Below are 144179 nucleotides of genomic sequence, written 5' to 3' on the forward strand. Positions count from 1 at the left end.
ATACTTATTACGTTCTGAAAGTTTACATAAAAGAGTCTAGAAATAAATAAATGGTTCGTTAATAAACAATAGGTGTGAATTCATTGTATTATAAACATGTATACCTTAACTGATCATTATTCTTCGATGTTATAAACATATTTTGATATGTTATATATGTATTATGTACATTTCTTTTACTTAAACAAACAAAGTGCCAAAACCGTGTCATTAATAAAGACTATAAAGGCAAAAAAGGAATTAAAAAAAAGAATTCCAAACACACCAATACATTGAAAGCATGAAATAATGCTTTTAAAAAGTCTGTAAAAAAATATTGAAACAACACACGTTTAATAACTTACGTCCGAAGCGCTTTTCTGGATTAACCTTCATCAGGAACGCTCTTTAAAATGATTTTTTAATTTCAAATATTTTGATCTCATATATCACTGAATTGACCAAGGGTGTATTTGTTTGCTCTCTTCTGGCGACATCCAGAAGACCTCCAGGTTTGGGAAGCAAACAAATAGAAATGGAGTGCTTCTGTAGAATCACGTGTTACCTCCAGAAGTTTGAAGCAAACAAACACAAACAGATCGCTTCTGGACTATTGTGTATGCATTTGATAAACAAATAATTTTCGTATTAAAAAAATGGAAACAGTTTTTACAGAGTTTCTTTTATCAGACGATGATAGTGACAATGACTGTGACTCAGAAAGTACAGTTATATTTGGTGCAGTACTACAGACCTTTCTGTGAGTTTCTGTAAGTTTTCCAGCAAACACAAATGTATGATTGTTGTGACGTTGAAAAATTATTTAGTAGAGACATACGGTCCTTCGATACTTCCGACAAATGAACACATTTACTAACTATTGTTTATTATACAAGTAGTTTTAAAAAGGACTGACTTTTTATACGCCTGTTTACGGGACGTATTATGGTATACCGTTGTCCGTCCGTCGTCCACATGTCGGACAATAAGTCAAAATCGCTTTATCCAGTTTGTATGAAACTTTGGTGAATTGTTTATATCTATTGACTTAAGCTTCCTTTCGATTTTTATAAATTTCAGACTTTACGTTTCCGAGTTATAAGATTTTATTCATAAAAAGGGGGGGGACACTTCCTATTTTTCTTAAGTGCATGGATAAAGTACATTAAATGTTAAAAAATATATGAAATCAGATATCTTATGACATTATAAAAATGTTTATCATTCATTTATTTTGTAGCTAATTCTCTTCTTTTTTTTAGGCAAAGAGAAAGTCGTGTTCGAATAGACAATTATATATCTGATGTTGTTGCCCAATTTACATCTGTTGAATTCAGGAGAATATATAGAATATCAGTTGACTGTTTTCAGCACCTTTGCCAGTTATTGTCTACATGTCAAGAAATGTCAGTCAGGTCACCTCAGTTTGGCGGTAGGGAGAGAATTTCTTTGGAGAAAACCGTTCTAATAGCCTTGAGATATCTTGGACATCAGGAAAATGTGCGCATTATATCAAATATCTTTGATGTGGCCGACTCGTCTGTAATTGTTAGTAGAGATAGGTTTATTTCGGCTATTTTGAATAACCTTAAGGACAGATTTATACGATGGCCCTCGGGTGCTGCTGAACAAAATGATGTCGTAAGAAAATTTAGAGAAAAGAGGGGATTTCCTGGAATCGTCGGATGTATAGATGGAACACATATCCATATTAAACCCCCAACAGAACACCCACAGAGTTATGTCAATAGAAAAAGTTTCCACAGTGTTATTCTGCAAGCAGTTTGCCTTCAAGATATGAAGATTTCGAATTATTTTGCGGGTTTTCCTGGAAGTGTTCATGACTCCAGGGTGCTACGACAATCAGATTTATGGGACGAAGCAAACATGGCTTGTGGTCAAAATCACATTTTAGGAGACGGTGCCTACCCGATTAAGACCTGGCTCATGACGCCATACAGGAACACTGGTAATTTGACACAAATTCAAAAGAGATATAATGCAGCTCATTCTGCCACACGTAGTATCATAGAAAGAGTGTTTGCCATGTTGAAAGGACGATTCCGCAGACTACGGTACATCGAAGTCCAGCAGATTAAAACAGTGAACGAAATAATGATCACCTGTTGTGTTCTCCACAACATATCAATACTTGATTGGGACGCTGCTCTTGATATGATGGATGACGATGAAGAAGATAACATTCAACAAAACGTCAACAATCTTCAAGGACCAGACCAACAAGGAATTTTAAAACGCGATCAAATAGCTGCAAATTTGCAATAAAATAACTTACTATATTTTTTTTATTTTATTAATTGGTTTCCCTAATTTTTTCCAAACCGTATCCCTTTAACTTTAAAATTGGAACGTCATGACGAAAACCTTTTTATAGTGGTGGTCTTGTGGTGCCTAGCATGACTTGGGATGTCGGTAGTTTGTTAGTTAGATATCCAACTGGGTCAAACCAAAGACTTGAAAATTTGAATTTTTTTCTTCTCTGCCAAGCGCACGCATTTAGGAGTAAGCATGCCAAGAAATTGCTTCCAATGAAATTCTGCAAACACCCCACTGAGCCATACAATTATATGGATGAGTTTTAGTGCGATTTACTGCATGACCATGTGCTAAGTGACACATGTCATTAACTTCAATATTTGTTGAAATCACATATTTTTAATTCTATGGAAGTCCCTAGGACTAAGGTGGTATACAAGAATTTTAAGCTATGATTTCTTTCGGCATGAGCAAGTCTGGCATGATCAGAGTCAGAATAATGTGTCCCGAGTAAGGTTATTTGTGCCTTCCTTCGGACTTTTACCTTGTGAACTAGCACGTTAAAAATCCGGCTCGTCGGCGGTCTTGAAATTAACAGGATTCATACTTCTATCTCATTACCATGTTCTCGTCCCGATATGCATGTAATATTTCCCACTGGACGTTAAACACCAATCCGTCATCATCTTCTATTGAATGGAATTAAAATGAATAGTTGACCTAAAGCATTTTGCAACAATTTCTTATGTATTCATAAAATCAAAAAGTATTGGGTGTAATGCATTGCTGTTGAAGACAATTATGATTAAACAGGTCAAAACTTATATTTCTGTAAAATTTAGCCTGAAAGGACGGCATGTCCTTGATCAAAATAAAATATCTTCATTGTTAATTAATATATCTTAAAGATAATAATATTGTTTAAAAAGAACGACACTGATGAAGGAAATTTGTTGTGCCAAAAGATTTGTACGTCTTAATTGGTATACTTGTACATTAAGCTTAGCTCGCCCGGACCAAGGGGCCAGTGTGAGCTATTGCCATCACTTCTTGTTCTTCGTCGTAGTCGTCCGTAAAACGTCTTAGTCAGTTGGAACCAAAATTGGTCACACTCATCCTTGGTGTATCTAGTTTTAAAAAAAATATATTACTTCAATCTCTAAACGTAGAAAAAAGGTGTAAAATACAAGTATCGTCTATAAAGATAAGATAAGACACAATATATCTTTATTCCAATTAAAGGACCCATGATGAGCAAAGCAATTTATTACAATGATTTTTTATAATTGAGAGACACAAATAATTTTGACAATCTTATATAAATATGAATATAATCAACTTTATAAGTTTATGCCGTATCTTAAGCCACAGCCAGACCAGAGCCAAAGAATATGTGTAAAAAAGCAGTAATAAAACAGATTGTATAAAATATTAACAGGCAAATATTCTCAATGGGTTATATATAAACATATCTGTACTTTAATGATAGTTTTCTGTGTTCAAAACATTTATTAATATAAGTTCAAATTTTTTAAATACCTATAGGTTTTCTTGAATAAAAAGTCAATTGAACTTGGCACTTGTGTTTAACACTTCGAAATTTTGACAACTTATCAAAATTTTATCACAGAACTCTTTTCTCAAAAGATAAAGGGGACATTCACATATAAAATGTTCTTCATCTTCAACTTTATCCAGCATGCATTTTTTACATAACCTTTGTGTTTTATCTAGTATATAGTTGTTTTTTTTTAAACTTGAATACCGTTATAGACAGTGAAAATCTGATTGGGATAGAAATGTCAATATTTACTTACTGTCCATTTTAACCAAAGTTGTCAGACCAATTCTTATTTGAGTTATTGTCTGAAATGACGATTAGCATCATTTAAAAAAAAACACTGTAATAAATAGAGAGAAGCTGTATCTGAGGACAAAATCGTCAGTATACTTGTATACGAGTTATTGCCCTTGAATGACAATTTTTACCCGTTTTTGCGGATTTTTTTTTTTTTTCTGTACTAATGAAAACTATAATAGAAAAGAAAGAAAATGGGTCCAACAAGACAAGATTTGGGCCCACAAAAATTTCCATTCAAGACAACTATTCTTTTTGCATTGTATCAGTTTTATGCCAAACTGTCAGGTGAACACTACAGGCTCCTTGAAGGCTCTTTTTTGTTGGTGTAAATTTGAAAAGGGGGAATTAATATATAACTACCATATTTTATATGTAAATAGAGAAGTGTATATAGTTACTGCATTTTACCTTTTAAAGATTGACAATATTTTACCGTGTTCAGATATATTCTACTTGGATTTATCCTTGATGTTCCTTAAACTAACCTTATAAAGGAAACTTAAACAGAGAGGTGTAGCTACCTAGGTTGTCTCCTGGTAGTGTGGTTACTTGTTCCCTTAGGAGCTAGTATTAAAAAAAAACCATGTCTACTACAAAGAAGGGTATATTTATTTCCCCAAATTATCTTCCTGAATATGCATGTAAATTTTTTCCTGGATTTTTTTGGCAGCAATCACTGAATCTTGTGCAACATCCTAATTTCCTGCCAATTCGATACATGTGAGGCTTGCTGATTGGTTGTTTGCATATTTTATTTTTGACGTTAGGTTGCTGTCTCATTGATTTATACTTCATATTTCTTTTAACTTCTATTAAAAATCAATAAAATCCAGATTGACAGAAAAACAAGCAAAAACTGAAAAATATAAGTAACAGACTCACACAAAAATGTAAGGTGTTCTGGAGGAATAAGCATACTATAAGCATACCCACACCTACAGTATAAATTCTGATTTAATGTACATGGTGGCCTATAATTGCTTACTACCACTTCATTTTAACTCTTGTGGTTAGTTGTCTCATGGGCAATCATATCACATCTCATTTTTATATGGATCCATTTTAAGTGGCCTCTATCAGTACCCTACAAAAGGCATTTCAATTTGAAGAAAAAAAATCATACTAATACATCTGCCAATTTCATTCAGACTGCTGTGTGTTCTATATAAAGTAAGATAGTTTCCAAAACATATGTAGGAGTGCCACTTCTTTTGAATTTTACACTTCTCATATTTGATTATAAAGAAATAAAATGATATGGGGCAAGTTTTCAAGTGACAACTTTACTCATCATAAGAGAAATAAGTGCTTTTGTTATTGATATTCATCTTAACAAGTACTGTACTGGAAAACGTGAACAATGTACAAATACGTCATACCCTGCATCAAGGTCAGGCTGGAATTTAGATAAATATAAACAACTTTCTGGTATGCCTGATATTCATTAGTTTCCCAATAAATATATCTGGTGTGCAAATAAGATTGCACCAACTATGGTTTTAATGACAACTTGAGAAAAGTTATTGATTGCACAATCTAAATCTATCTTTTAATTAACATGAAGTTATTACCATTTTCTGAAATCTTCTTGAATGTTGCATTTTATGTAACATAAGGTTCATTGACCAATTTTACTTCAAAACACTGAAAAAGAGAGGGGGATACCTAAGGGACATTCAAAGTCGATGAAAAACTGACAAAGCCATGGCAAAATAAAATGAAAAATGACGAAAGACAAACAACAGTCCACAAAACACAACAAAGAAAGCTCAAGACTGTCAGAGCAACAAGACCTCCTTCAAAAACAGGACTTTTTCAGTAGTATCCTGCTCCACATGTGGCACCCATCATGTTGCTCATGTATAGCCTCAGGTACAAAATCAGTGATATGTCTCATTCGCAACAAGGCCTCATGTAGTATAACAAAAACAAGACTTTGATATATCAATCTTAAATCAATAACAAATTAAAAAGGTAACAATCGATAACAACTGACTGTTGTAAAAAAGTATCACAAATTTAAAACAAAAATACTGTAAACCAAGTACTCTAAACATGTTAAAATAAATACAAATACATTGCTGTCTTGCAAAATTAGAATATACACTTTTTTTTTAAATTGTCTTGTGCACAACATAAAACATCTAGTACAATTCCTTGTAAAGTATAATATTGTCTCTATTAGGTTAAAGTTCATACTCCGCTTTCAAACTTTAATAAACAAAAAGAACTAATCTTGTTATTACTATAACATTGATCTCTTAAATGAAACAGAGCACATTTAAAAGTCTTGTCTATATACTTTAAAAACAACTATAAACCAACACAAATCTAATCTCAGAAGATAGCTAATTTGACATCCTTGAAATTTTGTATCATGTAAATAAAAGATTTAGCATTTGACTCATCTTCTTTTGAAATAAAAGAAGTATGAATGTATTGCAATGTAGGGCATTTCACAAAACACTCGCAAAACTTCACAAAACTGAATTTCACTTGACAAGCATCCAATTTTTTTAAAGGCATATAACCCAACATGCTTACAATTGAGTTTACAGACAAAGCTGTAAATGATAATTAAAGTTCTGTCAAATTTGAGAGATTTTTTAAATATTTCAACTCATCATCAATAATTTGGGTGTTTGAAATATCCAAAGATGTCAAGGTTACCAAGTTTTGCAAAAATGAAAAATCGAACAATGGGCTTTCACATAAATTGAGCCTTTTCAAATGGTAACCTCCTGCAAGTCTTGATATGATTTGATTAAATTCTAGTTTTGTCATATCAAAAATTTGACTCCCTACTTCAAATGTATGTAGTTTTTCCACTGACATTGTTGATAATTTTAGAGTTTGCTTATCAATGACAAAACAATCTTTATTAAATGATACTTCAACTAACACTCCACAATTTCTCTCAATGATGTCATGCAATTTTTTATTGACTTTAGAAACAGTCATTAACAATTCAGTGACACTAATAAATTTTAAGACCCCTTTAATTAATTCTTCTGTTAAATCCATAAATCCTACAAAAGAGAATAAAAATCTCTGAACAGTTTGTAATTAAATACTACATGTATAAAAATGTATGGATACACAATGTATACACTTCACTCAAACATTATTTCTGTATTGTAAAAAAAACTAACTGTTAAGCATGATGTTGTTTTGTTGCTTTATCTTCTAAATGATGTCCATAAAAAAAAAACCAATGTTAACCCACTTATTTACACATGCAACAACCCTGATCACCTACATGTCGACTTATTTTTTAACAGCATTAATGAATTCTCTTAACAAATCCATTTTTTCATTATGCATTTCTTTTCTTTCTTTCATATTTGAAGCCCTCTCCTCTTTCTGATTTTCTGTGTAATCTTTGAGAAATTCAACAATCTCAGTAGCTGCAGATTTTTTTTTTGATTGACGTACATGTGCCAGCTTTTTCAGTACTCTTTTTATTCTTATCATCTTCATCATCTGATATACCGGTACTACTTTCCAAAGAATCATCACTGCATTGCTTTCTCTTGTTTGAAATAGATGTGCCCAAGGTTGATTTGGGTTTTATAACGGGATTTCCTTGAAACAATTCACTCATTTCTTCCATATATGGACATGTTTTTCTGTCATTACCTGATTTTGAATTGTGGTCATTGATTTTCTTCAGGTTGGTAGTAAGAGTCTTCATCCTCCCTTGCACCTTCTCCCATGTAAACCGGAAACCATTTCCAGCCAATACTTTTGAAATATCCTCCCACATTCTCTTTTTAGTTTGCTTCCCTTTGTTTGTAAGAACTTCTCTTTGTTTCACCTCATTGATAAGAATCTTCGTTGCTGAATCGCTCCAAAAAGACGGTGAGTTGGATGTTGAGCATGATGATGAGGCTGAATCATCACGGGAATCACCAGTCTCTGTACATGTAGACTGTTGGGAGTTTAGGCCTACAATTAAAAATTATTTAAACATGTAAATAAAGGTCACCATTGGAAAAATGGGATTAGATATTGCATGTACATGTAGCTTCTTTACTTTAAGCTAAAATGGCTGTTTACACCTCAAAATTTACTGTGAGCACAGACAAACCTGTGCAGCTGGAAAAGTTTTAAGGCATGGCATGACCTACATGTAGATATATAAAATTCAAATGTATTTAATGTTTCAGAAAATTAAAAAATTAACTGGATTTTGCTGTGCACTTTTTTTGGTCCCTGCAGATATGAAGTTTAGACATTTTAGCCTCAAGGTAAAGATGTTTATTTAAGAATTGAATGCTTCTTTTTTTAATTTTATTGGGAGTCAGTACAAGCGTTGACCGAAGCACATTTTGTATAAAGTGTGGAAGCGCTTCATATTAAAAATGTGCGTATGATCAACACTTTTACACCCTTATAAAATTATAAAAAGAAGCATTCAATTCTTATAATTACATTTTTATGCTACAACCATGAAATTAAGAGTTATATCAAGCTTTCTGTTTTTTTTTGTTTTTTTTTAATACATGTAAATGCATTGTTTTGACATTGTCAGGGATAGCACGTGCAGTCATAGCTGCTGTATTTTATATGGAAATAAAATGTGATATGGGAGTGCCTCACGATTGTTTTCAGCCAATCAAAAATTACGAAATATAATGAAACATACATGTAATGTCATTATGTATAAATATAATGTCTTTACTGTAGTAGTTGTTCAATTTATTTCCATTCATTTTGTTTAAGACATGGACCATACATCTTTTGGGTGGGGAGCATGGTTTTTTTCTCAGGATAAACAAATGTTTTTCGACATTCGTAAAAATACAAACTATATTTTTTAATAACATACAGGAACAATATTATTTTTTCCTAAGTTCAACGTTGTATTTTTACCCCTTTTTTAAAAAGAAAAAGAAACCACTTTTCCCACTTCCTTTCACCCTTTTGAAACAAACTATTTTCCAAGAAAATTTAGAATCAAATTTTTTTTTTTAAAGCCCATTGTTTTAATACCATTTGGTTCTTCTTAAAATTTTCTTACAACTCAGCACATATGAATTATTATATATTTTTTTAAACTTTATGATGACATTCCTATGAATTAATTATGATATTTATCATTTAGTGATTATTATAACCAAATTTAGTCATCTGTATATAATTATTTGTTTCCTTATGTTTTAAGGTGTACATAGTTGCTAAAACTATACCCTTTGGGTAGTGCTCCACAATTAATGGAGGAATATACAAGAAACTGAACTGAACTTCTTTACTTTTTGGGGGGAGGGTGGCATGCCAAGAGGTAAATTTGGCTTTTGAACCAATTATTAAACTTTGTTGGATATTGCATACATTTCTTTTGTTTAATAAGATAAAAAGAAACGATTGTGTACCATTAAATCAACCCGTCTACCATTTTTAATATGTTATATATATATACGTGCCATCAACGAGGTCAGCTGAAATTCATATAAGGGCCGAAACATATAAAGGGGACGATTGAAAGTCAATGCTTGAGTAAAATATACATTTAAAGAATATGGGAAAATTCTTGAATATGATGCATTACACATTTGTGCATATTGTTATCGAATCATTTACCTGCACTGATACAAGAATGGCGTAAAAATTCGTCCATATTGCTGTAAAGAGATTTGCAAGATTCACACTGCAAATGCACGTTTTCTGTTTCGGCCATGGTGAATGAAGTTGTCACGTGGTCTCTCCACTTTCTACCTGGGTCTCGAAATGGAGAAGCGGTAGCTCTCCAGTAGACCAGCTGTTCCCAAACGAACTATCGCGGAGCGATCCTGCAGACCAAACAAATACGCCAAAGGTTTAATTGAGAGCCCCAGCTCATGTTTATATCCATATGTTATTAACGTGGAGACTGTACATGAACCTAGAAGAAAAACCGTTAATAAAATACTTGGACAACCAATAGGACATGTGCCTAGACAAATCAAATCAAATATATGTTATTGCTAATCAAAGCGCCGACAAGGAGCAGAACAATCAACATTAATTACATACAAATGATTACAAGTGATTCAATATGATTAAGACACAATTTTATAAAAAAAACAAAACAAAAATTGGAAACTTTCCTATATGAGGATAAATTTTCCAGTAATTCTCAAGAGTTTCTGGAGTATGAAAATATCTTCAGAGGACATCAGCCAAATAAATTGTGATTTAATATCTAAACCACTAAATTTTTAAACCGTTGTTTTATTACATTTAAAAAGTTGAAACGAATCTTTTGAAAGTTTGTGGCACTGAAGAAGAAAATGAATTTCATCCTCAACCTCAGTACCACACAATTTACAGATACGTTCTGACTGTCAGATTTTTGTACCTTCCCCTCTCAATCTCTAAATCGTAAGCACTGATACGAAATTTCGTTAAGTAATGTCTATATCTAAAATTATCCCGCAATAGGTGATTTTCTAAGCATGTTACCATAGTTTATTGCCTCTGAAATCATAATTAAGCTCAGTTTGCCATATTAAATCATATTTTGATTGCATCTTTTTGCATAAATAGTTTTTTAACTTTTTTTTAAATTAAGTGAATACATTTCATTGATGCTAAAGTTTTAAAATATGTTCGAATACTGGTATACCAGCTCTCTTTCTGCTCATCGTGTAGAGATTTCTTTTAATAATAAATCATCAGATTTTTTTTAAACCTATATAGTATTTAAACATATTTAATAAAACCTCGAAACATAGAGGATATCTACCCAGTTCACCCATAACTGCAATATTTGTTGCTTTTTTACTTACTCCAAGTATAAATTTACAAAAGCTTAAATGAGCCTTCTCTACTGCCAGGTCTTCACATAGTTTTTTTTGAAATGATTATCCCCTTGAGTGTTTAGTTTGTGAAAGTTAATGTCACCCCATATTTCACTGCCATACATTAAGACGGATTTAACTGTATGGTCAAAAACATGAAGTAGAGTATTTATTTTTGGTTATGACCTGAGAAACATGTTTTTAGTTTAAATAAGGCCTTTAACCCTTCATTCTACATTTCATGTTGGGCATCTGTGAAGTTCGTTAGGGGGTATTACTTAAGTGAAATTGAGTAGAAAGATGTCTACCAGAATTACTAAAAATCATGAATTTGGATTTAGTAATATTAACTTCCAGTCCCCTATTATTGCAATAGATCTGTAGTTTAGAAAGACATTCTTGTAGAACCCTAGGAGTTTGCAAAAAGCAAAATTAAGATCAACTGCATACATCAGACAATTGAGTTTTGCATTATTTAGTTTAACTGGAAAGCAACCCTCATCAAATATATCTGGTATTTCATTAACAAAAATGTTGTACAAGATGGGACGTAAATGCCCTGTCTCACTCCTATAAAAGATGAAAAAGTGTCAGTTGCATGATTAGGGTCAATTTTCACTGACAATAAAGTTTTACTATATATATCTTTAACAACATTATAAAATAGATTACGGACACCAAATTTTCTTAATTTATAAAATAAGCCTTCGTGCCAAACTTTATCAAAGGCTTTTTCAAAATCAATAAAGCAGGTATACAAATGTTTTAAACCTGTTTGAGTATATTTATCAATAAGACATTTCATGACAAACATATCATCTGAAGTACGCTTGCCTTTGCAGAAACCAATTTGCTCAGGACAAATGATATATCTTTTTTAATACAAAATTTGTCTAATCTTTTGAGTAAGCATTTTTGTAAATACCTTACTAAGACAGCTAGTCACAGTTAGTCCACGATAATTTGATGGATCATCCTTTGAACCATTTTTAAATAAAGCAGTTATAAACCATTAGCCCATATCTGAGGACAGTTTCCAGTTGAAAGTATTTTATTAAAAACATGATTTAAACTTTTCATTAGAAAATGTTGACTGTTTTTTTATCATTTCATTTGAAATACTGTCAGGGCCACATGATTTTTATTCTTTAAAGTATGAATTGCATCAGAAATTTCTTTATCTGTGATAAGGATGTCTAACTCAGTAAAAACTAAAAGTAAAAAAGCATTTTCTAAATTACGTAAAAATTCTATTATATTAGGAGAAGGAGTTACTGGTTTTTTGTTAAGACCTTTAAAATATTCAGCACACTCCGTGCTTGTTAAATTTGATGACTTGTCTGTTTTTTTGTCTGAATTTTTAAGGGATTCTCATAAAGACCAATAACATTTTGGGTTTTCCTCACTCAAATTATCAAGTTGATCTATAAGATCAGCACGGAAATCTCTTTATTTAGTTTTTGTTGCTTTTCTGTATTTTTTCAGTAAAGCAAATAATGAGAATCTAATACCAGGATTTTTGTTATATTTTTTAAAAAGCTTTTCTTTATATCGCATAACTGTTTTTTCATACTTATAAGGAGTAGGTCAAACCATTTAGACTGTTGACTTTTCTTCACTTTAGCAGTACCATTTACCTTTTAAATAATCTTTTTCTTAATAGAAATATTAGCTGCCTCATAAAGGATATTATTCAGATCTTGTATCATAATATTTGAGTCACCAGTAGTTTGTGTTATTAAATGTTGAAGCTAGAGCATTTTGGAATTTCTCTGCTGGATTTTCTTCCCATATATATTGGTTTGGTATAGAGTGAACATCTTTTTTGCCCTGCATTAAATATACAGTCAACTTTTAACATTGTGGATACCTGGCAGTGATCAGAGAGGTCGGCTTTAAAATCATGAACCTTACAAAATAGTATATTACTTAAAAGACTTTCGGAAGATAAAAAATAGTCTACCACACTACTACCCATAGGGGTGTGGCAAGTAAACCGACCTATATAATCACCAGCGGTTCTACCATTTAAGATACGGATCCCTGTCTGCACACACAAGTCGTTAAGTGTCTTTTCCCTTGTGGATAAAATGCTATCTTGGCTATGACGGACTGGTATATCAAAATCTGGGTTATATTCTTCAAAAAAAAAAGAGATATGAGTATCTAAAATATCGTTTTGAGTATCTAAAATATCGTTTTGAATAAAGTCTAATCGTTTGGATAGTTATCAAAAGTACCAGGATTATAATTTCATACGCCAGACGCGCGTTTCGTCTACATAAGACTCATCAGTGACGCTCAGATCAAAAAAGTTAAAAAGCCAAACAAATACAAAGTTGAAGAGCATTTAGGACCCGAAATTCCAAAAAGTTGTGCCAAATACGGCTAAGGTAATCTACTCCTGGGGTAAGAAAATCCTTAGTTTTTCGAAAAATTCAAAGTTTTGTAAACAGAAAATTTATAAAAATGACCATATAATTGATATTCATGTCAACACCGAAGTGCTGACTACTGGGCTGGTGATACCCTCGGGGACGAAACGTCCACCAGCAGTGGCATCGACCCAGTGGTGTAAATAGTTATCAAAAGTACCAGGATTATAATTTCATACGCCAGACGCGCGTTTCGTCTACATAAGACTCATCAGTGACGCTCAGATCAAAAAAGTTAAAAAGCCAAACAAATACAAAGTTGAAGAGCATTTAGGACCCAAAATTCCAAAAAGTTGTGCCAAATACGGCTAAGGTAATCTACTCCTGGGGTAAGAAAATCCTTAGTTTGGACCCTGTTCTAGCATTTACATCACCAGCAATTAAAATTAAACATGTTTGTAATATAAATAGTCTAGGTATGTTGCATAAAGGCAACCTCCAGCATGCTGTTTGCCTTTTCACGTGAGAGATCATTCATGACAGACAAGGGCCAAAACTCAAATGTTTATTCAAAAGTAAAATCACAAAAATACTGAACTCAGAGGAAAATCAATTTGGAAAGTCCATAATCACATGGCAAAATCAAAAAAACAAAACGCATCAAAAACGAATGGACAAGAACTGTCATATTCCTGACTTGGTACAGGCATTTTCAAATGTAGAAAATGGTGGATTAAACCTGGTTCTATAGCGCTAACCCTCTCACTTTAATAACAGTCTTAGAATTTGATCATTTTACCAACTAGCAGGATGTTGGAGACTTTTTTAAACAACATGTTCCTGAGAGTGATCTATATATGTAGAGTAACCTAAAGTCAAATGAATAATACTTACGTCTATTAATACGTAAGGAAATGCGTGTGAAATTCTGAAAGCAACCCGTATATTAAAGAGGGATAAAATTGATGATGGTATTAACTTATAAAAAAAAGCCCCCAGATTGAGTAATGAAAAAAGTGAAGATACATCCGAAAACAATAGCTGAAGCTAAAGAGAATTCAAGTAATAGTTAGACAAATGTCAGAAACTTCAGATAGTTCAAATGAAAAATCGGTCGCCATTAGTCAAACGCAAGAAACTTCAGATAGTACAAAGTTAAATCAGCAGTTATTGACACTATCAATGCAATGGACAGAAAAAAGTCAGAAACTTCAGACATAACAAACGAAAAATCTGTCGCCATCGACTCTATCAGAAACTTCAGATAGTACGTTATTAACAAAAAATCCTGTACATATGAAAGCAACTATATAAATGAAATAGCCGATTAGTTATCTAAACTTTAGCATACACTCACAATTAAGGTAGAATTCAAACCAAGAACGTATCACAATATCGAACCCAAATTACAAAAGCAACTGTATAACTTTATACATGAATAATGGACGTATAAATAGTTATCAAAGGCACCAGGATTATAATTAAGTACGCCAGACGCGCGTTTCGTCTTCATATGACTCATCAGTACAATGTTGAAGAGCATTGAGGATCCAAAATTCCAAAAAGTTGTGCCCCGTCGTATAGGAATCCGAATTTGAAATCGGCAAACAGTCATATTTGACTCACGTTCAGTACTTAGCATACCAGACTACGTAGATGGTAAACCACAGACGTGGTAAAAATCCCGTTAATTAGTTGAGACAGACAAATCGTATTTTAATTCAAATTTATTTTCAAATTTAAACAAGCAAAAAAACAATTACTCACAAAGAACAAACGAAGAATTTAGTTAATAAACATTCAAACTCACAGTTAAAAAATTATACTTGTTATACAATTGTAACTATTTAATCGCACTATTGTGGCAACTTATCTCCAAAACACCCAGTTATTAATATTTATAATTATAAGAATTCCTTATGTCCCTTAGCCTTGTCCTTACATGAAATGATTAGAACAGAAAATGTACACTGCAACTGAAACAAGTTTTCGATTAAAACAAACCAAGAGTTCATTTGAGGTGTGCTCACCTCACATTATATTTAGTAAGTAAGGTAATTATAATCTCCTTTATCGTGATAAGTACTTGCCACTACTCAGACATAACCATGAAGAAAGAGATTATATATTTCTTAAATTAGGGATGTCAAAAGATCTGAAATTTAATACTCGGTCATGATACTCGAGTACTCGGATGAATCTTAAACGTCTATTGAAAAGTTTCGATTTTAGGTGGATTTTTGTTATCACCTTTCTTAAACATGTTTATGAAAGACAAACGAATTACAAACATAGCTCTGGTCTTTGTTGTGTCAACTAAACAATGAATTAAAGACCGGCGTTTTTACAATAACCTATCATAATAACAATTTGTGTTTGTGTACGTGTTCAAGAACAAAATTCCAATTAAATCAAGAATATTTGCATGAAAAGTCCAACAATTTAAAGTAGACAATATATGTATCATCTGTTCCTGCGGAGTGGGTAATTGTTATAATACGACTTGTCCATAAATTTTTAACAACAATATTGGACTTCAAATTACTTGAACCTGTACTTTTTATGTGGTTTTTTTTTGCACTATCGTTGTCCGATTTTCGTTTTTGTTAACCATGACGTTGTCAGTTATTTTCAACTTTTGGGTTTGAATGTCACTTTCGTATTTTCGACGATATTTAAATTGTAAATTAAACAATTATAGTTAAGTTTCAAATACAGAGTAATTAAATTCATTTAAATGTACATCTCGTACCAATTACGATTACATCAAAGTCTTGATTATCAAACAAAGGTAAGTTTTAACGGCTTGTGTCGGAAAGTGTTAATCCGTGTACAAACACCGTTAGAAATGTCTCTAACCAGTTGCGTAGGGTTTTCCGTAGGTCACTTTGTTCTTGTTTAGAAATATGATCTGGTCAACAATTTCAGACGAAAGACTGTTTGCCTTTTTATTTAGTGTTACAAGTTGAAATTGACAATGAGGGTCGGTTGAAAAAAAAAACTTTACGACAAAAGAGATGATTTCAGCTTTCCAATTGTGAACTTTCCATTTCTAAGTAGCAACATTCCAGCAGCACCTGCATACGGGGTATATATCTCCCAATTGATACGATATTCTCGTGCTTGCATTTCCATTTATGATTTTCTTGATAGAGGGTTGCTGCTCACAAGGAAGCTATTAAACCAAGAGTTCCAAATGGTGAAGTTGAAATCATCCCTTCGCAAATTTTACGGACGCCATCACGAGTTGGTTGACCGTTATGGAATAACCGTTTCACAAATGATATCGGATATGTTCCTTACGTCGTAACTACAATCCCCTTCCCTTTCATGAATGTGACCTACCCAATTAGACTATTTACCGGATTTGTAATTACATAAGCAACACGACGGGTGCCACATGTGGAGCAGGATCTGCTTACCCTTCCGGAGCACCTGAGATCACCCCTAGTTTTTGGTGGGGGTCGTGTTTATTCTTTAGTTTTCTATGTTGTGTCATGTGTACTATTGTTTTTCTGTTTTTCTGTTTGTCTTTTTCATTTTTAGCCATGGCGTTGTCAGTTTGTTTTAGATTTATGAGTTTGACTGTCCCTTTGGTATCTTTTGTCCCTCTTTTTGTGCACATGAAAACATTCCCTCGTGAGGAAAGGACGTTGCTGGTACTACTAGTCATCTCATGATAAAATTAAACACATGTTTGTTGTTAATAGATCTTTTTTTAGTATTACGAAGGGGATATTTCAACAGAACTTAAGTGAGTGGAAATTTGAAGAGAACTACATTTATCTGAAGATGTATAGACATTTTTTATTTTTTTTTGTATAACAAGAAAACGAGTATCCGAGTACTAAAACTGTACTCGCGTACTCGTTGCCATCCCTAATTTCTTTACATTTACCTAGAGCTCTACCCGAACACTTATTTTCAAAAATAAAAGAATATTCACTTCAAGTTACAATGATAATTTCAGTTATCTTATATGGCAACAGTAGTATATATGTACCGGTATTCAAAAGTCATTTATAAATTGAGAGAAACAAATACTAGTACAGGATACAAACTAAAGCCGAAGGGAACAAATCAACTGTACATGCAAGAGGAAAATAAAAGAATATAAACAGGAACTAACTAGTCGTATTTGGCACAACCTTTTTTCAATTTTTCATCCTCAGTGCTCAGTACCACTTTATACTTTTTTTGACTTTCGAACTTTTATATCTGGGCGTCACTGGTAAGTCTTGCGTGGACGAAGCGCGTTTTTGGCGTATGAAATTTTAAACCTGATGCCTTTTGTTATCTATTATTCATGTGTTTCTTTGTCTAATACGTTCCTCTAATTATTTGTATGGTAGTCCTGTAATATTATGTTGTCATTTTAATATTATATTTAACATTGCCAGTAAAGAGCGAGGTTTGGCATGCCACAATACCAGATTCAACCCACCATTTTTTTCTTTAAAAATGTCCTGAACCAAGTCAGGATAATCGCCATTGTAATTTTATAGTTCGTTTCTGTGTGTAACATTTTAACGTTGTGTTTCCGTTGTGTCGTTTGTTTTCTCTTGTATTTGAGTGTGAATTCACATTACTATAAGTAGCATATTAATCTATTGCAATAAAAAATCATAATATCTAATAAAATTTGTATAAACTAAGTCCTTATATTTGTATAAAGTAACATTCGTTTATAGTGGAAAATTATTTTAAGGTTGAATAAGCTACAATTAAAAATTGCTCGCCGGTCCCTTTCTGTGATTACCATTAGATAACGCTGGCTCATGTGCCAATCAATCTATCATCAAGAGAAGATACATTTGTAGTTTATTTAAATTTCGTTCATAGTCTGTTTCAAAAATGATGAACGGTTCTTTATATTGGTATGTAATCATTTTAAACGTTTCAAATTTATGAAATTGTATTCGTACATCACTGTTTTTGATACACCAATAACAAAAACTGAAATATATTGAATGTGTACATTTTGTAATTATTCAAAATTATATCAGAAACGTAAACTTAATTATAAAATAACAAGTGAAACTGTTAGCTACTGCTCACTGATGATACCCCCGCCGCAAATGGATAAAATTATTAATAGTGTAAAAATATGCAAGTGATCAATCTGAAAACGCATCACACGGTATAGCTGACTTAGATAAACCCTGAAACCAAATTTCAGAAATCCTTGTATTGTAGTTCCTGAGAAAAATGTGACGAAAATTTTCAACTTGGCTATCATGTGTAAAATCATACAAGTGTTCGGTAAACAGGAAGTCGATGAATGATGAATCTGAAAACGCATCACACGGTATGGCTGACATATATAAATGTTGATACCAAATTACAGAAAGGGGGGATGTGTAGTTCCTGAGAAAAATGTGACGAAAGTTTCATGGGACGGACTGACGGACAGACAGAGGTAAAACAGTATACCCCCCCTTTTTTAAAGCGTGGGTATAATGAACCTGTTAAGGGGAGAGAATACTCGCATAACTTTTTCGAATTAGCACACAATACAACGGAATGTCACTCTTGCATGCAAATGGCACATCAATAGAATTAATTAACTGCGCAATCGTGCTCCACCTTCAATGATGATTCCAAATTATAAATATAACCAAGTTGTTAATCTATAGATGGTGAAGACTAATAAAAGCTAACCCACTGTAAAAATATTTCTTTGCAATTTTTTAAAACTTCATCAGGAAAATGATCGAGTCACTTGACTTTTAAAGCTCAAAATTAATGTTTTTACACAATATTTGAATAAAGTAGTTACACGATTATTCGCTTCTCAAAGTGTTAGACGCAATAAAAATCGTATGCTTGCACCATCCTACCGAAATACGGATTTAATTAAGTCCTGAACATTTCGACATTTCTCCGTATATTTATAGCAAAACCGGTTTAAACCAAATCACAAGTACGTGTTAAGATCCGACTAAATACCTATTTCCCGATATGGTCAGGTAAAATTGCTACTATAAGACGTGTCACGGTACTTTTCTATCCCAAATTCATGTATTTGGTTTTGATCTTATATTTGTTATTCTCATCGGATTTGTCCAATGCTTAGTCCGTTTCTGTGTGTGTTACATTTTAATATTGTGTCGTTGTTCTCTTATATTTAATGCGTTTCCCTCAGTTTTAGTTTGTTACCACGATTTTGTGTTTTTGTTTATAGATTTACGAGTTTTGAACAGCGGTATACTACTGTTACCTTTTTAGTGCAACATCACACACATAGAAACGAACTATTTGATACATGTTACAACTGCCTTATAACTGACTTAATATAGGTAATTACAAAAAATATATGGTAGGTTTAACCTGGATTAATGAAATGCCAAACTTACTGCTTTCTAACAATGTTAAATAAATAACGCTAAGGGAGCTACATGTACCATTTTATTTTTCAGAGAGGGCATAGGATGAAATTTACAGACAAGAAATGTGTCTATAGTACACGGATACCTCATTCGCACTATCATTTTTTTATGTTCAGTGGACCGTAAAATTGGGATAAAACCTCTAAATTTGACATAAATTTATATAGATCATATCATAAGGTACATGTGTACCAAGTTTTAAGTTAATTAGACTTCAACTTCATCAAAAACAACCTTTACAAAAACCTTAACCTGAAGTGCGACAGTTGGACGGACGCAAACCAGAAAACATATTGTCCATTAATGAGTAGTAAAAAACAAGGACCGAAATTTTAAGTTAAAAAAAAGGCAGGATGACATTTTTAGGTAAACAAGTCAGGACCGAATAGAACGAAAAATTAAAAGGCATAAGTACAGATATTACAACTTTAAAAAAAAATTTGCAACTAAAAATGCTGGACAGTTTATCATCTAGTCCCCGAAAAAATTAAACGTTACCTCCCTTAAACGCTGCCTCCTAGAAATACAGCACAAACACGGACAAAAAACGTCCATCAAAAGTACATTAGCATTACCATTGATAACTGTGCTTTTTATGTTTTTCATATTTTATCATATTTGGTGTTTGCAAATTAAATTATTAAATTATTTACATAAAGAAACGCTCAATCAAATACTATAAACGTCGACACTTAACTGCAGTTAAACCACAGGGGCTTGTTTCAATTGCCGGGTTTACTATCCATACGAATCCCTTAAAAAACATTAGGGGTTCGTATGAATAGTAGACCCGGCAATTGTAACAAGCCCCTGTGGTTAAACATAAAACTTATCCCATCTACGACAATCAGCTGAGGTTATCAAAAACAGTGTCGCGCTTGCGTCACTAACATACAATCTCGAATTTCATACATATATTTTAACAAAGAATATGTTACCTTTTTTATATATAATATGTAGGACAAACAGGACGTGGGTTTTTTAAACGAACACAGGAACATCTATACCGCTTCCCAAAACCTAAGAAATTCAAAAGCATAATTTATCAACATTTAGGTAAACACAACTACAATATTGAATTTATTAGATTTCAACCGCTCGAAACGGTCCAGAAACAACAAGGGCAGTCACATAAACAATTTGAAGATTTCCGTAAAATTATCGAACTGTCTTAGATTCAACGACTTCAAACAGCTTATCCCCTGGGTCTAAATGACAATATACTTGGACAAGGGAACATATCTACTACTTCCTCTATTGATATCATGAATATTATTGATAAAAAAAACAACGAAATAATAGGTCTCGTGGGAAACGTAGCAATCGAAATCAACGAGTTAAACATCGTATAAATTATACACTTGATAATCTCCTTTCTATATTTAAAAATAATGGTAGGCATCAATTATTATGTAAACTGGGTCAAATAACCATTAGTAAACTACACGATATTTTAAAAGAGTGTGACACCATCTCATTCTTCAGCCCACTGTATGAATATTCTCGTATAATTACAGCTTTTTGCAACCATAGGCTGTTCCCACGTTTCGACAAACCTGAAGATCATAAACGTCATTTTTTGAAAATTAAATATATTAGCAGAGGTATTGATTTTATCAACTTATCTAGTATATTTAATGACTTTACCGTTCAAAACTTTATACCTCCCTATTTTATAATATAGAACCACCTATAATTTCATACACATACCAAAAACCCGGCAGAAGTTTAATTTTTAATTATACGTCGGTTACATCCGACGTGATTATAGATAGTAATACTCCCTTATTAAACTTGAAACTGTGAATCGTCGAAGTTTAGATATGTTCCCTATGGCCATGTTTTAACAGGGGACCTCAATATCGTCCAGGACAGAGAGGTTAAAAACTTTTAAAAAAAAAGGACCAAAATATCGTCCTCCATCTAAAATAGATTGGAAAGAGTGTCGTCAAGTCACCAAAGATGCTATTTCCTCATTTTGTAAAAAATGGTGAAAACGGGAAAAATCTGATAAAAATCTCTTGATTCTTATTTAAATAAATGTATGAATGTGGTAGATAATAGAATATCACATTTTGAAAATAATTTTTTAGAAGTAAATAATAGAGTACATAAAACACCTATTTCCAGAATAAGAAATAAATTTCAAATACTTTCAAAGCGGTTTGTGTTTGTACCGGCCGACAAAGCAGCCAACAATGTGGTTGTGGTATGACGTAAATACTACACGGACGTTCTTAGAATGAAATTGTAAATTCATCTACATTCAAGTCCACAAGCTTCACAGAGAGTCATATAGTAAACAAGCATATCACAACCACATCAAAGCTTAAGGCTTCTTCTGAACATTTGAAGGTCCCTTCTTTGTATTGGCTACCTAAACTACACAAAAAACCATTTAAATATCGTTTCATCTCGGCCTCTAGTAAGTGTTTTACAACTAATCTGGCAGTGCTCTTAACTAGTTCATTAACTTCTATTAAAGAGCTTATCATAAATTATTGTAATAAAATATATGAACAAAGTGGTATAAACCATTTTTGGAGTGTAAAAAAGTCTTAGGATGTTTTACATAAATTGCGGGCTTTCGATGGTCCTTTTGATTCTGTTAATAGTTTTGATTTTTCATCTCTCAACACTACACTTCCACACTATCTTATTAAACAAATGTTTTCCTATTTAATTAAATGGTCGTTTGGTAAAGCTGAATGTAGATTTATTTGCTGCAACTCATTTAAAGCCTTCTTCTTTAATGAGAAATGTAAATATGCTCGATATACTTACTGGAGTTGTGATGAGATGATTGAGGCTGTTAATTTTCTCCTTGATAATATTTACGTACGTTTCGGCAACAAAGATTATCGACAGGTTGTAGGTATCCCCATGGGCACTAATTGTGCCCCTTTAATAGCAGACTTGTTTTTATACTGTTACGAAGCACAGTTTATGACTAAACTCAGTTCAGAACCGTCGAAATTGGATTTAATTGATAAATTCAACAACACTTACCGTTATCTCGATGATGTTTTTTCCTATTACCTATTCAACACTGTAATAAGATCATTGAATATTGTTTTTATTGGTATAAATATTGATTTTGTTATCAGTAGATTAAAAGCTAACTAAATGTTACTAGTATGTTATATACATTTTCATGGATCTACAATCTGTCGATACCTGTAACTTGGCATGGCACAAGGTCATGTTTTTCTCTGGCTGTTTATGACGTCTTTACACTAAATCCATTGTATGTTGGATGTGTACGGATTGAGTGTTTAGTCTTAGAGGCATGATTTATTTATTAGTTGTTAGTAGCTTTGAACTAGCTGTCAGATAACTGCGAGTTCTCTCAGATCCGTTCATTGTGTCGGGATGTATAAGTACCCGGCCACGTCCACTTGTATTTTTTGTCTATCTGATGAGTTCAGGCCTTTTCAACTGATTTTTATAGTTCGTTCTTGTGTTGTACTGTTATACCACTGTCCCAGGTTAGGGGAGGTTTGGGATCCCGCTAACATGTTTAACCCCGCCACATTATTTATGTATGTGCCTGTCCCAAGTCAGGAGCCTGTAATTCAGTGGTTGTCGTTTGTTTATGTGTTACATATTTGTTTTTCGTTCATTTTTTTAGCTCACCTTTCCTAAAAGGAAATGTGAGCTTTTCTCATCACTTTGCGTCCGTCGTCGTCGTCGTTAACAATGTTTCCAACATCTTCTCTGTAACTACTGAATGAATTTGTATGAAACTTAGCATGATTGTTCCTTAGATTATCCTGCACAAAGTTTGTGCTTCGATTTTTGATCCGTCAAAAAACATGGCCGCAGTTACTTAAAATAGAACATAGTGGTCAAATGCAGTTTTTGGCTGATATCTCAAAAACGCTGATATGGCAGTAAAAATGTTCATTAGGTCAAAATCTATCAGCCCTGAAATTTTCAGATGAATCAAACAATCCATTGTTGGGATGCTGCCACTTAATTGGTAATTTGCAGTTTTTGGTCATTATCTTGAATATTATTATAGATAAAGATAAACTGTAAACAGCGAAAATGATCAGCAAAGTGGGATCTACAAATAAGTTTATATGACCAAAATTGTCGATTGACTCCTTAAGGGGTTATTGTACTTTAATGACAATTTTTCACAATTTGTTCATCATATTTGCTTACTTTAAAAAAATCTTCTCCTCTAAAACTATTCAACCAAACTTCAACTGAATGATCAGTAGGGTGTAAACAATAAAGTTTGTTTTATTTTCTATTTCGTCAAAAAACATGGCCGTCATGGCTAAAAATAGAACACAGGGTAAAATGCAGTTTTTCGCTTATATCTCAAAAACTCCAGCATTTAGAGCAAATAAGACTAGAAGTTAAAAGTATTTATTAGGTCCAGGTCTACCTGTCCTGAAATTTTCAGCCGAATTGGGTAACTGGTTTTTCAGGTATAATGCCCCTGAATTGATGATTTTAAAGAAATTTTGCAGTTTTGGGTTATTATCTTGAATATTGTTATAGATACAGATAAACTGTTAATAGCAAAAATGTTAAGCAAAGTAAGATCTACAAATAAGTCATTTTGACCAAAATTGTCAATTGACCACTTAAGGAGTTATTGCCCTTTAAAGACTTATCCACAATTTGTTCATTATGTTGACTTACTTTAAAAAAATCTTCTCCTTTGAAACTGCTGTTTCAATTTCAGCCAAACTTAGGCTAAATGAGTTTCAGAGTATCCAGTATAAAATTTATATTTTATTTCCTTGTATGTCAAGAAACAAAGCTCCTATGGCTACAATAGAACATAGAAGAAAATGATTAATTTTTTTTTGCTGTTGAAGAAAATATGACGATTCAAAGAACATTTAAATAAATTGAAAAGCCAAAATAATCATTGATGAAAGATTTAACCAAAAAAAATAAGGTGAGCGATTCAGGTTCTTGAGAGCCTCTTGTTTTTATTAATAAGGCCGCTAGTTTTCTCCTTTGAATTGTTTTATATTGTCTTATCGGGGCCTTTAATAGCTGACTATATGCGATATGGGCTTTGCTCAATGTTGAAGGCCGTACGGTGACCTATAATTTGTAATGTTTGTGTCATTTTAGTCTTTTGTGGATAGTTGTCTCATTGGCAATCATACCACATCTTTTTTGGTTTATACCTTAGCCGTATTTGGCACAATTGTTTGGTATTTATTGACATTCGTCAACAGTTAGATTGTGGTATAATATTTCTAAGATGATATATACAAGGAATCACAATGTAAATGTTGTGTATAGACATCTTACAGCAGTTAGATTGGAATTTATCAGAAGATGATATGTGCAGTTTAATGGTATAACTTAACTATTGAATTTTTCCTTACCTTGGACTGTGGAAAGAAAACGATCTCCCTCCTGTAAATTGCTGCACTGAAACCCAGCTTTTTCGTATCAGTGTTTCTTTTATTCTGTGCAGCTTGGTTATAGACGTGGTCATTTCCATTTTCCTAAAGGAATCTTTAAAGCTTAAAACATTTATTTTTCAAAAGACTGTTACTAAAATTATTGATATGTAATCATTACTGAATTTTTAAAAAAATATTACCTTTCCATTTTTATTTTGCCTATAATTTGGCCCTTGGTTACATTCCATCAAACGGCGACTAGCTATAAAAAATGGGGTGTCCTGGACAGGAATGTGGGAACCATGGTTGACAGCACCATCATCTTCCCAGCGAACAAAATGCTGGACTGAGCATGGTTCTAAAATCAAAAGCAAACCAAGCAATGGACATGATGAAAGTATTATTCTGATTCTAAAGAATTGTAAACATTAGGGAAAAAAATGTAAATTGACAAAAACCTCAATTAATATAAATTTCCATCAGTTTTGAGATGGGGTCCCTTTTTTGCATAAATATAGGTGATTGGATTTCTTTTTTCTCCAGTGTGATGTTCTCAAATTTGTTATTTCTTTTGACCTGAACCATCTTGATTGACCTTTCAATTTTCTCTTCCTTTCTTTTTAGTTACAAACTAAGGAACAGTACATGTAAACATCACAAAACTATCGTTAGCTATAGGAAGATGTGGTGTGAGTGCCAATGAGACAACTCTCCATCCAAATAACAAGTTAAAAAGTAAACCATTATAGGTTAAAGTACGGCCTTCAACACGGAGCCTTGGCTCACACCGAACAACAAGCTATAAAGGGCCCCAAAATTACTAGTGTAAAACCATTCAAACGGGAAAACCAACGGTCTAATCTAATCTAAACAAAACGAGAAACACGTATATATTACATAAACAAACGACAATTACTGTACATCAGATTCCTGACTTAGGACAGGTGCAAACATTTGCAGCGGGATTAAACGTTTTAATGGATCCAAACCTTCTACCTTTTTCTGAAACAATAGCATAACATCACAACATAGAAAAACATAGCTTACATAATAAATTACAGCTATGGATCGTGTGACCAATATTTATGGATAGAGGATGTCAAGTTGGTCAAGATATATCAGATAAAAAGAATGAGTGCTGATGGGCCTCTGTATACAAGAGACACATTCTTTTTATATGATATGTCTTGACCAGGTTGACATCCTCTATCCATAAGTTTTGGTCACACGATCTACTGCTGTAATTTATTATTTAAGCTAACGATAGTTTTGTGATGTTTACATGTATTGTAATATAATAAAAGGCATAAAACATAATGCCCATAAGTGGGGAATAATATAATAAAAGGATGTTTCTTTCTGAAAGTAGATAATGTATATGCCTAACCACTCAAAGAAAATTGTCCAAAATTTTTAGTACATCTTGGCACTGCGTATGTAGTAGATGTCGCCAGAGAAAATTCCTCCACTATAGAATCTGCTGTCTCAATGTCTTTCACCCATCACTAGTACGGGCTTTTATAATCCACGAAGAGGTCACACCATGGGATTTCCTCCTCATCAGTAGTAGATATACCTTTTAAAACAAATTGAGTACATTTTAAGATACATTGACTGAGTAGTTGGATACACTGACTGAGTAGTTGATTGACAACAGTACGGCTATATGTAAAAACTGACTACAGAAGTGAAACTCTAAAAAAAAAAAAGAGTTACACTAATTATCGAAATGCAAGACTGAATTGGAACCGTATTGGAGGCTTGTAAAGTTATAGCGATTCCCTATAGACTCTCCTGACCAGTGATCGATAATTTAACACAGTTTTTTTTACTGCTTACCGTCATGTTATTTCTTATTACAAAATATTCACCAAAAGATATTCATTTTAACTTGATTAACAGAGCAATCTTTTTAACTTCAATTCACCACTTTGGATTAATGGTCTGCAATTAATTTCATGTTGAGTAAAGAGCATGCGAAATTTACATTTCCTGTAAAAACCCTTTTAAGGAATAAATTCAACAAATATTTCAGTTCAAAATTGTTTCATTTTCACAAAAATAGCATTTCTCAATTTTCTGAGGCTAATTATCGAGCACTGGTAGGCATTCACAATTTTTCATAGGAAGTGTTATTTTAGTTATTGAGCACTGGTAAGGGGAGTCTAATATAAGCAATTTCTGGAACTCCATGGCGGATTGTGAGAAAGAAGGTAAACTGTGGTTATTTTGTATATAGATATACGTGTCAGTGGCGGATCCAGGGGGATGGTTCCGGGGATTAGAACACCCTTTTTCGCTCACCTGGCCCGAAGGGCCAAGTGAGCTTTTCTCATCACTTGGCGTCCGGCGGCCGTCGTCCGTCGTCGTCGTCGTTAACTTTTACAAAAATCTTCTCAAAAACTACTGGGCCAAATTAAATCAAACTTGGACACAATCATCATTGGGGTATCTAGTTTAAAAAATGTGTGGCGTGACCCGTCAAACCAACCAAGATGGCCGCTATGGCTAAAAATAGAACATAGGGGTAAAATGCAGTTTTTGGCTTTTAACTCAAAAACCAAAGCATTTAGAGCAAATCTGACGGGGTTAAATTGTTAATCAGGTCAAGATCTATCTGCCCTGAAATTTTCAAATGAATCGGACAACCTGTTGTTGGGTTGCTGCCCCTGAATTGGTAATTTAAGGGAAATTTTGTCCGTTTTCGCTTATTATCTTGAATACTATTGTAGATAGAGATAAACTGTAACAGCAATAATGTTCAGCAAAGAAAGATCTACAAATAAGTCAACATAAGCAAAATGGTCAGTTGACCTCGTTAGGAGTTAAAAATGTATTGCCCTTTATAGTCAATTTTTAACCATTTTTCGTTAATCTTAGTAATCTTTTACAAAAATCTTCTCTGAAACTGCCTGGCCATATTATACCAAACTTGGACACAATCATCATTGGGGTAACTAGTTTAAAAAATGTGTGGCGTGACCCGTCAAACAAACCAAGATGGCCGCTATGGCTAAAAATATAACATAGGGGTAAAATGCAGTTTTTGGCTTGCAACTCATAAACCAAAGCATTTACAGCAATCTGAAAAGGAATTAAATTGTTCATTAGGTCAAGATCTATTTGCCCTGAAATTTTCAGATGAATTGGACGACCCTGTTGTTGGGTTGCTGCCCCTGAATTAGTAATTTTAGGGAAATTTTGCTGTTTTTGGTTAATATCTTGAATATTATTATAGATAGAGATAAACTGTAAAAGGCAATAATGTTCAGTTAAGTAAGATCTACAAATAAGTCCACATGACCAAAATGGTCAGTTGACCCCTTTAGGAGTTATTGCCCTTTATAGTCAATTTTTAACAATTTTCCTGAAATTTGTAAATTTTAACTAACATTTTCCACTGAAACTACTGGGCCAAGTTCAATATAGATAGATGTAATTGTAAGCAGAAGGAATGTTCAGTAAAATAAGATGTACAAACACTTCACCATCACAAAAACACAATTTTGTCATGAATCCATCTGCGTCCTTTGTTTAATATTCACATAGACCAAGGTGAGCGACACAGGCTCTTTAGAGCCTCTAGTTTTTTTGACGATCAATGCATTTGAATGGGGACATATAGTTAGACCCCCCTTTTTAAAATGGCTGGATCCGCCCCTGCGTGTAACCACTCCAGTTAAGAGTTTAATGTAGGTGCCGTTTTAGACATATGGTATGGAAAGACCTGGATATTTTTGTTTTGTATTGACTACTGTCTGTGATTTTTGTCCAATGCATGTTTACTCCTCTATTATTCAGTATTGAACGTGAATATGTACTCATTCAGGTAAGATACAAATCTCTACTTTTTTTTCTTTTAACTTTCCCGTATCTTCTTCTGTAATAAAGTGAAAGTAGCTGATGAACATGCGCAATGATAATAGTAATTTTCACCATAAACTCGGTTCCGATTCCGTATCACAATCGACTCGTTGTGAAAAAGGCATTCCCTTAACTATGTTGGTCTGAACTGATACGTCTTATGTGGACGAAACGCGCGTCTCGTGTTTTAAACTAAATCCTGGTACCTATAATAACTATCACATCACAATAATGGTATGTAAAAGCATTTTTTTTATTATTTGGGCTAAAACCGATACGACAGGGCACATTTTTCAACCGAAACCATGACAAAAAACATTACAAATAAATGCATGAATAAACTCATCATAGATACCAGGACTAAATTTTGTATATACGATGCTGGATGTACTACATATTCTACCGTAGTCTAGAATCCGTCATACCAATGGCTTATTTTGGTTAAATTTACATATATACACAAAGTTAAAAGTTAAGCACCCCCTGATATAATGCATTATATTTTTTTTACCAAAATGTTAATTTGAATATAAATAAAGATTTAAACAAGATTAATGTTCCTTAAAAAAGATGTGACCATACATGCTTGACCGGTTATTAAGATATCGACGTATCATGGACGTGAACCATGCCTCCCATGCAAATGGCAAAATGCATTTTCACCGCGCCTCAAATTTTAGTACTATTATTTAAGTCCGACGATTTGTAATTTTTTTTTTCACACTCTGTAAACATGGTACGAAGACTAATATCAGAGGCTAAAAGATGACAGATTATCGTCATGCGGTCATCCGGTTCATCTTATAAAGCTATTGGGCGTCAGATGGGCTTCCATTATACTGTATTTAGCAGGCTTGTGCGGCAACACATCCAAACCATCTGGTATCCATGATGAGTTTATTTATTACCACTGGGTCGATGCCACTGCTGGTGGAGATTTATTTCCCCGAGGGTATCATCAGCCCAGTAGTCGGCACTTTTTGTGCTGACATGAATTATCATTGATATGGCTGTATTTTTGAATTAACTGTTTACAAAGAATTTTTGCAATACTAAGACTTTTCTACCTCAGGCATTGATTACCATAGCTTGATTTGGAAAAACTCGTAGGAATTTTGGTCCTCAATGCTCTTCAACTGCGTACTTCATTTGGCCATATTAACTTTTTTTGATTCGAACGTCACTGATGAGTATTTTGAAGATGAAATGCGCGTCTGGCGTATATAAAAAATTTAGTCCTGCTATCTATGATGAGTTCATTTATTTGTAAAGAAAGTGTTATCACCAATGTGTGTTAAACCCCGAGAAAAATGTTGTTCCTTCGTGTTTGGTTTAGGGTGTCCTTATACTTGAGATGAAATTTCTAATTCTGAATATCTTGCAGTTAGAGAGTCTAGCATTTAAACTTCTAAGAACAATTTTGACTAAATATGTCGGGTCACTTTTTAGTTTTGCCCGAAGGGCCAAGCGAGCTTTTCTCATCACTTGGCGTCCGTCGTTAACTTTTTACATTTTGAACTTCTTCTAGAGAACCACTGAATTGAATGAAAGCAGACATGACATAAATGTTCCTTATGAGGTGCTGAAACATTACTACAAGTCTCATAAAAAGTTGTGCTTTTTTTCAAATAATAATTAACTAATAATTAACAAAAACATTATAATGTATCCAATCTACTGGAGACCTTTTTAAAATGTTCATTTACTACCTTATCAATTGATGATGTATTCAATCTACTGGAGACATTTTTAAAATGTTCATTTACAACCTTATCAATTGATGATGTATTCAAGTCTGAGAAAAGAGCTGATATTTCTGTCAGTCTATAAAGAGTTCTTGAATCTGATCTGGTTCACAACGCTCAGTTATATCAGTATCTTTCGACAATAAACAATCTATTTCCTCAATTACCCCATCGCTTAAATCTGATAATTCGTCATCCAAATTTGAATTTTCTGTAGTGTCCATAGAAATACCTTCTGTACTATTGAATATAATTTTACAAGTGAGTTTTTCAGAGTTATCAAATTTATTATTGTTACTTGCATCATTAAACAGATACAAGCTTGCTTCCTGCTTAAGGACTGATGACATTTCTCCTGTGTAGCCTCCCTATCTATAGCAACCTCTAGCTATCAGGCGCAATAAGGTTTGACATCAGCCTCAACCCTTTGTAATTTTAAGCCCTGTGCTCTATGAGTAGTAATGATGTAAGCCAGAACTATAGGTATTTATTGTCTTGAAGCAATGACCCTATTTTCATTACAACTAAATACCAAATATTGTTTCAGCCTTAAAATTAGTTGTCAAGATTTCCCAATTCAGTCCTGTAAAATTAATTGTATCACACTAAAATGACAATGATGACACAATACCCCGTAAACGATTACCTATTTTTTTTTAAAGTATAACAGGTCATCCAATTTTTAAGTGCAGCTTATTATCGATTTAAATCCCCATGTTCAACAAAAATACAAATTGCATGATTCATTTTCAGTTGAAAATTTTCTTTCAGGTACTGCTCTATATGGTAAGTAGATAAGAGTGCTCTTAAAAAAAAGGCATAATTTATCTCATTAGTATCCGTTAATATTTTATCCGAATCATGTACATCGCACAACTCTATAGGACCTGTATCGGTTCGTTTATTTTTTTAAGAAAATTCCAAAACCCTTCAATTTTTTTTTTATTTTAGCTGAGCGTTCTTTTCGTTTGATGGCCTCTAATACTTGTGCCTTTCTTTCATTCTTTTGCCAATTTCGTCATCATGCGCATGACATTTACTATGCGTGCAGTTTAATCGTTTGGTGTTGCGGCGTTGTTTTTAATGGAATCAAGTTCTTTATCTCATATGTCTTTGTAATTTGATATTCCTGATATTATAATGAACTCCGTTTAACAAAAACCTGCGAAACTAGAAGTTATCAAAATAGACTATTAATGATTCATTGTTCGAGTTGTTAAGTTGTTAATTTGTATTTAATTAGATAGTCAATGAAAAGGTAAGTACTTTTAATGTCCTTTTCATAAAAGTACGGTTACTTAGAAAAAAAAACATGTATTAATGGATGTATGTGTGAAAGTTTTATTTATTTTATATTCTACACCAAACATACATTGTAAGTTCCATTTATTAATAAAAGAAATACATGTACACCTTTCAATAAACTAAGGACATATTTTCATGGTCATTAAACAATTGTCGAACTTTTAGAGTTTTAATTATTTTCTCAAACTTATATGAATATGATGGCTAATTCCCTACCTTTTTTAGCAAGCGTCACTGATAAAGTCTTTTGTTGACAAATCGCGCGTCTGGCGCAAATATAAAATTTCAATCCTGGTATCTATTAATTTATTTGTTATTCTTATCGAATTTTCTCTATTGCTCAGTTCGCTTCTATGTGTGTTACATTTTAATTGTCTTGTCAAATTCTCTTATATTTAATGCGTTTCCCCCGGTTTTGGTTTGAGACCCAGAATTTTTTTCTGTCGATTTACGAGTTTTGAACAGCGGTATTCTACTGCTGCCTTCATTTAGTTGGTAGTATTCCATGCATGTTGTGTTTGTGAACAGGCCACACATGCGCCACTTAAACAGTTTTAACATGGTTTCTTTATGTTGAAAGATAGTGACAATCGTTTCCCACGAGAAATGGGATATAACATCCCCATTCTGAGCGAACGTTGCTGTATACTTGTACATCTCGCAGTCAAACGAACATACCCCTTTTCCAAACGTTTTTCGGCGATCGGAATAAGATTTAAGAGTGGCCATGCTACAATTCTCCAATCAGCCTTTGGGGTAGAAATTAAAAATATATAAATTATAGTTTTCAAAATTAGTCCGACGTCAATAGCTTGTAAACTTTTATTGGGGACCATCTAAAATATCCGTTGAGGCAAGTCTGACTGTTGTCGATAATTTCGTCTTTACAGATCAAAAGTATATTGTTTTACCATCAGTCCGAGGTTTATGTATTTTGTCATTATCGGTTAACTAAAAATCCAGTCGTTTCAACCACACGGGGTTTAACCTCGTATCCTCATGAACTCCTTTACTTCTTATAATGAGGCCACTTAAATTCATCGCATTTGGACTTGAGTACAGACACTCGTTGTTTTTTGACATAACTATAAGTTTAATGTTTTGTAAATGGGGGATTTTTTTTATTACAAATAATCCATTTGGAAGATATGTCGAATAAATCGTTATTGAAACTTTATCGGCTGGATTCGTTCTTTAAAATCGAGAACTCGGAAATAGTCATAAGATTGGTAAAATCTTTCACTAAGCAACATAGACAAGCGCGCGTCTCAGTAAATCAAAAAGGTGAGAAAAACAACAACCAGAGTGGTGGACAGCTAATATCAACAGCACTCGATACCAAAGATTTTCATAGAATTGGAGATATATATTATAAAATTTGACGAAATAAGGTGACATTTTTAGCATGTTTAATAGAACGAGCGAAGAAAAGGTTCTTTCCAAAAATGCTATTTCAAATTGTAAAGATAATATAACTATTTTGTAGTATGACAGAAGTTTAAATCCCCCAAAAAATACATAATAATATCATGCCTTTAGATTTTGAAAATAGTGTTATTGACAAAGATACCAAATAGCAAATACATGTAATACACGTATGTGTACTCAAACAAATTTGTAGAATCTAAGTTTCAAAAGGGTAGTAAAAGATCATTATACCAGAATTGAATATTTTAGATGTAAAAGACTTTATAAGTCTAAAGCAACTGGTTAAGATGATGTTGGACGAAACATTTTAAGTATGTGCAGTGATTTCATTGCATCAGCTTTATCATATTTATTTAATTAACTTAAAGCATCAAATGTGGTTAATTTATAAACATTTTATAACTGCAAGAGTTTGCTAAATTTTTATAGGTGAAATCCTGAAAACTATAGACCCAAAAAAAAATTTAAGCAGTTTTGCCTTATCTATCCAAATTCATGGAACGAAATATTACTGATAGTTCGAAATATAACTGATAGTTTGGCTATACTTTTTGGACCTTTTGGATTATAGCTCTTCATCATTTATATAAGCTTTGGATTTCAAATATTTTGGCCACGAGCATCACTGAAGAGACATGAATTGTCGAAATGCGCATCTGGTGCAAGAAAATTGGTACCGTTGATTTTATTACTACCACTGGGTCGATGCCTCTGCTGGTGGACTATTAGTCCCCGAGGGTATCACCAGCCCAGTAGCCAGTACTTCGGTACTGGCATGAAAATACGGATTTGTTTGTGTTATTCAAATTTGCTGTTACGAAATATTAGAAATTATTATAAATTTATGAATGTATCTCCCTCATGCAAAGCTCTGATTCTTTTCACAGATTTGGCTATACTTTTTGGACCTTTTGGATTATAGCTCTTTATCATTTATATAAGCTTTGGATTTCAAATATTTTGGCCACGAGCATCACTGAAGAGACATGAATTGTCGAAATGCGCATCTGGTGCAAGAAAATTGGTACCGTTAATTTTATTGTATTAATATAATAATTCTTGAAAAACTGGTCACTATCGTGATATATGGACTGCCCACAGGACAGGACAGTGGTATTGACTAAGATGTTTAGTTTAAACATATTTAATTAGAGTGGATTTGGAAACAAGTTTTTTAACTTATATTAATCCCTTTTCACTTTGTGGGTGCGAGTGCTGCCTTGCAGCGGCATTAGCCTACTCTTTTTCACCAAAATAGTGATAATGACTGAGCCAAAGGCGAGGTCATGATCGCTGTCGCAGTCAATATTCTATGTATCACGATAATGACTAGTTTTTCAAGAACTAGTATGTTTATTTCATTGAGAAACCATGTTTTGGAAAATTGTCATAAATTCCAAATGCCTAAAGCGAACTCAGTAGTTGAAGATTTCTTTGACAAAGAGTGAAGACCAGTCGTAGTAATACTGCCATTCATTTAAGTGACAGTATATAAATACTTAATCAAGTTATCATTAATTTTATAATTACCGAAATCATACATATAATAAACAATTCAACAAATTAAATATAATATCAAAATCAGGAACCTGTTTTATAAAAGGTAGATCTCTCTAAACAGAGAAACCAAACCCCACAGGTAATTAACAGAGAATTCACTCCCCAACGGTCATTATCAGACAAAAACCACGACCACCGGTCATTATCATGTAAAACTTCGTTAACGACCGGTTTTCTGGTCCGTTTTACTAAAGAGTAATGAATGTCATGTGACCCCTTTTTATCCAATAAGAGAACCTTATTCTCAACCGATGTGAAATAAATATCTTTACATAGTAATGACCTTCTTAATTAATACAAAGCTTTAAGGCTTTAGATCTAATCATCCATGCACTACTGCTTTTTACTCAATTAGTAGGTGAATGGTTAACAAATATAGTTCATGCAGATAATGGGGAAATAAACTAAATTATATTTTTAGATTTAAAGAAAGCTTTCCATCTTGTAAATCATATATTTTATTGAAAAAAACTTCAATACTATAATGTTTCAAACTGCACACTAGACTGGTTTAAGTTTTACTTGTTTGAACGAAACCATCAAGCTAAGGTCAATAACATGTGTCCAATACAAAATACATAAATACTTGAGTACCACAAGGATCTATCATTGGCCCTCTGTTATTTATTTTATATATCAATGATTTAACACTGAACATATGAAATTCATTAATATTTCAAAGAAACTGGGATGTTCCAAATCCTATATCCCACGTATATCTTCAAAAAAAGATTTTATACGAGACCATTATCACTCAAGTAAAATTGACCCAGAAAGAAAACACCAGATGATTGGCAAATCTGCTGATGTTGAAGCAGCACTAAGAACTTGGTTAAATAACGCAAGGTCAAGAGATATCCCACTCAGTTGTTCAATATTTGAAGGATAAGCAATATACCATGCTGTTGGATTAGATAATGCCGACTTCAATCCAACATCAGCCTTGTTATCGCGTTTGAAGAACCGCAATGTGATGTCGTACATGTAGGTAACATGTCGAAAAATAATTAATATAAACCGGAGTCAAAAGTCATTAATATGAAAATAGTCTATTGCATAAATATGTCTGACAAATAGGCAATGCAAATAACTGGAATGCACTGTATTGAAAACTCCAGTTCGCAAAATTGTATTAACCTAAATGCAAAAAAAAATTATTCCATGGTTTTATGGTTCTTAAAGAGACTTTATTCAACTGGAAACAATTGATATATCAATATTTTAAATGAGAAAAAACAGAGAATGTAGGATAAACTTCTTTTATATATCGACAAAAAACTGAAATTGGAATAAGCAAATTAATAAAATATCATGTACAATATCAAATAGAATCAACTTATTACAGACGATATGAAAGCCATCGTTTGATTATTGTTGCAAAATATGGGGTACTTGTTATAAAAGTGGAAAACCTTTATAAGTTATTAAGGAAATCTGCTAGGGTTATAATAGAAGATGACATAATGACATCCTCCAGATTATTGTTTAATGTTTAAACTGGTAAGATGTGAAATAAAACTGCAATACTTCAGAGGCGGATCCAGCCATTTTAAAAGGGGGCAGGGGTTCCAACCATATGTCCCCATTCAAATGCATTGATCGGCAAAACAAAAGGGGGGTTACAATCCCCGGATCCGCCACTGTCCTTGTATTTAAATCATTAAATAATACGGCTCATAACTATGAACAAGAACAATTTCATTCCACTGTTATCAAAACGTTTATCAAGGTTAACTTTTATGGCAGGAAGAGAACTCAGTTTGAACTTGTCAGTTTTTGTTTTGTGTAAGTCAATTTCAGTTTACTGCAATGATTTCCAGTTATTTACCTAACACAGTCTAGAGAAAAATAATAATATTTTTGTTCTATTTTCAGATACATATAACCTTATCCAGAAGAAGGAGGAATGCGGAAATAGAAAAAATAGCAAAAGCAATGTCACCTGACATTGTAGACCGTAATAATTTGTATTAAATGTTAATGAATAGTTAATGTTTCTGTAAAGAAACTGATTCATATTGTTTATTTTAATTTCATGTTGTTGACAATTAAATTTCATTCTTTGGTTACCGTCAATGCTTCTCGTTCATAGTAACACTTAACACACAATTGAAATGAAATATTTTCAGACAGCTGTGATTCAGAGTATTACACAAGTCTAAGCTACCTAATATGCTGATAATGAAGATAGTGTCGAGGATTTTACAAGAATTTTGAAAGATGAAGACAGAAGCGCTTTTCTGGTTTTACCTTCATCAGGAACGTTCAAAGCCAAACATTTGAAATCCGAAGAGAGATCAGTACCAAAAATCGTTGAAGAGCTATCCAAACCATAAAAAATCAAAAATAAACAAAGTATAGGGCATAATAATATGTAGCTTCGATTCTTGTGTATTTTAGTCTACGCGATCTAATGGACTATCGAATAGGTTTAATAGGTTTATGAAGACCTCTTATGCCCATATACGCGATATAAACATGAATATATATATAAATAGAAAGTGAACTCGTGCAATTGATTTTTTTTAATATGTCTGTTAATGTTTGCAATAGCATGAATTGTTCTATATAATAAGAATGTTGTTATCCCGGGCATGAAAACAATGCCGTATTTGGCGAAACCTTTTCAACTTTTGATCTTCAGTGCTGTACAACTTTGTACTTTTTTCACTTTCGATCTTTTATATCTGGGCGTCACTGGTGAGTCTTGTGTGGACAAGGCGCGTTTTTGGCGTATTGAGTTTTAAACCTGATGCTTTTTGTTATATATTAATCATTTTTTTCTTTGTCTAATATGTTCTCCTATTTATTTGTATTGTAGTCCTGTAAGATAATGTTGTCATTTCAATGTTATATTTAATTTTGCCATTAAAGTGCGAGGTTTGATATGCCACAAACCCAGGTTCAACCCACAACTTTTATTCCCCTTTAAAAGTGTCCTGTACCAAGTCAGGTATATGGCCATTGTTATATTATTGTTCGTTTCTGTGTGTGTTGTATTTTAACGTTGAGTCGTTTGTGTTTTCTCTTGTTTTTGAGATAAGACGTGGCACGGTACTTGTCTATCCCAAACAAATTCATGTATTTGGTTTTGATGTTATATTTGTTATTCTCGTGGTGTTTTGTCTGATGCTTGGTCCGTTGCGTTTCGGTGTTGTGTCGTTGTTCTCTTATATTTAATGCGTTTCCCTCGGTTTTAGTTTGTTACCCCGATTTTGTTTATTGTCCATGGATTTATTAGTTTTGAACAGCGGTATACTACTGTTGCCTTTATCTGTTAAATTCTGAATAATGATATAAATTGAACATGTATCTTAATGGTAGTTTTACCTGTATACAAATGATCTACCTTTATTGCACTGTCAAGGTTGACATGTTTTCCTTAAAATAATAATTTTACAGTCATTCCTTAGGTAAATCAGAGTCTCCATAAAACAATTGAAGTACACCAGGGTCATAGAATATTATTGGTTTATCTAATGCTTATCATTCATAAAGGTAAAAAAATAATGTCAATGACGAGCTTTTGATTTACAGTTTTTACACTTTATAGCTTACATTCCCTGCGGATTAGAAGTTTTGTGTTCATAGAATTGATAAAAATAACTTCATTTAATCAGCTGTTACATTCTGACTGGAAAAGGATTCATGTTCATGTATAATAAATTTTAATTGCCATGCAAACATACATAGTTTAAGACATAATTCTATTTTTAAATCACCAAAAAAAATATTCTTCAGAAGTTGAGAAAATCTAGAGACAACAGCATGGCACAGACTCTATAATAGGAAGAATAGGTCCACATACGATATCGGACACATCAATTATTCAATTGAAGTCACTAGTGTCAGATGATGTAAGTTTTTCACTATACATATATTATATACAGATCTATCATTGTCATGATTGTTGGGCTTATGCTGAGATGAGTTGGATATTATGAATATGAGTATATTTATACATATAAAGTGCCTAAAAAATCAACTAACTATGTTAGAGTGGAACTGATTCGTAATTTTTCACTACACATAGGCATTCATAAACCGACGTGGAAAGGTAACACCCGGCCACCAATAGCTTCATTTCGATGAAGCCCAGGTGGTCGTATGGTCTAGCGGGACCGCTACAGTGCAGGGGATTTGGTGTCATGATATCTCAGTAGCATGATCAAAACCCAGCGACAGAAGGACAAAAAATTTGTGAAAGCAAATTTACAGATCTAACATTGTTGGGTTGATGTTTAGAGTTGTCTATATACATTTTTTTAATATACTTTTTCACTTTTTTGGTCTTTTGGAAAATGATGTTTGCGCTGTATTTACACCCAAAAGAAATTTGTTTTACATGCACACGTATAAAAATTGCAGTTTTTTTCCAACGCAAGCATAGGTTTGAACGAAGTTTTCAATTTAGACTCGTACATATATACATACAACTCGTCTAAACATCAACCCAACAATGTTAGATCTGTAAATTTGCTTTCGCAAATATATACAGTAATATCCCTCTCAGTTGTTCAATATTTGAAGGATAAGCAATATACCATGCTGTTGAATAAGTTAATGCTGACTTCAATCCAACTTCTGCCTTGTTATCACGTTTGAAGAACCGCAATGTGATGTCGTAGGTAACCTGTCGAAAAATAATTAATATTAACCGGAGTCAAAAGTCGGTAATATGAAAATAGTCTATTGCATAAATATGTCTGACGAATAGGCAATGCAAATAACTGGAATGCACTGTATTGAAAACTCCAGTTCGCAAAATTGTATGAACCTAAATGCAAAAAAATGTTATTCAATGGTTTTCTGGTTCTTAAAGAGACTTTATTCAACTGGAAACAATTGATATATCAATATTTTAAATAAAAAAAACAGAGAATGTAGGATAAACTTCTTTTATATATCGACAAAAAACAAAAACTGGAATAAGCAGTGTATATAAAGTGAGAATCCAGCTACTTAACTTTTACTGTCAAATGCGGGTATGTCAATTGTAGAATAAAGGATCATGGGAAAACTGTATTTGTTTACGTTTTGAAAATACCAAATTGATTGATCTGAAGAAAAGTTTTTACATATTTTCATTGTGAAATGTCTCTATTATGTACAAACATAGCATTAAAGTTCAAATAAGTGTTATAAAAGCAACATAATATAGCATATCGATTACTGAAAGCGATCCATTTTAACTATAGATGCGATGAATTATCACTGTTAGTACAGTCATTTCTAATGTGGAATTTTGAAAGATGCGAGGAATTCATATTGTAGAATTATGTGATAAATGCACTTGAAACAAATGAAAAAACTTAGTGGATGACTTTAGAATTTATGGTAAATGTATTTTCAAATGGAAATACAAACTCCTCATTCATTCTTTATCAAATATATAGCTTTTCAAACTTGTAACAAAAACGCTTCAAAAAAATGTCATATTGTATTCTTAAAATTACGTTTTCCTTGATTTAAAAAAACGATTAAAAGATATTTTTGTATTTTTTTAAAGTCAAAGATTGATATGGCGGAGTTTAAGTGCAGTCTGTGTAAAATAGAGACGAGTACATTTGAGGACGTTATCTTCCACGCAATAAATACACTTGCGAACAGAGAAATATGCATCTTGAAATGCAACGTCGTTGACAGAAAAGCTTATAAAAGATTAACCTTCCCAGTTGTACCCTCAACTGCTTCAATTTCCATATTCTGATGAAGACAGTTTTGGTAGAATAAATTTTCTTGACTCGATTGTTGCTGGCATGAAACGGTATGTGACATAAACTATCCACAGTCATTAAAACATGAAATGTAAGTTGTGTGGGCGAACTTTTTTGTTTGCATTGGTACGTGAAGTAGAGCACCCTTGATACAAAAAAAATTATCCGTAATGGACAGCTCGATACTAGAGGAGGATTTAGGGGACAGGGGATTGCCCCCTTTTTGGGAAAACATTTGGTTACTTTTATATGGAATCACTGGAGCGGGCCCCCTCCTAGACAGTCATTGGATCCCTACTTATAAAAAATTCTAGATCCGCAAGTGGATACTACCACAGAGGTCAAACAATGCACATTTGGGTAATTGTACACGACATGCATGCTACAATTCATGTTTGATGATCTTATACCCTTTGGACCTCTATGCGGGCTATTACGGTAACTTGGTAAAAAATCCCCAAACTGGATACAAGGTTTGATTCAGCATGTCAAAGAATCCCAAGTATCCATAAGGTCTTTTGTCTATACATTTGGAGACCACAAACTTGAAAAAGGGACCAAAAATATAAAAATGCATGCATGGGAAACATTTGTTATTTAAGGCATGACTGTAACAATAGGATGAAGATACAAAAATATCTTAGTGTGGGGTTTCATTTGGGGGGGGGGGGGGTGTCTAATCCCTGATCCCGCTTACTGCTTTGTCGGATTCCCGTATCCTGCTTATACTATGCAGTTCTCATTTTTTGAAATTTTCTGTGTCCCGCTATACTTTATTTCTCGTTTTCACGACACAATCATTTGACTTTCACGTGTCACGCTTACAAAAAAATCGGCTTACCCCAACGCGAACCACTGTTCTACTCTTTTCTGACTCATATTAAGCCCATTATAAATATATTTAAAAAGTTAGTTTTTTATCCCGTCTCGTTTCGGTTTGAGTCACAGAAAGATAAGATGTCATATGTGACAATGAGACAACTCTCCATCCGAGTCACAATTTATAAAAGTATACCTTTATACGTCAAAATACGGTCCTCAACATGGAGTCTTGGCCCACACCGAACAGCAAGTTATGAAGGGCCCCAGTGTAAAACCTTTTAAACGGGAAAACCAACAATTCCATCCATATCAAGATGTACGTAATTAGTGATGAAGTGTCGTGGAAATGGTTAAAAAATAAACAAGGATATGGAAATGGATTAAAAACAAGGATAAAGATCCATATACGATTTATGAGAAATTAAATGGAATACATTTGAAATAAATGGTATTTCTATTGAATTTATTTAGAGTATTTTAAAACCAAACTTTCCTCCGTAAGTTAAACTTTATCAAATCCGTTTCTTACTCTATGTATTGTTTGAGCAAGACGGCTAAATTAAGGCTTTACAGCTAATTTCCTAATGCATGTAAAGCAAAACTTTGGTTGACTTGCTTGCTTAGTTTGTATAATTGTTTATACAAACTTTGTAAATAAGGTTGACATCTTTAAACAATATGTATCGGCATAGTTTTACCTGTATTTATATAATTATTATATTTGAATTAAATTGGGTGATATCATAATGATTGTACAAAAAAAAGAAAAGCAAGCACGCTAACTAAGGTCTTTCTTTACATGCTTAAAAATATTCGCTGTTATAGATAAAAAAAAAATATAAATATATCATACAGTGAAAATGCGCCGCATATACAATAATAATGAATCGCTCTACAGTTAAAATGAAAGAATAGTATCATTATTCGACAGTAAACATGACTCGCATAAAGAAAGCATCATAGTGGAATTCTGTTCAATATGAAGAAACTGAATGACAAAACGTTATCCAACTTTAATAATTGTGTTGAAATGAATATTTTTTCTGCAACAACATCTTACCTGTTAGTTATAAAACACCTGCACGATCTGTTCGTGAAATGTCCTAAATATTCACCTATTTTGGTATATATTTTACAGCTATTTGGATTTAGGCGCGAAAAAAACACGTTCGCATCTCTTACTTTGTTTTATTAGTATTATGTGTTTCTTAACATATACTTTTTAACTAATTTTCTTCATTTTCCTTAAACATAAAAAAAAAAGTCGTCTGTTTATTTATCATTCTACATCAAAAACTTCTGGCATATACAGTAAAAATGATATTTTAGGATCCGCACTTTTACATACACTGATAAGCAAATTAATAAAATATCATGTACAATATCAAATAGAATCAACTTATTACAGACGATATGAAAGCCATCGTTTGATTATTGTTGCAAAATATGGGGTACTTGTTATAAAAGTGGAAGAAGTAAACCTTTATAAGTTATTAAAGAAATCTTCTAGGGTTATAATAGAAGCTGACATAATGACATCCTCCAGATTATTGTTAAATGATTAAACTGGTTAGGTGTGGAAATCAAACGGCAATACTTCAGAGGCGGATCCAGCCATTTTAAAAGGGGGCAGGGGTTCCAACCATATGTCCCCATTCAAATGCATTGATCGGCAAAACAAAAGGGGGGTTACAATCCCTGGATCCGCCACTGTCCTTGTATTTAAATCATGTAATGATATGGTTCATAACTATGAACAAGAACAATTTCATTCCACTGTTATCAACACGTTTATCAAGGTTAACTTTTATTGCTGTTTGAACTTGTCAGTTTTTGTTTCGTGTAAGTCAATTTCAGTTAACTGTAATGATTTCATTTATTTACCTAGCACAGTCTAGAGAAAAATAATAATATTTTTGTTCTATTTTCAGATATATATAACCTTATCCAGAAGAAGGAGGAATGCGGAAATAGAAAAAATAGCAAAAGCAATATGTCACCTGACATTGTAGACCGTAATAATTTGTATTAAATGTTAATGAATAGTAAAGGTTTCTGTAAAGAAACTGATTCATATTGTTTATTTTAATTGCATGTTGTTGACAATTAAATTTAATTCTTTGGTTACCGTCAATGCTTCTCGTGCATAGTTACACTTAACACACAATTGAAATGAAATATTTTCAGACTGCTGTGATTCAGAGTATGCCACAAGTCTAAGTAACCTGTTGTGCTGATAATGAAGATAGTGTCGAGGATTTTACAAGAATTTACAAGAGATGGAAATAATAGATGAAGACAGACGTGCTTTTCTGATTTTACCTTCATCAGGAACGTTCAAAGCCAAACATTTGAAATCCGAAGATAGATTAGTATCGAAAATCGTTGAAGAGCTACATGTCAAAAATACTTTAAATAAATAGCTAAATTCATATAAACTCAACTTTGCCTGAGGGAGTTGAAACCTTAGTTTTATAATAATTTCTAAATTTATAAACGGACAATTTAAGTAAAGTTTGTTAAATCATGTCGGTACTGAAGCACTGACTATTGAGCTGACAATACCCTCGGGGACTGATAGTCCACCAGCAGAGGTATCGACCCAGTGATGTAAAAAATGGAAAACAACACGTTTTATTATTTATTGCGTCCGAAGCGCTTTTCTGGATTTACCTTCATCAGGAACGCTCAAAGCCAAACATATGAAATCCGAAAATAGATAAGTACCGAAAATCGTTGAAGAGCTATATGTCATGAATACCTATAAAAAGTAGCCAAATTCATCTAAATTCAACTTTGACTGAAAGATACTTATTTTTACATCTGGGTGAGGTGAGGGGGGTACACTTTTTTATTATTCAAAATTGTAATCATTATTCACTTTTCGTGTGTTTTGTAGTTTTTAGTTTTTAAGTGCGGCGCCAACGTGACCCAGGATTTTTTTATTCGAATGTCATAAGCACTGTTTTTGCTGTCTAAATCGACGTAATTTTCTCTGGGTCGCGTAGGCGCACCCTCTTAAATTTTGAGAAACAATGATCAAGAATCGTAATTTTCCTTCTTTTGGTGTTTTTGATGCCGATTAACCCCCTATCTTAATCTATTTTCTGAAAATTTTAAAATGGTTTTGAAGTTCAGCCAAACAATCTTCAACTCTAAGGGAACATTAAAACGTGATAAGTCGCTTTCCAAAACAGAATTTGAAAAATGAGAAAATAGGGGGGGAGGGAGGAAACAGGCGTTATCGTACATTGTCCTTTGCAATTTAATGGTTAGACTGGGGGTTTATTTAAAGAAAACTTGGTGATTTTGTAATGATCCTGTATGGGGGTGCGAGAGGCAAAACATTAACAGCTAATAAAATTACGTCCTTTAATGGCACTTGCAAAATGAAAAAGAGACAGTACATGTGATTACGATTACATACATGTATATAACATTATCATATACGGACTGAACAGTATTTCCGGAAACGCGGATTCAACCCCCTATATATATTACTTCCCCCCGACAAAAGAAAAATGTAAATTTTGCTCAGGGTTGAATTCGCTTTACAATATATATGCACCAACTCATATACCATCTCAAAACACAGCATGAAAAATTACAATTATTTGACGTTGCGAAATCTCAACTTTTGAAAGTTAGTAGTTAAATATATTTTTATAGATCCGAAATTGTTTCGTGATACATGTTTCATTGAGTAATAAATTCAACAGAGCCCCTAACTCTTACAATATTGTGAAAATGTCCTATAATGATCCCATTTCATAAGTTGCAAGTTTCAAAAAAATATATCAACAATCTCTCACAGAATCATGGTGCACCAGACCCATTTACGCACACACACTCTCATAAAAAATATAAAATTGCTAACAGATAAAACATATCAGAAAGATACAATTCACGGGGTTTATTTATGAAATTATCTCGATATCACTAACATAGACCCTAGATAATATACTCCTTATAAAAGTTCCAAAACTGGACGTAAACTACAGATTTCCGTCTTTATACCATGCAACAACAAAAAAACACAACAAAAAAAACATTCTCTCTACATTTTCCTTAATGTGTTTGCTAATGAAACTGTATATCACTATCGTGTTTCCTGAAAAATCCACTAAATACAAAATGAACCATATTCATACGATCTCATCAACATATTTCAAAAATAGTAAAGATCGATGTTCAATATAAACATACAAAAATCGGCATTTCTCATAGAAAATAATTATTGAATTACAAATCTGAAAACGCAGTACCAACTTTCTGCTATTATTTTACAAAATGAAATAAATCAAATATTAATGACTAGATAATTCAAACTTGATACTCATGTGAATGAAATTGAAATAAAAATCTACATGGAGAAAAATGTGTTTAGCATAATGTCATGTATACGCAATATCAACAATCGTTCATTATATAATAATATAGAATAATAGAAAAAAATCAAGCAAATTAAACATACATAATACGAATTGTTTAAGTATTTCAAGAAGATAAGTAATATCAACATATGCAAAAAAAATCTTAAGCAGTTAATAATCAGTTTCCATGTACATGTATATTATATATGCAAACAAACTAATGTCCGTATATTTAAAAAGAAAATTCTTATTGAATAACATTGAAATAGGGCTCCGCTCTGTACTGAATTTCATCTGACATCATAGTAACGGATTGTCATGAGATAAATCCCACGGACAAAAACATGAAAAGTTCGCCAGAAAAAGTCGTTGTACCATCACCAAAGGGCATTGTCATGAGATAAATCTCACGGACAATAAGTTCAAGAAAAACATCGCTGTACACACACTGACTAAGTTTTGATTTTTCAGTATCGGACAAGTGACTAGGTATATCAAAGTAAGATAAAAATTTGCTATCATCACTTTCATTCTCCGTTTTATGACATAACTGTACATTTTGCACACTTTCTATTTTACCATTGTCCTTTTCTAATGACGTGATTGAATAATCAGTATCTAATACCTTAAAAATTGCTAAAATTTTCCCTCTTTGAATTGCGATAGGTTCATTAGTAACGTTCATTAGTTTTACCGGCACTGAGTTTTTCTGATCAACTGACACTACAGCCTTAGCTGTTAATAAACCTATTTTGTTCATATAGTCACTACTAGTACATATGCCCTGCGTACCGTATAATACATTCTTTCCAAGTTTACTCCAAATAAAAAATTCTGAATTTGCAGGGACAGAAATTCGTTTTTGACACTTAACCTTCACAGTCTTAGTATTTATATACAATTTACCAAAATCAAGCACTATCTTGTTGGTAAATAAATAATTGGTTCCTAATATCAACGGATTCGAGGTTTGAGATAGTATGTACACATGTAACCAATGTTTGCCAGTCGGAACTTTGATCTAATTCTTGGTTTTGAGAAGGCCTAGTCGGTGCCAATAAATATGAACTTAAAAGTGAATCGTCGGTAAATTCGTCGTCCGTTTCAACTAATGAGTGTAAACTTAAAGTAGACTCACCATCGCTCATATCATTTAAATTGCTATATTTCGGCGCCGACATCAACGAAGAAAAAAACCCAACACTGTAATGAGATAAATCTCACGTACAGATAAAAAAATTAAATGTGCATGTTAAATAATACGCCTGTAATGAGATGAATCTCACGTACAGAAAACTGGGATTCATAAGGCAACTTGGAAGAAAATCATAATTTGCATACTAAACACACAAAGTTTATTATTTAATCAATAGTAACATACCAGTTAATGAGATCAATCTCAGGTATCTGAATCACGAAAACTGGAAATGTAGAAACTTATTGACAGTCAGCAGGCAGACGCAAGGCGATTCTTATAACCCATAACCTAGCTAATTCTGGTATAGGATGAACTCCATCGATATAAAGTGCGTAATTTAAATTATATGATGCCTGGGAACGCTCTCTATGTTTTCTGTTCCGTTCTAAGTCAAGACCAAATAATGGAGAGTTTTTATGAAAAAGTGTATTTATCTGTGAAATATATTTATTCACTTCTGTAATTTGATGTTCAAGTTTTTTATCCTGTGTTCGAAATTTTTCTGGAGAAGCGTGGTCGTGACGCTCGTTCCACAAGTAGATGAAATAATATGGGATTTCGAGAAATACCAGTGAAATTGTAGGATAATCTTTCAAATAGTCATATATCTGTTTATATGTTTGACACACGTGTCGTACGGTCGTGAAATCCTCCGATCTTAAATCAATGAATTTTCCCTTTTTCTCTGTGAGATCACAGGTCCCGAGCCAAATGTAGAGTGTAATGTGGTTAGAGTCAAGTTCTTGAATTTTGGTTGCTAGATTGTTTTTAAGCCACCTGTATTGTTCTTCAACACCCACACCACGCCTACACCAAAAATAAAGTTTATTCTCGGGGTGTCTTTGTGAATCAACGACCTCCTGTAGATATATCCCCTTGCTGTCAGAGAGTATAACAGGAATTTTCCCTAAATTTCCTAAGGAATTCAACCTTGGTTCGAGGTTCCGAATTTGCTTATTCACCTTCGATAAACTCATAGGAAAATGTAAAGTAGACTGAATATATTGTCAATAAATGAAAATGTTATTTCTAATAATTAGGACACACATTCAAAAATTTGACCACCCACGTGGTTTTCCAACTTCAGTGAAAATTATGGGGAAAAAATTTCAGTTCATTTCAGTTCAGGTTTACACAAATAAAGTCCTTTGAATGAAGTTATATTTCGGGTCCTCCGCCATGTAATGATCCTGTATGGGGGTGCGAGAGGCAAAACATTAACAGCTAATAAATTACGTCCTGTAATGGCACTTGCAAAATGAAAAAGAGACAGTACATGTGATTACGATTACATACATGTATATAACAAAATCATATACGGACTGAACAGTATTTCCGGAAACGCGGATTCAACCCCCTATATATATTACAATTTATTCAAAATACTTAAACAAACTCATTTTTATTTTTAGAATAATTTTTTCAAATGAGCCATTGAAGGGGAGATAATTCTCCTCGTATACGTTATAGATAATGCATATTTTAAGGTTTTTCTTGTCGTAGAACACACCGAGGGGTGTCAGGATTGATCAAATGAAAGACCGACCGGAGGGAGGTCTTTCTTTGAACAATACTGACACCCCTCGGTGTGTTCTACGACAAGAAAAACCTTAAAATATGCATTATCTGGGGGTCGGTCTTTCATTTGATCAATCCTGACACCCCTCGGTGTGTTCTACGACAAGAAAAACCTTAAAATATGCATTATCTGACTTACATACCGTCAAAAAATATTAATTTTATAAAGATTTGTAAAATTTAGTATCCTTTTTTACCGACAACACTTAAGTGGGATATTCCTTTCTAATGCATTCAGGTTTAAATACGCCCTGCGGCTCATTTAAAATGTGAAATAAAACTCACTAAATAATTTAGATATAAACCTTTTAAAAATTATTATCCGTACACAATAAAAATATTACTGTTACTGAATGAAGTAAGACACAAATGTATTGTTGCCATCCGATAACGGTGTATGACAAATACAAGACACATTGTAAGTTATTTATTGTACCACTTAGCTTATGGTAAAGGGGGAGGGGGTATGTTTTTTTCTTTTTGTTATGTTACTTCTATCGCGGAAAAAGTTGTTTTTTATTTAAACATTTTACTCGAATCGAAAGAAAAATTCAGAAAGATTGTCTCTCGAATAGCAATACATTGTATTTAAAGATAATCAGGATAAAATTATATACCCTCCGCACCCGACCCTTTCGTGAGTTACGTTAATGTTATTCAATAGAATATAAGCTGATCATTTGATAGAGTAAAAGGTACACATAAATTTTAAAAAGTTAAGAACTGACACGAATACGAATATAAATACATGTAGATATATAGGTCACAGTATGATTTCCTATTCAGTGTGTATCGATCTGAACATGCCTGAAATATTTGCCACTGGACGTTAAGCAAGCAACCAAAAATCAATCAACCTATTCAGATTGACTCAATAAGATTTTCAATATCTTTCACACGAATGTGTTTAATCTGGATTTATTTTATGAAAGTCTACATTAAAATTCATCTGACCTATATGATAATGTTTCTTTATTATAGCGATAAATCAACTAAACTTCACGTTATTTTGTTTCTAAAATTAAATTGCGGGTTAACACATTGACGATTTCTTTTACATCTATCATCGGTTGAACTTTAGAAAACAAATTTCCAAATCGGCAACAAAAAACTATTAGACGAATAAAATTTTGAAGTAAATTATAGATTGCATGTTTATCAAGGAAAATAATGACCTTACACAGGTCATTATTTTATGCCTTGGAGCATATACCATTGATACATGGTATCGTCCGGGTTGATTCTGAAAAAGAATGACCTGACGTTCTGAAAGAAAATAACTCCATATAGGTATATATGAAATTATACTGGGCTAATATCTGAATGTGGTTTTATTAATGCCTGGAATAATTAATATAAAGATACAAATTAAATTGTCAGGTGTCTAAATATGTGAACAGTATTACCACAATTTGTTTGTAAATGAATGGAGGCTCAGATATTAAATACGTCAAAATGTTTAAATTATAGAATGTACAAGTCTGAGTTTGGTTTTGAAGATTATTTAACTACATTGCCTTTTGATTTAAGAATTATTTTGTGTAAATACAGGTGCAGTAGTCATAGGTTACCTAGTTAATGTGGTAGATTTTATAGCATTGATAGATCAGAAAGAATATGAGATTTATGTAACAGCAATGTGATAGGAGATGAATTTTATTATGTATGATTGTACTTTCTTTAATGCTGAAATTTTTGCCTGCAGATATTTGTAAAGTTAAAAAAAACTATGAGTTTCTCTAATTTAATGAACAGAAAAGATACATTTGTTCTGGTTGGCTTAGCCAAGTTCTGTAAAATTGTAATGTTAATTTACAAATGATATTTACCTTCCCATTTATTCATGCATTTGTAAATATGTTTGTTCATGCATTATTTCTTATTGTTATATTGTTGTACATTCTTGCCTCATGTGAGGCCTTTAGTGAAATAAAATGTTTCAATGTTTCAATAGATTTATTTTATTTTAACTTTTAGCAAGAAAACAAGTTCGGTGGCACAATATTTTTTTAAAATACAGATTCCTTAAAACATATAATAAAACCTGTCTCCTCACAATTGATTTCAAAATTCTCTCATAAAATCTTTATTAATTAACCACACAAATGTGTTTTTCATCAACAATCTAACCCAAATTATGCAATTTTCAACGACTCATAGGTTGAAAAATAGCACGGTGACCCATACGTTTAATCATATTTTTCATAAAAGCATAGTTAAATCTTCATTTTGGCCAATTATGAGTTGATTCTGTCTCAAAAAGTCTATACTTATGATCTTACTACCTTGATCGTGACGTCAATAGGCATAAATTTCAACTTGGTCTATATTAATGACAATAATATGCTTGTAGCAAAAACCTACTGACAGTATTTCTTTAAAATACCGGATTTTGAATAATGACAATGTTCACGTTTTTTACAACGCTTTAGCACTGTTATTATAAATTCTAAATATATATGTTTTGGTCTGTAATAGGGTTGCATAACCTTTCAACGGAAAAACAGGAAACAAAAATGTACGTTTTATAGGATAAAAATTCAAAATATATTTTGAGCTGTCAGGGTTGTATATAAGCTTCAAAGGAAAAACTATGTATATATACATAACTATGAGATAATGACGACATATCATTTGATAGTCAAACAACTTGTAAGAAAAGAACACAACGACAAGGCTCCAACGTGACATCTTCAAAAATATTTACAGTCGCTTCACTGAGGTCAGTGAAAGCATCAGATATTGATCAGCTGCACGTTCATCCCAACAGTAAAATCACAAAAATACTGAACTACGAAGAAAATTCTAAACGAAAAGTCCATAATCAAATGACAAAATAAAAAGCTCCAACACATCAAGCAAATTGAAAATAACGGTCATATTCCTGACTTCGTACAGGTATTTTCTTATGTAGAAAATGGTGAATTGAACATGCATCAAAGTCCATTATAATGTCAACGATGTATGAACAAAACAAACCGATATAATGGGTAAAATTGTCAAACATAGGGGAACAGCAGTCAACATGGTATGATAATCTTTATCACTATAAAACAGACAAATATGTAACAAATAGGCATTAAGAGTAATTCTCTGTAATCACCAAAATATTTCGGCACGCATTAAAAGATTATTGCTTTAAACAAGTTATTTCAATAGAGCCACATGAGCTTGAAAACAATTATTCTACACTTAACCCCATATGTTGCTGTTTCCTTGGTACAATGTAACAGAACTAAAAGTGGGAAAATGCTGTGTTTCCAAATTATATCTAATAAAAGAAAATAATATACAAATTCAGACATACAATGTATGGTTTTTTTTTTCAGTTGAAAAAAGCAAATAAAAATTGTGTTCAACAGTAAACTTTCTTAAAAAAAATATAGGGTAAAAAGTGCAATAAAAGGGGGGTTTTCGAGCCTATTTTCATCAGGTGTTGTAAAAAAAAATGCAGCCATATCTAATATTGTTGATTATATGAAAAGTGAGAATGGATTACAGTAATGCAAGAAAAGAAAAAAATCAGTGGGCAAATTGACTGTTGAAATCAATTGACCCTGAAAAGTTGGGTTGTCCTGTATTTGTCCTGTATTTACCTTATCAGATTACCTCCCTTTACGGTGTTCTCTTTAAGAGAAATAAATAAAAACAGGAGGGAAAATGGAAACATATGCAGACAACAATGTTATTTTGCAAATTTCAACATGTTTTATACTCTAGCATAATGGAAATTTTTTAAACAGTGATGTTGCGTTCTCTTTTATATATGGTTTATAATATGTTTTGTGGTGTGCTAATATTTTGATGATTTGTTTTGCTTACCTTTACTGAACTAACTTTTTTTTATTTATTAATATAATCTTCAAATAATTGTGATAAAATGTGAAGCATAAAAGATTTCTTAGACAATTCTGACACTTCAGTGATGACAGGTATTTTTTAAATGTGTTTCCGTTGGAAGAAGAGACTTGTATTTTGTCTGAAAATTCGTTACTTAAATCTGACATAACATCACAATTGATCATCTGTGGTACTCATAGAAATATAATTATCGAAAGAACGAACAAGAGATACAAAAGGAACAATAATGGTGTGCCGTCAGTGAATGATATTTAGAAATTATATCATAATACTGCAAAAGCTGGTGACCGACGTGTTACATCTGAGAAAGGCATAAACACAACAATGGCAGGCAAGAATACAAAAAAAATAATAGCACAATAACCGGATGTTTAAGTACAGAACCACTTCATTAATAATAATCTTTTTTAAAATGATTAAATAAATTATATATATTTATATGTTATTAGAATTTTGACGAAGCAAATTATAAAGCATAATTGCGATTTGGGTACTCCTCAGTACAAAATCATTGATGGTTTGGAGGTCAGTTCATACCAATTTATCTATTATTCGGTATGGATTCAAATTAAATTGGTGAAACCATAAAATGAATAATGACATATCTACCAAATAAACACACAATGGAAACTTTTGTCTTGAGCATAAAGAAACGTGTCAAAATAGATGCAATTTGGATACCATCTCGTTACATGTTTGTTATAATGCACATGTGTGCTTGGGTTTTTTTTCAAAAAAAAAGTGCCAATGTATCGAAGATAAAACTTGTATACCTCTTCTGTGAACATGTCTCATTGGCAATCATACCATATCTCTTTATTTTTATGTAATAGTGGTATGGGTTTTCTGGCAATAATTTGAGAACACTCCTATTATGATCGATGAGCTATATGAAAGATTGCATAACAATGTTAAAATTATCTGGGTGTGTGTTTTAAAAATGTTAGAGCATTTTCATGTTTAGTCTGAAAATGTACATACATCAACTTGATGTCATATATGTAATTAACTTGGAGATCAGAAATCGATGAATCAAAAGGCAATTTTTAACAAAACGGCACAAGAGAATTTTGGAAATTAGTCAGGGCAGAAGGGCGCGGATGAAGGCACCCAGAGCGCGTCTCAGGGCACCCAGGGCGCGGCGCCCTTTTATTTTGGGCTAGCGAGACCACTTTCAATCAGTAATTTTTCGCATGTTGTTTGTAAAACTACTCATTTATTATTCGTGCATGCACTCAACATGTTTAAAGAAATTCGATTGATTAGACCCTTTTCGAGTAAATTCATTCCGTATATTTTTTGGCACCAAGTTTGTATCTTAGTCATGTGACAGCGGGGCATGTGTACTTCAGGTTAAACGAAAATGTCCCAAAAATCTCAAAAAATAATTTTGTACGTAACTTGTTATTTTTAAAGAGACGATCTTCTTCAACGATACTCGTCATTGAAGGGAAGGAAGTCAAAGCTAGAGGTTTCTGCTATTCGGAAATTTTGTAGTGAAAGTCTCTTTTAATAGCTTAGTTTTTTTAAATCTATAGGACCGTTATTTGTCAAGTTCAATATTTCAAGAAATCATTTTGAGAAAATTTAAATTAAAATTAACCTTAATGAAGTGGCAATCGTAATCGTTAGTTTCTGTGACTGTAATGTACATGGTCGTTAAAAATGAAGGCAACAATATACCTGTAGCTTTGCAAAATGCGCGGTGAATTGTCATTTTTTTTTATATATATATTAATATATATATTCATTTTGGAACATATATCAATAAATACTACGTATTGGCAAAGTATGAACAAATTCTATCATTTTAATGTAGACTCACATACCACCTTAAAACACATGTACCCAATACAAAAGTATTCTTGTATTTTTCCATTGTTGTAGGAAGAAACTTATTTGATTATATACAAACATTCAATAGTCAGTAAAAGAATCACACCAAAAGTTTGATAGAGGGAAAAGTTTCGAATTGAGGGTAGAGTTAAAAAAGATCTTGGCGTAATTGCCAAGGCAGCGTTTGGAACTGGTATATTTAATGTGTCAGACAGTTTCATTGTAAGTATAGCATGACAACTTCGTGTAATGAGCTTTATACTTCTATTTTGTGTTTTTTTAATGACCATTTAGTCAGCGCCGGGGAAATAAGAAATATGCTACTATGACGACTCTGAATAAGCTGCCTTTAATAAAATAGAAAATAGCGTAAATATTTTTAATTCTTATAAACTATGCGTTTTGGAGTATATTTGGATTCTCATAAATTCTATGTATAACTTTTGGACTAGTTTGATTTCTGTAATTTATTCTTACATACTTTTGATTTTTAACCCTGTCTGCGCTCATTGCCTATGTAAAATTTAAAATTGTTTATAATCCAGGTACTTTGGATAACTATTGTATGCACATTGAACGACAAATTTATGTGACGTTTATAATTTTTCTGACGTCAGACACTCAAATCAATCCATGTGTTCGTAGATAGTAGATGTTGTTGTGTCCTGTTAAATTGTTATACGATGATGACTGATGTTCCCATATTTTGAATATTTTATTGATTGTGACTGTTTATTTAACGCATCATGTAAATGTAACGGAATTTGATGAGACTGTTATTAAAGTGAGAGGGTTAGCGCTATAGAACCAGGTTTAATCCACCATTTTCTACATTTGAAAATGCCTGTACCAAGTCAGGAATATGAGTTCTTGTCCATTCGTTTTTGATGCGTTTTGTTTTTTGATTTTGCCATGTGATTATGGACTTTCCAAATTGATTTTCCTCTGAGTTCAGTATTTTTGTGATTTTACGTTTTACAATCGTTATATTTGTCACAGATCATGTTTTAGATTTATATGGCAATAACATTATTTGATTTGATTTGATTTGATTTTTATATATTTCTCCTTTTTGGAGGAGTTTTAGGGTTAGTCCATATCGGTAAAAAAATAACTGTTTGAATAAAGAAAATTAATATATTTTTGACATACTGTGTCGTCTTGGACATTTTATCCATACTCAGTTGTATTTTTACAGGTAATCAATCTTATGCTTATCAGTATAAAAGATGCATGAAAAATAATGCATCTTTATCATGGTTTCAAGGAGGAAATCAAGCAGCTTAAACAACTAGAAATGAGCAGAACCCCTACAGCATTGGAAGTAAGACTGGCGAAACAGCATATCAGAAGAAAGTTAAGTATGGAATACAACCCTGCTATGTACAAAACTGTAAGATATATTTTGAATAAGGGCTGTCTTTATTCATGATATAAGATATCTCCTTACATCCTAAAATTTGTTTTTCGTTCTCTATTTTTACTCTAGTTTGTTCAAAAAGTTATGTTATATTCAAAATGCTTATAACCACATTTCGACAATAATTAACATCTCTCCAGTAAAAGTAGCGCGTCCCTACTTTGTGCTTATGGAATCATAAATTGTATTCATTAATTTTCAATATGATAAAAATACGTTATTTTCAATAATTTCGATTTGATAAATGCCATATCAGAAACAGAAAAGAGAATCAAGTATTTCAATAAATAATAAACAGCTGCGCCATGAGCGCATGATACGCCTGACGTCTTGTTTGGAAGTTGTATGCAATAATCATAAATAGTTTCTGAGAAAGTTTTAAGCAATAACCTTATATTGTTTTTGAGACACGGCGGGACATGTGAAACCCCCAAACCTGTTTTTTTTTTTACAAAAAACTAAATATCACTAAAATAAAATTTTGAATCAAAACCAAAAAGAATACAGATCTTTAGATTAGTATAACAAAGAAGTGTGTAAAGTTTTAAGCAATAATCATAAATTATTTTTGAGATACGGCGCGACATGTAAAATAAACCTACCCTGTTTAACAAAATACTCAATAACTCCAAAATAAAGTTTTTAATCATCACCAAAAAGTATACAGATCTTTAGATTAATATAACAAAGAAGTGTGTAAAGTTTTAAGCAAAAATCATAAATTGTTTTTGAGTTACGGCACAACATGTAAAAAAAACCCTCCCCCTTTTTTACAAAATACTCAATAACTCAAAAATAAAATTTTGAATCATCACCAAAAAGTATACAGATATTAAGATTAATATAACAAAGACATGTGTAAAGTTTTAAGCAATAATCATAAATCATTTTTGAGATATGGTGCGACATGTGAAAAAAACACACCCCTGTTTTAGTTACAAAGTGCCGTAACTCAAAAAGTTTTAATCTTATTTTCACCAAAAAGTATACAGATCATTTGACCATCATAAGAAACAACTATGTTAAGTTTCATGAAATTTGAATAAGTCGTTCTCAAGTTACGGTGCGACATGTTTACGCCGGACAGACATACGGACGGACAGACAGACGGACGGACGGACACCGGACATTTGTATATCATAATACGTCCCGTCAAAATTTTGACGGGCGTATAAAAATTAAAGCCAAAGGGACATACTAGTACATATGTAATTGTTTTGTACACACTGAAAATATCAGTACTGAAATGATACTGACCAAATCAGTAATGAATTGAAAGAAAGTATAACATTATAGGTTTTCAGTCTTTCCTAATAGCAATGATATGCACGAGGGAAGAAATCTACCAAAAAAGCGTGGGTAAATTTATGGTAGTGTAGTATACCGCTGTTCGAAATTCATAAATCGATAGAAAAATACGAGTTACAAAGTAAATAAAAATAAAAAAATAAAAAAAAAGTTACAAAGTAAATCTGAGGGAAACGCATCAAATATAACAGAACTACGACACAATAGAATCACAGCATTAAAATGTAAAACAACAGGAACGAACTATAACATAACAATGGCCATTTCCCTGACTTGGTTCAGGGCATTTTAAGATAAAAATGGTGTGTTGAACTGCTTTTGTGGCATGCCAAACCTCCCGATTTAATGACAATGTTAACATGTCATGACAGGACTACGACACAAAAAAATGGGCGCAAATATAAAATAGAGAATCAAACGATCAAAAACTAGTAACAGGTACCTGTTTAAAACGCCAGACGCGCGCCACGTCACACAAGACTAACCAGTGACTCCCAGATGAAAAAGTTTCAAATCAAAAACAAGTACAAAGCATTGAAGACAAAAGTTTCAAAACATTGTGACCAATACGGCCAGGGTTATCCACCAGGGCCCAGTTGTTCAAAAGTGTTGTTATGCTAATGATGTCGTTAAAGGATCGTTTTAATTCAACGATAATGTTAAGTGTTACATATATTATCGTTAACTTTTGTGTTAAAACCTCGCTAATTTTAATCACGTATTTACCTATGATTAAATGCGAACGACTTCGTAAAGCATGGCTGGCTTAGCATTGTATAATGTTCCTCAACAAAGAAGACCGCGACATTTCCGCAACCAGGACGGCTTTTCTTTGGATTTTAGTGACGAAGAGTTAAGGGCCCGATACAGATTCAGCAGACACAGTATTTTGGTGATCTCAGACCTTGTAAAAGATGATTTACAGAGAACGACACACAGAAACCATGCACTCACTGTGGAACAGCAAATCATGGTTATACTGAGATTTTTTGCCAGTAGAAGTTTTCTACAAGTTGTTGGGAGACACACTTGGTACGAATTTAATTGATTTTATTATTTTATTTGTATTCATTCATTTATTTGTTTTAGTGATGATAATGTATTTTCGAATTTACCGTCGACATCTATGTTGCCAATTTCTTCTTATGTCATCATGGTTTTAATCTGGTCCCTCAATTGAAGTTTCCTGACGACAGGGAACTCCACGGAAAGAGGCAGTGTTCTTCATGCAATTGATGATGTTTTCCTTTTCCTGGGAAGGCTGGGTAGGACGAGGACCACCACTAGTTTGGGATCTAACCCTCTGCACAGTAGTGAACTTCCGCTTAGCCCCACGGGTCGGGTTTCTCCACCGGTTTCTAAACTCTGTCCTGAGACACACTCGAAGGCATTTACTTTGCTCGTAATGTCTTGCCACGTTTCTTGCTTCTTAGCATTAATTACCTCTTGGGAATGCTTCACCTGCAATAGTTCCAGGTTGGTTGTAGCCAGCTCACTTACCAGATTACTCTCAATTGCAGTTAAATTGAGTTTTCTTTCCCTTGTTCTTTTTGCAGACATATTTTCAACCATGTTGAATAATACAGGAGGTGGTTTTTTTCAAAGAAATGAGGGAATTTTATAATCATTTTGTTAAATTTTAACACTGCGTTAAATAACATCGTCGTTAACACTTTTTGAACAAAGATATTTAACGCATTGATTAGTAAGTGACTGCGTTAAAATTTAACGACTGGTTAAATCGTTAAATTTAACGACACTTTTAAACAACTGGGCCCTGGTACACGAACATCCTTATTATTTTAAATAATACATTCATTTGCAAACAATAAATTTAATAAAATGACTATATAATAATTATACTTGATTAATCTGAATTGCTGACTAGCTACAGAACAAAAACGGATAAATTACAAAAAATCACAGCCTTGAGAGCCATAACCAGTGTTACGGTCAAAATGACGTCCCATTAAAATGACGTCACATCTGAATTTCCCAAAATTAAGAAAGAATTTAGATGAAAATCAAGTTTAGATATGTATGAATCATCTAACGTTAATTATTAACAGTGAAAATTACAATACTTATTCATATCAAATTGTAGTAGTAATAAGATAATTAGTTGTATTATTTAGCTATGTCTGTTTTCTTCTGAATCAAACTGTAAACCAAACATATAGTGTAAATTTCATTCATCCAAACTAAAATCTAATGATCAAATATTATTACCATAACACACGATAACAATAGAAAAAATAAGATGTATAACTACAAACGTTCAGACATTTCATATATGAAAATCTGATGACAATAACAAATTTAACTTCAAAACTAAATAAATGAATTTGGGATGGAAAAGTACCGTTTCACGTCTTATAGCAATTCGAATTCACACTCGACAAAACAGTTACAATCGGGAATAATTTACGATCGGTAATAAAAAGATCAGACGACGTAATAACAAACCACAATCTAACACATGGTTAAAATGTCCATAGTTTGGACAAAGATACATCGTATGGATCAATAAAGGCAACAGTAGTATACAGCTGTTCAAAACTCATAAATCCATGGACAAAAAACAAAATCGGGGTAACAAACCAAAACCGAGCGAAACGCATTAAATATAGTAGAACAACGACACAACACCGAAACGCAACACACACAGAAACGGACCAAGCATCAGACAAAACACCACGAGAATAACAAATATAACATGAAAACCAAATACATGAATTTGGGATAGACAAGTACCGTGCCACGTCTTATCTCAATATCTCAAAAATAAGAGAAAACACAAACGACTCAACGTTAAAATGCAACACACAGAGAAACGAACAATTATATAACAATGACCATCTTCCTGACTTGGTACAGGACACTTTTTAAAGGGGAATAAAAGTGGTGGGTTGAACCTGGTTTTATGGCATGCCAAACGTCGCACTTTAATGGCAAAGTTAAATATAACATTGAAATGACAACATAATATTACAGGACTATAATACAAATAAATAGGAGAACATATTAGACAAAGAAAAACATGATTAATAGATAACAAAAAGCATCAGGTTTAAAATTCAATACGCCAAAAACGCGCCTTGTCCACACAAGACTCACCAGTGACGCCCAGATATAAAAGATCGAAAGTGAAAAAAGTACAAAGTTGTACAGCACTGAAGATCAAAAATTGAAAAGGTTTCGCCAAATACGGCATTGTTTTTATGCCCGGGATAAGAACATTCTTATTATATAGAACAATTCATGCTATTGCAAACAGTAAATTTTATCAAATGAATATGAAAGAGATATACACAAAGAAACTGAAGTATTAACTAATTACAGAAAACTAAACCTGAATACATAACGCCTAGATATACAAGATCGAACGTGAAAAATGTACAAAGTTGTACAGCACTGAAGATCAAAAGTTGAAAAGGTTTTGACAAATACGGCATTGTTTTTATGTACGGGATAAGAACAACCAATTCGTAATGATGTCCGTAAAATTTACGGGGTGTCATTTTTAATGTGTCCTCCTATTTTTGTTGAGCAGTTTCTGCGTTAGGAGCACACTCCTGTGTATGAAATACGTATAGTGTGAACATGTACGATAATAAAGTATCTATTGAGATATGGAAACATTATACGAAGAGGCAAAGGGTATGTCACTGCTGCGTAATGGGAAATTGATAATTCGGAAGTTGAGATCGTCCCGTTTATCATAGATTTTCGTGTAAAGTCCTCCATATGTGTCAATATTGAGGAAAAAATCAAGGTATGAAGCAGTCATTCTAGTATCACTGTAGTATCTTTAATTTCAAGTTCACTGGGATACATGAGATTCAACTACAAAATGTATTGGCTGAAATAAGGGTAATTCAATGATAAGACATCATCAACATATCGGAGAGAACAAAATAGCTAGTCCTTTTTCTGTTTGTCTTCAAGAAGATTTTGAGTGAATTCGATTACAAAAACAAATTGACTAGTAGGGGTGCACAATTAGTACCAATTGGAATACCAACTGTCTATTGAAATATGAATCCTCCACTCAACAAATATATTGTCGATCAAAAAGTCCACAGAAATTTGATAATATCATCTTCAGTTTATTTTCTGGTAGATTAAATGTGGTTCTTCACAACATATGAATTATTGTAACCCAAAACAAGATACTTGTATCTTCGATTTTTATAGAAAAAGCTCTGTTTGCAGGGATGGTGAAGTATATCTTTCAACTGAGCATGGGAAATAGTAGTGTAAAGCGTAGAAATATCAAAAGTCTTTATGTTGCTACAAAATTACAGAGATTGTGATCGAAGATTAAGTAGTAGATCTTCCGATTTTTTTAGAATCTGGTTACAATTGGTTAACACCACTGGTAGAATATATCTCATCCCAATATTTTTGAAGCCCATCTTTAACTACGAAGAATAGTAGTCAGTACTTTAGAAAGATGTTTACTCGAACATTTTGATGATCCAGCTATTTATCGTTCTTTATATGGAGTGTTGCGTAGTTTGGGTATCCAGTATAATGATGGTAAATTTTCTTCGTTTTTTTTAATGTTCATACCAAAAGAAAGAAGGACAGCTTTGTGATTTGTGTCCTTGGTTAATGATGTTAAAGAATGTGTAGTGTTACTAGTTGTTCTATTTATTCCAAGGTCTGTTGTTAGGCATTGCAAATAATGGTTTTTACATGTGAAGACAAATAGCTTTGATTCATTCTGTGTCTAGTTCACGCTTTACCCATTTTCTTGCATAGCCATCAACTGCATTCATCAGTAACTTGAAGTTCTTTTTCCAGCTGAATGGGCTTGGGAATTCTATATTTTGGTCCCTTGGCTAACAATTATTTTGTCACCAGTAATAACATGAACAGCCGGACTATAATTGTATTGTGACGATGCACATGAGCAATCCGGAGGCTTGAATTTCACATCCTTAAGGTTAAGGGCCTTTTAAATCCTCATGTGGTTGAAAATCTTGGATGCGATAGACCTTGTGTAAGTATAAGAAATAACGGGTGTAGCTTTATTTTTGAAGTAATCAGGTATAGTTTTTTGTACAGATTTCTGATGGAAAATATTGCTAATATTTACAGCATCTAAACCTTTATTGATGAACTTTCCATTTCTAAGTAGCAACATTCCAGCAGCACCTGCATACGGGGTATATATCTCCCAATTGATAAGATATTCCCGTGCTTGCATTTCCTATCATGATTTTCTTGATAGAGGGTTACTGCTCACAAGGAAGCTATTAAACCAAGAGTTCCAAATGGTGAAGTTGAAATCATCCCTTCGTAAATTTTACGGACGCCATCACGAGTTGGTTGACCGTTATGGAATAACCGTTTCACAAATGATATCGGATATGTTCCTTACGTCGTAACTACAATCCCCTTCCCTTTCATGAATTTGACCTACCGAATTAGACTATTTACCGGATTTGTAATCACATAAGCAACACGACGGGTGCCGCATGTGGAGCAGGATCTGCTTACCCTTCCGGAGCACCTGAGATCACCCCTAGTTTTTGGTGGGGTTCGTGTTGTTTATTCTTTAGTTTTCTATGTTGTGTCATGTGTGCTATTGTTTTTCTGTTTGTCTTTTTCATTTTTAGCCATGGCGTTGTCAGTTTGTTTTAGATTTACGAGTTTGACTGTCCCTTTGGTGTCTTTCGTCCCTCTTTTATTGGCAAATTCTACCTTAAAAATACGTTTTTCCTCATTTTTGGATGTAGTCGATACTGGTTTAAATAGTCTGTGGTTAGCAATGGGCATGCTTAATGCAACTAATCTATACAAAACAGAACGAGAATCAGTAAAAGAAGTATTTTGGGCCTCTTGAAATAGTAAAAAAAAACTTTTTGACAATTGAATGAAGTATAATTTAGTTCTAATATGATGAATTCCTTAAGGTTTTTAAATATACGTTAACAGACTTTCAATTGTCACGTTGTGCATAGTAACTGGTACATATTTTCTGTGACCATGACTTCTATTCTGTCGAGCAGAAATATTAAATAATTGTACTGTATTGACAGAACTACACCTGGGACGAGACAAAATACCTAGACCATCAACTTTTGTCATTGCATCCATAGGAAATGGGTGTTCAAAGCTCTCTTATCCAAAAGTTTTCTCTTTCTTAACGATATGATGTTCTCATTATGGGGTCATTTGTTCAATGATATATTTTCTCTATAATCCGAACTTTCATGAAATAAAGGCAACAGTAGTACACCCATGTTCAAAACTCATAAATCCATGGACAAAAAACAAAATCGGGGCAACAAACAAAAACCGAGGGAAACGCATTAAATATAAGAGGAGAACAACGACACAACACTGAAATTTAACACACACAGAAACGGACCAAGCATCAGACAAAATCCCACGAGAATAACAAATATAACATCAAAACCAAATACATGAATTTGGGATAGACAAGTACCGTGCCACGTCTTATCTTAATATCTCAAAAATAAGAGAAAACAAACGACGTAACGTTAATATTTAACACACACAGACACGAACAATAATATAACAATGGCCATCTTCCTGACTTGGTACAGGACATTTTTAAAAGGGGGGGAATGGTGGGTTGAACCTGGTTTTGTGGCATGCCAAACCTCACACTTTAATGGCAATGTTAAATACAACGTCGAAACGACAACATAATATTACAGGACTACAATACAAATAAATAGAACATATTAAGAGATATACATAATGAAACTGAAGTATTAACTAATTACAGAAACCTAAACCCGAATACATAATGTAAGACCAACACAGAATAGACACACCCGATTCAGTCCAGGCCCTCAACGAAATAAATCATAAAAATTAGGTCACATACGATGGCGAAAAGGCACAAACATTACGCCACATTTGAATTTATGAAATTTAGAAACAGCATGACGTCACATATGAAAAACTATAATTCAAAAGTAAGATATGATTAGGATTGATTTAAGATTATATTAGAACTAAATACTGATATTACATTTAAACACAATGCAGATTGCAATACATTAATAGCAATTAACTATAATATTGACCATTGCAACTACACCCAAAGATGTTCATAATTCAGAATTCGAATTATCAACACCTTCCGGTGTAATTGCAATGGTCAAACACATATGGTGCCGCAGTTTTTTTGAAAGAAAAATGGCATTTTTTAAGGGTACTCAACGGTTCCGGAATTTTCGAAAAAGTATGAATGAAGAACACTCTTTGCTTAATTTGGCACAGAAAATGTTGCTTGTCTAAGAGATGTTGTTCTAAATTTCTCGCTATTTCTACACCAATGGCCAAGTCCCATTTCTCACTATTTCAATTTTAATTTCTAATTACCAAGGCAGCAGAAAATAAATTTACTTCTACCTATTATCTTGGATGTAAAATCTAGGTGGCGCCAGTCATCTGTATTTACTTCCTTTTAACCTATACTGACACATATTGAAATTAAATAAAATCGAACAACCATTACGTTAGTCGATTACTATATACCACTGCAGCTTAAGTTAACATTTTTGGATTAAAGATCCAATTGTTCAACATTTAAAATGACTTTCTTTACTGGTACCCCCCTTTACAGAAAACATTACTTTTTACAGACTTGGGGCCATTGATCTGCTTATTTTGACTGTTTGGTTATGTTTAAAACGCGTTTTTTTTTATTAATGACGTTCGATTAAGGTCTATTAAATACTTTAGTCTGATGATTTGATAACTGTGTCCAACTTATATATCTTTCTCTCGACTATATGGACACCGTTGCATAAGAGTCAAAATAGTTAATGAAATAGACTATAAAAATGCTGAAACTAAGAATTCATCATTGCTGTTATGTGTTTTTTATGAATTGTGTTCAGAATATTCAATTCGACGATAAAAAGGAGAAACATGTATAGCCTTTGATTTTTTACCCAATTTTTGATATATTAGGGTCATTTTGGCACATTTTAGCAATTAAAAATACAAAAATGCCGCTAAAATGAGCAAAAACATGCCCCCCCCCCCTTTTTTTTCAGATATGCATAAATACATTCAGTGTTATCGACGATGAGGAGAAATGATTAAAGACAGAGTACTTGGCAGAATTCTCGTTTTAACAGTAGATTAATGAACCCTACCCCTGAAGCAGAAGAACCAAAAAACAGTTAAAAATTGATATAGACTATAGTTTCACGGCGTTCAGCAATTTTCTTCTGATATAATTTATCATTTAGTACCTTATTAATTTACCAATCCAATATCTAAAATAACTCGAAAAATACAGTGATGCGCCAGAAATCGTCATTTCGCTTTAGGTTACAAGGAAGTAATTTTTTACATAGGCGACAATAGTAGCCTTATTTGGTCCTGCCTTTTCACTATCAAAGATCCATTGAAAAAAATTATAATTCTGAAATTCTGAATTATCAACAACTTTGGCTGTAATAGCAATGGTCAAACACATATGGTGCCGCAGCTTTTTTCATAGAAAAATGGCATTTTTAAAGGGTACTCAATGGTTCCGGAAATTTTAACATAGCATGAATGAAGAACACCCTTTGCTTAATTTGGCACAGAAAATGTTGCTTGTCTAAGAGATTTTTCTCTAAATTTCTCGCTATTTCTACACCAATGGCCAACACCCATTTCTTACTATTTCAATTTTAATTTCTAATTACCATGGCAGCAGAAAATAAATTTACTTCTACCTTGGATTATCTAGGTGGCGCCAGTCATCTGTATTCACTTCCTTTTAACCTATAACCACCGAGTACTATTAAACACCGTGGTATTGAAAAAATTTCAGGTACAGATTCCCTTGATTAGTCATCGACTGCATTATTTAGTTTTATGTGTTTATACATAGTAATTTTGATGTTATGATCTAATACTATCTAATATTTTATCTTTTACTAGCTTTTCTTAAAAGTCGTTTGATTTAAATTTCATTGTTTTAGTTATATTATGTGAGGAATATTTCTTTAAGGTTGCATTTCAGTAAATATTGTCAATGCAATTTCCCAAAGGAACTCCTGTTACGGCTCAAATTGTAAGTTTATTTGCACCCAAAAATTTTTTTAAGGTCAAAATATAGGGCCGTGCGGCATATTTTCAACGTTTATATGCTCTGAATTTCTCAGAGTATAAACTAACACTAATTTTCATAACTACCCCTACCTAGAATGAAAAGTTACCACAGATCTCAATGTAAACAATATGCACATGTAAATGTACTGGTAACATTCACAAGTTAAGTCTCTGTGAGATGGAACACAGAGAGCATAACTGGAACCAGTATGTAAAAATTAAAATTGATTTTCTATGAATATTCAAGATCTCCCCAAAAGAGGCGTGTTTTGAAAAAAAACAGTCTTATTTACAAAGTGCAACCTATTCAAACATTTATTCAAATAGAATACTCTAAAATCAGTTTTTCTCACATTAGTACTCATTTATCAGAAACATAGCCTGAAAGAAATCACTGTGTATACTCTTAACCTTTTCTTTACTGTACATTTTATACCCCTCCTCCGTTTCAATTTCTTACAGAATTTGAAAACAAGACTTTAATTATTGCCAGCTTACCCTATTAGTATATTTTCTGATGAAAAAATGCTTAGAACCTGTTTAAAAATGTTTTGATAACATATTGAAAGCATATTAGAATACTATAAATATAATGTGTAGCAGTCAATCATTACAAAAAAGTAAAATCACAAAAATACTGAACTCAGAGGAAAATCAATTTGGAAAGTCCATAATCACATGGCAAAATCAAAAAACAAAACGCATCAAAAACTAATGGACAAGAACTGTCATATTCCTGACTTGGTACAGGCAATTTCAAATGTAGAAAATGGTGGATTAAACCTGGTTCTATAGCAACATTCAAGATTATATAAAGTATCCAATCTAGCCTCTGTCTCCAGTCCACATCTTACTGTATGCCTATTTGTCAATCAAAGTACACATTTTCTACCTCAAGTTTTGTTGAGATATTTTTGTTTTTCTAGCTTGTATTTATTATGCCGTGGTGATAAAAAAAAATCAGATTTGGGTGTTGCAGCTTACTTTTTGGTTATCGAAAGGACACACACAACCCATAAATAATATTCAGGAAAGATCAATGAATTTCAATGACTGCGAACAGTAAATATAATCACTTTTTAACAATTTAACTTACAAATATGCAAATATTGTGAATTAGTTTTGTATCCAGCACTTTAAGTAAACTATGCATACTGTAAACTGTGAATTCATCAATGGGATCTGTTCAAAATTGAAGTTCGAGAACATACTGTTGCATACTATAAAAGAAATGCAAATAAAAATAAAAGTGAAATACACATATTGGAAAATAAGATAAAAAAATTAAATGAAAATATAAACAGAAACTGTAAAGATGATGTTATTAAACATTATCAAGAAAAATTAACTTATAATGAATGTAAACTAAGAAAATTTTATGAAATAAAAAGTAAAGGAGCTCAAATAAGGTCAAGGATTAAATGGGTAGAAGAAGGAGAGAAAAATACTAAAAAATTTTTGGGACTAGAAAAAGCTAGACAGACCAGAAAGACTATAACTGCTTTAAAAGATGAAAAAGGAGATATACATACAGAGTCTTCTAAAATTTTACAAATAGAAAAAGAATTCTATCAAAATATTTATAATAGCACATGTCCAAATGTAAAATCCATAGATAAATATATTAATGATATAAATATTGATCATAAATTAAATAAACAAGAGAGTGAGATAATGGAAGGTACTTTAACCATTGAAGAATGTACTAGTTCTTTATTCAAGATGAAACTTAATAAATCACCTGGAATTGATGGACTTAGTGTTGAGTTCTATAGGACTTTTTGGAATGATTTAAAAGAATTTGCTGTATCTACATTTAATTATTCATATAAAAAAGGGGAGTTAACAAGTTCTCAAAAACTAGGAGTTATTTCTCTAATACATAAAAAGAATGATCCACTTTGCTTAAATAATTATAGACCCATAACTTTATTAAATATTGATACAAAATTAATTGCATATTCATTGGCTCAACGCATTAAAAATATACTTCCAAATATAATACATAAGGATCAAAATGGTTATGTTAAAAATAGATATATAGGTTATAATATTAGACAAATTCAAGATATAATTGATTATGCAGAAAGATTTAACATAGAGGGGGCACTACTTTTTTTATATTTCTCAAAAGCATTCGACTCTTTAGAATGGGATTTTATGTTTTCAGCTTTAAAAAAATTTGGATTCCAAAACTCTATGCTTTATGGATTAAAACTTTATATACAGAAATAAAAAGCTCAGTAATAAATAATGGATGGATATCTGAACCCATAAACATTCAACGCGGTATACGACAAGGGTGTCCTTGCAGTGCATTAATTTTTGTTATGGCAGTAGAGATATTAGACTTTAACATAAGGCAAGACTATAACATTAAAGGCTTTGAAATTAAGATAGATGGGAAAACACATTCATTAAAAGTCAGCCAACTTGCAGACGATACAACACTTTTTCTAAAATCACAAAAAGACATTTCAAAAGTTTTAAATATGATCGAAATCTTTGGCACATTACCAGGACTTAAATTAAACAGATCAAAAACAGAAGGCATATGGTTAGGAAAACAAACATTGTAAACAAAAATATGAAAACATTAACTTTACAAACAAACCAGTAAAATGTTAAGTAGTTTTTTTTGGTTGTAATAAAAATGATTGGTCAAAAGCTCAATGCTGAAAAACAATTAGAAAAATCTGAGAAGATAATTAAAAACTGGGAGAAAAGAAATCTAACCTTATTGGGGAAAATAACAGTTATTAAATCACTGATTCTACCCAATATTACTTTTTTAGCATCTGTTTCTCACATAGAAAAAGAATATATTGATAAATTTAAAAAAAAATGTATTTCAATTCTTATGGAAAAGCAAAACAGAAAAAGTTAAACGTAATGTATTAAGCTATGATTTGCTAGATGGTGGTTTAAAAATGATTGACATAGATAAATACATAGAATCTTTAAAAATTTGGTGGATTAAAAGATTAATATATGGAGAATTTGCCAACTGGAAAGTAATACCATTATTTTATTTTAATAAATTTGGCAAGAATTTCCTTATCTTTCATATGAACATTGATGGTATTAACTCAATTCCTGGTTTAAATAAGCTGCCAGAATTTTATTTGAATATATTAAAAGCATGGGTAAAAAACAAAAAAAATAGAGCAACCAGAAAACTTAAGAACTATTCGACAACAAGTAATCTGGGGAAATTAATTTATCAAGATTAAAAAAAAAGCCTTATATTTCAAAACTGGATAAATAGCAAAATCATATATGTAAATGACATTATAGATGAAAATGGTAACATATCAGAGAAATATATTTTACAAAAACTCAATATTAAATGTCATTGGTTGTCAGAATTTTCTCAATTGAAGAAAGCTTTGCCAAAAGAATGGATAAACATTTTAAGACAAGAAAATTCAAAGAAAACTCAAGTAAAAACAGATTATGTTTTATTTATTAAGAGAAATTGTAATTATACAGAAACATTAGACAAGTTAGAAACAAAAATTTTTTATAACACATTCATTCAGTTCTTGTTGGTTTTAACCGATGGAAAACAGTGTTAAATATTGAGTATATTAAGAGTTCAGTCTGTAATATATTGAAATTTGTTCACCATTATTTGAAAGAAAATAAGTATAAAGTGTTTCGTTGGAAATTGTTACACTTTATTCTACCTTGTAAAACTTTATTAAAACAGTGGAATATCTGCAATACTTCAAATTGTAATTTTTGCAATACCACTGAAGATTATGATCACATGTTTCTGAAATGTCATTTTCTTGATGACTTCTTTAGTAAAATTAAAAATCGTTTTGAAAAACTGAATATTGATAATAATATTCTAACATTGAAAAATCTAGTATTTGGTTATAAAATTAATGATGAACAATATTATGAAATAAATTATTTGATTACATTAATAATGTTTTGTATATATAAAGCTTACTACATGTCTGAACAGAAAACAGAAGCTATAAATGTTTATGTTGTATTTAAAGCAGAATTTATGTATAGTTACAAATTACAGGCAAAATGTAAGACTACACATTGTAATTGTTTCCTAGAAAAAGCTTTCAAATTGTTGAAATAATTTTTTTTTTGTTTGAGAAATATATGATCTAGCAAAAATAAATGAAGGAACTTAATTAAAGATATAAATTTTTAAAATTACACATCAGGAACTGATGAAGTAATTTAAATTTTACTGTTCACCGCCACATGTTAAGATTAATATCGAGGCTATTTATATCAATTTACCGTTACAAAAAGAAGATTTGAAAAAGAAACCAGTCTTACTCTTGATCTTCTTTACACTCTTGATAAATTTTGATTTAGACATACCTGTTATAATGCTATATCACATCTGTTTGTTCTATTTTTAAAGTCACATAAACCGGTGTGACAATTTTGTTTCAAACCAGGAAGTTATTCGATAGAAAAACAATGCACACGTGCACGTTAACGGAGAAAATATGGAAAGTATCCGGAAACTATACTCAAAAATCATTTATATTGCTAGATGATATCCAAATAGTATTTTTTCCTATTTATATGTATAGGTAAACAAATAAGTCTCGCTGATATTTACTTGTTTATTATTTCATTGCTGATTATTTTATAACTTAGCTGTTAGATTATAATACTAATGTTGATTTAATATATTGATGCTTACCAGAAAACAACCCTGGATTTCTGGTATTAACAAACAGGGACTCTTCACTGGTATGCTGGACTGGTGAGGTATATTGTTAACAGCAGAAAGTGCAATTTGTTGAATAAAAAGAAAAAGAAAGAAAAAAAAAGTAAACTGTGAATTTATGCTGAGTCATCATATTTAAGGCCCATGATTCTCCAATTTCCAATAAAGCACATGTGGTTATATTCTAATTGTTCCCCTTTTCCACCCTATGTAGGTTGCATTTCTGTAAATATTGACAATGTGATTTCCCATAGGAACTCCTTTTACGGCTCAAACTGTACCACTTCTACTTTGAAATTATTAAAAAAATCTTATCATAGGATTGAAAGTTCAATTGCACCACTGTTTTTCAAAGGTCAAAATATATGGGCTGTGCGGCATATTTTCAACGTTTATATGCCCTGAACTTCTCAGAGTATACACTAACACTAATTTTCTGAGATGGAACACAGAGAGGATAACTGGAAACCAGTATGTAAACAAAATTAATTTTCTATGAATATTCAAGATCTCCTCAAAAGAGGCGTGTTTTGAGAAACAGCTGTATTTACAAAGTGCAACCTTAAACTGTCCTGATCCATCCCGGTTTTTTTTAAACACATTTTTACATCTGAGAAATAAGAGGATTAATGTCATCAGAAGATACTATAATACGATACATTATAGATTGAAATTTAATATTTAATTCCAGAAGTACATGTAGTCTGATGATGTTTTTCCAATACCCGTGTATATTTACAAAACTAGGTGTTACTTTTCAATAACGGTGTTTAATCAATGAAATAAAAGTGGTCCAATTGTTTGACAGATTTATTTGGTTTTTTTCTATGTAAATTTTTAATTGCTCTTTTTAATTTTTGTTTGTTTCTGTATATAGTTTTATGAGAAAAATTACTATTAAAAATCAACATTTCTAAAAATGTATTCTCTTTTTGTGTCTCGTATTGGAATATCTATGTAAATAAATACAAAACTCAATGACGTCATTACAAACAAAATCAAAAGGATCACGGCTAAATATTAACAAGCTACATGAGAATATTAAAGCGATTGGTATAATCTCCGAATTATAAAACTATCAATGATTGTAAAATTAAAGATTAGGAAAAAATCAATAGCGTATAATTAACATACTTAGTTTATAATGGTATGAAGAGTTAAATACGTGAAAACTTGATACGCCTCTCAAGTGCGTCTGGTGTACTAAATTTCAATCCTGTCAGACCATTTCGTGGATGCAACTGCTGTTTGTAAAAAACAATTATTCCATCTCACACTTACCGTGCTTCAAAAAACTAAACTAAAAAAAAACTAAAAACACATACTTATGTTACGAAGAATAGGAATAGTTTTATTTGTCAAACATGTATCCCATAAAGAGCAGCATAATTACTAATAATACAAAGTAAGATATATACACAGGATACATATGATTAACATTGATTTTGTTGATTACAGTGATAGAAAAAAAAAACACAAATGGGGCCGCAACGTTTCGATAGCTTAAGTATTGTATCATTATATGATACTTATATAAAAGTGGGACAGGTGCACCTAACTTTCTTAATTGGCTAGGATTGTCAGTTTTCTTTTTTCTTACCGAAGATCAGCGGGTTTCTCTGGGCACGAAATAGCACAAAAGTGTATATGACGAACAGCTAGTGATTGTATCTTAAAACACTTCTTGGTTAGAAAGTAATGAAATCATCCTTGGTACGTCCAACCTGTCAAAGATCGTCAAACGGTTACGTGTAAACAGTTGCAATCATCATTCACACCTTTGTATTATTGATGGACACGTGTCAGGAAACGTGGTGTATTTGAACTATATGGCAAGACCCTGAACAATAAGTTTATCTTTAAAATGAAATTCCAGTGAAATTACAAGTTAGAATTAGGTCAATTCAATTTTGTGACATTACACGTACGAATTAGGTCATCAACTTCGTGCTTTATTTGGCCTTTTTGACTTTTTTAAATTGATTTACAATGATGAGTTTTTTTGTAGATGAAACGTGGGTCTGATATACAAAATTATAATCATTGTACTTAAATTATTTTTTAATGAACAAACAAAACTCAGTTCAAAGGAATAAGGTTAAAAGCTGTTTCTATGAAATTTATTGATAACTATAAACAACCTTTCATCCACTGAGTAAAATAAATAATTCAGTTATATTTCCATATTTTCGCCTCTATAAATATGAAATGTATAGAATCTTCCAAAAATCATCATCGTTTTTCATTCTTCTTGTTACTCTTTTATCATGTAGGAAAACATATTTCAACGGCAATTCTTATTAAGATGTTTCTGGACATAATACAAATCTAAAAATAAGCTGTCAAAGTGGAGAAATCAGCCTTCTAAAATATTGGGATGATCGTAATTGCAGTTCACGTTGATACCAGTGAATCCTATAGGAGTATAATTGTGCATTATTTAGTTTAATTTGTGTAATTATAGTTCTTGCAATAAAGAGAATCTCTTGCGTCTCCTTTTCACTTTTACCTGTGTCGCTGATGCTATAATCGGGTCTGGTATTTTGAGTTTTGGCTAGATGCAAAGCCAGGTTCAGCTCACTATTTTTTCTTGGAACGTCCTGTGCTAAGTCGGGAAGATGGTAGTTGTTATCTTATAGTTCGTTTCTGTGTGTGTTGCATTTTAGTGTTTCTGTTGTGTCGTTGTTCTGTTATGTTTGGTGTGTTTCCCTCAGCTTTGGTTTGTAATCCGGATTTGTTGTTTCTCATTCGGTTTATGAACAGTGGTATGCAACTGTTGCTTTTATTTCTCAAATATAAAACTAGAGGCTAAGGTAAAATTGGGATAAGTATGGCAAGACAGGTTTATGTTTAGATTTAATGCATGTGCAAAAGCAAACTTTATAAATATTCACACTTTATAAATATTTCGAAATGAGCGTCACTGATGAGTCTTATGGAGACGATACGCTTGTCTGGCGTACTAAATTATAATCCTGATACCTTTGATTATTATTCATGCAAGATGCAGAAAGACGATTATTATTTATAGTGGTGCTCATTATAAAAAGGAGATGTGTTATGATAGCTAAAGAGACAACTAACCAACAAAGTCCGAAGAGGATGTGACCAATTACAGGCAACCATACAGCCGATTTAATACATATTCTCATATTAAACACTTGATTAGGTGAATGCAGCCAACAGCAACTCCCCTCCATTTCAAGCTTACAAATGTGCAAATGAAAGTTTCAAACGTTTTGGTACAAGTCATCAATGATGACATACAATAGACAAATTTGGCAAACGACACCAATATAAAGAAATTATGCCCCTTGGGAGTGTTGATTACAAAAAAGTTTATTGTGAACGCTCTCATCGTAGCTATGATATGTTTATTCTCATGTGTACAAGTCTTGTCAGAATGTTGATGAATTTTGTATTTTTGGTTTTTATCAACAATGCCTTAGACAATTTCCAAACATCATTAAGACCAGTTATCTTTTTAAAAGTTTTGCCATTGGTAACAATAATTATAAGGAAAATAACATCGATAGTGCTCACATATACAATTCTTGACTGATTTTAAATGAAACGTATATCAAAGGACTATATCAACAATAGCATTGAATAAGTCATATGTTGTGGGGGAAAACATAATTATATCGGAAATTGCATCAATTTGATTATTTTCAAGGCTTCCTTTCTGTGAGATATGAAAGCAAGTTTTAAACAAAGAATAATATTCTGTCTTAGTTATTGACCTCGGACCAAGGACGTGTGCCACGTGGGGATCATTGGTTCTATTTATAGACATAACACATACCTAGGGTTTTTTACCTGCAGTAATTAAGGTCGAAGATGCACGATAAGGAGAAAAACTGCCATTGTCTATGTAAATAGAAGAGATTCTTTTGAATAGAAATCATACATATTAGCGTGATCATAACACCTTTCACAGCCAATCATAATACTTCTTAGATATACGAATTTGATTTGGTTTTGTTGAATTACTCGCCTACATTGTCGATTACCATATATTATCACTTGACAGTGTATACTATATAAATCAGTTAACACAACATTGCTGTTTATTTTAACGAGCAAAACGACGTAATGTTTGTCCTTATCCTGATTATATCTAACATGCAAGTATTGATTTCAAAATAGGAAAAGTGTGGTTATAAAACAACCGACATTTTGAATATATATCGAATTTGGATAGCGCTATCGAATACCATAATTCCAGTGTTTTGATTAATTGTTTGTACATCAAAATCATATGATATGAATCGTTCACATTTAAAAACAGAATTTAACACATCTCAAGTCAACCATACATCTTCACTCACCGTAGAATTTCAATCAAGTGTTCTATTCGAGGGATGTCTTTCTCTGTTGATTGTGTTAGGTCACGTATGTGCCTTGCTTCTGATGAGGACTTGTCGAATGGTACAACTATCGATAAAGACGTTAGTGCAAAATTTGTGTATTGTGGATGGTATTACAGGAACGTGGGGTGCTCTTCGGTCATCTGTTCAGTACCTCTTCTTAAGCTACGGATCAGAGGCATTCTGCAATATTGAGATATTCATTCTTACAACCGTATTTAATGTATCAGCCGTCCTAGTTACTGCCATTGCCATCGATAGGTTCTGCAGCATTTTCTATCCCATGAGGTATATCATATATGTCACCGAGTTAGTAATTAAAGCCACCTGCTATTCAGCTTGGATATGCGGAATATTTCTTGCCACATTGGTATTGTTGACAGATTTGACTTTAGTAGAGGAAGGGCTTACTTGTGGCATTCAAATGGAATTTCAACTGTTAGTTCCATGGTTACTGATCAGTGTTCGTATAGTTAGTATTGTAACGATTTGTTTTACTTATTTTAAAATGTACATCAAAGCCAGGAAGATAAGTATATTGTACTTTGCAGGAAGTACAACGAAAGAACTGAAATCACTAGCAAAGGTACTGATTATTGTCCTACCGCATTTGTCTGTACATTTATTTTATGTAATTACATTTTTCCTTAGACCTTATGTATTGATAAAAAGACTGATTATTTTTCAATCTCATCTGATTGTTATTGCAATATTTATTGATATGTGGGTATATGTGTTACGATTTCAAGAATGCAGACTAAATCTCATGATCAACATGTGTTGCCTTTGTAAAAACAGGCGAGAAATGTATCGTAAAAGGAAACATGCATTGTATGCATCATACTTACCTCAGTAACAATGTAGATGTTTATGTTAAAATTTAATTTAGGAAGATGTGTATGTTTAAACCCGATACATTTGTTTGTACCTTTCCTAAGTCAGGAATCTAATATTCAGTAGTTGTCGTTTGTTGATGTGGTTCCTAATAATAAAAAATAAAAAATAAGTGTTTCTCGATTCATATATAGATTAGACCGTTGGTTTTCCCATTTGACTGGATTTACATTAGTCATTTTGGGGGCCCTTTATAGCTAGATGTTCAGTGTGAACCAAGGCTCCGAGTTGAAGACTGTACTTTTACCTATTATGGTTTACTTTTACAAATTGCGACTTGGATGGAGAGTTGTCTCATTGGCGCTCATATCACATATTCGTATATCTATGATATATATATGTTACAGTATTTGTATAATCAGTGATTATGTAGAACCACTGGTTAGTTTAGGGAATATATATAATCACTGAAAATTTCAGGGATTATGTATAATCACAAGAAAAACGTCAGGGATTATTCATAATAACTGAAATGAAAAATTAGCTTAAATTTCAAAGAAAATAAATAAAATTAAATAATTTATTCTATATAATCATATTAAAACATAAGTATTCACATACATTGTAAAATGTTTAACACAATATGTTAAAAATGATAAAAGAGGGACGAAAGATACCAAAGGGACAGTCAAACTCATAAATCTAAAACAAACTGACAACGCTATGGCTAAAAATGAAAAAGACAAACAGAAAAACAATAGTACACATGACACAACATAGAAAACCAAAGAATAAACAACACGAACCTCACCAAAAACTAGGGGTGATCTCAGGTGCTCCGGAAGGGTAAGCAGATCCTGCTCCAAATGTGGCACCTGTCGTGTTGCTTATGTGATTACAAATCCGGTAAATAGTCTAATTCGGTAGGTCACATTCATGAAAGGGAAGAGGATTGTAGTTCCGACGTAAGGAACATATCCGATATCATGTGAAACGGTTATTCCATAACGGTCAACCAACTCGTGATGGCGTCCGTAAAATTTACGAAGGGATGATTTCAACTTCACCATTCGGAACTCTTGGTTTAATAGCTTCCTTGTAACCCTCTATCAAGAAAATCATGATAAGAAATGCAAGCAAGGAAATATCGTATCAATTGGGAGATATATACCCCGTATACAGGTGCTGCTGGAATGTTGCTACTTAGAAATGAAAAGTTCACAATTGGAAAGCTGAAATCATCTCTTTTGTCGTAAAGTTTTGTCTTCAACCGACCCTCATTGTCAATTTCTAGATGTAAGTCAAGATACGAAGCCGACTCAACTGTATCTGTAGTATCCTTCATCTCCAATTCGATGGGATAGATGCGTTCCACATAGGCACCAAATTTTTAATTGTTTAGTGAAAGAACGTCATCTATATAGCGGTAAGTAGAGTTAAAGGATATTGCTAACGTCTTATCTTTCTTCCCAAGAAGTTCCTGCATAAAGTCAGCTTCATAAATAAAGAAATAAGTCGGCAAGGAGAGGGGCACAGTTTGTTCCCATTGGGATGCCAACTGTCTGTGTTAAAAAAACACGTCAACCGAACGTAACAAATATGTTGTCAATCAAGAATCAAGCATTTTGATAATATCGGTTTCAGAGAATTTTTTGTTTGAATCAGAATAATTCTTTACAAAGTAGGATTTATCCCTCCCTAAGACAAGATACTTTTATCTACGTTGGCCATTCTTTTTTATGAAGCAAAGTAATACCAACTCTTAATTTATCTTTTAGTTTGAAATGTGGAATACTTGTGTAAAGAGTAGAAAAGTCAAATGCTTTAATACTGTTACAAGATGAAAGAGAGTTAGATTGTATGTACTCTAAAAGATCTTTGGAATTTTTAAGTATCCACATCTGATTCACGCCAACTCTAGAATAGGCAGTTTCACAATAACTTTGAAGCCCGTCTTTGATTGCTGATAAAATAGATGTTAATAATTTAGAAAGAGGTTTCGTGGAGCACTTGGAAGACCCAGCAATATACCGTTCTTTGTAAGGACACTTATGTAGTTTAGGTATCCAATACAGTGATGGAAGATCCAGTTCTTCATCTTTGGTTGAAATACCAAAGGAGCATAGAACAGACCTATGATTATCCAGGATTTCCTCTTTGGTAAGTGTCGTGAGGGTATATGTTGAGTTTCCAGGTGAATTGTCTATACCTAATTCGATTATCAAGCAATTAATGTAATGACTTTTACAGACAAAAACGATGTTATTTGGGGCTTTGTCTGCGGGGACAACAACATATTTATCATGGAGGTCGGATAGGTGTTTAGCATCATCTGGGTCTTTAAAGATTGACGTAGCATGGGCATTGATGGACCCATTCAGTTTCTCAATTCTGATTTGTATTAACGACCTCACTGCCTTAATCCATTCAGATAAAGTGTCTACGTCTTCCTTCTCGCGCTTAGCCCATTGCCTGTCATAATCCTCGACTGAATCCATCAAAATTTTAAAGTTGTATTTCCAATTGATGGATTTAGGCTCACGATATTTCGGACCTTTCGATAACACATTTCGTAGAGAAGTGTTATTAACAGTGTTAAGGTCACCGGTAATAACGTGGCCAGCAGGATTATATGTGTATTGGGAACTAGCACAAGTGCAATCAGGAGGTTTAGACTTGAAGTCGTCAATATCGAGATCCTGCAAAACGCGTTTGTAACTGAAAATTTTAGTTGCAATAGGTTTGGCATAGGTATAAGAAATTATTGGTACAGACTGGTCTTTGAAATTAGGAGGTATTTTCGATTGAACTTTATGATGAATGATATTGCCTAGCTTGACGCCATCGAGACCTTTGTTGGCAAAGGAAAGATTTAGAAAAGATATTTTCTCTTTTTTCATCTTTTTCAATGCGAACTGGCTTGAAAAGTCTGTGGCTAGCAATATCCGAAATTATAGCTTGAAGTTTATATTGGTTTGAATGAGGGTTTGTTACAGTGGATTCCAAACATAAATTGAACAAGGAATGAAGTTCTAAAAGGGGTATTGAATAAAGTTTCGTGCGAATGTGATGAATACCTTACGGTTTTTATATGAATGGCAGCAAGTCATTAATAGAGACATCATGCAGAGAAGGTGATGTATAATGACGATCACCATGACTGCATCTACGTCGAGGAGTCGAGTTGAAAATATTCATCACATTCACCGAGTTACACGAAGGACTAGATAGAATACCTATACCATCATACGGTGTTGCAGTTCCCAATTGTCTAATCTAGTAGTCTTCTTTTTGACTACGGAGAACCGTTGAAAGATTAGGATTGTTAGAAATTATGGTATATCTTTTCGATAATGCGAACTGTCATAGAAACGATGGAATGATCGGGCTGATTGAAATGCTGTTATAGAATGTCGTTAGCATTGAGTTAAAATGTTAGGCACAATGTAATAAAATGATCAGCACAATATATTATTATATTAAAATGTTAGGCACTATAAACAATATTTTAAAATGTCAAGCACAATATTAAAAAACAATCATTTATTTTTACAAACTAAACTTGGATGACACCGACTATCACTGCACTCTTGCCCTGCTTTTCTACATGCACATCTGTTGGTTTCACATCTGTTTTTACCGCAACATCCACATTTTAAAAAACCCTGTCCTTCACATATTGAATCGGATTTTACAGCACGTCAAAAGTTTTCAGTACACACATCTGAAGGTACCAAAAAAAGGGAATCAGCAACCTCGAACTGGGTTATTGTATATGATCTGAGCAGGATACCATGTTTTATTGCCAAGCGATATCCTTTTTCAGTCTTTTGATGAACAATGACCTTAATGTTTTTTGTTTCTCCTTTTCCTCTGTCAACATGTGGGATTGGTATCAGAACATTACAACCAATGTCAGCCTCCTCTAAAATCTGTTGATCATTCGTTCTGCCTGTTTTTCTGTACACATAGTTGCATTAGTTCCTTCTGTTTGTATTTCTTGTTCATTTGAACACAAAAAGCACACAACAGATGTCTCATAACCTTCTTCACCTTTTGCTTTACCACAAATAACATGCACTGTTGATTTACAATTTGAACATGAGTGTGCATTTGACGCTGGCTTTTGACAAACAATACATGTGATGTCGTCGTTATCAATTGGAATATTTATATTATTGATTTCGATGCCTTCTTCGTTATCACAGAATCCTGTGTTGGTAATATCTTTCAGATCATCCTCTGTATTTAAGAGCGAAATTATTTCATCTGGCAAGAGGGAAATTGTTAAGCCAATCTTTGCCTCTACTCCAAACATTGCTTTATATGGTGTGCGTTTAATGCCAGAGTGGTAACTTTGATTTATTTTAAATTGGACAATTTAATCACAAGAGGCCAATCTTTAACACCATTATCCCGCATCCATGTAATGGTCATATCTTTGATATCAGCATTTGCACGCTCAACACTTCCTTGACTCTGAGGGTGTCTTGGCTTCCAATGAACGATTTTACACTCTGGCCATAAATCTTTTAATTGGGAAATAATACTCGCAGTAAATTTAGCCCCATTGTCACTTTGTAAAATGTTGGGGGCACCAAAGGAGGCCGGAGAACCACAATTTTTTTCATTTGATCTTGGTAAACTATTATATACTTAAAATCACAAAAACTTAATGATTGCATGTGAACTAAATCCATTTGTCCACGTGAATTGAATTCTTTGCTAACTATAGGTTTAACAACTAGTCCCTAACTTGCAATTTTACACTTTATTAATTGACATTCTTCACACAACTCATTAAAAAGTTCCACAGCCTCTGTTGAAACATTGGCATATTTTCTGTTTGCTTCCTTGATCACCTTATCACGCCCGCCATGCCCTGTTGCAATGTGGACTTTGTAAACAATGTTATACATATCCTCCAGACAAGCGTAGTATTTAATATCATCATCAGAGGAATTGCGTTTTCTGATAATTTTCTGTTTGTCTCCACATTGAAGGATTTCATACATAAAATAGTCGAAATATATTTTGAATCCTTTGGTATTATCAACAATTTAAATGTAAATAAAACGATTATAGATAGCTACAGGAGAACAAGCTTTACTGTACCTGTCATTTGAGCTATTTGTTTTTCAATCAAAACGACACCCACCCCCACCCCCAGCAACAACCCGACCCAACCACTCATTTTTTATACGCCCGTCTTTGAGACGGGACGTATTATGGTATACCGTTGTCCGTCCGTCCGTCGTCCACACTTCGGACAATAACTCAAAAACACTTTCAACAATTTCCATGAAACTTTAGTGAATGGTTTATATCTATTGACGTAAGCTCCCTTTCGTTTTTTTTTTAATTTCAGATATTAAGTTTTGGATTTATGGGGCTTTATTTCTTAAAAAAAAGTGGAATTTTTAACACTTCGGACAATAACTCAAAAAGGTTTTCACCAATGTGCATGAAACTTTGGTGAATTGTTTATATCTATTGATGTTAGCTCCCTTTCAATTTTTTCAGATTATACATTTCCGTGTTAAGAATTTGACAGGGCTAACACTATTTCTAGTTGATCATATAAATTCATTTAAAGTATAAAAGACAAGTTAAAAGAGCAACGGGCGTATCATGCGCTAAAGCGCAGCACTTTATTTAAGAGGGGATACATTTGAAGTGCACAAATTTGTTATTTGTAGAAATTTGAACCTGAGCGAAAGAACTACAGAAAGCTAAAAAAAAATCTTCACTACCCCCCGCCCCCCAAAAAAAAAACCCACACAGAAATAGTTTACCCAGGAGACGCAAATCATACAAATGGTACATGTACTTTGATTTTATGTAAATCTAGTTATATCAGTATTGCTATTCACAAAAAAATATCTTTGTTCAGATGTTTGTTATTACATGTATTTGTTTTTGGGATTATGTAAAGAGTGTGATCTGTATAAAAAAAATCAAGATGAAAGGACCCTTTTAACTATTTGAACAATAAAAACAAAACTTACTTTGTCAGCAGATAGTTTTAGCAGGAGTTTTGTCTTCTTTACTTGGTTCTTTAGTCATCAAATTAACAATATCATTGTATTTATTCCTTGTCCATATCTTGCATTTTGTTTTTTCCTCAGTAATTTGCAGTTACGTTTGAGCATACGTTTGCTCTAACCCAAGCAAGATCTGTGCCTGTGCCATACTTGATTGTTTGTGAAATCATGAGGTTCAACCATTGAATTAAAAATCACTTGAAAAACTGTTCACATAACATTAACTTAGTACATCTAGTAGAAGATCAGGAATAAAAACTGTTCACTAAAATCATTCAAGGAATAACAAATAAAATTGTGATAATTTGTCTATATTTATATTTATCAAACAAAGGATCTTTAGATTATTGATAATCCCTGAAATCATTTTAGGGAATTTGTAGAATAATTATCAAAATGTTCAGTGATAATGTAAAATCACTGGTCATTTTCAGGGAATCTATATAATCACTAATGAGTTACAATGTAAGTGATTCTACATAATCCCTGAAAAATCAGGGATTCTACATAATCACTGATTATACAAATTCACTGTAACATATACACATTGTGTCTGATGGGTTAAAATGTTCAGATTTACAATTTTGTATTAAAAATGTTTTAACAAGTTAATCTTAAACATGGGAAACAAATTAATGCCACCTGTGGCACAGGATCTGCTTACCCTTCCGGAGAGCCTGAGATCACCCCTAGTTTTTGGTGGGGTTCGTGTTGTTTATTCTTTAGTTTTCTATGTTGTGTCATGTGTACTATTGGTTTTTTTTCATTTTTGGCCATGGCGTTTTCAGTTTGACTGTCTCTTTGGTATCTTTCGTCCCTCTTTTAAAAGACATGTATAAAAGCCAACAAAACGACATATATTTCTAGGACATGTTAAAGTACTTGGTGGTAGAATTCTTACATTTGATATACTAACTGACATGCTTGAAATGTTAACGTACGTACATATCAACTAGGTGTTTTCCTAACATACACGCGACGTGTTTCAAAACACTGACTTCTTACTATGATATTGCAGATTTGAAATAAGAATTATAAAAAAAAACAACATCTAAACTACTTTCTACTAGGTAAAAAAATATGTGACATTTGTATTCTTTCAGTTTATATTTTAGTGGGGAAGAGGGTATAGACAGGTGAATATAGTTTACATCGCGACATGTATTTAAATGATAATAAAATTGAGAATGGAAATGTGGAATGTGTCAAAGAGACAACAACCCGACCAAAATAAAAAAACACAACAGCAGAAGGTCACCAACAGGTCTTCAATGTAGCGAGAAATTCCCGCACCCGGAGGCGTCCTTCAGCTGGCCCCTAAACAAATATATACTAGTTCAGTGATAATGAACGCCATACTAATTTCCAAATTGTACACAAAAACTAAAATTTAAATAATACAAGACTAACAAAGGCCAGAGGCTCCTCACTTGGGACAGGCGCAAAAATGCGGCGGGGTTAAACATGTTTGTGAGATCTCAACCCTCCCCCTATACCTCTAACCAGTGTAGAAAAGTAAAAGCATAACAATACGCACATTAAAATTCAGTTCAAGAGAAGTCCGAGTCTGATGTCAGAAGATGTAACCAAAGAAAATAAACAAAATGACAATAATACATAAATAACAACAGACTACTAGCAGTTAACTGACATGCCAGCTCCAGACTTCAATTAAACTGACTGAAAGATTATGATTTCATCATATGAACATCAGGCACAATCCTTCCCGTAAGGGGTTTAGTATCATACCATCATAACATATATGAGAAGAACATAACCCGTGTCATGCCAACAACTGTTTTTAGAATAAATGTGTTTAGTTCCGACGCAAAGACCTTATCAGTGACTCAATATTAACGCCAAAATATGCAATCTTTAATGACTTGACAACAGTATCGTAATTATATCCCTTCTTAATAAGTCTATTCAAAGGTTTTGTAAGTTTATGAGGTGAATACTGACACCTTTGTGCTTTATAAAGAATATTTCCATAAAAAATTGGATGTGAAATACCTGAACGTATAAAAAGTCTGCATGTTGAGCTATATTTACGAATGATGTCTTTATACCGATGATAAAATTTAGTAAATGTTTTGACTAGTTTGTGATATCGAAAACCCTGGTGTGATAATTTTTCAGTAATACATAAATTTCTCTCGTTAAAATCTAAGACATTGTTACATACACGAGCGAATCGTACAAGTTGAGATATATAAACACCGTAAGATGGTGACAAGGGAACGTCACCATCTAAAAACGGATAATTAACGATAGGAAATGAAAAATCATCCCTGTACATTTACGAAAATGTTTTATATTATCATAAACAATTTATATAGACAATATTAGTGCATTGACTTGAGGCTTAGAAACGGGGTAATGCGAGGCTGTGCCGAGCTATTTCCCCGTATCGGGCCAAATCCTTATATCGTTGATACGTCAAGTCAATGCACTATTATTGTCTTAATACTGCAATCTAAAACAACATTTTCAAAGGGGGGCTATGGATTTTTATGGAACAAAAAGTTTGTTTCCAGTTTTTTGAGAAAAAAATAATATGTCTTTGACCCTGAGAAAAAAAATTGTTTGTTTCACCCTCAGCTGCCACTATATGTAAGTTGAAATTGAAAGAAAAAAAATGGTTTCGACTTGTAGCCAAAAAATAGATTGGCTAAAAAATCCAAAGACCCCCCCCCCCCCTTCCCCCCCAGAAAATCAAATGGTTGCTGCCTTAGTTTGCGATTTAAGTATTAAGTGCAAATAGCTGCTTAGTTACTGCTTTTTATGTAAATGTGAGAAAATATCACCTCACAAATCTGGTTACTTATTTTCGTACGTCCGTTTGGTGTTTAAATATTCATAAAATGTAAAGTCATATTTATTGACTGGTACTTTGATGTCCAGTGTCAAATATTTTCAAGTTTAAACAAAAGTATATATATAAAATACGCAAAACGATTTTAAAAGGAATATTAAATGCAAATACAAAATATAAGATACGTTGATGATCGTTCAATAGGCATAACGTATCTTTATTATTCAAGAAACCATACTATTCAATATATACAAAACAATATCTTTACTATGACTATTTACCAGGTTTAGTATAACATAGTAACAAGAGCAACTCGACGGGTGTCACATGTAAAGCAGGTTGAGCTTACTTTATGGAGCACATTAGGACGTGTTCACACTGAACGCAATGTACAGTAAACATGTTTATAATTAGTTTAATTTAATGTACACTGGTTTACATTAAATTTGTTCACATCCATACACCTGAATATATTACCTGTACATTAGATTTGTTCACACTTGTAACCTATATATCATTTAAATATTCATTCCACAGAAACGATTTCAATTTTTTCGGACAATTTTTCTTGCAGTTAGGGAACGACGATTTGACTTCAAAAGAGGGACGGGGAAGAAAAAAAAACATTCTGATCCTCAATTTGACCAACAACAAAAAATATTCTTTAACCATATTTTTACCATAACTTCGAATCTTAGTCTTAAATATAGAGAAAAAATAATTGATTTATGGCGTATAAAAAATGAATGAAAACGTTCGCGCGAGAAAGAAAAAAATCTTATTCCAAAAACATAAATCCCCATAACACCCACCTATTCAAGTTAAATCGTTGCTCCTTTATGAAAGCAATTTTGATGATTTGCAGTACTTGGCAAAACCTTTAGGAATTTTGATTCTCAATGCTATTCAACTTCGTACTTTATTTGGTCTTTTTAACTTTTTTGAATTCGAGCGTCACTGGTGAGTCTTTTGTAGACGAAACGCGCGTCTGGCGTATATACTAAATTAAGTCCTGTTATCTTTGATGAGTTTATTTAAAGAAACCAAAGATGTCTCGTTCAGGCATTACCAAACATAGGCTGCAACAGTGTGCTTACAGACGACAAAAAAGGATTTAGTTGTTTAGGATTACTGCATTTCTATCTTTTGTTTGTTTCAAATGGAATTCCTCCTCCAAGCAGTTTTTTGCACAGACAAAGGAGTGACAACACATGTTTGCTATTAGGCAGTAGACGTATTACACAATATCAAAATGAAACAGGTAGAATTATAACGGATCATTAATGCCGGAGTTTATAAAGGTATTAATTCACATCAAAGACTTACTGAACATATAAGAGATTTATGACTAATCTACGTGTTTTTACAAGTAGGCCGGACAAATGACATGTATGAGCTTACCTCTGCACAGGCGCGATGATCAAAAAGATATAAAGTATAGCGAGTTGATAATTTGGTTGAAATCCTGATTTCTATGATGAGTTTATTTGCAACCACTGGGTCGTTGACACTGCTTGTAGAGATTTATTTCCCTGTGGGTATAACCAGCCCAGTAGTCAGCACTTCTGTGTTGACTTGAGTTAACATTGATATGTTCATAATTATAAATTAACTGTTAAAAAAGAATTTCTGAAAAACTAAGGCTGTTCTACCATTTTCTACATCTGAAAATGCCTGTACCAAGTCAGGAATATGACAGTTCTTGTCTATTCGTTTTTGATGCGTTTTGTTATTTGATTTTGCCATGTGATTATGGACTTTCCGTATTGATTTTCCTCTGAGTTCAGTATTTTTGTGATTTTACTTTCTACCTCAAGAATAGATTACCTTAGCTGTATTCGGCAAAACTTTTAGGAATTGTTGATCCTCAATGCTGTTCAACTTCGTACTCTATTTGGCCTTTTGAACATTTTTTGATTCGAGCGTCACTGATGAGTCTTTTGTAGACGAAACTCGCGTCTGACGTAAATATAAAATTTAGAACCTGGTTTCTATAAAGAGTTTATTATATCTACATGTAACTGTTATATGAATATAATATATAACAACAAACCAGTGTATACTTACTCGTATCTCTACAATATAATAGTTATTACGGTGAGGTTGACACTAAACAATTCAAAATTTGGTGACTATGTGGATCGCATCTATCCCATCGAATTGGAGATAAAGGATACTACAGATACAGTTAAGTCGGCTTCATATCTTGACTTACATCTAGAAATTGACAATGAGGGTCGGTTGAAGACAAAACTTTACGACAAAAGAGATGATTTCAGCTTTCCAATTGTGAACTTTCCATTTCTAAGTAGCAACATTCCAGCAGCACCTGCATACGGGGTATATATCTCCCAATTGATACGATATTCCCGTGCTTGCATTTCCTATCACGATTTTCTTGATAGAGGGTTACTGCTCACAAGGAAGCTATTAAACCAAGAGTTCAAAATGGTGAAGTTGAAATCATCTCTTCGTAAATTTTACGGACGCCATCACGAGTTGGTTGACCGTTATGGAATAACCGTTTCACAAATGATATCGGATATGTTCCTTACGTTGTAACTACAATCCCCTTCCCTTTCATGAATTTGACCTACCGAATTAGACTATTTACCGGATTTGTAATCACATGAGCAACACGACGGGTGCCGCATGTGGAGCAGGATCTGCTTACCCTTCCGGAGCACCTGAGATCACCCCTAGTTTTTGGTGGGGTTCGTGTTGTTTATTCTTTAGTTTTCTATGTTGTGTCATGTGTACTATTGTTTTTCTGTTTGTCCTTTTCATTTTTAGCCATGGCGTTGTCAGTTTGTTTTAGATTTACGAGTTTGACTGTCCCTTTGGTATCTTTCGTCCCTCTTTTGAATTTCCTATCATTTATTTATCCTCCAGGCACGAACTTGTCTCAGGCAAAAATATATATTTCTGTACATTAACCTCAGTTTCAGGTAAAGAGATGCGATTTTTTTTTTATCTGAGACCAAGTTCTTTTGACCATCCATAAAAACTTGCGGGGATCCAATGTGCAGTACTTCAAAGTTAATGTTACCGGATTTGAGATACTAGCCAAATAATACCTTTAATTACAACAAAAAGATATATTGACTTTAGACAAATAATTATGTAAAGAATATTTTTAATAATTGATAATTATAAATGTCAATTTAAAAAAAAAGTTTTAATCAACATGGTAAAATTCATGTTCTAAGTATCTAATTTTGTGTAAATAAACTCATTATTGATACCAGGACTAAATTATATATATATACACCAGACGCGCGTTTCGCCTACAAAAGACTTACCTGTGATGCTCGAATAAAAAAAAAAAGACTTAACCCATTCAAGGTCTACATTGACAATGCCCCTTCGAAATGTTAATATAAAGAAATTTGCAGTTACGCCCTTATGTGTACACTGATCTTCAGATTTAAATGAGACTTGAATCATATGTGTATATCAATAAACTCATCATAGATACCAGGATTTTGAATATAGTAGTTAGTTTAAACAATGCCTCCGACAAGTTCCAAAATCAGTGCTGAACAATTATTTAAAAAAAACATGCCCTTTGGAAACATTACATATATGGAAAATTACACCTCGAACGCTCATATGTACAATTCTTGCCAGGCTTTCATGAAATTTGTATAATAGGTTAATATCAACACTGTCTCTAACAAGTTCAAAAATAAGTTCCGAAATTTTATTTTTAAATGTGTTCTTTAGGAAAATTTAATGTACCATAATTGAATTGTGTCTTTTCTCAAGTTATATTTCTGTCAAGTTTGTGTAACGAAGAGAGACGAAAGATACCAAAGGGACAGTCAAACTCATAAATCTAAAACAAATTGACAACGCCATAGCTAAAAATTTAAAAGACAAACAGACAAACAATAGTACACATGACACAACATAGAAAACCAAAGAATAAACAACACGAACCCCACCAAAAACTAGGGGTGATCTCAGGTGCTCCAGAAGGGTACACAGATCCTGCTCCAAATGTGGCACCCGTCGTGTTGCTTATGTGATATCCGGTAAATAATCTAATTCGGTAGGTCACATTCATGAAAGGGAAGGGGATTCCAATTACGACGTGAGGAACATATCTGATATCATTTGTGAAACGGTTATTTCATAATGGTCAACCAACTCGTGATGGCGTCCGTAAAATTTACGATGGGATGATTTCAACTTCACCATTTGAAACTCTTGGTTTAAATAGCTTCCTTGTGAGCAGCAACCCTCTATCAAGAAAATCATGATAGGAAATGCAAGCACGGGAATTTCGTATCAATTGGGAGATATATACCCCCATATGGAGGTGCTGCTGGAATGTTGCTACTTAGAAATGGAAAGTTTACAATTGGAAAGCTGAAATCATCTCTTTTGTCGTAAAGTTTTGTTTTCAACCGGCCCTTATTGTCAATTTCTAGATATAAGTCAAGATATGAAGCCGACTTAACTGTATCTCCTTTATCTCTAGTTCAATGGGATAGATGCGTTCCACATAGTCACCAAATTTTGAATTATTTAGTGAAAGAACATCATCTTTATAGCGGAAAGTAGAGTTAAAGGATATTGCTAACTTCTTATCTTTCTTTCTAAGAAGTTCCTGCATGAAGTCAGCCTCATAATAATAAAGAAATAAGAACAGGGGCACTGTTTTTTCCCATTGAAAAACACGTCCTCCGAACTTAACAAATATGTTGTCAATCAAAAAATCAAGCATCTTGATAATATCAGTTTCAGAGATATTTCAGTTTTAAAGTAAGACAAAAATATGGTTAAGTTGTGGCCTTGAACCATATCTAAATAAAACATATGCCAGGCAGGGGACGTTTAAACTCTAATTTTATTTTATATTTTCGTAATTTTAACCTCACACGATGATTGTCAAAATGCACATCTGGTACAGAAAAAAATGTTCAGTTTGATGTGGGTTTTTTTTCATCAAAGTTTTACTTTAATTTAGTTTTCAACATCATGTTATCCCAATTATCAATGTTATTGCATTTTGTTTTTCTGGAGAAAACCTAATTGTCTCTTATCAAAAGAACATTATCTTCTGAAAAGTTATAATATATAATAATGCGACGATAATATTTTGCAGTAACACTTTTTACGTTTTTTTCCCACATAAATACACGATCGTTTTATCCAATCATTATACTTCTTAGATAGATTATCCGATGTTGTCTTGTTAAATGATTCGCCTACATCGTTGATTGTCATACAGTCTCACCTGTGTTCAATATAAATCAGGTAATACAACAACGCTAGTATATTTTCACAAAGAAAAAAGCAAAAACAAAGACTGCTTCTATCTAAAATGCAAGAATTGCGGTAAAAATCCGAAAAAATGTTCACGAAGTTTTTGCTTCAAATTTACCGTTATTTGGACATTTGAACGGGTTTGAATAGTACGCTCGCCTTCCGATTTCTTGAACAAAAGTCCAGTATTTATTTATGTGTTTGTATATGTGTCAAGATTTCAAGATTTATTTTTCGTACATCAGAATCAAATGATATGAATAGTACACATGTAATAACAGAATGTAATACATCTCAAGTCAACAATATATCTTCGCTATCCGTCGAATCGCGATTGAGTGTTCGATTCGAGGGATATATTTCTCTTTTTATTGTGTTAGGTCACATATGTGCTTTGCTTCTTATGAGGACTTGTCGAATGATACAACTATCGATAAAGACGTTAGTGCACAATTTGTGTATTGTGGACGTTATTATAGGAACATGGGGTTCTCTGCGTACATCTGTACAGTACCTCTTCATAAGCTACGGATCCGAGGCATTCTGTCATATTGAGATATTTATTCTTACAACTGTATTTAATGTATCAGCTGTACTAGTAACTGCAATTGCTGTCGATAGGTTCTGCAGCATTTTCTATCCGATGAGGTATATAATATATGTCACTGAGTCAGTAATTAAAGCCACCTGCTTCTTTGCTTGGATATGCGGAATATTTCTTGCCACATTGGTATTGTTAAGAGATTTGACTTTCAAAGAGGACATGCTTACATGTAGCACTCAAATGGAATTTCAACTGTTAGTACCATGGTTGCTGATAAGTGTTCGTATAATTAGTATCGTCACAATTTGTTTTACTTATTTTAAAATGTACATCAAAGCCAGGGAGATCAGTATATTGTATTTTGAGGGAAGTACAACGAAAGAACTTAAATCACTAGCAAAGGTACTTATTATTGTCTTACCGCATTTGGCTGTACATTTATTTTATGTAATAACATTTTTCCTTAGACCTTATGTATTGATAAAAAGACTGATAATTTTTCAATCTCATCTGATTGTTATTGCAATATTTATTGATATGTGGGTATATGTGTTAAGATTTCAAGAATGCAGGTTGAATTTCCTAATCAACATATGTTGCCTTTGTAAAAGCAGACAAGAGATGTATCGTAAAAGGAAACAAGCATTGTATGCATCTTATTTACCTAAGTAACAATTTAGATGTTTTATGTGATACTGTTTTTCTGCATGTCAGCGTCCATTTGTCCGTCAGTTAGCCTATCCCGTTTCAGGTTGTAGTTAATGATGTTGAATACTAACCAACTGGACAATTAGTTCACATGATATTATCTTTCTAATTGTAATGTCAAATTAAGAGTTTATATTCAAAACATTTCACCGAGAATAGAAAATGATAGTACAAGTGGGGCATGCGTGTAGTTAGGACAAATTTTTGTTTCGCAAATTGTAATTTTTAGAAAATATTGATGAATTGTACAATCAGCGATTTAAATGGGCCACCAATGATCAGATAGAGTTTTCAAATTCACATTTTTGTAAAACATTAAGTTTCTTAACAAATAAATCTTAAGGTGGTATGGGTGTCTTTCGCCATCTTGGATTGTAAAAAACAGAGAATCTAAGGTCTATATTTTCTATCAAGTTAGCAAAATTTGATGCAGGAATGCAAATATTTAATGTGAATTTTCATTTAAAAGAACGAATTTATAAGAATATAACTTAGAAATATTAATATTTTTACAAGTGTGGATTATTTTTGGTTGTTTTTCAATATTTTCAAATTGGCAATTTAAGGGGAGGTAACTCTAAAACAGTGCATTTTCTGAAGGACTCTACATGAAATTTTCCTATTTTGTCTTTTAGCCGGAAAAAACGTACGGTGACCCTATCTTTTCTTTTGATATTTTCAAAGCATTGTCTGAAAACAATCTTTTCCTAATTTATTTTACAATTCTATCATTTTGTTTAGTTTCTGTTCACAAAATGTTGTTTTTTCCTGTATAATCCATACAAAATTTGTCATTTTGTCACAACCTGTAGCTTGAGAAAATGCGCGGTGACGTATCATTTTTATAATATTTTTGAACATGTATCAATAGATACTACATTTTGACAAAGTATGAACAAATTCTATCATTTTTATTTTAGACTCCCATACCACCTTAAGGGGGCTCCTGGGTATAAATATATTTTTTTTTCTAATATAGGATTTCGCTATATTTTTTCGTAAATGAACTTTATCATATACTTAAAAGAAAAATGAAATAAAAAAATGGGGTCACCGTTCATTTAAGCTAAAATCTGCCTCTGGAAAAAGCATACATTTTTGTTAATGCCCTTTTTTTCTGTTGAATTAATAGGAGAAAAAGAGGAAATATCGAAATAAAAAAATAACCTAATATAAGAAATCGCTTAAATTTTACAATAATTTAGTTTATGTACAGCTTATTTGAAAACAATAAAAAAAAAAATATAGGTCACCGATGAGTTAAAAAAGATATTTCAAATTTAAGGCCAAACTAGAGGCTCTAAAGAGCCTGTGTCGCTCACCCTGGTCTATGTGCATATTAAACAAAGGACACAAATGGATTCATGACAAAATTGTATTTTGGTGATGGTGATGTGTTTGAAGTTTCTACTTTACTGAACGATTTTGCTTCTTACAATTATATCTATCATGAACTTTGCCCATTAGTAACAGAGAACTATATTTGGTAAAAATTTACATAAATTTACCAAATTAATGAAAATTGTTAAAAATTTACTATAAAGGGCAATAACTCCTTAAGGGGTCAATTGACCATTTAGGTCATTTGACTTATTTGTAGATCTTACTTTGCTGAACATTATTGCTGTTTACAGTTTATCGCTATCTATAATAGTATTCAAGATAACCAAAAATGGCAAAATTTCTTTAAAAATTACCAATTGGAGGGCAGCAACCCAACAACCAGTTGTCCAATTCATCTGAAAAATTCAGGGCAGATAGATATTGACTTGATTAACAATTTAACTTCTTGTCAGATTTGCTCTAGATGCTTTGGTTTCATAGTTATAAGCAAAAAACTGCATTTTACCCCTATGTTCTATTTTTAGCCGTGGCGGCCATCTTGGTTGAATGGCCAGGTCATCGGACACATTTTTCAAACTAGATACCCCAAAGATGATTGTGGCCTAGTAGTTTCATTGGAGATTTTGTAAAAGATTACTTAGATTTATGAAAAATGGTTAAAGATTGACTATAAAGGGCAATAACTCCTAAAGGGGTCAACTGACCATTTTGGTCATGTTGACTTATTTGTAGATCTTACTTTGCTGAACATTATTGCTGTTTACAATTTATCTCTATCTATAATAATATTCAAGATAATAACCAAAAACAGCAAAATTTCCTCAAAATTACCAATTCAGGGGCAGCAACCCAACAACCGATTGACCGATTCATCTGAAAATTTCAGGGCAGATAGTTCTTGACCTGATAAACATTTTTATCCCTTGTCAGATTTTCTCAAAATGCTTTGGTTTTTGAGTTATAAGCCAAAAACTGCATTTTACCCCTATGTTCTATTTTTAGCGGTGGCAGCCATCTTGGTTGGTTGACCAGGTCACGCCACACATTTTTTAAACTAGATACCCCAAAGATGATTGTGGCCAAGTTTGGATTAATTTGGCCCAGTAGTTTCAGAGGAGAAGATTTTTGTAAAAGATAACTTTAATTTACGAAAAATGGTTAAAAATTGACTATAAAGGGCAATAACTCCTAAACGGGTCAACTGACCATTTTGGTCATGTTGACTTATTTGTAGATCTTACTTTGCTGAACATTATTGCTGTTTACAGTTTATCTCTATCTATAATAATATTCAAGATAATAACCAAAAACAGCAAAATTTCCTCAAAATTACCAATTCAGGGGCAGCAACCCAACAACCGATTGACCGATTCATCTGAAAATTTCAGGGCAGATAGATCTTGACCTGATAAACATTTTTACACCATGTCAGATTTCCTCAAAATGCTTTGGTTTTTGAGTTATAAGCCAAAAACTGCATTTTACCCCTTTGTTCTATTTTTAGCCGTGGCAGCCATCTTGGTTGGTTGACCAGGTCACGCCACACATTTTTTAAACTAGATATCCCAAAGATGATTTTGGCCAAGTTTGGATTAATTTGGCCAAGTAGTTTCAGAGGAGAAGATTTTTGTAAAAGATAACTTTAATTAACGAAAAATGGTTAAAAATTGACTATAAAGGGCAATAACTCCTAAACGGGTCAACTGACCATTTTGGTCATGTTGACTTATTTGTAGATCTTACTTTGCTGAACATTATTGCTGTTTACAGTTTATCTCTAACTATAATAATATTCAAGATAATAACCAAAAACAGCAAAATTTCTTCAAAATTACCAATTCAGGGGCAGCAACCCAACAACCGATTGACCGATTCATTTGAAAATTTCAGGGCAGATAGATCTTGACCTGATAAACATTTTTACCCCATATCAGATTTCCTCAAAATGCTTTGGTTTTTGAGTTATAAGCCAAAAACTGCATTTTACCCCTATGTTCTATTTTTAGCCGTGGCGGCCATCTTGGTTGGTTGACCGGGTCACGTCACACATTTTTTAAACTAAATACCCCAATGATGATTGTGGCCAAGTTTGGTTTGATTTGGCCCAGTAGTTTCAGAGGAGAAGATTTTTGTAAAAGTTAACGACGACGGACGACGGACGCAAAGTGATGGGAAAAGCTCACTTGGCCCTTCGGGCCAGGTGAGCTAAAAATGGCATTTTCGCACCAAAGGGAGATAATTTGGAGCTTTTTCAAGTTTTAAAGTCATCTGGGGCCAAACTAAATCATTTTTGTGGGTTGTTTTTTCGTACCATATCATAAAGAAACAACTAATAGTGTAACAAATAAAATTTGTAATGAAAAAGTAAAGGTTTAATTTTTTGCTAAAATTTTGGTACCCAGGAGCCTCCTTAAGAATGAGAAAAAACTTACATTTTTGAAATATCCGATAAAACGGCGTATAATTCTAGGATATTTTGAAGTACCATGAGTACGTAGTAATAGAACTTTAACATCCCATATTCTAGCGGACATGTTCACAAAACAATAATAAGGTGTATTTAATCACTTGTATGTACGATATGTTTTCCAGTGTGTTTCAAAACACTGATTGACTTCTCCAAAAAGCATAAAGGTTAAGATTTTACTATTTGATCTAGATTAGGGCTATAGTAATATAACGATGGACAGAAGCACAAAGACAGAACTGCTATTTCTATGTTTCAAATTAATATAATCTTTTTATTTCTATGCCCCAACTACGATAGTAGAGGGACATTATGTTTTCTGGTCTGTGCCTCCGTTCGTTCGTCCGTCCGTCTGTGCGTCCGTCCGTCCCGCTTCAGGTTAAAGTTTTTGGTCAAGGTACTTTTTGATGAAGTTGAAGTCCAATCAACTTGAAACTTAGTATACATGTGCCCTATGATATGATCTTACTAATTTGAATGCCAAATTAGAGTTTTGACTCCAATTTTACGGTTCACTGAACATAGCAAATGAGAGTGCAAATTTCAGGTTAAAGTTTTTGGTCAAGGTAGTTTTTGATAAAGTAGAAGTCCAATCAACTTGCAACTAAGTGTACATGTTCCCTTTGATAACATCATTCTAATTTCAATGCCAAATTAGAGAATTTATTCCAATTTCACGGTCCACTAAACATAGAAAATTATAGTGCGAGTGGGTCATCCGTGTACTGTGGACACATTCTTGTTTAATTCATATTTAAGTGAGGAAGAGGGTATATCTGTAAATATAGTTGACACCACGACATGCATTTTAATGATAAACCTGTACATTTACGGACCTGTTGTAAATATTGTCAACGTAAATATTTTGTATTTGGATATTAAAATTATATTTTAGATATAATATAGGTTTGTTTTATTTATGTATGCCCTTCATGTGAAAAATCTTTGTCTCTCAATCTTCGCATACGCTGACTTCATCAAGTTCGAATATAAATAAAATAAAATTGTATTAATCAGATTTGCCTTTACACAAATGTAAAGATGTTTATGTGCAATCGTCAAAACACTATTGGATATAAATGGTTTAAAAAGTAGTGTTCAAAACTGCTTAGTTCGACTGTACGCCCAAAAACCCAACATTTTCGCTTAAATGAGAGAAAGATACTAGCTCACAAAAACTAGTTACTTATCCAATGTCCATCGTTATCGTTTATAAGTCCTTCGTGTGTCTAATATTCATAAAATGGAAAGTGATGACCAGTGTCATTTATTTTCGAGTTAGATAGAAATACAGATTAGACCTTCATAGAAATGGGATTTTTGCAATGCAACAGGCAGACACACGGATCCCTGCGATAACAGTTGCTGGCGATAGTTCACTACGCACAAGGAATCTTTGTGTTCATCGAGAAACAATATTATTTGATATGTTATATTCAATATGATAATAAATATATGTTGTTAATCGACCAAATTTCCGAAGTTTAAAATTTTGTAAAATATTTATCATAGACAAAAACAACATTTGAAAAGGAAACATACTACCATAAGATGATGCCGTCAATACCTGTTCTTTTTCAAAGTTGAATTTAGGTATTCTTAATAAAAAGTGATTACTCTTAATTCCCTGAATGCGGGCCTTGTCGAAAACAGCATACAAGAGTATAGTACATATATTGAAACAAAATAATTACTACGCATAGCTGTATCTTTGTCAAAAGGTGAAATATTTGGCTATTTTTGTATCAAATGAAAGCTTGAGGACTTGCGATCACTGTATACCCGTGTCGAAAGATTTTTATATCAAATTAAAAAAGAATAAATTATAGAAACTGTTGTTCATATCATAAGTACCTGTTTTGTAGTATTTAACTTCCGGTAACCAGGGTTGCGTTCAGTATCGTAGCAGCTACAGAATTTTTGACTATTGAACGTGTAGCTAGCCTAGCTGCTACATATATATTGATACGAGGGCCGCGTTCAATATCGTAGCTGCTTTGAGTGCTATGTGGATTTTGAGTATTGAACGTTTAGCTATAGACGACTAGCTGCCACATAGATATTTGCTCTTTGCCTTCTCTTTTACTTCGTACTGTTATTGTCCTTTTGAACTTTTTTAGATTCGAGCGTCACTGATTTGTCTTTTGTAGACAATCCTGGGCTGCGTTCAATATTGTAGCAGCTACGCAATGTTACGTACAGTTTGACTATTGAACGTGTAGCTATAGACTAGTTGTTTCATAGACATTGATAGCAGCTACGATATAGAACTCAACCCAGGTATCTATGATTAGTTTATTTGACATGAAATGTCTTCCACTTTTTAGCTCACCAGGCCCGAAGGGCCAAGTGAGCTTTGCTCATCACTTGGCGTCCGTCGTGGTCCATCGTCTGTCGTCCGGCGTTAACTTTTACAAAAATCTTCTCTGAAATCACTGGGCCAATTTAAACCAAACTTGGTCACAATCATCATTGATGTATCTAGTTTAAAGTTTGTGTTTTTTTACCCGGCCAACCATCCAAGACATGGGGTAAATTTGTTTATCAGGTCAACATCTATCTGCCCTGAAATTGTCAGATGAATCAGACAACCCATTGTTGGGTTGCTGCCCCTAAATTGGTAATTTTAAGGAAATTTTACTGTTTTTGGTTATTATCTTGAATATTATTATAGATGGAGATAAACTGTAAACAGCAATAATGTTCAGCAAAGTAAGATTTACAAATAAGTCAACAAGACCAAAATGGTCAGTTGACCGCTTTAGGAGTTATTGCTCTTTATAGTCAATTTTTAACCATTTTTCGTAAATATCCATGATCTTTTACAAAAATCTTCTCCTCTGAAACTACCGGGCCAAATTAATCCAAACTTGGCCACAATCATCATTGATGTATCTAGTTTAGAGTTTGTGTTTTTTTACCCGGCCAACCATCCAAGATGGCCGCCATGGCTAAAAATAGAACATAGGGGTAAAATGCAGTTTTTGGCTTATAACTCAAAAACCAAAGCATTTAGATCAAATCTGACATAGGGTTAAATTGTTTATCTGGTCAAGATCTATCTGCCCCGAAATTTTAAGATGAATAGGACAACTCGTTGTTAGAGTGCTGCCCCTAAATTGGTAATTTTAAGGGAATTTTACTGTTTTTGGGTTATTATCTTGAATATTATTATAGATGGAAATAAACTGTAAACAGCAATAATGTTCAGCAAAGTAAGATTTACAAATAAGTCAACATGACCAAAATGGTCAGTTGACCCCTTTAGGAGTTATTGCCCTTCATAGTAAATTTTTAACCATTTTTTCGTAAATATCCATGATCTTTTACAAAAATCTTCTTCTCTGAAACTACCAGGCCAAATTAATCCAAACATAGCCACAATCTTCATTGATGTATTTAGTTTGAAAATTGTGTTTTTTGACCCGGCCAACCAACCAAGATGGCCGCCACGGCTAAAAATAAAACATGGAGGTTAAATGCAGTTTTGGGTTATTACTCAAAAACCAAAGCATTTAGAGCAAATCCGACAAGGTGTAAAATTGTTTATCTGGTCAAGATCTATCTGCCCTGAAATTTTAAGATATATAGGACAACTCGTTGTTAGAGTGCTGCCCCTAAATTGGTAATTTTAAGGAAATTTTGCTGTTTTGGGTTATTATCTTGAATATTATTATAGATAGAGATAAACTGTAAACAGCAATAATATGTACAGCAATTTAAGACTCAAAAATAAGTCAAAATGACCAAAATGTTCAATTGACCCCCTAAGAAGTAATTGTCCTTTATAAATTAATTTTTAACAATTTTCATAAAATTTGTAAATTTTTACTAACATTTTCCACTGAAACTACAAGGACAAGTTCATTATAGATAGAGATAATTGTAAGCAGCAAGAATTTTCAGTAAAGTAAGATGTACAAACACATCACAAGCACCTAAACACAATTTTGTCATGAACTGTCTGCTTCCTTTGTTTAATTCACATATACCTAGGTTAGCGACACAGGCTCTTTAGAGCCTCTAGTTTTTTAACTTAAAACAAAGTAGCCATTAATGCTTGAAATTGCAAAATTTAATATAGAAGGAAATGGTACCATGAATTAGTGGTTTTATATCGTAAAGATCGTTTTTATATGCACCCTATAAAGATTCATTTCCATACATCTTCCCTAAGAATTTAAAACGATAATTTGGTTCCTGCAATTTTATCTTTAATCATCTTAAACAAACGAGTATTAATAATCATCACGAGAAAGGTTAACTTACCAATATTTTATCGTTAACAAAGCTGTTCACTGTCTGGTCATTATGAAACGCAACAAATTAAAAAGACTTCTAAAAGATGTTGTAAGATTACTCAATGTCCAGAAGGTGTTGCACTTTTACTAAACGAGGTATTTCGGCGGAATAAGGAGCATTAATTCTCGGACTTTTCAAATCTGTGTATCCTGTTTTCATTATTCTCGTCTACACTGTATATATTTAGTTTTTGTACTCTTACATATGCTATAGCAACTTCGTTTAAAAAAAAAATTAACGCATGTTGACCTCTGCATACTTAACATGTTTTGCCTGCTATCTGTTATTGGCTTATATACTACATGTTGTTGTATTAAAATCTATCATTAATTTTAACTAAGGTGAACAACTTAGAGGGTTGACAGGGGTATTAGTTATATAATATAAAGGTCATCACTAGCTGTGCAGCGTATATAATATTCCTGTTGAATGCGATCATTCGTTTAGAAAGAATACCACGTTTTGTTTTTGCATGTTAAGATCTATAGCAACAGATGATCATAAGGTGACGCAAGTCTTAATTTATGTTGTTTTTCAATATACTCTTTAAGTTACAAGTTGCATTCCAAATTTCCCATCAATTACACGGTGTTTATTATCTCAGTCTGATTTTTGTTATAATTGAAATATTATTAAATTATTAAAGAAATGTTTTGCATAAAGTGTTAAATTGCAATTTTTATACATATATTGAAATCAGTTTTAGTACCCGTATATGCTTTCTAATTTTTTCACTTGTGTACATCATTCATGCATGTTTAATACGCAACCTTATGAAGTTGGAGAGGTTTCCTAACAGAATGTGTTTTTGGAATACTTCTATATAACTCCAAAGATGATTTGCAGTATCTACAAAGATGATTTGTAGTATTTTAAAAGATGATATGCAGTATTTCCAAAGATGATTTGTAGTATTTCTAAAGAGGATTTGCAGTTTTTCTAAAGATGATTTGTAGTATCTCCAAAGATGATTTGCAGTATTTTCAATGCAGAATTGCAGTATTTCTAAAGATGATTTGCAGTATCTCCAAAGATGATTTGCAGTATTTCTAAGGATGATTTGCAGTATTTTTAAAGATGATTTGCAATATTTTTAAAGATGATTTGCAGTTTTTCCAAAGATGATTTGTAGTATTTCCAAAGATGATTTGCAGTATTTCTAAAGATGATTTGCAGTATTTCTAAAGATGATTTGCAGTATTTTCAATGCAGAATTGCAGGTTTTACAAAGATTATTTGCTGTATTTCCAATGATGATTTTTTAATGCTGACTTGAAGAATCTATAAACATGATTTGTTGTTATTGCGATGATGATTTGAAGTAAATGTGTATAGTATCATCAAACAATTAAACTCAATGACGCAAATAAGTTGCTAAAGTGTTACATGATATTGATGCCTTTAAAGAGGAAACAAATGATAAATACAAACAGGTGAAAAACATCAAAAATTACATACATTTGTACTCACAGTAGGATGATTGTGTTGAAAATGTGTAGGTAGATTATAATCATGTTGTACTAAAAATTATACATTTTTAATCTCATACATATTTTAAACAAATAGTGTCAATATATAAAGAGTAAAGATCTAGAACTTGGTCAATGACAAAGACACAATTAGTTTGATTAATTTATTTCTGTAAATATCGATATTTTTAGCCATATTGTTTATGCGAAATTCCTTTGTGAAAGCTCTAGAGCAATTCTTGGATATTTAAAAAAATTAAAAGAAAACAAAGTGTATTGTATGGTCATGTATTTACCTTGGATACTAGTAGATAAAATATGTTTAACACAGATGACTTTGAAACTCTATTCTAATATTGATCTGTGAAAAAACCGGCGTAAGAACTATTTTATCAGATTAATACAACTGTCAAGTTTAACAATAACAATAACATGTTACATATTAAGTTAATCCAAATTACACTTTTTTTAAATTTGAAAACAAGTTAGTATACACTAATATATTAAAGATAATTTTTTTTATTGTTTTGTTTCATACAAAAATCGATTTGAATAGTCATAATTTTAGTAATACAAAATTACTTCCTCGTTAAAAAAACTAGAAAGAAGCAGTTATTTACAGTACTCAGTGTTTGATTTTCGGAAATTGTCTTTGTAGATCGGCTCATTTTTTTGTTACTGGGATTTTGTTCATAAACATAACGAATGTCAAGGAGCATTCAAATCTTAATACCTTTGATAACTATCTAGAACTTTGAAATGAAGACGGATAATCCTGCTCTATTGCAGTTAAAATCAAGTTAATGCAAATGGTACGAAACTCGTTAGCACTTTGCGCACAACTCTAAATCAACTTGTTTTGTTATACAGCCATTCTTCTCCTCTGTTATAATTAGTTAACATAATAATACATGTAGTAAGATGAAGCCTTTGCAAAACAGTCGTCTCATATTGTTGTATACATATTTTTTACCACTAGAAAATATTGATTCCGACGAAAGAAAAGAGGTAACAAAGTCACAAATAACTAAAATTTACGAATCACCCTCCTTTTTGTTATATTTCCGCTATTTGAATTGAAAAAATTTTCTTATCACTTTTCATATATTCATTGACCTGACAATAAAGTTATATTTGAATATATGTGTGATGTCCTATGTGTCTTGAGCATCGTCTAAAAAGTTGGGTTTTTTTCGTTTTAAGCTTTATTACAAACATGTGCATGACTTATGTTTTTTTTTACAGTATAAACAGGGTCAGTAAACACTGATTAAACGTTGCATTTGTTTCTACTTTTCTAACGTACCAAGTCGAAGAAAAGTCTTTAGTATCAATATAAGTTAAATACTAGTTTTCTTGGGTACAAGAAAACCACGAATTCAAAGGTCCAACAAATTACAAATTTTCTAAAGGAATGTATGCAGACTATGCCAAAAACCACGAAATAAAATATCACCGAATATGCAAATGTTCCTCAAACCACGAAAATTGTTACCCACGAAAATTAATGTATCCAGAGTAATTCGTGTCTGTGTGTGTTGTATTGTTGCTAGGGTTTTTTGTTGCACTTGCGTTGGTTTTTTTATCGTTTCGTTGTTTTCCTCTGATATTTGATGCGTTTCTTCCAGTTTAAGTTTGAGACCCGGATTTGTTTTCTCTCAATCGAGTTATGAGTTTCGAACAGCGGTATATTATTTTTGCCTTTCTTTATATACAGGAATTATTTAAGAATTCAACCCGGGTCCTCCACCATGTAATATGACCGACTAAAGTTTTGGAAACTAAAGACATGTATAATATATAAATAAAACGAAGAGCTTTCAAATGTCACTCTTTTACTTTGAATTACACACAAAAACAGGCTGATATACGAGCAATAATCACAAGAATTATGAATAAGGTAACACAGCCTGGAAAATTCAGGTTTCAACATACAGATATCTAACAAGTATCTTCTTAATAATCGAATTCCACCATACTTTATATCGTGCAATTGATAGCATGTCATTCTTCTTATTGGAAATGAATGTAGTGTCCTCGCCGATATTCGGAGGAGGCATTTACATTTTAACGAGCGTACCGAAATGTCTGTTTAATTTTTAAACAAAACATGCACGATCTACCTCGTTAATTATTTTTCCTCATCCAGTATTATGCCAAACATTATAATGAACTAGTTCTTTTAAGATAACTTATTGATTTAAGAGCGTCTAATGGATATATTCCTCGTGTATTGATTGTACTAACAAACAGAAAAATCATATAAACCTGATAATTATACATTTGAAATAGACTAATAGTAGATTACTAACTAAGCAAATTGTAATCCGGTAACATTATGTTCCGTCGTTAAACAAATGATTGTAGTCATTTTCCTTTGACGGCAAATCGTTTATAATTACATAGACGAGCAACAGTATGTTCACGAGTTATGACGTCGCTAATTCCTCATTGATGTGATCGTTTTGAAAACTGTTTGCCAATAAACAAGTGAGTCTCCTGCTTATTGACGTGTTCCAGTCAATTTAAACACAAAAATAGTTAGTTTCATTTCCGAGGGACAATGTAAACAACAATAAAAACAATAGGCTCAGCTCACCTTGATTTTTTGGCAGTTATCTTTCGTTTAAGTGTCCAATTTCATCGTAGTTTGTGTTTTTTGGTTAAATGTATATTAATAAGTGTTTGAAATCTTTTGTCATACTTTCTTCAAAACCAAAAACTGCAAAATTTCCTTAAAATAACCAATTAAGTGGCAGCATCCCAACAAAGGGTTGTAAGATTCATCTAACAATTCAGGGCTGATACCATATGGATCATTCAGCTTAAGTTTGGTCGGAATTAGTTCACAAGTTTCAGAGGAGATGTTTGAAATAGTTTACACCAGACGGACGCCAAGTGATGGCAAAAGCTCACTGTTCCTTCGGAACGGTGAACTAAAAACGGGAGATTAACGGTTATTTTCTAATTTCCATTGGCAAATATTTCAAGCATGCTTTACAGGTTTAACCCCGCCACATTATTTATGTATGTGCCTGTCCCAATTCAGGAGCCTGTAAATTCAGTGGTTGTCGTTTGTTTACGTTTAGCATATTTGTTTTTCGTTCATTTTTTTTTTACATAAATAAGGCTGATAGTTTTCTCGTTTGAATTGTTTTACATTGTCTTATCGGGGCCTTTTATAGTTGACTATGCGGTATGGGCTTTGCTCATCGTTGAAGGCCGTACGCTGACCTATAGTTGTTAATGTCTGTGTCATTTTGGTCTTTTGTGGATATTTGTCTCATTGGCAATCATACAACATCTACTTTTTTATGTTTGGGTGCGTCTTGTAAAAAAAACTCATCATATATACAAGGATTGAAATTTATATTTACGCCTGACACGCGTTTCTTTTACCAAAGACTCATCAGTGACGGTCGAATTAAAAATATTAAAAACGCAAAACAAAGTACGAAGTATTTACATTCAAAGATGAAGTTATCTTGAGAGGGATAGACATTTAGCCTAACAACGCATCAAAGAATTGTAAAAAAAATAACAAAAAAATACAGAAAGTACAAAATTCAAAACGGAGTAAATAATCAAATGGCAAAATCGAACATTCAAACGGATAGATAACAACTGTCATATTCCCGACTTGGTAAAGTATAAAAAAAAAAAAAAGATGTGGTATGATTGCCAATGAGACAACAAAGGCATTTCTTTTGTAGAAAATTGTTGCAGGAAAATTGCATATAATTCCATAATATTGACAACAATGTATGAACAAAACAAACAGACATAATTAAAATATTGTGAACAAAATCGGGATACAGCAATCAACATTGTTTTATAATCATAACCACTGTCTCGACAAATAAATGTGTTTAAAAGAAACACAAAAATACATTGAGACCACGCATATTAGCAAAAACAAAAGACAAAAGTAGAAGAATTAACTATTGCACAAAAACACAATGAGGGGATTTATAAGTACAGAGCCATTGCAAATGAAAAGTACCTAAGTTAGACAAGTTAAAAAAAGTAATAATTTTAAGACTAATAAAAGATCTATATAACACGAAATGAGAATGATAAACACCATCAGTACATAGAATCTATACTTCAAGACCATCGTGTGTTATTCGTGAATATGCAAGTTATTTCAATGTTTATCAAGGATGTGTACTGATTAATAGTTTGGTCTCAGATACATATTTTTTCTAAATTGTTTTTGGTTTTAAATTAGCTGTCTGTTACTGTGAATACTCTCAGATATGTACATATCTGCCAATTGATATTCTATTGTATGTTTTTCTATGTTGTGATGTTATGCTATTGTTTCAGGAAAAGGGAGAAGGTTTGGATCCATTAAAACGTTTAATCCCGCTGCAAATGTTTGCACCTGTCCTAAGTCAGGAATCTGATGTACAGTAGTTGTCGTTTGTTTATGTAATATATACGTGTTTCTCGTCTTGTTTATATAGATTAGACCGTTGGGTTCCCGTTTGAATGGTTTTACACTTAGTAATTTTGGGGCCCTTTATAGCTTGTTGTTCGGTGTGAGCCAAGGCTCCATGTTGAAGGCCGTACTTTAACCTATAATGGTTTACTTTTTAAATTGTTATTTGGATGGAGAGTTGTCTCATTGGCGCTCACACCACATCTTCCTATATCTATATAATGTAATTTGGTTGGTGGGGTAAACAAGTATTAGGCATTTAAGAGTTGATTACTTGATAATTAGTCAATTTTATTAAAATATCAACATTAACACAATGAATGGATGTTAAAGTATCGAGCCACGTCAAATGGATAATACCAAAAAATAGACTTAACAGTAAACATAACGGACTTTTCGATTTTGTTTTCTTGGAGTTCTTTTATTTCTTTTTTTTCTGATATTTTACTATTGACCAGAATTTAATAAATCAATATATTTTCGACGCAAAATTAGTTTCAACAATTTTCCATTTGTTAGAACTAAAGTAAGACGTTAGGTCACGACGGGTGCCACATGTGGATCATGATCTCATTACCTTTCTGGAGCTCCTAGGATAACCCCCAGTTTCGGTGAGGTTTATGTTGCTTAGTCTTTAGTTTAAGCTTATGTTCTATTCTTTGTCTTTTGATTTTTTTAGCCATGGCTTTATCAGGTTAACTCCGATCTGAGAGTTTGAAAAGTAAAATCACAAAAATACTGAACTCAGAGGAAAATCAATTAGGAAAGTCCATAATACATGGCAAAATCAAATAACAAAACGCATCAAAAACGAATGGACAAGAACTGTCATATTCCTGACTGTCCCTCTGGTATCTTCCGCCTCTTTTACCAATTTTATTTATTTATTTGTGTTTTCTTGCTACAGTCAGTGACATTATACCACCTTTATAAATATTCCTGAATACCTGATTATTAAAGACGTCATATATTTAATTTAAACTGTCGTTAACCTGTACTTTCTATAGAAGATATAATTAATTCTTACATTTTGTTGTACTATTGGAATACCGTATGTATTAATACTACCATTTAAGCATTAAAGTAAAGCGATTATATATCCTTTTGATAATGCTGTTATCCCAAGAATTAGAATTTTCAGAGGACAATTAAGTTTCCTGCATTGACGTTGACAATAAGGACAATTATTGGTGGAAACAGTAAATGTTGATCAGTACTAGTTGGTGGACAGTTTCAGGGGCGTAGCTGAGTTAAAATAAAGTGCCAGCATATAAAAATTTTTGGACCATTTTATGATGAAAATGATAAAATACCCTATCTGTTTCTTACTATACCATATTTCAAGAAACGATAGTAACATCCTAGTGGGTTTCGTAATTTGGAAACCCGGGAACAGATAAGACACAAAATGACAAGCAAAAACTTTCAACATTGAAAACTAACTACAGATGAAAAACACGGACCCCGAAAAAATGTGTTCCGAAGGTAAACAAGTCCTACTTCTTGCAAGACACCCGTGGTGTTTCTCACGAGGGTCATTTTAAAATCAAATGAGAGGTTTCTACGGTTTTCTACAGAAAGCCAGGAAGGGATGGGTTATTTATATCATAACATATAAAAGTAATATTGTTTTTTTCATATTCTAATTACCTAGATGGGAAAGAGTAGTTTCCATACGAGTTTGGCTCCCATTCTTGCTGCAGTAGGTTGACTTTTGTTTCATGTTTTGACAACTCATCATGTGTTAGGTTAGACATATCAGGATAAGGGGGGTCAAACAATGTTATTTTCTTTGCAGTAACGTCTTGTGAAAACGATGTACATGGCTCATTAACATCTTTGCTGGGCGAGTTAGATTAAACGTTTTGGCTTTCGTTATCCGCTGCCTTCTTGCTAAAATAAAAATCTAGCTTCTTCATTTTTATTTTTATTTCTACCGGGGTTAAACTTTGTGTCGTGATTGTAGTTGCAAGTACAGACACCGTCAGACACGATAATCCGGAAATACTACAGACTATCCGAAATTCAATTTCAGGAATTTTTTTTTGTGAAAAACATGTGCAAGCAAATGATTTTTTGCGTAAAGGCAGCTACACGCGCCTGAGTTGTATTGGGTTAAACGTTCATGCTGACATGAATTGTCATTGATATGGTTATATCTATAATACTAAAATTACGAGGTCCAAAGGTGTAGATTAAGAAGTTCCGGGTCGAGTCCGATACCGATACCAATAGTATATTCACCTGTTTCCTATTACCTTATATGTACGTTCCGCATCTGACAGGAGCACCACCAAACGGTGTATTCAGTATTAATATGCTATATACACGGGTCATAATCACAGGGTTGACACTACTAAATTGTCAAATTGTTACCTTTTGTAGTATTTTAATCAGTAAGACTTTCTAAGATAACAAATCTGGACTAAAAATAAGGCGTATAGGTACGGTACAGTTTTCGATTTGTTAGTGGGCATGCATGACATAAAACAGCGAATCAAAGAATTCAACTTTATATATAACTAATATATGACAATTCTGTTGATTAAAAAATACTCCATTCCAGGACCTTTTGTTTTCCAAATAGTTAATATTACCAATAATTGATAATTTCCAGTTCGACGGGTTCAAACAGAAATATTTGAAAGCAGAGAAAACTGTGTATCTTATAATCGGCATGACTTTATCCGATGACAATACTTATACTAAAATAAAGCTTGCGCATAGTTATATACTTTAATTCATTCACGGACCCGCGATATCACGGGTGTGTTCTAGTATATATTTATAAAATTGCTGTGTACACAATTTTAGAATTATTTGAAATACTAAGGCTTTTCTACCTCAGGCATAGATTACCTTAGCTGTATTTGGCAAAACTTTTAGGAATTTTGATCCTCAATGCTTCGTACTTTATTTGACATTTAAACTTTTTTGGATTCTAGCGTCACTGAAGTCTATTGTAGAGTCTGGAGTATATACACAATCTAGTCCTGGTAACTATGAGTTTATAACGCTATCAGCATGTTTCAAGCTCATTAAAATTATTGTGTTGCATTTCCTCAGTCATGGTGAATTGACTCTGAAAGTTTTGAAATGTTATGCGTTCGAGTTTTCTGCATTATAACTTCGAATTTAAACAAATGGAATATATCAGTGCATGTTTAAACAAAAATATTATTAAATTTATTGTCTGAGTAATTCTGTGGATACAACATCATATGGTAAAGGAAACAAAAGAAGGGCGACTTACCGGAGGGACATTAAAAAAAAAGAGGTCAATCCAAAACTGAAATTCTCTAATATAATGGCAAATTCGAAAATTCAAACGAATATACCTAAATTTTTCTTGTGTAGAAAATGGTGAGTACAACCTGGTTTTAAAGCTAGCTCAATTTCTCACTTGTATGACAGTCGCGTAGAATTCCATTGAAATGTCAACAATAGAAGATCAAACAAACTAGGTAAAAAGTCACATTTATGTCGAGAAAGAAACAAAGACCAAACGAACTAGGTAAAAAGTCACATTTATGTCGACAAAAAAACGGAGGGAAACAGACAAAGCACATTAACAAAAACCAGACAAGAATAGAAAAACTACCATTGCATAATAACGGGATGTATAGTTAAAATAAAGACATGCACAAAAAGCACAATAGCAGGATGTAGAAGTACCGACCCAAGTCAAACGAATATTACCGAAAATAGACTAAACAGTGAATATTATAATTTCAAAGAAAAATTCAAAAACTCAACAACACGCAATTAAGATAATAGTCAACGTCACTACATAGTATCTATATTTTCAGACCATCGTGTAGTATTTGTTTATTTGATACGGAATATTTATCAACAAGTTCCTGGAAACATCCAATGATCTTTTTATTTTAGGGAAAGGCGTGAGTTTTACTAAGCTGTTAATAACTTGCGAGTTTTCCTGGTATTTTTTTTCTTTAGAGGAAAATAAAGAAAACTTAGATATCCTATTTTAAATAGTTATCAAAGGTACCAGGATTATAATTTATCTCAAATGATATCGGATATGTTCCTTCTGTCGTACCTACAATCCCATTCCCTTTCATAAATGTAACCTACCAAATTAGGTTATTAATTAATTTGTTATATCTCAGAGGCAACACGACGAGGATCTGCTTACCCTTCCGGAGCAGCCGAAATCACCCCTAGTTTTCGGTGAGGTTCGTGTTTATTTTATATTTGTTATTCTCATCGGATTTTGTCTACTGCTTAGTCCCTTTCTGTGTGTGTTACATTTTAATGTTGTTTCCTTGTTCCCCTCTTATATTTAATGCGTTTTTCCCACAGTTTTAGTTTGTTACCCCGATTTTGTTTTTTGTCCATCGATTTACGAGTTTTGAACAGCGGTCTACTACTGTTGCCTTTATTTATTCTTTAGTTTCTATGTTGTGTCATGTGTATTATTGTTTGTCTGTTTGTCCTTTTCATTTTTAGCCATGGCGTTGTCAGTTTATTTTGGATTTATGAATTTGACTGTCTCTCTGGTATCGTTCGTCCCTCTTTCAATACGCCAGACGCGTGTTCCGTCTACATAAGACTCATCAGTGACGCTCAGATAAAACAAAGTTATAAAGCTAAACATGTACAAAGTTGAAGAGTATTGAGGTCCAAAAATTCCAAAAAGTTGTGCCTAATACGGCTAAGGTAATCTATACCTGGGATCCGAAAACCCTTAGTAACTACCTAGTGTAGAAAATTAACTCCTCATAAGATAATAGAATAGGTTTCAATTAAAGTTCAGCTCCATTGCAGCAATTCCTTATTTTAAACGTATAATATATGTCTCTCGATTGTACCTGTATATCTGCACAGCCACAGGACAACATCCAAAATGTATAAAGATTGAGTGCACCAGCACTAAGTTGGTCAGCAAACAGGAGGATCGGTTACTAGTCAGGACGTCATAGTCTGTTCATTGGGAAGTTGCACACTGTAAGTTCATTTAACATTTACTTAGCATTTATATCTTTACCTATATTCTATTTATAATCCACAGGACACAATATTTTTTATAACACATACACATACTTAGTAGTAACATTGTTATATACTGTAAACCAACTTATTTTCGCGGATACTTTATTTCGCGTTTTACCCTTTCTTGACCACTTTGCGGCTATTTAATTTTGCGATTATCTGATATACCTGATGACGTTTATTAAGGAAAGATCAAAGATTGACATATTCGTGATGATTTATATTCGCGTTACTTTTTTACTCGCGAAAGTCGCGAAAATAAATCGCTCGCGAAAATAAGTTGGTTTACAGTACTTGAATCAAATACAATCTTCTTTTTACAACTTGCCATCTTTGACAAACTTGATGATGGATCATGTTTATAAAAAGACGGGCTATAGAACTATAAATAATCAAACCTGACATAATCCATGTGGCACTAGTATCGTGGTAGAAGCTGGTTTTTTTTAGGAAAACCTATCGATTTGCTATAGCAGATATATTGCTGACAGATGTCAAATATGTATCTGCAAAGTATGATGTCCTTACCGTTGGGAGGTAAACAATTTGATGAACAAAAAGATAAGTTGCTGCGAAAAGCATACAGTGACCGAGTGGCGTTGGACGGATACCCAAGTTGCACGGAAAGGCATATAGTGACATAGTGGCGCTGGTTGTAAAGACACCATCACGAGTTGGTTGACCGTTATAGAATAACCGTTTCATTAATGATATCGGATATGTCCCGTACGTCGTAACTACAATCCTCTTTCCTTTCATGAATGTGACCTACCGAATTAGACTATTACACGACGGGTGCAACATGTGGAGCAGGCTCTACTTACCCTTCCGGAGCACCTGAGATCACCCCTAGTTTTTGGTGGGGTTCGTGTTGTTTATTCTTTAGTTAATGTTGTGTCATGTGTAGTATTGTTTGTCTTTGTCATTTTTAGCCATGGCGTTGTCAGTTTGTTTTAGATTGATGAGTTTGACTGTCCCTTTGGTATCTTTCCTCCATCTTTTACAAGGACATCCTGAAAAAAATATATAACCAACATTTATCGTTTGGAGAGTGATATTAACACTGAGTCATCCACTCAACTGTTTGTTCCACCCACTAAAATGCAGTTACGCTTAATAAGAACAGCTGTTTGAAACCATCAACTATTTCGGCCAAGAAGTCGACACAAAAAAAATCATCTACAGTCAAAAAGAAACCAGAAAACCCGTCAATCAAGTCATCCTCTGCACCTGTAACAGTAGTACCATCAAGTCCTAAGACATCTTCATCTTAACCATCAACACCACCTACAACGCCAGTCGTTACCTCATGTGCATTAATACTCCAATATAAACAGGACCATTGTCACCAGCTTTGCCACCTGTACCTCCCCCAGCAAAGAAGCCAAGGATTTAGACAAAGACCACACCATACACACCTGAAAGCCCCACTGAATCCGAACCGACTTATATACCAACACCAAAACAGTTGCTGGCAACTATATATATAGAAGATATACCTAGGGAAGAGCTCCGGACGCTTGCTGAGCGGGCAACTTCTCTGTTACGTCTTAGTAGAATGCTTTTGTTCCCTCCAGCACGGCCGGACTGGACTGGGGAGGTTCAGGTGAAACCTTATGGAAAGGTTCTCACCAAAGACGTACGTCTTCAGGCCATGACCCCAGACACCAGGAAGTCAAACATGGAATGTATTGCTTTCCAATACGAGCAGATATCCAATTGTTTTAATTGGTATACATATTGATTTTGTTATCAGTAAATTAAACGCACACTAAATATTACTAGTATGTTATATACATTTACACATGCATGGATCTACAATATGTCGATACCTGTATCTTAGCTTTGAACAAGTTCTTGTTTTTTCTCTTGACTGTTTATAGCGTTTTTAAACTGAATCCATTGGATGTTGAATGTGTACGGATTGATGGTTAAGTCTTAGATGCAGGTTTTTTTTATTTGTTGTTAGTGGCTTTGAACTAGCATTCAGTTAACTCCGAGTACTCTCAGATATGTTAATAGTGTCTATTTGTTGTTGGGATGTACACCTGCCCGGCCACGTCCACTTGTATTTTTGTCCATCTGATGAGATGAGCCTTTTTCAACTGATTTTTATAGTTCTTATAATGTACTGTTATACTACTGTCCCAGGAAAGGGTAGGGTTGGAATCCCGCTAACATTTTAACCCCATTTCATTATGTATGTATATGCCTGTCCCAAGTCAGAAGCCTGTAATTCAGTAATTGTCGTTTGTTTATGTGTTACAAATTTGTTTTTCGTTCATCTATAATACTAAAATTACGAGGTCCAATTTGTCAGCCGTCATCACGTAAAAACGACGAATCAAAGAATTCAACTTTATAATAATAACTAATATAGTACAAAGGTGTAGATTAAAAATTTTTCCACGTAATTAATATTGCCAATAATTAAGTAGTTCCGGTTCGAGTCCGATACAGATACCAATAGTATATTCTTCTGTTACCTATAACCTTATCTGTACGTTCCGCATTTGACAAGCGCACCACCAAACGGTGTATTCAGGATATGCTATATACAAGGGTCATAATCACAGGGTTGACACTACTAAATTGTTAAATTGTTACCTATTGTAGTATTTTAATCAGTAAGACTTCATAGGATAACAATACGAATACTAAAAATAAGGCGTATAGGTACAGTTTTTAATTTGTTAGCGGGCATGACGTAAAAACAGCGAATCAAAGAATTCAACTTTATTTATAACTAATATAGAACAATGCTGTTGATTAAAAAATACTCCATCCCAGGACCTTTTGTTTTCCAAATAATTAATATTACCAATAATTGATAAGTTCCAGTTAGACGGGTTCAAACAGAAAGATTTGAAAGCAGAGAAAAGTGATAACTATCTTATAATCGGCATGACTTTATCAGATGACAATACTAATACAAAAATAAGTTTTATACTGCACTCGTTCTATTTGAGCAGTCAAAATGCGTTGACTGTATATTTCTATGTCATATACAGTCAATGACCCGATATCACTTTTCCTCATGAGTATATATATATATTTAAATAGAAATTGCCAAAATAATATTTAATTATTCATACGACCTCTTCAACCTGTTCTTGTTTCCAATGCATACAACGATGCGTGGGACGACTCAACCTTGATACTTATGCAATTATTGGGAAAAACATATTTAATTTGTTAATATTTTTTAGTTTACACCCTATAATCCATTATGTTTTATGCTCATGGTTAATATTTTACTCCATACTCAAACGATTTCGTTCACCATCGAGTGTGACTTTCAAAAGGTAAATGTAGATTTCATTGTGTTGTATATTTCTCCGTGAGCATGATGTGAGGCCTTTTAAAAGGGGATTTCCCCCAATATTTAAATCAAATAAATAACCTTAACGCATTAAACAACAATTGAAAAAAAATGTTTTTTAGATTGCAGTATAAAGACAATAATAGTGCATTGACTTTACATATCAACGATATAAGAATTCGGCACGAAACGGGGAAAATGCTCTACATAGCCTCGCTTTCCCCGTTTCTAAGCCTCATCCTTATATCGTTGATATGTCAAGTCAATGCACTATTATTGTCTATATATTTTTCCGAGTAATTGATATTGCCAATAATTAAGAAGTTCCGTGTCGAGTCCGATACCGATACCAATAGTATATTCACCTGTTACCTATTACCTTATCTGTACGATGCGCATCTGACAGGCGCACCACCAAACGGTGTATTTAGGACTATGCTATTTACACGGGTCATAATCACATGCAGGGTTGACACTACTAAATTCTACCAACCATTGTCAAATTGTTACCTATTTTAGTATTTTATAAATCAGGAAGACTTTCTTAGATAACAAAACGAATACTAATCACAGTTCCGGTTCGACGGGTTCAAACAGAAAGATTCAGTCACTGACCCGCGGTATCACAAAAATAAGTTATATACTTTAATTCAGTCACGGACCCGCGATATCGCGTGTGTTTTAGTTTTTATATATGAATATGGCCGTTTTATAGCTGACTATGCCGTAATGGGTTTGCTTATTGTTTAAGGCCATACGGTGACCTATAGATGTTAACTTCTGTGTCATGTTGGTCCCTTGCGGAGAGTTTCCTCATTGTTAATATTTTTTTATGTTTCATATGACTTTAAAATATAATGGAATTTGATGCGACTTTCATACAAGTCAGTGGTTAAGCTAGCTATAAAACAAGATTAAATCCACCATTTTCTACTTAAGAAAATATCTGTATCATGTAAAAGAGGGACCAAATATACCAAAGGGACAGTCAAACTCATAAATCTAAAATAAACTGACAACAACATGGCTAAAAATGAAACAGACAAACAGAAAAACAATAGTACACATGACACAACATAGAAAACCAAAGAATAAAAAATATGCATGACGGTTATTATCCATTAGAAACTTTCTGTTTTGAATTTCCGTCTGGGTTTAGTATTATTGTGACTTTACTTTTTTGTTTGGGTCTGTCATAATCCATGTTGTATTCAGCATTTGTTAATATTTTGGAAGCATGCCTCAAATTAGATTTACTTTTACCGATATTCTTTTACTTTTTGGACATTTAGCATGATAAAAAAACACCACGGAGAATACACATAGGTTTTGGGATCCTAAACTGTTTTATTTTGTGACAAAAGTCAATTTTGGTAAGCTTCCCAATCCCAACCTGTATGAAACAATCTGTATGGAATGTACACGGAATATAGTAGGAAAATTGCTTTGAATTCCTACCAGAAAAGAGTGATATTCTAGTCAGACAGTAGTAGGAATCCACAGGGAAAATAGCCGAAAAATTTAAATTAGCAGGAATTTCTTAGTAGGAATATTGTATATTCCTACCAGGAATATGCAAATTAGCAGGAATAATTTGGTAGGAAAATAAAATTCCTACTAGAAAACCTGGTAGGAATTTTTCAAAATTCCACCCAGAAAAAAATATTTTCTGGTAGGAATCTAAATATATACTAAACTAGAACACACCCGTGATATCGTGGGTCCGTGACGGAATTAAAGTATATAACTATGCGCAAGCCTTATTTTAGTATTTAGTATTGTCGTCTGATAAAGTCATGCCGATTATAAGATACATAGTTTTCTCTGCTTTCAAATTTTTCTGTTTGAACCCGTCGAACTGGAACTTATCAATTATTGGTAATATTAATTATTTGGAAAACAAAAGGTCCTGGAATGGAGTATTTTTTTTTAATCAACAGCATTGTCCTATATTAGTTATAAATAAAGTTGAATTCTTTGATTCGCTGTTTTACGTCATGCCCCGCTAACAAATTGAAAACTGTACCTATACGCCTTATTTTTAGTCCAGATTTACAATAGGTAACAATTTGACAATTAAGGAGTGTCAACCCTGTGATTATGACCCGTGTATATAGCATATTTATCCTGAATACACCGTTTGTTGGTGCGCCTGTCAGATGCGGAACGTACAGATAAGGTAATAGGTAACAGGTGAATATACTATTGGTATCGGTATCGGACTCGACCCGGAACTTCTTAATTATTGGCAATATTAATTACGTGGAAAACAAAAGGGCCTGGAGTGGTTTAATTTTTAATCTACACCTTTGTACTATATTAGTTATATATAAAGTTGAATTCTTTGATTCGTCGTTTTTACGTGATGACGGCTGACAAATTGGACCTCGTTATTTTAGTATTATAGATGTAAGTGTATATTCAAAAATACACAACTGGGTCAATGATGAGTTTGAATCTCAACAACAAAGAACAAAGAAAATTCATGGAATCAATTCCTTTTAAAAAAAAATAGACTTTTGAAATTTTAAGGAAACTGCATGCAATATATGCAAGCTATAGAAAGTGTTAAACATAAAGTACATGTAGATCTGAATTAGTTTAAAGAACAAATACTGAGTAAGATTATGCACTATTAATAAATTATTGATTGATTACTAAATATTCTTGGCAGGCAGATAAAAAAAATCATCTTAAATGTATAAGAATTACCTTTAGCTTGATTAGCCATATTTTCTTACATTTCAATATTGTTACGTTGTGTGACCCTAGCTTGCAGCATTGTATCCCAACACAACTTGTCAATCTTTCCCCTCCAACTTTTGAATTTGTGAACTGGAACTTGCTTGCATTTAATATTGCAAAATGTGTGTCATTAGCAAACAGGAATCCAGTTCAAGATAACTTTCCAGGTAGAAAGATTTCTGGTAGGAATTTATAAATTATTTCTGGTAGGAATCTTAAACATGTAGTAGGAAAATAAATAATCAAATCAGATTTTCAAAATAGAAAAAATCTAAACAGACTTTAACAATTCCACCTAGGTAGTAGGATTTTTCAAGTAGGAATATTAAAAAATCCAGTCAGACTTTTGTTCATTTTCCATGTCCGTCTACTTTCTATGTGGAATCTCTGAATCTAGGTTGATTCCTACTTCATTCCTACTAGTGTCTAGGTGGAATCCTACTACTTATTTCGTACGGGAAGTGTTATTATAATAAAGTCAACAGTAGTATCCCGCTTTTCAAAACTCTCAAATCTATGGACAAAAAATTAAATCGGGGCAACAAACTAAACCTGTGGGAAACACATTAAATATAAGAGGAGAACAACGACACACCATTAAAATGTGACTCACACAGAAACGGACTAAGCATAAGACAAAATTCGATGAGAATAACAAATACATGAATTTTGGATAGAAAAGTACCGTGATAAGTCTTATAGTAATGTAAATTCATACTCAAGTATAAGAGAAAATAAACGACACAACGTTAAAATGTGACGCACTCAGGAACGAATTATAATATAACAATGACCTTAATCCTGCGCAACTTGGTACAGGACATTTTTAAAGAAAGAAATGGTGGGTTGAACCTGGTTTTGTGGCATGCCAAACCTCGCACTTTAATGGCAATGTTGAATATAACATTAAACAACATAATATTACGGGACTACAATACAAATAAATAGGAGAACATGTTAGACAAAGAAACACATGAATAATAGCTAATAAAATGCATCAGGTTTAAAATTCAATACGCCAGAAACGCGGCTCGTCCGATCAAGACTCACCAGTGACGCCCAGATATAAAAGTTTGAAAGTATAAAAAGGACAAAGTTATACAGCACTGAGGAACAAAAGTTCAAAAAGGTTGTGCCAAATACGGCTAGGGTTTTCTGCTTGGGATAAGCTTCCCAAGTGTTAAACTGTGTACATGGTCATTTGGGATATATATTGAGGTAGTCCCGAGGTACTTGGTCGGGTGAAAAACGTAGTTGTCAAGGAATTATTTCGTTGTTGATTTGCTGACATAGGAAAACATACTTCTCTGATATAAAATGTAATGTGGATTGTCTCATAGTACAAAATAAACATGAGAAATTCTTCGGCATGCTTTCTGTTTGAACTAAATTAATCAACATAACATATTTTTATTATGTTGGTTTGTGTTTTATTTCTGTAATAATTAGGAAATAACTTTTGTTTTGTTCAGATTTTTCTATCTTAATTAGTGATTCTTCTGTCATGTACTGATTGTTTGCTACCCGTAGATGCATAGAAAGGTCATTTTCAACAATCTAATAATCTATTGATATTATATATCATTAAGAATTAATTATAATACTGGCATCTTACGGCGTCCTTGATTGACAATAAAAAATATTGTATTGATATATCAACAGTTCTTCAAAAACAAATTATAAAGTCAATCTTTATTTTGATAAAATAAACAAATTATATTTTATTTTGAATCAGAGAGAGAAAGAGGCGTTAGATAAAAGACAGATATGTCACTAGTTAATCACAAACAAACTGACAAAGGATGGTAACAAACGATCAAAACACAAACAGTATACAAAACACCACACACAAAACTGAAAAATAGAAGACAACGCATCACGAACCCCATCGGATTGATCTTACGTGCTCCAAATAAAGGCAACAGTAGTTTACCGCTGTTCAAAACTCATAAATCCATGGACAAAAACAAAATCGGGGTAACAAACTTAAACCGAGGGAAACGCATTAAATTAAGAGGAGAACAACGTCACAACACATAAATGTAACGTACACAGAAACAGACCAAGCATCAGAAAAAATCCCACGAGAATAACAAATATAACATCAAAACCAAATTCATGAAATTTTGATAGACTGTCAACGTATATTTGTTCCACCTAACAGAAGTTCAAGTGGAAACTTTATTATAAACAATGTCATAATACCTGTACCTGTTGGAACAAATATTCTATACTATTTATTCCGTTAGGAACATCTACTGTAATATTTATTCCTGTGGAAATAATATTCCAGAATAGTTTTTCCATTTGGAACTTATATTATGAAGGAACTTCTATTCCGTGACAAGTAGCAATATCCAAACTTCTCCTGCATGTGGGTGCCCATTTCTTAAACCCATTCCGTGTTAAAGAGCTTGCAGCTGCTACTGAGAATTTATAAAGCGTTACTAGTGTCTAGTCAGAAAATTGATGAAACAGGTTTATGGCAACGAACGTTTCATCCTTATTTAATTAGTTATCAAAGGTACCAGGATTATAATTTAAAACGCCAGACGCGCGTTTCGCCTATTTAAGACTCATCAGTGACGCTCAGATCAAATAGTTCTAAGAGTTCATCGGAAGAACCCCAGATCTAGTTAATAAATTTTACGTATCTTCAAAAATGTTACATGATGGTCTTAATGTGTAGATTCTAGGTTCATGTACATGTGGACTGACGTTGTTTATAATCTTAATATCCTGTTATAGTGTTGAGGGTGATAGGAACTTTATCGAGACTCCGGGATTTGGGAATTGACCCTTTCGGTATCCGGGATTTCCTATTTTTAAGATCGGGATTTCAGACCCCTCCTAAACACTTCGAATCTGATCTTTGAGCCTTATTTTTGATAGAAATTTATTTATAATGAATGGCAATCATTTATTTTGAACTTATTGACCCATAAAATTATTTTTGGACTTCACATTTTACATAATCCGCTTTGCGGATTATTCAATGTGAAGAGTCAAAATTTTATTTTATGGTTCAATAAATTCCAAATAAATAATAGCCACTCATTTAGTAACATGTTGATACCACGTAAATTCATATACAAAGATAGGGTAAGAGTGCCATTTAAACCATTCTCTCATCCATATCACAATATGTTACAGTAAACCTTTATAGGTCAAAGTCTGGTTTTTAACCCGACGCCATGGCTTCTCTATGTTTCAATGTTAAACGTAGTTTTTGTATTAAAGATATTACTGTACAGTAATGATTTTTGGCTGTATATGAAGAAATTAATTTACAAAAACGTGGTCGTGTTGCATCAACAATTGAATTACTTCTACTGGTTAAAAATGTTTATTTATTGGTTTTATTTCCCACTTTCATTTCAGGTTAACAGATTCTGAATTTGATAATTATATTAAAAAGTTGAAATCAGTATCAAATAATCTGAAAAAGATGAAAACCACTACAGGTTTCAACAAAGCCGACTTCCATTTTTTTATCCGAAAATGAGGTAAGAATTAATAGATTGAAATGGTACTAATACTTATTTGACCTTTTATCTGTAATTATAATGACTGGTTTTTGGTTATATGATATCGGGAGTTACTGAAGTTAATTAAATTAAAACTCATAAGCGGTAAAGCAATTGACAATAACAACAAAAAACAGAGATAACATAACATATCAAAGCAAAATAATTTCGGAGCAATGCGCAACGTATCAAAACAGCTCAAAATATAAACAAAACATTATAAATTCTGATAACATTACACTAATTTATTGTTTATAGCAGTACACTATGTATATTCCTAAAGATTTACTATATGTATGTTCATAAATCATCACATAATGACTTATAAAAAAGAAGATGTGGTATGATTGCCAATGAGACAATCATCAATCACAAAAGACCAAAATAACACAAACATTAACAGTTATAGGTCACCGTACGGCCTTCAACAATGATCAAAGCCCATACCGCATATAGTCAGCTATAAAAGACCCCAAAAAGACAATGTAAAACAATTCAAGCGAGAAAACTAACGGCCTTATTTATGTAAAAAAATGAACGAAAAACAAATATGTAACACATAAACAAACAACAACCACTGAATTACAGGCTCCTGACTTGGGACAGGCACATACATAAATAATGTGGCGGGGTTAAACATGTTAGCGGGATCACAACCCCCCCCCCCCTAAACCTGGGACAGTGGTATAACAGTACAACATAAAAACGAACTATAAAAATCAGTTGAAAAAGGCTTAACTCATCAGATAGACAAAAAATGATAGTGGAAGTGGTATCTTATATTGAAGCAATTGCAAGAAATTATATATGTATAAGAAAAAGTTATACGTTACGTTATTATGATAAAATTTGATAAACAGTAAAAAAAAAATGATATTGAAGCACTTGCAAGAAATTATATATGTATAAGAATAAAGTTAAACGTTACGTAAGTATGATAAAATTTAATAAACAGTATTTTTTTTTTGTAACCAATCATTGCAAATTTTCAGGTATCAAAAGTTGTAATAAGAAAGATTCATTCGAAAAACATTAAAAAGAATGTTAAAATGTACACAATTCTATCAACATCAGAACTAAAAGAACAGGCAGAAAAAGAATTTGCATATGGCAAAATAGCCTACACTTTACCCTCATCAGGTATATTTTTATTATTGATCATTTGGGTCTAAACGTACAAAAAGACGAAATGGAATCTGCAATGAATCAAACATTTTCCAATTTTTTTTTCCAAATATATAACAAAACAAAGTGTAAATAAAAAAAATAAATAAAACACTTGAGAACGGTTTACATGAACATAACATTTAACCTTGAGCGCATTTTTCTTGTTGAGGCTAAAGAACATACTATAAAAAAAACATCTTAGTATCTCTATACAGATGCCAACTGACGAGTAACAAAAACATATTAGCAAATTTAATTGATATAAGTATAGATAACATTTATTTGTTTCTATATTCTTACAATCAGTTGAAACTTCATTAGGATACCAGTTCATATTACGAACAAGTTTTGAAAGAAAAAGTTTAAAAAAAAATGTCAATATCATTTAAGGATTTCCGAGGCGATGTACACAAGAACATTTATGGTCCGAGTAACCAGTTATCGTTCTTTGATTGCGAATTTAGTCCGTTATGTGGACAGTGTGTTGCTTGCCAATTGTTAAATGTTTTTCTTCGTGTTTTATGTCTGAAATTACAAAAAATTGTGATAAATTACACTTATTAAAAAAATGGGTCATGAATTTTAAAGAAGGGTAGTAATTTTGTCCTGCTGCAAAAAGGTTAAGAAATTGAACTTCGGAAGCTTTCCCCCTTATATAATGGTTTTCGATTATTTTCAGTTAGAGCCAATAAAGTTGTCTATAATTTTAATATAATTTGTCCCAAAAAGAGTAAACACAAAGTCAATGTAAAAGCCGAGTTAAGTCATAATTAAAGCAGTATATAATATATTTTTTTTTACATTCTCTTTTCAGATCAGGAGCTTAGAGATGTTCATATAATGTATGTAGCCCAATTTGGTACCAAGAAAGGTCGAGTAACGGCTGGAAAAAGCCGTCTGAATTGTTTGAGTTGAAGGATTGTTCCTCAATGGACTCTCTTTTTAGAATGTGTATTAGTGATGGAGGAGTCATTATTGTGATCTCTTTAGAAAAAAAGAACCTGTTATCTAACTTTAGTTTAATGAATACTCCATGTTTTGTGTATGTCAAATCTGAATCAGAAAAAAAATCACTAAAAAGAAAATTTCATTTTATAGAAGAATAAGTTATTTATAAGTATATGTTCAGATTAGTACGTATACTTTGTATATAAAAGGGTTTTAACACTTGATATTACAGGTTTAGTTAAATGAATTAGCAAAAGGCTGACAGATGTGATATTTATAATTAACATTCAAACTTTACTAAAAGTAATGTCAAGATTCAGATTGACCACATCAAAAGAAATCCACAGACATATATTTAAAGCATTAAAACATTTGCATTGCATGACACAATCTTAAAAAGATTTATGATATACAAATAAGATTTATTGTTTAATGAATGGCTATTATCTATTTTGAATTTATTGAACCATAAAACTAATTTTTGACTCTTCACATTGAATAATCCGCGAAGCGGATTATGTAAAATGTGAAGAGTCAAAAATTCGTTTTATGGTTCAATAAAATCAAAATATATTATTGCCATTCATTATGAATAAATTTCTATCAAAAATAAGGCTCAAAGAACTTTTCTATATTGGTAATATTTACAATAACAACGTACACACATGTTGGCGTATGAATACACAATGTCAGAGTGGGCGTGTCGCCATCGAAATTGACAACATTGAAAATAAAACTAATAATTTTAACCAATCAGAAGACAGTAAAAACACCAAATTTATTTATATACATATAAACATATTTTACACATTTATATTTAAAATTCACAATATACATTTATACTAAGTGAGAGTAAAACATTTGTTTCTTGAACAAGTGAAATAAAATACTATTTCTTAATAAAATATTGTTGCAGGTTTTGGTTTTGGGAACTATAGCAGCAACATTTGTCATTACTAAACAAAAAAATATTTTTTTCTTTATCTGATAATAGTTTTAAATATTCATGAAAATGTAAAGTTTCATGTATCTTGATTAGTCTTAGATCTACATACAATGTATCTGTGATTGAAATTTTTCCACTGTGATAAACAATTTATTTTTTTATTAAATATACGGGGCATATGAATTTTACAGGATGGCTGATTTTGAACTACATACATGTGATGTTTATTTTCCCAATTATGAACAATTTCAGTGCAATGAGTTATAATTTTCTGAATGCAAGTACTGAATCCTAAATATACATTTAACTACAATTGAGATACGTCATAAAGAGAAGTCCATGTGCAAAATCTAGAGTTTAATGTTGTCGTATTTCAGGTATATGTAATTCATGCAAAACCTGCATCTTGATCCTGGTTTTAATTCAAAGTATTAAAACTATAAAAAAAAAAAAAAAGGAAAATGATAAAAGATATAAATACATGCCATAATAATATTGTGTTCACTAAATCACTAAATAACTAAATAACTTATTTTGGTGTTATTACAATAGACATAAGAAACCATACAGTCATTTTTTATAATTTATATCTAAGTTCAGTAATCGTGGAGGAATTCATTAAAAAAAGGAAATGCTGCCACGGTCAGATGACAAAATGATGTCTATAAGGTGATATAATATCAAATTTCACGCAATCATATAACACGTGTTGCATTCAATTTCAAACAATTATGATTAATTTAATTTAATTCAACCAAGATTGGCATGGCAAAACATGACAATAACTTTTATATCGAGTCAGTTTAACTTACATAAAGGTTATAAGAACCACGTGATAAGCACACACGCATCACAAGCATACTTACTGTGAGAAAATGTGTACGTATGCATCAGTCTGATATACAGACTAGAGATGGGCAAACTGTTATCGTATATAACACTATGGAAGTTGGTCTCAAACAAAGTCGTTGTGTCGAAGAGTGCTGCAATAAAAAGAAACAGCATACAACAGGTTGGTATGTTATCATATATACCTGAACAAATGTGAGGTTCAGCATACACCAGGTTGGTATCCAAGCGTAGAGACCTGAAAAATAAATGTACTAAAAATAATGGAGGTTCAGCATACACCTGGTTGGTATGCTAGCATATAGACCTGGAATTGTTTTTTATAATAAAAAAATGATGTTCAGCATACATCAGGTTGGTATGCTAGCATACAGACCTGGAACAAAAATAATCAAAAAGAATTGGAGGGTTTGCATACACAAGGTTGGTATGCTAGCATACTGACCTGAGATATATCATAACATAGATTGAGTGACATTTCAGCAAACACCAGAAGAATGTAGACCTGACATATGGAAATTATTCGATAAAATGACAATTCAAAATACTGTATGTCGGTATGCAGAAAAAGAGACCTGACAAATAGAATGAGAAAAAAGACTGATGTTTGCATACTATTCATTGACGCATTTCAAATACAGATTGGTAAATGCTATGTGATATATATGTTAGGGAAATGGCATAAAAGTAGAACAAAAATGCAGTTTGAGTAATTTATGAAGGTTTAATCGCCTCAACTATTTCCCGAGTTTAAAATAGATCATTCTAGCATCCTATAAAAACAGGCAATGCTAAAATAATGCAGTTTGCATTTACACAAAAAGTACAACAATCTGGCAAAAAAATAACAGACACATATAAATAATGCTATACAGTGACTTTTTAACGCAAAATATATCAGTCATGTCAAACGATGTAGCTTTTACACTGAAATATAAGTTAAGTGGCATATGAGAATTTCAAATTTTAGATGAGAAGTTCAACGTGTTCTTAGTAGTACATATGTTATGTCCAATATGTGACCATTGACAAAACTCCACCTAGTCATCATTTAAGTATTGAATGCTTCTTTGTGCAACTTCATTGGGGTGTAAAAGCGTTTACCGAAGTACATTTTGTATGAAGCGCCGAGCGCTTCCTTCTAAAAATGTACGCACGGTCAACGCTTTTACAACCATATGAAGTTACAAAAAGAAGCATTCAATACTTATAATTATATTTCTTGGCTTGGATCATGAAAACACGAATTTTAATAACGTTTTTATTTGAATCACCTGTGCACTTTCTTGTTGGACCTCGTGTTATCATCAAATAAGTTGTATTGTGTAATGCAATTACTTGATGAATAATACGTGTCGTGCAGTTAGTCAATCAGAATAACGTATTATAATGATTGATTGATTGATTGTTGGTTGCTTTACGCCGCATTAGCACAAAAAGGCTATATCGCGGCGAGAGCTAATTCGAATATTTTTACAATTTAAAGCATATTTTTAAAATAAGACAAACAGTCTTTCAATATACTAAAATTCTTGACTAAAGCAAATTGAGTATATACAAATAAAAATCAACAGTAAAATAACGTGATAAAAATTAAAATCGATTTAAATATAATAACATTTTTATATTCTATAATAAATTCCAATTTCTTTTAAAAAAAGCAACAATATTTGTAAATGGAACACTATTAAATAAATCATACATATTATTGACATTGAAATGCTTCTTACGAATATCAGCAAAGTCAATACAATTAATTAAAACATGTTTAATAGTATACTTGCATTTGCAAGGAACACATTGTGGTTCATCTTCATTTTTTAAAAGATACTCGTGCGTTACTCTAGTATGACCAATACGACATCTAGTAATAACACACTGATCTTTTCTGCACATAATATTATTAAAAGGTTTGCCTAAATTAGGTTTAATTTCATGCAATTCATTATCATCCTTTTTACTCCATTTAATTTTCAATATATTAAAAACATATTCTCTAATATTAGATTTAAAATCAGTATATGGTATATCACAGTTAGACAGAGGGTCACCCAGGGCATTCTTTGCCTCAAGGTCTACAGCTGTGTTTCCAAGGATTCCAACATGACTCGGAACCCATAGAAATATTATTTCTTTCAGAAGAATATTTAAATTCCACATTACATATAAAATTTTCAGGATTGTTGGGTTTTTAATTTTAGTATTTCGTATAGCTTGTAAGCATGAAAGTGATTCCGAACATATACTAAATTTGGATTTATCTGAAGAAGCAATAAATTTCAAAGCCAAAATTATTGCTTCTGCTTCAGCAGTAAAGATGGATGCATCAGATGGCAAACGGAGGGTTGCAGCTCTGTCCCTGAAGACAGCAGCAGAAGCAACTATGTCACCATCTTTTGATCCATCAGTATAGACAGTTGAAACATCTAGATAATCGGTTTTAATTTCAGCATAGTGTTGCTGAATTAAAAGAGGATTTGTTTTAATTTTTATTGTGTTCACGGAGATCAAATATCATTTTTGGTTTGGGAAGTTCCCATGGAGGACATTTGCAAGTTTTAACTTGAGCAACAGATTTTAAATCAAAAGAAGCTAAATGTGGTTTTAAACGTATACCTAACGGAGGAATTTTATTTTCATGTTTTGCAAAAATATCTTCATAAATCGGATTAAAAACACAGCTGTAGGCAGGATTATCTGAATGGGCTTTTAGTTTGACAGCATATTGAAGTCCAAGCTTCAAACGTCTGTCAGAGAGTGAGTGCTCATCAGCCTCTACATACTGACTCTCAAATGGTGAGGTTTTAAATGCGCCAAGACAAAGACGCACACTTTGGTGATGTACAGCATCGAGAATCTGTATGTAGGACTTCCTTGCAGAGCCATACACTATAGAGCCATAATATAGTTTAGATCTAACTAGAGATCTATATAAATTGAGTAAAAAGTTGCAATCAGCACCCCAGTCAGTGCTGCCGACAACTTTTAAAATATCTAAAGCTTTTAAACATCTCGCTATTTTGATATTGGGTAGAAAGGTTAACTTTTTATCGAAAATTAAACCAAGAAATTTGGTTTCATCAACCATTTTAATTGGGTTGCCGTACAAATTTAGTTCTGGATCAAGATGCAATTTTCTTTTATTACTAAAATGCATCCCGACCGTTTTTGACGTGGAAATTTAAAACCATTTTCCGAGGCCCATTTTTCAATTCTTCCAAGACATAATTGTAATTGTCTTTCAATGATATTTATATGTTTGCCTCTGTATATTAAAAAATCATCAACGTACAATGAACCTTCAATATTATTTTTTAAAACTTCAACAAGGCTGTTGATTTTAAGACTAAATAATGTAAGATAAAATACTGCCCTGAGGGACACCCTTCTCTTGATCATACAGATCAGACATGGTCGAATTAACTATAACATTAAACTGTCTGTTAGAGAGAAAATTAGAAATAAAATTAGGCATATTGACTTTCAACCCCATATCAAATAGATCTTTTAAAATACCATATTTCCATGCAGTATCATAGGCCTTCTCAAGGTCAAAAAAGACCGACACCACATGTTCATTTTTCGCAAAACCATTACGGACAAATGATTCGAATCGAACAAGATGATCAAGAGTACTGCGGCCCTGTCGGAATCCACACTGGATATTGGCTAATAGCCCATTGGATTTCAGGAACCAAACAAGGCGATCATTGACCATCCGTTCGTGTGTTTTACAGACACAACTGGTAAGAGCAATTGGTCGATAATTAATAGGATCCGTATGATTTTTAATTGGTTTTGGAATAGGCACGACGGTTGCAAGCTTCCAGATTGATGGTAAATCACCAGATTCCCAGATGTTATTCATGAGCTGCAAGAGAGCTTCTAGTGAGGAATCTGGCAAGTGTTTTAAGAGTTGGTAGTGAATATTATAAGACCCACAAGCTGCGTATTATAATGAAACACACATCTAATGTACCTATTTACTCAAAACACAAGTAATATAAAATGCTCTGTATATATGTAGGACTCTAAAGTGCGATGGTACGATACGCTTGAGTACGACGGTAAGTCCTATGTAGAAGGACACGCTAAAGTCTGATGCCCTAATACGCTTAAGTACGTATGTTCGCAAAAGTATTTACGTTCGCAACGTTAACTAACATTGTGACGTTATAACCAGAATATGTGTCCAGATGAAGGGTTTATACTTGACAAAAAAAAAAGAAACACATGATCCGAATCCGGAACATTTTTGATCGGTATTGGAAGAGTTAAGTTTAATTTGTATAAAGAAATTTGATGAAAACAACTTACAAATTTACAATTGAGTGAGACAAGTGTAAGGAAATATTTGGCCAATTTTCTTTGTGATGATGATACCTGTGCATTGTACCACAGAAGTACAAAGATTAGAGACAATTAGAGAACAGTTTTATCCAAAGAATAAATAATAGAGGAAATTAACGCTAATCATAAAATTGATCACCGTAAAAGTGACGCTGTGTATGAAATACTTAGGAAGAATTATTTACCCGTAGTAAATCTTTTCAATGCCTGGCAGCGGTTGATCATCCAAAGACACAAATAACTAGGAGAACTATACCAGCTACCGATTCTAATAGTAGGTGGCAAATGGATTTAAAGAAAATGCCCCCTGCAAAGGTAATAATGTTTATGGATTCAGTCGAGGATTGTTCCAGGCAATGGGCTAGCGCGAGGAGGAAGACGTATAACACTCTTTCCGAATAGATTAAGGCAGTGAGGTCGGATACAAATCAGAATTAAGAAACTGAATGGTTCTATCAATGCCTATGCCACGTCAAGACCCAAATATTGCAAAACACCTACCCTACCTCCATGACAAATATGTTGTTGTCCCTGCAGATAAAGCTCCAAACAACATCGTGTTTGTGTGTAAAACTCATTACATTAACTGCTTCATAAACGAATTAGGTATTGGCAATTCACTTGGAAACTCAACATATACCCTCAAGATACTTACCAAAGAGGAAATCCTGGAAAATCATAGGTGTGTTCTATGTTCCTTTGGAATTTCAACCAAAGATGAAGAACTGGATCTTCCATCACTGTATTGGATACCTTAACTACATAAGTGTCCTTACAAACAACGGTATATAGCTAGGTTGTCCAAGTGCTCCACGAAACCTCTTTCTAAATTATTAACATCTATTTTATCAGCAATCAAAGACGGGCTTCAAAGTTCTTGTGAAACTGCATATTCTAGAGGTGAAGATCATTTAGAGTAAACACAATCTAACTCTCTTTCATCTTGTAACAGTATTAACACATTGGACTTTTCTACTCTTTACACAAGTATTCCACATTCCAAACTAAAAGACAAGTTGAAAGAGTTGGTATTGCTTTGCTTCATAAAAAAAGAATGGCCAACGCAGATACAAGTATCTTTTTTTTAGGGGGATACATCCTACTTTGTACAGGATCACTATGATTCAAACAAAATATTCTCTGAAACGGATAGTATCAAGATGCTTGATTTCTTTATTGACAACATATTTGTTACGTTCGGAGGACGTGTTTTTCAACAGACTGTCGGCATTCCAATTGGGAACAAACTGTAGTTATCAAAAGTACCAGGATTATAATTTTATACGCCAGACGCGCGTTTCGTCTACATAAGACTCATCAGTGACGCTCAGATCAAAATAGTTAAAAAGCCAACGAAACGTCCACCAGCAGCGGCATCGACCCAGTGGTGTAAATAGTTATCAAAAGTACCAGGATTATAATTTTATACGCCAGACGCGCGTTTCGTCTACATAAGACTCATCAGTGACGCTCAGATCAAAATAGTTAAAAAGCCAAACAAATACAAAGTTGAAGAGCATTGAGGACCCAAAATTCCAAAAAGTTGTGCCAAATACGGCTAAGGTAATCTACTCCTGGGAACAGGGTTGTGTTTTTTTTCAGATGTCGCACTGTATCTCATAAATGGTTCTTGATTATGACTTTAAACTTTAAACACTTCTTAGTTATATTAATCTCAATATCTGTATTCTTTTTTAGTGATGATTCAAAATTTCGTTTTTGAGTTATTGAGTATTTTATAAAAAAGGGGGAGTTTTTTTTTACATGGTGCACCATATCTCAAAAACTATTTATGATTATTGCTTTAAACTTTACACATGTCTTTGGTATATTAATCTAAAGATCTGTATACTTTTTGGTGATGATTCAAAATTTCATTTTTGTAAAAAAAAAAAAAACTAGAGGCTCTAAAGAGCCTGTGTCGCTCACCTTTGTATATGTGAATATTAAACAAAGGAAGCAGATGAATTCATGACAAAATTGTGTTTTGTTGATGGTGATGTGTTTTTAAATCTTACTTAACTAAACAGTCTTGCTGCTTACAATTATCTCTATCTATAATGAACTTGGCCCAGAAGTATCAGTGGAAATGTTAATTAAAAATTGACTATAAAGGACAATTACTCCTTAGCGGGTCAATCGACCATTTCGGTCATGTTGACTTATTTATAGATCCTACTTTGCTGAACATTATTGCTGTTTACAGTTTATCTTTATCTATAATAATATTCAAGATAATAACCAAAAACAGCAAAATTTCCTTAAAATTTCCGATTCACGGGCAGCAACCCAACAACAGGTTGTCAGATTCATCTGACAATTACAGGGCAGATAGATATTGATCTGATAAGCAATTTCACTCCAAGTCAGATTGCTCTAAATGCTTTGGTTTTTGAGTTATAAGCCAAAAACTGCATTTTACCCCTATGTTCTATTTTTAGCCTTTGTGGCCATCTTGGTTGGTTGACCTGGTCACGCCACACATTTTTTAAACTAGATACCCCAAAGATGATTGTTGCCAAGTTTGGATTAATTTGGCCCAGTAGTTTCAGAGGAGAAGATTTTTGTAAAGATAACTAAGATTTACGAAAAAATGGTTAAAAATTGACTATAAAGGGCAATAACTCCTAAACGGGTCAACTGACCATTTCGGTCATGTTGACTTATTTGTAGATCTTACTTTGTTGAACATTATTGCTGTTTACAGTTTATCTCTATCTATAATAATATTCAAGATAAAAACCAAAAACAGCAAAATTTCCTTAAAATTACCAATTCAGGAGCAGCAACCCAACAACCGATTGACCGATTCATCTGAAAATTTTAGGGCAGATAGATCCTGACCTGATAAACATTTTTATCCCTTGTCAGATTTCCTCAAAATGTTTTGGTTTTTGAGTTATAAGGCAAAAACTGCATTTTACCCCTATGTTCTATTTTTAGCCGTGGCGGCCATCTTGGTTGGTTGACCAGGTCACGCCACACATTTTTTAAACTAGATACCCCAAAGATGATTGTGGCCAAGTTTGGATTAATTTGGCTCAGTAGTTTCAGAGGAGAAGATTTTTGTAAAAGATTACTTTAATTTACGAAAAATGGTTAAAAATTTACTATAAAGGGCAATAACTCATAAACGGGTCAACTGACCATTTTGGTCATGTTGACTTATTTGTAGATCTTACTTTGCTGAACATTATTGCTGTTTACAGTTTATCTCTTTCTATAATACTATTCAAGATAATAACCAAAAACAGCAAAATTTCATCAAAATTACCAATTCAGGGGCAGCAACCCAACAACCGATTGACTGATTCATCTGAAAATTTCTGGGCAGATAGATCTTGACCTGATAAACATATTTACCCCTGTCAGATTTGCTCTCAATGCTATGGTTTTTGAGTTATAAGCCAAAAACTGCATTTTACCCCTATGTTCTATTTTTAGCTGTGGCGGCCATCTTGGTTGGTTGACCGGGTCATGCCACACATTTTTTAAACTAGATACCCCAATGATGACTGTGGCCAAGTTTGGTTTGATTTGGCCCAGTAGTTTCAGAGGAGAAGATTTTTGTAAAAGTTAACAACGACGACGGACGACGACGGACGCCGGACGCAAAGTGATGGGAAAAGCTCACTTGGCCCTTCGGGCCAGGTGAGCTAAAAAAGGGGGAGGATTTTTTACATGTGCCGTATCTCAAAAAATATTTATGATTATTGCTTCAACTTTACACACTTCTATTTTATATTAATCTAAAGATCTGTATACTTTTTGGTGATGATTCAAAATTTTATTTTTTGAGTTATTGAGTATTTTGTAAAACAGGAGCGTTTTTTTTTACATTTCACGCCATATCTCAAAAACAATTTATGATAATTGCTTAAAAACTTTACACACTTCTTTGATCTATATACTTTTGGGTTTTGATTCAAAATTTTATTTAAGTAATATTTAGTTTTTTGTAAAAAAAAAAACAGGGTTTGCTCAAATCATTTTAAGGTAAATTTAGGACACACTGTAAATACAACTGTAAGACCATCTAGAAAGATAATTCTTAAAAATCAATTTCAAAAGAAAAGCAAGTCTGTGTCTGAAAATACTAGTACAATGGAGTCATTTGCATTTGCATTGTAAGACATTTAAGACACAAAACCAGTAGAAGACATTCAAATACATGCAGCTACACCGTATATTGACTTTGTTAAAAAAAAATCTGCCACGTATCCAAAGGTATTGTTGCAGCACTGGTACTGTCTACCGTTTAAAAGTATCAATAAAGGGGTCATTTTCAGACATCTCGATAGAATCTAACTTAATCTTCTCAAAATGAAACCGTCGAAACGTTTTGTTTATATCTCATCCAATCCCACAATGCAAAGCGGCAAATCCATAAGTATTCGAAACTCCGAAATGGCTTATTCTTATGATTTTGAGACATTCAGCATGATACAAAAACAAGAATGTGTCCATTGATACAAAAACAAGAATGTGTCCATTGATACAAAAACAAGAATGTGTCCAATGATACAAAACAAGAATGTGTCCAACGATACAAAAATAAGAATGTGTCCAATGATACAAAACAAGAATGTGTCCATTGATACAAAAACAAGAATGTGTCCAATGATACAAAAACAAGAATGTGTCCAAAGGACAAGGATGCCCCACACAATCATTTTCCATGTTCCATTGACGGTGGAATAGGGTAAAAATCTAATTTGGCATTAAAATTAGAAAGATTTTACTATAGGGAACATGTGTACTAAGTTTCAAGTTGATTTGACTTCAGTTTCATCAAAAACTACCTTGACCAAAAACTTTAACCTGAAACTCACTTTCATTTTCTATGTTCAATGGACCGTGAAATTGGGGTCAAAAGTCTAATTTGGCTTTAAAATTAGTAAGATCATATCATAAACAACAAGTGTACTAAGTTTCAAAAAGTAAACTATGTTCTGATGTATGGTTGCGGTGTTCTCTTCATGCTACAATTCTGTCTTAATTGAAGGGGATACCTGGGTATAAATCATTATTTTTTTCTAATATAGGATTTCGCTATATTTTTTTATAAATGAACTTTATCATATACTTGAAAGAAAAATGAAATAAAAAAAAATGAGGTCACCGTTAAAGCTCACAATCTGCCTCCGGAAGAATCATACATTTTTATTAATGTCCTTTTTTTCTGTTGAACTAATAGGAGAAATAGAGGTAATATTATAAAAAATAAAAAAATAACTAATTACAGAAATCGCTTCAATTTTACAAAATTATTTAGTTAATGAACAGCTTATTTGAAAACAATAATAAAAAATATAGGTCACCGATGAGTTAAAAAATATATTTCAAATTTAATGCCAAAAATGGCATTTTTGCTCCAAAGGGAGATAGGAGCTTTTTCAATGATATAAACATTTTCTAAGTCAACTGGGGCCAAACCGAAACGATGTTTTTTTTAAGTAATAAATAACAGCGTAATAAATAAAATTTGTAATAAAAAAAATATAGGTTTAGTTTTTTACTGAAATGTTTGTACCCACGAGATACCTTAATTGCAGATTTTCTTCCTGGTTGGCAAGACAAGCAGTTCTGACATTGCCAAAAAAATTGAGAGCTTTTGAATACTGTACTACTCCAAATCCAGTGTCTGTTCAAACATCAAAAGTGTGGGATATAGCTGGCTGGATAACTCAGTATCTAAGTTTCATGTTGATTGGACTTCAGCTTCATAAACAAGTACCTTGACCAAAAACTTAAACCTGAAGCGGGACGACCGAATGGACGGAGCCACAGACTAGAAAACGTAATGCCCCTCTACCATCGCATAAGTGGGGCATAAAAAGAACATGAGGAAGAATAGTTCTTGGGATCCTTATCCTTTTATGCAACAGGCCACAATTCATTTATTAGAGTGTGTCTCCCTCACCGTTTTCAGCACGGCAATAAAGAAAATAACTGTTTTATTGTATGACAAAAGTCAATTTGGGTAAGCTTCCCAAGTGTTATACTGTGTACATGGCCATTCGGGCAATATATTGAGGTTGGCCTGGTACTGGATTGGGTGAAAAACGTAGTTGTCAAGAGAATTCTTTCGTTGTTGATTTGCTGAAATATGAAATCAAACTTCTCTAATATAAAAATGCAATATGGAATGTCTCATAGTAGAAAATAAACATAAGAAATACTCCAGCACACGAATGCTTTCTATTTGAAAAAAATTAATCAACATAAAATATTTTTAATGTGTTTGTTTGTGTTTTAATTCTGAAATAATTGGGAAATAACTTTTTTTTTGTAAAGAATTTCCTACCTTAATTAGTGATTATTCTGTCGAGTATTGAATTTTAGCTACCTGTAGAGGCATAGGAGGGTCATTTTCAACAATCTAGTCATCTTTTAAAACTATGTATCATTAAGAATTATTTATAATAATTGTTATAACAAAAATATAATAACCCTGGCCTCTCACGGCGTCCTTGATTGACAATAAAAATATGTATTGATATTTCAACAGTTCTTCAAAAATAAACAAGTCTATCCTAATTTTGATACAATAAATAATATTCTATTTTAAATCAGAGATAGCGGCGAAAGATAATAGACAGAAACGCGAGTCTGGCCTACTAAATTATAATCCTGATACCTTTGATAACTATGCCACTCAAAACCAAACTGACAAAGGATGGCAAAAACGAAAAAATGAACAAAAACAGAATACTAAACACCACATAGAAAACTGAAGACTACGCATCACGAACACCATCGGGGTGATCTCACGTGCTCTAAGACGTATACAAGTAACTCGAATTTGACATATCAGTACAACAATCTATGACACATGAGAGGATTTTTATTTGAAATTACCTTAGTCATGTTAATAGCAATATCAAAACTTCTTCTGCATGTGGGGTACTCATTTCCCCAACCCATTCCGTATTTAAGAGCTTGCAGCTGCTACTGAAACTATATAAAGCATTACTGGTGTCTAGTCAGAAAGTGGATGAACCAGGGTTATGGCAACCTTTTCTAAAAGGGTTCAGACACAATCAAGTTAATAAATATTACGTATCATCTATACATGAAGGTCTTGAAGTGTAGATGCTAGGTATTGACGTTGTTTTTCATCTTAATATCGTGTTATAGTGTTCTTTAATTGTCTCTGTTTATTGATGTCATTTCTGGTAATTTCATTTGGGCGTGGCTCGGTACTTATGCACCCAGTGTGTTGTGCTGTGATCATTTTGGGTATGGTTGTATTTCATGTTTGCTTTTTATAATAAGTGATACTTCAATATTTCTTTGTTGATATATTTGTTTGTTGTATGGGGATTAAGGTTATAACACAATGTTGACTGCTGTTAACTTATATTTTAAACATGTTTACCTATTATTTCTGTTCGATAAGCATTGTTGTCAATACAAGAAATTTTATGCGACGACTGCCGTACAAGTCGGGGATTCTTTACTGTACAACCAGGTTTAATCCACCATTATAAGCAAATGCCTGTTCCATTTCAGGTATATAACATCTGTAACAATTTGTTAGTGGGGAAATTTCCGATTGGAAAATAAAGGCAACCGTAGTATACCGCTGTTCAAAACTCAATCGGGGTAACAAACTAAAACCGAGGGAAACGCACTAAATATAAGAGGAGAACACCGAAACGGACCAAGCAACAGACAAAACACCACGAGAATAACAAATATAACATCAAAACCGAATACATGAATTTGGGATAGACAAGTACCGTGCCACGTCTTATCTCAATATCTCAAAAATAAGAGAAAACACAAACGACTCGGCGTTAAAATGTAACACACACAGAAACGAACAATATTATAACAATGGCCATCTTCCTGACTTGGTACAGGACACTTTTAAAGGGGAATAAAAGTGGTGGGTTGAACCTGGTTTTAAGGCATGCCAAACCTCGCACTTTAATGGCAAAGTTAAATATAACATTGAAATGACAACATAATATTAAAGGACTACAATACAAATAAATAGGAGAACATGTTAGACAAAGAAAATCATGATTAATAGATAACAAAACGTTACGTTATTATGATAAAATTCAATACGCCAAAAACGCGTCTTGTCCACACAAGACTCACCAATGACGCCCAGATATAAAAGATCGAAAGTGAAAAAAAGTGAAAATAGTACAAAGTTGTACAGCACTGAAGATCAAAAGTTGAAAAGGTTTTGCCAAATACGGCATTGTTTGTATGCCCGGGATAAGAACATTATTTTCATATAGAACAATTCATGCTATTGCAAACAGTAAATTTTATCAAATGAATATGAAAGAGATATACATAATGAAACTGAAGTATTAAGGGGACGACCATTTGATATTCTGGGGGGGGGGGGGGGAGGGGTCAGGAGGATTTGTTTTTGATTTTTCATTTTCGTTAAAGCAAGGGACTGATTATTCATTTTCACAACTATATTTATGATATTTGAAAACATATTTTTTTTTTTAAATTTGTTAATTATGAATAATACATATATAGTAGAGTCATTATGTTCCATTTAATCAGAGAAGATCAAAATTCCCTGCAGAAATTTTAAGATTCAAGATTTCATTCATAACATCAGATACATACTTGTGTACATGAGAACAATATAATATACAACATTTTAAGATAATACATAGCGATACAGAACAAACGAAACACAAATACATAGTAATAAGTATAATATAAAAGACAATTGGTATACTTAGATTAAGTATTTTATAATTTTCTTCACGAAATGAATCATTTATATATATCCCCAAGCAATAAACATGTATTGCATACATATATAGTATAAAAATGAATTTATTTTACCAAGCTCCTTTGAAAAGAAGTGTCAAACATATTTTGCGGAGCGGAGCGATGCAAAAAAAATTTTGAAGGGTTTTGGAACCGCTGAAGGCCCAAGAAGCTATAGACCTGCTAAGTTATTTATTTTCAATACATTGCAAGTCAGGTTATTTATTTTCAAACTACCACAGAACAAACCATTTATTTTTGTGATTATCAAGGCTGAGTTATTTATTTTCAAAATCCTCCTACAGATACCACGTAAATTCATATACAAAGATGGGATATGAGTGCCATTAAAACCATTCTCTCATCCAAATCACAATATGTAACAGTAAACCTTTATAGGTCAAAGTCTGGTTTTTAACCCGGAGCCATGGCTTCTCTATGTTCCAATGTTAAACGTAGTTTGTGTATTAAAGATACTACTGTACAGTAATTTTTTTGGCTGTATATGAAGAAATTAATTTACAAAAACGTGGTTGTGTTGCATCAACAATTGAATTACTTCTACTGGTTAGAAATATGTATTTATTGGTTTTATTCCCCACCTTCATTTAAGGTTTTTTTTAGTTGAAATCAGTATCAAATAATCTGAAGAAGGTGAAAACCACTACAGGTTTCAACAAAGCCGACTTGATTATTTTACCCGAAAATGAGGTAAGAATTAATAGATTGAAATGGTACTAATACTTATTTGACCTTTTATCTGTAATGATAATGACTGGTTTTTGGTCATATGATATCGGCAGTTACCGAAGTTAATTAAATTAAAACTCGTCGGGAGTTAATGAAGTTAATTAAATTAAAACTCGTCGGGAGTTACTGAAGTTAATTAAATTAAAACTAATAAGTGGTAAAGCAATTGACAATAACATGGAAAAAAACCCAGAGATAACATAACATATCAAAGAAAAATAATTTCGGAGCAATGCGTACCGTATCAAAACCAGCTCAAAATATAAACAAAACATTACTAGTTACAAATTCTGAAAACATTACACTAATTTATTGTTTATAGCAGTACACTATGTATATTCCTAAAGATTTACTATATGTATGCTTATAAATCATCACATAATGACTTATCTTATATTGAAGCAATTGCAAGAAATTATATATGTATAAGAAAAAGTTATACGTTACGTTATTATGATAAAATTTAATAAACAGTATTTTTTTTTGTAACCAATCATTGCAAATGTTTAGGTATCAGAAGATGTAATAAGAAAGATTCATTCGAAAAACATTGAAAAGAATGTTAAATTGTACACAATTCTCTCAACATCAGAACTAAAAGAACAGGCAGAAAAAAGAATTTGCATATGGCAAAATAGCCTACACTTTACCCTCATCAGGTATATTTTTATTATTGATCATTTGGGTCTAAACGTACAAAAAGACGAAATGGAATCTGCAATGAATCAAACATTTTCCAATTTTTTTTTCAAATATATAACAAAACAAAGTGTAAATAAAAAAAAAAATAAAACACTTGAGAACGGTTTACATGAACATAACATTTAACCTTGAGCGCATTTTTCTTGTTGAGGCTAAAGAACATACTATAAAAAAAAAACATCTAAGTATCTCTATACAGATGCCAACTGACGAGTAACAAAAACATACTAGCAAATTTAATTGATATAAGTATAGATAACATTTATTTGTTTCTATATTCTTACAATCAGTTGAAACTTCATTAGGATACCAGTTCATATTACGAACAAGTTTTGAAAGAAAAAGTTTTAAAAAAAATGTCAATATCATTTAAGGATTTCTGAGGCGATGTACACAAATTGAACTTCGGAAGCTTTCCCCCTTATAAAATGGTTTTCGATATTTTCAGTTAGAGCCAATAAAGTTGTCTATAATTTTAATATAATTTGTCCCAAAAAGAGTAAACACAAAGTAAATGTAAAAGCCGAGTTAAGTCATAATTAAAGCAGTATATAATATATATTTGTTTTACATTCTCTTTTCAGATCAGGAGCTTAGAGATGTTCATATAATGTATGTAGCCCAATTTGGTACCAAGAAAGGTCGAGTAACGGCTGGAAAAAGCCGTCTGAATTGTTTGAGTTGAAGGATTGTTTCTCAATGGACTCTCTTTTTAGAATGTGTATTAGTGATGGAGGAGTCATTATTGTGATCGCTTTAGAAAAAAAGAACCTGTTATCTAACTTTAGTTTAATGAATACTCCATGTTTTGTGTATGTCAAATCTGAATCAGAAAAAAAATCACTAAAAAGAAAATTTCATTTTATAGAAGAATAAGTTATTTATAAGTATATGTTCAGATTAGTACGTATACTTTGTATATAAAAGGGTTTTAACACTTGATATTACAGGTTTAGTTAAATGAATTAGCAAAAGGCTGACAGATGTGATATTTATAATTAACATTCAAACTTTACTAAAAGTAATGTCAAGATTCAGATTGACCACATCAAAAGAAATCCACAGACATATATTTAAAGCATTAAAACATTTGCATTGCATGACACAATCTTAAAAAGATTTATGATATACAAATAAGATTTATTGTATACATATAAACATATTTTACACATTTATATTTAAAATTCACAATATACATTTATACTAAGTGAGAGTAAAACATTTGTTTCTTTTTAAGAACAAGTGAAATAAAATACTATTTCTTAATAAAATATTGTTGCAGGTTTTGGTTTTGGGAACTATAGCAGCAACATTTGTCATTACTAAACAAAATTTTTTTTCTTTTCTTTATCTGATAATAGTTTTAAATGTTCATGAAAATGTAAAGTTTCATGTATCTTGATTAGTCTTAGATCTACATACAATGTATCTGTGATTAAAAATTTTCCACTGTGATAAACAATTTATTTTTTTATTAAATATACGGGGCATATGAATTTTACAGGATGGCTGATTTTGAACTGCATACATGTCATGTTTATTTTCCCAATTATGAACAATTTCAGTGCAATGAGTTATAATTTTCTGAATGCAAGTACTGAATCCTAAATATACATTTAACTACAATTGAGATACGTCATAAAGAGAAGTCCATGTGCAAAATTTAGAGTTTAATGTTGTCGTATTTCAGGTATATGTAATTCATGCGAAAACTGCATCTTGATCCTGGTTTTAATTCAAAGTATTAAAACTATAAAAAAAAGGAAAATGATAAAAGATATAAATACATGCCATAATAATATTGTGTTCACTAAATAACTAAATAACTTATTTTGGTGTTATTACAATAGACATAAGAAACCATACAGTCATTTCTTATAATTTATATCTAAGTTCAGTAACCATGGAGGAATTCATTAAAAAAAGGAAATGCTGCCACGGTCAGATGACAAAATGATGTCTATAAGGTGATATAATATCAAATTTCACGCAATCATATAACACGTGTTGCATTCAATTTCAAATAATTATGATTAATTTAATTTAATTCAACCAAGATTGGCATGGCAAAACATTACAATAACTTTTATATCGAGTCAGTTTAACTTACATAAAGGTTATAAGAACCACGTGATAAGCACACACGCATCACAAGCATACTTACTGTGAGAAAATGTGTACGTATGCATCAGTCTGATATACAGACTAGAGATGGGCAAACTGTTATCGTATATAACACTATGGAAGTTGGTCTCAAACAAAGTCGTTGTGTCGAAGAGTGCTGCAATAAAAAGAAACAGCATACAACAGGTTGGTATGTTATCATATATACCTGAACAAATGTGAGGTTCAGCATACACCAGGTTGGTATGCTAGCGTAGAGACCTGAAAAACAAATGTAATAAAAATAATGGAGGTTCAGCATACACCTGGTTGGTATGCTAGCATATAGACCTGGAATTGTTTTTTATAATAAAAAAATGATGTTCAGCATACATCAGGTTGGTATGCTAGCATACAGACCTGGAACAAAAATAATCAAAAAGAATTGGAGGGTTTGCATACACAAGGTTGGTATGCTAGCATACTGACCTGAGATATATCATAACATAGATTGAGTGACATTTCAGCAAACACAAGAAGAATGTAGACCTGACATATGGAAATTAATCGATAAAATGACAATTCAAAATACTCTATGTCGGTATGCAGAAAAAGAGACCTGACAAATAGAAGTATGAGAAAAAAGACTGATGTTTGCATACTATTCATTGACGCATTTCAAATACAGATTGGTAAATGCTATGTGATATATATGTTAGGGAAATAGCATAAAAGTAGAACAAAAATGCAGATTGAGTAGTTTATGAAGGTTTAATCGCCTCAACTATTTCCCGAGTTTAAAATAGATCATTCTAGCATCCTATAAAAACAGGCAATGCTAAAATAATGCAGTTTGCATTTACACAAAAAGTACAACAATCTGGCAAAAAAATAACAGACACATATAAATAATGCTATACAGTGACTTTTTAACGCAAAATATATCAGTCATGTCAAACGATGTAGCTTTTACACTGAAACATAAGGTAAGTGGCATATGAGAATTTCAAATTTCAGATGAGAAGTTCAACGTGTTCTTAGTAGTACATATGTTATGTCCAATATGTGACCATTGACAAAACTCCACCTAGTCATCATTTAAGTATTGAATGCTTCTTTGTGCAACTTCATTGGGGTGTAAAAGCGTTTACCGAAGTACATTTTGTATGAAGCGCGGAGCGCTTCCTTCTAAAAATGTACGCACGGTCAACGCTTTTGAAACCCTATGAAGTTACAAAAAGAAGCATTCAATACTTATAATTATATTTCTTGGCTTGGATCATGAAAACACGAATTTTAATAACGTTTTTATTTGAATCACCTGTGCACTTTCTTGTTGGACCTCGTGTTATCATCAAATAAGTTGTATTGTGTAATGTAATTACTTGATGAATAATACGTGTCGTGCAGTAAGTCAATCAGAATAACGTATTATAATGATTGATTGATTGATTGTTGGTTGCTTTATGCCGCATTAGCACAAAAAGGCTATATCGCGGCGAGAGCTAATTCGAATATTTTTACAATTTAAAGCATATTTTTAAAATAAGACAAACAGTCCTTCAATATACTAAAATTCTTGACTAAAGCAAATTGAGTATATACAAATAAAAATCAACAGTAAAATAACGTGATAAAAATTAAAATCGATTTAAATATAATAACATTTTTATATTCTATAATAAATTCCAATTTCTTTTAAAAAAGCAACAATATTTGTAAATGGAACACTATTAAATAAATCATACATATTATTGACATTGAAATGCTTCTTACGAATATCAGCAAAGTCAATACAATTAATTAAAACATGTTTAATAGTATACTTGCAGTTGCAAGGAACACATTGTGGTTCATCTTCATTTTTTAAAAGATACTCGTGTGTTACTCTAGTATGACCAATACGACATCTAGTAATAACACACTGATCTTTTCTGCACATACTATTATTAAAAGGTTTGCCTAAATTAGGTTTAATTTCATGCAATTTATTATCATCCTTTTTACTCCATTTAATTTTCAATATATTAAAAACATATTCTCTAATATTAGATTTAAAATCAGTATATGGTATATCACAGTTAGACAGAGGGTCACCCAGGGCATTCTTTGCCTCAAGGTCTACAGCTGTGTTTCCAAGGATTCCAACATGACTCGGAACCCATAGAAATATTATTTCTTTCAGAAGAATATTTAAATTCCTCATTACATATAAAATTTTCAGGATTGTTGGGTTTTTAATTTTAGTATTTCGTATAGCTTGTAAGCATGAAAGTGATTCCGAACATATACTAAATTTGGATTTATCTGAAGAAGCAATAAATTTCAAAGCCAAAATTATTGCTTCTGCTTCAGCAGTAAAGATGGATGCATCAGATGGCAAACGGAGGGTTGCAGCTCTGTCCCTGAATACAGCAGCAGAAGCAACTCTGTCACCATCTTTTGATCCATCAGTATAGACAGTTGAAACATCTAGATAATCGGTTTTAATTTCAGCATAGTGTTGCTGAATTAAAAGAGGATTTGTTTTATTTTTATTGTGTTCACGGAGATCAAATATCATTTTTGGTTTGGGAAGTTCCCATGGAGGACATTTGCAAGTTTTAACTTGAGCAACATATTTTAAATCAAAAGAAGCTAAATGTGGTTTTAAACGTATACCTAACGGAGGAATTTTATTTTCATGTTTTGCAAAAATATCTTCATAAATCGGATTAAAAACACAGCTGTAGGCAAGATTATCTGAATGGGCTTTTAGTTTGACAGCATATTGAAGTCCAAGCTTCAAACGTCTGTCAGAGAGTGAGTGCTCATCAGCCTCTACATACAGACTCTCAACTGGTGAGGTTTTAAATGCGCCAAGACAAAGACGCACACCTTGGTGATGTACAGCATCGAGAATCTTTATGTAGGACTTCCTTGCAGAGCCATACACTATAGAGCCATAATATAATTTAGATCTAACTTGAGATCCCCAGTCAGTGCTGCCGACAACTTTTAAAATATCTAAAGCTTTTAAACATCTCGCTTTTAACATTTTGATATGGGGTAGAAAGGTTAACTTTTTATCGAAAATTAAACCAAGAAATTTGGTTTCATCAACCATTTTAATTGGGTTGCCGTACAAAGTTAGTTCTGGATCAAGATGCAATTTTCTTTTGTTACTAAAATGCATCCCGACCGTTTTTGACGTGGAAATTTAAAACCATTTTCCGAGGCCCATTTTTCAATTCATCCAAGACATAATTGTTATTGTCTTTCAATGATATTCATATGTTTGCCTCTGTATATTAAAAATCATCAACGTACAATGAACCTTCAATATTATGTTTTAAAACTTCAACAAGGCTGTTGATTTTAAGACTAAATAATGTAACAGATAAAATACTTCCCTGAGGGACACCCTTCTCTTGATCATACAGATCAGACATGGTCGAATTAACTCTAACATTCAACTGTCTGTTAGAGAGAAAATTAGAAATAAAATTAGGCATATTGACTTTCAACCTT

The 144179-nt window shown here is 32.6% G+C and overlaps 2 protein-coding genes across 2 annotated transcripts; one reads left to right on the top strand and one right to left on the bottom strand.

Annotated features, from left to right (window-relative positions):
- The first annotated feature begins 635 nt into the window (after window positions 1-635).
- LOC134689009 (putative nuclease HARBI1) lies at window positions 636-2265 on the top strand. Its single transcript, XM_063549485.1, has 2 exons — window positions 636-739; window positions 1242-2265. The coding sequence occupies exons 1-2, from the start codon at window positions 636-638 to the stop codon at window positions 2263-2265; spliced, it is 1128 nt and encodes a 375-aa protein (XP_063405555.1).
- Window positions 2266-6694: 4429 nt separating this feature from the next.
- Window positions 6695-8345, bottom strand: LOC134689162 (uncharacterized). Its single transcript, XM_063549498.1, has 2 exons — window positions 7757-8345; window positions 6695-7146 (listed from the first exon to the last, which is right to left on the bottom strand). Exons 1-2 carry the CDS (start codon window positions 7881-7883, stop codon window positions 6695-6697), a joined length of 579 nt encoding a protein of 192 aa, XP_063405568.1. The 5' UTR covers window positions 7884-8345.
- Between the last annotated feature and the right edge of the window lie 135834 nt (window positions 8346-144179).

Source organism: Mytilus trossulus, chromosome 1, assembly GCF_036588685.1.
Source record: "Mytilus trossulus isolate FHL-02 chromosome 1, PNRI_Mtr1.1.1.hap1, whole genome shotgun sequence".
NCBI lineage: Eukaryota > Metazoa > Mollusca > Bivalvia > Mytilida > Mytilidae > Mytilus > Mytilus trossulus.

Bases quoted from the DNA above. Each gene is read 5' to 3' on its own strand.
- LOC134689009 (XM_063549485.1), top strand. From the start codon at position 636: ATGGAAACAGTTTTTACAGAGTTTCTTTTATCAGACGATGATAGTGAC. The intron at 740-1,241 runs GTGAGTTTCTGT...TCTTTTTTTTAG, and splicing joins GCAGTACTACAGACCTTTCT to GCAAAGAGAAAGTCGTGTTC.
- LOC134689162 (XM_063549498.1), bottom strand. From the start codon at position 7,883: ATGTGGGAGGATATTTCAAAAGTATTGGCTGGAAATGGTTTCCGGTTT. The intron at 7,147-7,756 runs GTAATGACAGAA...TCTCTTTTGTAG, and splicing joins TGACCACAATTCAAAATCAG to GATTTATGGATTTAACAGAA.